The 144,179-nt window shown below is 36.8% G+C and overlaps 4 protein-coding genes across 11 annotated transcripts; 3 read left to right on the top strand and 1 right to left on the bottom strand.

Moving 5' to 3' along the window:
* Nucleotides 1–34,240: 34,240 nt before the first annotated feature.
* Nucleotides 34,241–72,924, top strand: ppp2r2ab (protein phosphatase 2, regulatory subunit B, alpha b). Its single transcript, XM_058789062.1, has 11 exons — nucleotides 34,241–34,482; nucleotides 35,543–35,674; nucleotides 39,943–40,020; nucleotides 56,500–56,597; nucleotides 56,687–56,852; nucleotides 58,266–58,378; nucleotides 59,796–59,973; nucleotides 60,561–60,725; nucleotides 61,941–62,110; nucleotides 69,539–69,630; nucleotides 71,647–72,924. The coding sequence occupies exons 2-11, from the start codon at nucleotides 35,668–35,670 to the stop codon at nucleotides 71,924–71,926; spliced, it is 1,347 nt and encodes a 448-aa protein (XP_058645045.1). The 5' UTR covers nucleotides 34,241–34,482; nucleotides 35,543–35,667; the 3' UTR covers nucleotides 71,927–72,924.
* A 1,652-nt stretch (nucleotides 72,925–74,576) lies between these two features.
* bnip3lb (BCL2 interacting protein 3 like b) lies at nucleotides 74,577–90,712 on the top strand. The gene is made up of 6 exons (XM_058788430.1): nucleotides 74,577–74,761; nucleotides 80,323–80,542; nucleotides 82,740–82,812; nucleotides 82,920–83,017; nucleotides 83,419–83,568; nucleotides 85,829–90,712. Exons 1-6 carry the CDS (start codon nucleotides 74,683–74,685, stop codon nucleotides 85,875–85,877), a joined length of 669 nt encoding a protein of 222 aa, XP_058644413.1. The 5' UTR covers nucleotides 74,577–74,682; the 3' UTR covers nucleotides 85,878–90,712.
* On the top strand, nucleotides 89,540–122,415 carry dpysl2b (dihydropyrimidinase like 2b). Of its 7 annotated transcripts, XM_058788426.1 has the most exons (17): nucleotides 89,928–90,011; nucleotides 90,135–90,183; nucleotides 91,752–91,790; nucleotides 92,282–92,593; nucleotides 103,354–103,442; nucleotides 103,624–103,808; nucleotides 107,451–107,615; nucleotides 107,770–107,831; nucleotides 109,216–109,296; nucleotides 109,663–109,731; nucleotides 109,822–109,942; nucleotides 110,291–110,447; nucleotides 111,689–111,830; nucleotides 112,048–112,218; nucleotides 114,898–115,077; nucleotides 116,030–116,195; nucleotides 117,203–122,415. In XM_058788426.1, exons 4-17 carry the CDS (start codon nucleotides 92,342–92,344, stop codon nucleotides 117,292–117,294), a joined length of 1,932 nt encoding a protein of 643 aa, XP_058644409.1. In that variant the 5' UTR covers nucleotides 89,928–90,011; nucleotides 90,135–90,183; nucleotides 91,752–91,790; nucleotides 92,282–92,341; the 3' UTR covers nucleotides 117,295–122,415. The 7 variants fall into 7 exon arrangements, with proteins under 7 accessions (XP_058644406.1, XP_058644409.1, XP_058644407.1 ...); XM_058788423.1 differs by having other exon boundaries at nucleotides 89,540–90,183; nucleotides 92,257–92,593; XM_058788424.1 differs by lacking the exon at nucleotides 89,928–90,011 and having other exon boundaries at nucleotides 90,016–90,183.
* A 725-nt stretch (nucleotides 122,416–123,140) lies between these two features.
* On the bottom strand, nucleotides 123,141–141,852 carry adra1ab (adrenoceptor alpha 1Ab). 2 transcript variants are annotated; one of them, XM_058789499.1, is made up of 3 exons: nucleotides 141,745–141,852; nucleotides 132,345–133,458; nucleotides 123,141–124,100 (listed from the first exon to the last, which is right to left on the bottom strand). In XM_058789499.1, the coding sequence occupies exons 2-3, from the start codon at nucleotides 133,261–133,263 to the stop codon at nucleotides 123,703–123,705; spliced, it is 1,317 nt and encodes a 438-aa protein (XP_058645482.1). In that variant the 5' UTR covers nucleotides 133,264–133,458; nucleotides 141,745–141,852; the 3' UTR covers nucleotides 123,141–123,702. The 2 variants fall into 2 exon arrangements, with proteins under 2 accessions (XP_058645482.1, XP_058645483.1); XM_058789500.1 differs by lacking the exon at nucleotides 141,745–141,852 and adding an exon at nucleotides 141,435–141,559.
* Between the last annotated feature and the right edge of the window lie 2,327 nt (nucleotides 141,853–144,179).

Raw genomic sequence — 144,179 nt, 5'->3', positions numbered from 1 at the left:
CGTTGTTAGTAACAACATGAAGTGTATTAAACATTATATCACATCAAGGTTTTTTAAACTGGTCTTTGGTGTTTGTGAAGAAACTGCTGGGGGTGAATTTGTGCATTTTAATGTGTTTGAAAGACAAAAGCCTTCCAACGTCATAATAATACATGGTTCAATAACCCACTGACTAAAAATTCAAATAAAACTAAATGTGTTCATCAGTAGTTGATGCAATGTTTGAATGTTGAGAAAACACTTCTTAATACTGAAATGATTTTTGAGAATCCAGCGGTCAGATGTTTGTGTGGCTTTTCAATTTTCTGTGTAATTATGTTCTGCTGACTAGTGACTCATCTTTGTGTGAATGTCCACAAAACTGGGAGACTTTCTGAATGTAGATAAACGGTAGACTATTTTAGAAGGGAAAATGTATAAGATGAAAAAGAAGAATTAAGGAGAATGAATAAATCATGAATAATTTATCGCTATTGTGTGAATAATATGCAATCATGAAATCAATAAAAAAGTAACTGTAGTCTGAGTATAAGAAGTTAATCCGTCCTAATGTTTAAAGTAATAACTATGTCCTGTTTCAGATATGCAAAGCTCTTACTGAGTTTTCTAAGGAACATTTGACTTGCTACAAAAATTCTCACACAACTGGTGAATATCTTTAACGATTCACTCACATTCCTTTATTTTGAACATTTCAGCAAAGTATGCATCTTATCCTTTTGTTTCCTGGAAATGAAGCGGCCTTGGCTTTGTTAGTTCAGCTATAAACCATTCAACAAAATAAACACTTCAAATCTGTTAATGAGCTCTTACTCAAAAGTCTCATTGCGGCTTGGTAACTTGTAACTTTGTTTCCTGAAGAAGTTGCGTGACAGTCAGATTGGAGCTTGCAATGCTGCCATATTTGAGTGCAATATATCAGAAGATTAGTGAACAACTCTCGGGCATTCTGTCTGAAACTCTATTGTTTATATGACCTTGTACATGAAAAGACAAAGCGTAAAAATAAACGACAGTTGTGGCACAATTGAAGAAATGCTGTGATTGTGAGTTCGATTTGAAGTTCTCAAAAGCAAAACATTGATCGTCGTCACTCACAGTAAATCAACAAAAAAGTAACTGTAGTCCGATTCCCCATTAGCTGGTTTATTCTTATTCCAAATAATGTATCCAGTGTAGCTATTACTGGGATGTCACTTGGTCGACTGAAATCACATCACCTCTTAACTGGGAAATTCACAATTTCTCTTGCAGGATTCATAGTACAGTATTTATCTTCATAAATACACAACAGCAACGGCTGGTCACATTCACCATTGAACCTTTCCCTCAGTTTAAAGATTTAATGACAAAAGCATTAGAACAGCCAAAATATCCCCAGCGATTTCCCCAAACTTTTGCAATAACCCTATTCTGCAGGTGCAGAAGGTGCAGCTCGAGCTTGTCTGTCTTCATTGATCTGGCTGTGGACTGCACAATAGATGCTTTGAGAGCGATGCTTGAGTACAACACCCACTAATACTGCATACAAACATCAACACTCCAACCCACTCGGCTCTCCGCACGCCACCTTCATCCTCTCCATCCCTCACGGTAAAATCAATGGCTTTAGCTGGCTGTGCTGAAGGAGGAAAGAGAGATAAACACTGGAGTTAAACTGCTGTTCAACAACAGCACACCAATGGGCTTTTTTCTGTGTGGAGATGTTTATACCTGAGATTATGATAGGAATATAGAGGAGTTTGCTTGTCTGTGGATACAGAAGCAGTGTAAGTGTATGAAATTGTCAATGTGCCAGTAGATGGCGACAAGTGACTGTCTTTGAGAGCGAGTCACTGAGTCGTTCGTTAAAAGGAACAAAACAAAGAAGGTCTGTTGACTGATTCATTCAAAGACACGATTCATTAATAAATGAAACAAAACACTTTTGTCTTTATAAGTGATCACTGAGCCATTAACCAAGGTGCCCTTGAGCAAGGCACCGAACCCCCAACTGCTCCCCGGGCGCCGCAGCCTAAATGGCTGCTCCGGGTGTGTGTTCACGGTGTGTGTGTGTTCACTGCTGTGTGTGTGCACTTTGGATGGGTTAAATGCAGAGCACAAATTCAGAGTATGGGTCACCGTACTTGGCCTCATGTCACTTTCACTTTCAATTTGTTCAAAAACACATTCAAGAATGAAAAAGGAAGGTTTTTTTGAGTGATTCGCTCAAATGATTCATTCAAAAACATGATTCATTCAGAAACTAAACAAAGGACTGGCTTTATAGGTTATCACTGAGTCATTAACTGAAGCGATTCGTTGAAAAAATTTAGAATAAAACATTTTTAAAAACAAGGGACGGTCTTTTGAGTCATTCATTTAATCGATTAATTAAAAATATAATTCATTCAGAAACAAAACAAAGCACTGTTTTAATTGATTATCACTGAAGTATTAATTAAACTGATTTGTTCAAAAATACAGATTCATTGAGGAAAGAAACAAGTGACAAGTCTTTTGAGTGATTCACTTAATTGATTCATTTAAAAACGTGATTCATTCAGAAACGAAAGTAAGGACTTTCTTTATAGATGATTAACTGAATCAGTTTGTTTGAAGACAATAGGTGCATTTCCATTATAGCCATTCAACAAATCTTTTGATAATTTATAAATGTCAATAAAAGCATTTCCATTAACCGATGTTATGCAACTATGCGGAAAGCCCCATATATAAGCATTGTGTAGTCTATGCTTGTGTAAGCGGCCACATATGAGGTATTTTTTAGGTTTTGAGCACATTAAGGAATGATCATGTGACTTTTACGTTGCCAGGTGACCTGTAAATGCAGAAGAAAAAAAAAGGTTTCCATTGCAGTTTTTTGCGAAATACTCATTTTTCGAATTGCCTGGAAAACCGCCTCATGCGAGCACAAAAACTTTTTTTGCAATATATGAGAGTTTTTGTTAAAATCACGTCTTCCCATTGGACGTATTTTCATTTCGCAATTTCAATTTGTGCAATTTGAAGGGTAACGGATACTCAGCTAATGATTAACTATCATGTATTGCTCAGTGATCCAGTTCCTAAATTTAATTAACTTAAATTGATATCACACTCTCCAGTGATTGTGAGATATCGATTAATAATACCTACAGGCATGCACAATACATTGCCACTGTCACGAATCTGGTCTGCACTTCCGTTCATTCACCACCAGAGGTCACTCACTCACCACATTGACTTTCACACCACACATCACAATGGACTACGTTTCCCATCAGCCATCTCACCAATCACACGCTCACCTGATCACATGCACACAGCTGTAAACAATCACACTCTCTACTTAAACCCTGGACTTTCCTTCTGTCACTGCCGAGTATTGTATGCATTATCGCTGCCCTACAGAGCCCCGTTAGTTTTCCTAGTCTTGCCTTGCCTCGCCTTGCCTTGCCTCGCCTTGCCTTGCCTTTGTTCGGATTGTTTCCCCCTGCCTGGACTATCGCTGACGTTTTGGATTACCTCTCCTGTCTCGCCCCTTTGGATACTGTTCGCCGATCGTCGACCCACGCTTGTCTTTGTTTACTCTTTGTCTCGCCCATGTTATACCTGTTTGCCATTGTTTGACCCTGCCTGTTATGACCACATCTCTGCTCAATAAAAGTCTGCAGATGGATCCGCACGTCTCACGTCTCGTCAGCCCCGTGACAGCCACCATATCGGTTATCTGTCATTACTTTTAATATTTCATCTAATAGGGGATTTAATTGTCTCTACCTATTTTACAATTTATTTTAAAGATTACCCCTCATTTTAAATATCATATAAAATCAAAAACAATTCTTCCAAATCAAGGATGAAATAATGTTCTGGCATATATTTTTCACTGTGAAATACATCACATTACAAAATTAAACAGGATTTGCATCTTTAAGCATGTTTTCTTTTTTATTCATGAACATGATTTTAATCTAAAATCTAATCACATTTAGTATGTATATCCACTTGAAAAGTGCTAGCACCATACGCACAAGATTCACTGGTCAATTTCAGTGTCTCTTTTGATCTGTATTTCATTTCTCATACCCAAAGCTTTCATGTAAGTCTCTCATGCCGCTAAAGCAAACATGAAGTGAGCAATTGATGAGTGATGTTTTATTGAGAATGTTTGGCTCTGTGATATCCTGGCCTCTGTTCCATTTCCTGTTGAGTTTCTTTTTGACCTCGTTTTCTCTCCCTCTGATACCTCACATCCATCTGTCTGTTTCTGTCAGAATCTTCTCAACATGAAACAAGTGGAGCTGGCACAAAGACACAGCGCTGTTGAGAATCTCCCTCCATTTCTACATCTCATCCTCCCTCTTTTGCTGGCCTCTCTTTAAAGGAGAATTGTTTTGGCATGCGAGAAAATGAGTTGAAGTGGCATTTTCAGTGTAAACAGCGGTGGTTTAATTTGGTCATTCTTGTGGAAGCACATTGATTGATTAAATTTGTCACTATAATGAAGAAGGAAAAGTGGAAAATGACACCAAAGTGTAGCCTTTTGAAGTAGTTTCCCAAGGTGTCATTTTAAAGAGAGTCAACAGCTCTGTTCCAAAACCGTGTGATCTGCCAGCAGCATTTGAGGCATGTTCCCGGTGCAGAGCCTCTTCAGTCAGGCATGGCACTAGGCAACGACATTATGCTGCCTTTTGTAATACCTTGCTGTGGTTGGACTCTTTTACTCATAGTACTGATGGATGCCCTTATATTATCGGTGGGTTGCATGGCCATACCTTTAGGCAATATGATCACAAGTGAAGATAAAAATCAGATGTTTTTGCAAAATAATAATAACCTGTTTTAGTGTTATTAACATGCTATTACAGTGTATTATATATATATATATATATATATATATATATATATATATATATATATATATATATATATATATACATACATAAGTTTTAAAAGTTGTATTAATTGTGTTGTGCTTTTGTCATATTAGGGTTATTAACATACTATTACAGTTTATTATATATATATATATATATATATATATATATATATATATATGTAGTGTACTCTTTTTTTTTTTTCAGCTTTAGTACAGGTTTTTGTTTGTTTGTTTTGTTTTTTGTTTACATTTTATTTTATTTCAGGTAATGTTTATTTAATTTTACATTTATTATTATTATTTTTATTATTATTAATTAATAATTTTTTTTTTTTTTTTAGGAATAAAAGGAATAAAAGTTGTTGGAGTTTTACTACCTCTAGTGTTCATTTCAACTGGAAACTGCAGCGATCCGTGTGTACACTCTTACAAATAAAGGTGCCTCAAGATGCCATAGAAGAACCTTTTTGTATAAATGGTTCCAAAAAGAACCTTACACATCTGGAGGACCTTTATGTTTCAATTTCACAAAAGGTTCTTTGTGGTAAAAAAAGGTTCTTCAGTTTATAAAAAGGTAAGAAACAGATGGTTCCCTTTCAGTCGGTCACTCTGAGTCACGTTGGGTGACCGACGAATTGGGATCTCGCTTAGAGAGACCAATCCACTTCCAACGCGGTCGTTACCTGGCGCCGGGTGATGGTCACGATCGCTGCCTCACGTGCCTGGGCAGTAAGCACGCTGAGGTGGCGTTTGTGGATGTCTCATCTTCTCATTGGGAAGGTGATCATCTCGAAAGTTGCGGGCCAGGCTCCGTTACCTCGACAAAGGGGCGGAGCCCTGTTGCCTCTGCCTCGATCTACCTCTCGTTCTGGCTGCAGACAGGCGAGGACTACTTCAGGCAGTTGCACGGGTGGTCTGAGGATTACAGTGGTGGCAAACCCTCGGTGGAGCGGTCGGTTGCGATGCAGTTGTGTCCTAATACCGCCTCCACCCAGCAGGGCAAACCGTGCCTCCTCTTCCGGGCCTGTAGGTATTCGTCTGGTCTATCCGGCGATGCTTATGTGGCCTGTGGAGAAGCTGCCTCCACCTTATGCTACGGCGTTACTGCAGGTTCTTCAGGCTAAAAGCACTGGGGGACATGCACGAGGGTGGTCACAATCCGGAATTTCTGAAAGAGTTTTGTACCGCTACTGACCTCGCGCTACGAGCGATGAAGGTCACTGCGCGGTCTCTGGGTCATGCGATGTGGTCCAGGAGCGCCATCTCTGGCTGTGTCTGGTTGACATAGGGACACCGACAAAGTTTGGTTCCTCAAGGTACCTGTGTCCCAGACTGGCCTCTTCGGCAATGCAGTCGAGAACGTGTCCCAGCAATTCTCAGCTGCACAAGAGCAGACTGAGGCGATCCAACATGTCCTGCCCCGGCAGGCAGCTGCTGCCTCACCCGTCCGCCGGCTGCAGCGCCCCAGCCTGCTCGTCGCCGAGGGCAGCCCCTGCGTCAGCCTCTGCTCCCACACCGCATCCGCAGCAGCCTCCAGATGTGGCGCCGTGGAGCTGGGCGTAGGCAGGCCGGCCGCCCTGGACCACGTCAAACCTGGCGATGCTCTGAAGAGCAAAAGGCCCGGGACGGGCGACCCAGAGAGAGAGGGAACTGCTTTGGGAGATGGTGGATGCACGTCTCCCTCCCCCAGAGGAGGGCCGGGTGGAGAAATCTTTTCAAAAAAAAAAAAAATAAGACAAACCTCGACAAGAGGCGGTTGTCTCTGTCTCTGGGTCCCAAAAGGGCATGGAGAGTCATGGACGGACCAACACCGTACCACACTCAGCCCCCTCTCTCGCCAGTGAGCAGCTGTGGGTGGTTCGAGAGTGCGATCAATCGTACTACTCACGCACCCTCTGCCAGAACGCAGGTTGGTGTTACACACAAGCTGACCCCGCCTCGGACCGGCAACGAGATGCCCAAGCCCGGTCCCTGCGTTCCCTTTCGCTGCCCCACCGCGGGTACGACGGTGTTTCCGTTGGTGCCACTTGTGCGATTTCTGGGAGCCTGGCTAGCGCTTCCCAGTCCGTCTCGTTGGCTCCGCCAGACCATCAGTCTCAGCTATGCGATTCAGTTCGCCCGGCGTCCTCCCAAGTTCAGGGGCGTCCACTTCAGTGAAGGCGGCAGATGCTCATGTCTTTCATGCAGAGATCGCAGTCCTACTGGCGAAGGATGCGATAGAGCCGGTCTCTCCAGCCAATATGAGGACGGGGTTTTACAGCCCTTACTTCATTATACCCAAGAAAGGCGGTGGGTTGAGACCAATCTTGGATCTGCGCGTCTTGAACGGGGCCCTTCACAAACTTCCGTTCAAGATGCTCACACAGAAACGCATCTTCGGATGCGTCCGTCCCAGAGATTAGTCTGCAGCGATCAACCTGAAGGACGCGTACTTCCATGTGTCGATCCTTCCACGCCACAGGCCATTCCTGCGGTTTGCGTTCGAGGGACAGGCATATCAGTACAAGGTCCTGCCCTTCGGGCTGTCCCTGTCACCCCGTGTCTTCACGAAAGTTACGGAGGCAGCCCTTGTTCCCCTGAGAGAACAGGGCGTTCGCATTCTCAACTACCTCGACGACTGGCTCATATTGGCTCAGTCTCAGGACCAGTTGTGCGAACACAGGGACTTGGTGCTCTGGCACCTCAGCCAGTTGGGCCTTCGGGTCAACTGGGAAAAGAGCAAACTCTCTCCGACGCAGAGGATCTCTTTTCTCGGTATGGAGTTGGATTCGGTCAACCAGACAGCACGCCTCACACAGGAACGTGCTCAGTCGGTGTTGAACTGCTTGAATACGTTCAAGAGCAGGACGGCGGTCCCACTGAAACAATTTCAGAGGCTCCTGGGGCATATGGCAGCTGCAGCGGCAGTCACACCGCTGGGGCTGCTTCATATGAGACCGCTTCAACACTGGCTCCATGGCCGAGTCACGAGGTGGGCATGGCAACACGGCACTCACCGGGTCCAAGTCACACCGGCCTGCCGCCAAACCTTCACCCCGTGGTCAGACCTCTCGTTTCTCCGGGCAGGAGTGCCCCTGGAACAGGTCTCCAGGCATGTTGTGGTTTACACGGATGCCTCCACCACCAGCTGGGGGGCCACGTTCGACGGGCATGCAGTGTCGGGGGTTTGGACGGGCCCCCAACTGCACTGGCACATCAATTGCCTAAGAGTTGCTGGCAGTACGCCTGGCCTTGAATCGTCTCAAAAGGCGCTTACGAGGCAAGCACGTGCTCGTCCGCACGGACAACACTGCGACCGTTGCGTACATCAACCGACAAGGTTGCGCTCCCGTCGCATGTCGCAACTCGCCCGCCACCTCCTCCTCTGGAGTCAGAAGCATCTGAGGTCGCTTCGGGCCATTCACATTCCGGGCTTGTTCAACCGGGCAGCCGACAAGCTGTCATGAGCTGCACTCCTGGAGAGTGGAGACTCCATCCCCAGACGGTCCAGCTGATTGGAGACGTTTCGGACTCGCTCAGGTAGACCTGTTCGCTTCTCTAGAGACCTCTCATTGCCAGTTGTTTTACTCCCTGACCGAGGGAACACTCGCACGGACGCACTGGCACACAGCTGGTCATGGGGCCTTCGCAAGTATGCGTTTCCCCCAGTGAGCCTTCTCGCACAGACACTGTGCAAGATCAGGGAGGACGAGAAGCAGGTCCTGCTCGTGGCGCCGTACTGGCCCACTCGGACTTGGTTCCCGGAACTGATGCTCCTCGTGACAGCCCCTCCTTGGCAGATTCCTCTGAGGAAGGATCTACTGACTCAGAGACAGGGCACCTTATGGCACCCACGTCCAGACCTCTGGAAACTTCATGTCTGGTCCCTGGACGGGACGCGAAGGTTCTAGGTGACCTACCGCAGAAGGTAGTTGACACCATCACTTCGGCGAGAGCACCGTCTACAAGACATGCTTACGCCTTGAAGTGGAACCTGTTCGTCGAATGGTGTTCTTCTCACCAAGAAGACCCCCGGAAGTGCCCGATCAGAGTCGTGCTGTCCTTCTTGCAGCAAGGGTTGGAGCGAAGGCTGTCTCCCTCCACCCTTAAAGTCTATGTGGCTGCGATTGCTGCCAACCACGACCCCGTGGAAGGGAAGTCGTTGGTGAAGCATGACTTGGTCATCAGGTTCCTTAGGGGGGCCAGAAGGTTAAATCCCCCACGGCCCCCCTCTATACCCTCTCAGAACACTACAGCAGGGCCCATTCGAGCCTTTGCAGACAGTCGAGCTGAAGTTTCTTTCAATGAAGACTCTGCTCCTGCTTGCATTGGCCTCCATCAAGAGGGTAGGGGACCTGCACGCATTTTGGTCGACGATTCGTGCCTAGAGTTTGGGCCAGCGAACGCCCAGGTAACCCTGAGGCCCCGGCCTGGCTATGTGCCCAAGGTTCCCACTACTCCCTTCAGGGACCAGGTGAGCCTGCAAGCGCTGCCCTCAGAGGAGGCAGACCCAGTCCTAGCTTTGCTTTATCCCGTACGGGCATTGAGATGCTACGTTGACAGGACGCAAAGCTTCAAGACCTCAGACCAGCTCTTTGTTTGTCACGGAGGCCGGCAGAAGGGGAATGCCGTCTCTAAGCAGAGGATGGCCCACTGGATAGTGGACGCCATCACCCTGGCTTATCAGGCACAGGGTGTGCCCTGCCCGTTCAGGTTGAGAGCTCACTCTTCTAGAAGTATTGCATCCTCCTGGGCGCTGGCTCGTGGCGCCTCGCTGGCAGACATTTGTAGAGCTGCGGGCTGGGCGACCCCTAACACGTTCGCTAGATTCTATAGCCTCCGTGTGGAACCGGTTTCCTCCTCTGTTCTCATCTCAAACGGGTAGAAGCACTGAGAGACCCCGGTTTCGGGTTGGCTTGCTAAACTGTTCCAGAGAGTCCGTTGGTAGACCCTGTCGAGCTCCTCCGTAACCCTCGGTAGCCAGACGTGGCGGAACGTCTGGTGCCAGGCCCTCACTCGATGAATCCGTGAGAACCGGTAGAGGGCTGGGTTCCATATGTAGAGACCTAATTGGATCCCATATGTGTAAGTCCACGGTATAGCCTCAGAGCCCGTGTTTCCCCGGCAGACTTCCTGCCATTACCCAAGAGGCTACAGTCTACCTCTAATCTTCCATATTCACCTAAACGGTTGTTATATGTGTAAGTGCTTCTGAACCTCCTTCGGGACGGTTGGGCTTCTGCAGCGTTCCTGTTCCAAGTGGAACGGGTACGTTTCCCAGTGTTATCCAGTCTTACTGAGTGGGTAGTGCCATAGCAACAGTAGCTGGTCTTCTTGTGGTGAGCCCTGACCTACGCCAAAAAGTAGGGGCGCAGGAGGCTTCCACAAGACACTGGAAGGGGCAGTATCCGTGGCCCTTTGGTAGGGATCCCAATTCGTCGGTCACCCGACGTGACTCAGAGTGACCGACTGAAAGGGAACGTCTCGGTTACGTATGTAACCCTCGTTCCCTGAAGGAGGGAACGGAGACGTCATGTCCCGTCGCCACGGCTGCTGTACCACCGCTGAGCGGCCGGGTCACCGGCTCGGCTCCTCAGCGAAAACCTGAATATGCACTGCACCTGCTGCCTACTTATACTCACGCTGTGATCAGCGGCAGCTGGATGCAATAATCGCATGCCAATGTGCATTGGCTCGTTTAGTTACACTCGAAGTGAATTGGTCTCTCTAAGCGAGATCCCAATTCGTCGGTCACCCGACGTGACGTCTCCATTCCCTCCTTCAGGGAACGAGGGTTACATACGTAACCGAGACGTTCTTTGTGGAACCAAAAATGGTTCTTCTACGGCATCGCTGTGAAGAACCTTTGAAGCACCTTTATTTTTAAGAGTGTATAGGTACTTTTTTGAGTTTCGCAGAAATGTAGGTAGAGGCACTTATTTCCAACAAGCCTATATTGCCTAGACTAGCTTGTTTGCTAGTTTTAGAGGAGTTTTGAACCCTTGCAGACCTTGCAGACCAGCTAGACCATCCGAAACCAGCTAAGACCAGCTTAGGCTTGCCTGCTTGCTTGCTTAGTTAGTTAGTTAGTTAGTAACACTGTACAATTAGGTCCTTTTAGTTAACATTTTAACTAACATTAACAATGAGTAATACATTTGTTACAGTATTTCTTAATCTTGGTTAACATAAGTTAATAAAAATACAATATTATGTTAGCTTAGATCCTTTAAATAATATTAGTAGATGCCACTTTTGATTTTAATAACGCATTAGTAAATGTTGAATTTAACATATTTATAAGATTAAGAAATACTTTATATTTGATACAATTAAGAAATGCTTTGGAAATATTTTTTAATTAACTAGCATTACCATTTATTTATGTATGTATCATTCTAATTTGACAAGAAGCTGTGCCTCCTAAAATGATGTTTTTTTTGTTTGTTTTTTTTGGGGGGGTTTTTAATGCCTGTTAGAGCATCATGTTGGTTGCTTAGCAACATGCTAACATGAACCTCTATTGGAATGCAAGTCTCCTGTGGGCTCTGCTTGATGAGCGCTATTTGTGTGGCTCACTGACTTGCCGCCTGTGTAGACAGTTCCAAATCAGTCACTTATGAGGTTTCTTGACACATAAAGATCTCTCAGAAGCCGTCTGACAGTAGGAAGTAGACAGCAAGGCATCTCAGAGGCATCTGTCTCTATAACTGTCTGACATAGAACGTGAACAAAAAAAACAAACAAAAGACAACAGGCAACCAAAGGTTCTGACTTTCCTTTCTCAATGTTGATCATATAATAAATATAAAAGTTATATACAGTATGTTTATTAAAATTGACAAGTGATGTCTAGCACACGATACTGTACATGTTTTCAGTTCATTTTGGGAACTAAACTCTTACTACTAACCTGTACTCTGTCGCCCAATGTGTCTGATGTTAAGTGCCCTGTAACATTATTTATTACCTCATGGTGTACACATTAAACAACTACTGGGCAAATCAGTCAGAATGTTTTGAACTTGTGTGAGAGTTTAAATCTGGCAAACAGTGTAAGATTTCAAACAGTAATGCTACAGTTTTTGTCACATGGCCTAGTGACAAAGTTATCAGGTTGTCATCTAGGAAATAAAGTAGTGCTGTCAAACGATTAAACGAGATTAATCACATCAAAAATAAAAGTTTTATGTGTGTGTTGTGTATATTTATTATGGATATAAATAAATACACACACATACAGTATATATTTTGAAAACATTTACATGTATTTAATATATAAACATAGCATTTTTCTGAAATATATACATGCATGTGTGTGTATTATATACAAAAATATACACAGTACACACACATATATTATGTAAACAAAAACCTTTATGTTGGATGCGATTAATTGAGATTTATCGTTTGAGAGCACTAAAATAAAGTCATTTAGCACTGAAGGACCTAATCCTCATAAGCAAACTGTGTGCTTTTTGCTTCAAAAGAGCAGACATACATTTTTGTTATGTTTTACTTTCTTTTGTATTTACTCTTCTTTCATTTATAATCAGACAAAGTCCGAACATTGAAACATATGCAACTAAGACTATTCGATAAACTCTGCTCCTATTTTGTCATCATCACTTCATCTCCTGCTTATGCTCTTCACTGATTTTCCTCAGTCAACGTCATGGCTGGACAGCCTCTGTGGCCTTGGCCTCACCATTTGGCCTAGCCACTACCCTATAGCCCCCCCCAAAATTATTTGGGGGGAATTAAAGGTGTTGAGGCCCTCCGTGGGTGTAGGAGACCCCACTGGGCTAGACGTGCGGGCTAGAGCCCTCTCTGGGCTGGCTCGGGGGACAGGAGCCTTCCCTGGGCTTAACGGGGGATCAGGAGCCCTCCCTGGGCTTATCGCGGGAACAGGATGGCGCTCTAGAGGAGCCAACAATGGAGCGAGCTCCAGGGCTGGAGCCCACAGTCTCTTCCTCCGCCATGTTCTCTTTTGGGCTAAGGAGAGGGAAATGGCTGCCGGGCTTGACTTCGGAGCAGCCGGCGGACTTGTGGGAGCCGCAGTGTACCTGTTACCGGGAGTGGAGTTTGTGCTTTACATCAAGGACCACAATGGAAACAAGTTTTATTTTAAACTTTATTGTGTTATCCTTGACGAATTGAGTGTATTCACTACTTTTTTTGTCAAATAAACAAACAAACAAACAAACAAGCCAGCGGGCTTGACTGGGGAGCGGCTGGCCGGCATTTCTGGGCTGAGGACGAGGGGGGAGCTTTGGAGGCTACGGGGGTATTTGGGGTTGGGCAGGTGGTAGGAGCTGTTGGTGAGGTATGTGGAGGTTCTCGGCATGGGGTGAGCTGGGGAGACGCGGCGCGTTCCAGCGGGGGCTGGACGACGAGACTTGGGAGGTTCCCTTACTTCTTCCACATCAAAGTCAGAACCATTTAGGAAAAGAACGAGATTAATCAGGGGAAACTCACTGACAGGAAGATCGCAGCGGATTGTTTCGTCATCCAACCCCAGCTGGAAGCACGCACCTAGAGCGGCGTAGAGAGTTCTTGGATTCTTAGCTGTGAGGAAGCTGCTTTGACTTTTGCAGGAATCCAGGTGGAGAACAGGAACAAAGGAGATCGGGATAACTGGAACACAGGAGCTTCTAAAGGGGAGTAACAACAGGTAAGCATAAAGGTACGTTTTCTGGAAACAGTTCCTGGAAGTGGACAGTAGACCGGACAATAGGTGCGTTTACATGTACACTTTTTTGTCATTCCGATTAAAATCATTCCGATTGAAAGATTCGATGAACTGTTTACATGAGACGTTATCTAATCAGATATGGTGTTTACATGTGCCTGTGCTTTCGATTTTAGGATATGCTAATAGCCTACAGTGACAACAAAAACAAGTCACCAGAGGAAAAAACGCCCATATTTACGTTAATATTTTTAATATCTGTTTGCACTGGCTTAGAATAAACGGTTAATATTTGAATCCTTGCGTTCATTCGAGTGCTCAGTCATATGGCCAGAACGCGATCATAGAAATCATATGTCCCTCTGTAATGCAGCTGAGATTAATTGTACTCTGATACTACAAAGTTGTACTGTACTTAAATGGAACAAATACACGATTTCACGAAGAGTTGCTGAACAATGAATCAAAGAAGCATTGCTTTATCACAATCGTGTTTCGTACAACATTCATGGCGTGAGCACGTATAAATTCAAGCAGATCGGAAATTATGAATCTGTCATCTATACAAATACAAATGACAAAGGCAACTTTTGGTCAAGTTGTTTATTTTCATTGAGCTACTTTCACTATCATCACTGTGTTGTTTCTAAGCTGAAAAGCAGAAAATTGCGCTTCATTTCAGATCTGTTTTCACTCCGGACATGAGAGCAGATAGTCCGTCACACAGCAAGCGTTCTCCTTTCTAATGTGTTTTAACTGTATAATGGAAATTTTAACTTTATACCTCCACTATTACCCAGTCTCTACTGTTGTGTCGGTGTCCCCAAATCACAGAATGTACCGTTGCCGACATCATCACGTTCACGTTCTGACGACCCGACCTCTGGACGTGATGACATAGACGCAAAGGAATCGGTTTAAAGTGTTTACATGGCAGGATTTTAATTTTATTCGGTTTATAGAAAGGTTTATCCCACCCCTCTCAAACCGATTACAATTTCATTCGGTTTGGGCATTTTTATTCCGATTGAGGTGTTTATATGGAGCATTTTCATTCGGATTGGACTTTTAAACCGATTACAATGCTCCATGTAAACGCACCTAATGATCGACTGTGAGGAGCGTGTACTTGAAGGTGTGCTGATTGCTGGCTGCAGGTGCGGGTGATCAGTAATAAGGTGATTGTGATCAGGTGAGTGTCGTGACTGGTGACTGGTGACAGAGACTCCCTGACAGGTAGCATTTCCCATTTTTATTTAGTTTAACTTGATGTACTAAAATAACTCAAATTAAAACTGAAATAAAAATGACTAAAAACTAATAAAAATGACAAAAACACTATAAATACTATAACTTTAACTAACATTTAAATTAAAATGGAAAATGGAAAAACAAACAATAATTATTCAGTGCATACAGAAAATATGCATCTGTACACTGTACACAGTACATACTACATACTGCAGCAATAGAAAGAGTATGTTCTACTTTGCTTGGGTGTTTTTCTGGCTCATAACAGAGTGAATCATTTACACTGTGCATGTGTTTGGGAGGGTGTATCCTAAATGGAACAGGAACAGATGTGAACTCCTCGCTGTAGGGTTCCAAAAGCATGCAAATAAAAACAACACAAACATGGAAGAAGACGAACCCTTCAGGTCTTGATGACGTAAGCACAAACTAGAGGAGAAAGGGACTCGCTCTCTTTTTCAGAGGGTCTACACTAAGTTAAATAAAATAAAATAATCTATGCAGTTTACATAACCATAATCATAATCATACCTTTTATTTATAAGCAACCTTTCAGGACACAGCATAGGCAGTAAAATCAATAACATACAAAACAATACACAACAAAAACAAATTACAAACAAACAATTATAAAATCATACATATAGTCTTGATGTATATACTGTAAATGTAAAATAATTTAATACATGTAAACAATTGGATAAATAATTAAAATAATAAAAAGCTAGGTTTTTATTTGATATTATAACAATAAAATGTATTAATCAAATATTTATATAATAATATATATTTATGAATATATACCTAAAAACAGTTTTTGTGCAATAGAATGTTTAAAATATATCATTAGAATTTGATAATAATTATTTAATAAAATAATAAAAAGCTAGTATTCTGAAATTAAATTTATTAATCACATTTTTATGATGGTTTAATCATAAATATATTATTAATAAATACACTGTAAAAATAAGTGTAATTTTAACTGTAAAATGTTGTAAAAAATGCTATGGGGAAAAAAAACAAAACTGTTAATAGGTTAACAGTAAGTTCCCATACTATATACAGGGAAAAACTGTAAAAGATATAACTAGACATTTCATGTAATTTTACAGTAAAATGCTGTTAATTGTACAGTTTTTAGAAGTACAAAGAACAAATCAACGTATAATTTACAGTCAAAAACTATAAACTGATATTTCCTGAATTCCCTGCGTGACACTCCACATTTGAAAGTGTTTTGTTTAAATAATCATGTTTTTTAATAGTTTTTGTTATCTGTTATGTACATTTGGGCTTTATGTCACATCTTCTGTTTTTTAATGAAAGTTTATTGCATTATTTAAGTATCATGTGTGTTAACATGATGGTGTTTTGTGTTTGCATGAATGACTCTGTGCATCTTCTATATTTCTATGTATATACTTCTGCTTGTGGCGAAGCTACTTCTTTATGTGGCTTTCTCTTTTACTACCTGCATTATTATGGTGGTTGTCAGTATATGTTAAAGGTACAAAAACAGATTTTAATAGCAGTGTGTGTTGTTAAATTTACTAGTTTACAGTCAAATTTTCTTGTTTGTTAATTTTATAAAATGTTATGCTGTAAAATGTACAGTTTTGGGCCGGAAATGTGTTTACAGTTTTTCTGTATTTTTTACTAAATTATTCTGGCAACCACGGCTGCCAAAATTATTTTGTAAAAACTACATCTTTTTTTTTTTCTTTTTTTTTTTACAGTGTAGATATATTTTATTTATTAATGAAATTAATAATATTATATAGTATTATTATATATTAATAATATTTTAGGTTTATATATTATTTGTCTGACAGAATGTTTTAAATCTTACAGGGGGAAAAAATTAAAAACTTTAAAACACTTCAACAGTCTTGTAGTGAGAAAATGAAAGTCATGCTAATTCCCAGAAAAATAATTAAGCTTAATTAAAAATTCCTCTTACATATGACTGGGGGATATCTAATTAAAGGTGAGGCATTTCACTGTTATCCAGATGTTTGAGTGTGGCGGACGTTTTTCCACTTCTCAGAATCCTTGAACATGGCCCAGAGGGAAGGAAAAAGACATCAAACAGCACATAAATGTTCAGTCTCCGTTCTTCAAATGCAGTGATGTCCTAATACAGCAGCACTACTGCCTCCGTCAGAGTAGACTATGAGCTCACCTGCAGAAAGCAGATAAAGAGAAACAGTTCACTTGTGACATCAGAAAAAAAGTCACACCATTAGCCCTGAAAATCCAAACCAATTTTTCCGGGAACTTTGATCTGGGATTAAACATAGGGAAAAAAAGAAAAAAAAACACTTTTGGAGGAGATGGATGTGGGGCGGATCCATCAAGAGCTCCACAATCAGCCGGAGCAAGAGTTAGAGGGCCTGAAGAGTCCATTAGGTTTGCTTATAAGCGTGCAGCAGGCTGAGATATCGGCTGATTTAAAATCGTAATACATAATGTAATAAGGACATTTCAGTGGTTTGTTATGAGGTGCAGAAATCTTGTGGAGGGAGGATTCCAGCAATATTCCAGCTCTCTGCTTTAACGTCTCTGCATCTCTGGGGTGCCACTTGTAATGTTTGATGAATGGCTCTCTTCACAAGGATAAAATTCCGTTTGCTGCCTCAAATGCTTTTTTCTCCCTTTTTGTCGAAACCCCTGAGTGGAGTTCACATGATGGATGCCTTTGTCTTGTCAATGGTCATTTGCAAAAGCACTGTGTTCAAAGTCTGCACAGTGCCTCACACACTGCATTGTAAAAAGTGAATGTACATGGTTTTTACCTTAAGGGGCTTTTCTATGTGCTCAAAAACGTAAAAATGCTTTCATAAGCTACAATGTAAAAAAATAACTTAAACTTTTACAATTTTAAGGCAACCAGCTTCAGCAGATTCTTGAGTTCTCTCAACTTGTCGTTTTAAGTTTATACAACAAAAATTTGAGAATCTCCCACAAAAATAAGTTGAGCAAACTCAAAAATCTGCTGAAGCTGGTTGCCTTAAAATTTTAAGTTGGTTCAACTTTCTTTTTTTTTTTTCTTTTTTACAGTGTACCAGTCAAAGGTTTGGAATCAATAAGATTTTTTAATGTTGTTTTTTTGTTTTTTTATACTCATCAAGACTGCATTTATTTAATAAAAAAAATAATAAAATACAGCAAAAATTCTAAAATATTATTGCAATTTAAACATATTGTTTTCTATTGTAATATATTCCAAATTGTAATTTATTCCTGTGATAACAATGCTGAATTTTCAGCATCATTACTCTTTAGTGTCTTTAGTGTCACATGATCCTTCAGAAATCATTCTAATATGCTGATTTGCTGCTCAATTTGTATCAATTATTATTGGTGCTCAATTATTAATGGTGGTTCTTATTATTACCAATTCTAAAACATGTTTTTGCTGTTTCATATTTTTGTCGAAACTATGATTTTTTTTTAGGATTCTTTGATGAATAGAAAGCTCAAAAGAACAGCATCAATTTGAAATTTTTGTAACATTATAAATGCCTTCACTGTCAATATAATGCATCCTTGCTGAATAGTTTGTTTGTTTATTTATTTATTTATTCATTCATTCTTAACCCAAAAGTTTGAATGGTGATGTGTATCACAGTTTACACAAAATTATTAAGCAGCAAAAAAAAAAAACATAAATAAATAAATATCAAACAGAAAGAAAGAAGCAGGCCTTGGTGAGCAGAAGAGACTCATTATAAATTATATATTTTTTATGTAACCTGAAGGTTTTGTCTCTAATAAAAGGCAGTGGGTAAAAGTATAAGTAAACAAATACATTTGTATATACTCTTCTTTTTCTTTAATCATAAAAAAATTAAGTAAACATTGTAGGTAATGTTTTTCCCATATGTACTGCGCCAAAGGTAGACCCACACTTTCAGTGGCTACTGTGAGCCATGAATCTGTGACCCCTGACCTCTGATCCAACCCTTTTTATTACATAATGACTTTAAATCATGTACTGCTCAGCACTAGTAGTTCTCAACATGGTTAATCTTGACCAGCATGAGCTGTTTTTCAGTTGCCATCAACAAAATCCCTGTTCAGAGGGGACTAGTGTTCCCTGAGGAGGCTGGGGAAATTTTGTGATCTTAGTCCTATCCCAATGAATCACATCTGTGCTTTTCTCTCAAAACCTCAGTAAAAGTTACAGAGCAAATTACCTATGATTTTTTTTTTTTTTTTTTTTTGGCTAACTCGGGTGTCCTCTGAGAAATTTAATACTGTCCACACGAGAATTTCTGTGATTGCAATACATTAAATTTTTTGTTGTTGTTGTTATGGATTTAGGCCTTTTTTGCCAAATTTCTGGTTAAAATAACAGCTTGGTGGTCTAAAGGCAGGGTAGGTGATTTTGTAGAGGCTAGCAATAGCTCACCAGCTTTGAAAGCATAAGATCCCACCCTCCCTGCAAATCACTCTCCAAAGCCACGCCTCCTCCAAAACACATGACCACGCACAGGCAGAGCAGAGGATAAACAGAACATTACACAAAGCGCATAATATTACAATAATAACGCCTTCCATTCTCACTCGGTCTGCAATAGCCTAATGAACGTGCTGATGACGTGTCATGTCTGGTGCGCGTATGCTAATACATACGTTGACAGGCGGGTAGGACATCCTATCGGAATGTTCGGACCGAATAATCTGATTGGCCAAACATTTTATGGTCCTACGCCTTCCACAGACAATATAAATACATTTAGACCACTTAACTAGTGTTTGCTGTAGGGATGTGACGAGACTTTAACCAGTATAACAAAAACATTTCTGAACCAAATCACCTACCCTGCCTTTAAGTAATGCTAACATCCCCGACATAAAAATAACATGAAATCAATAAGGAGATTCCATTGCTGGAAACTGCACTGAATGTCCATTGTTAATTATATACACAACGCTATAATTATATAAGTAATCCCATTTATGCAGCATGACCTTTCATTAAACCCACATTCAGACAATGACACTCCAACCTTAATAGTTACACAGATTCCAATCCCAACAAGCACATGAAATGTCAGAGGTCTTTATAACTCAAACATTGTCTATAAAATTAATACCTCCCACTAAAGCCTCTTAAAATATCCTGAGCTTCTATTTGCCATATAGGTGGATTCAGCAATGCTGTTTAAAACCTACAGCTCTTTTTATCCTGATGAATCCATTTGAAATTGCTCTGAAAACTGACATAATGGGTTTCTGTCAGCTGAATTCTTCTCCATCTCTCTCTCGCTGTCTTATTACCTTGAGTGAACCCACAGTTCTCCACTGGTTTTATTCAATGTGTTTTCTTCCCTTTTTAACTCGATTAAAAGGCTTGGCATTCATTTCACGCCGTACAAACACTGTTTACCCTCATAGGAGCAGAACATCTGCTCAGGCTCTCCACGTAGCTTGTGGAGAAATCATCAAAATCCTCCTTAGGATAATATAGACTTCCTGAGCTTGCTCTTCACAAATCAATTGAGAGTCTTAAGATGTATGACAGTTGTGTGCTGTTGGGATGGAGAGGACCGAGATTTTAAAGTTCAATCAGAGAGTTTGTGGCATGCAGTCTGTAATCCAACAATGCCTCCCACTTTAAGAAGAAGAATTAATTTTCTTTGAAAGAGACTATTGATTATTGCCGGAAGACCCGTTGAAGCATTTGGTAAGCTGTCATGGAATATTTAAGTCAAAATTAGCCTCGAATCACTGGCTGTGTCCGTCGAGAACTTTAATTTGAGAGTATTTCATGCTCTAAACACAAAAATTGAAAAGATACAACTAGAAATGTATTTAGGTTATTAATGTACATTCAGCAGCAGGGTGCTTTAGTAAAATATGTAATTTTACAGCCTCATTAAGCACGTTACTGCAATACCATACTTCAAGTGAGAAAAGTTTCTGTGCGTTTACTAAATGGCCCTTGGTGACAGGAGGAAATGAGGTCAATGAGGTGTGTGAACAGTGGCGTGGAAAGGTCACTCTATTACGAAGCCCTCTGAGGACGTCTTCAGTTGATACAGATCCCAGGAATCCTGTGCAGGGTACATGCAAACACTGTGCATCAACAAGAGCGTTGTTCAGATGATGTTGTCACAGTTACAGACTGTCACAGAAAACACTTTTCCCCGCCGTTATTTATAATTCACCGCTTTTCAGTTGGGCAAAGGATGTCTTTACACAAGTCAGAATAACAAACAGTCATTTTTACGATTCTGTTTTTATTAGGACAGAAGCTGGTGAATAAAACACTGGAAAAGGATGTATAATACAATAAAACTGTGTTTTGGGGCCCTGCTAAAAAAAACTGCAATAAAGTACATAAAGTAATACATACAAATATTTTTACTTTGAAATATGGAAGTAAACAGGATTTTTGTTTAAAAAAAAAAAAAAGTATGAAAAATATTTAAGAAACTGAAAACTACACAAATAGCAAACAAAAACCAAGACGACATGCATTTAATTAATTTTATGATTTATGAAATTTTATTTTTATTTTATTTCCTTTTTTTTACCTTTTCTTATAATAGCTAAGGTTGAAATAATGAATGAATCAAACATTTATATAGCGCTTTATTGTGTATTACAATACACCCAAAGCGCTTTACAACCTCCTCAACCACCACCAGTGTGCAGCATCCACAGGACAACAGCGCCAGTGCACTCACCACACACCAGCTACAGGTGGAGAGGAGAGAGAGTGATAGAGCCAATCAAGTGGATGGGGATTATTGGGAGGCCATGATTGACAAGGGCCAGTGGAGGGAATTTGGCCAGGACACCGGGGTTACACCCCTACTCTTTACAACGGGTGCCATGGGATTTTTAATGATCACAGAGAGTCAGGACCTCAGTTTAACGTCTCATCTGAAAGATGGTGCTTTTTTACAGTATAGCATCCCTGTCACTATACTGGGGCGTTAGGACCCACACAGACTGCAGGGTGAGCACCCCCTGCTGGCCTCACTAACACCTCTTCCAACAGCAACCTAGTTTTCCCAGGAGGTCTCCCATCCAGGTACTAACCAGGCTCAGCCCTGCTTAGCTTCCATGGGCAACCGGTCTTGGGCTGCAGGGTGATATGGCTGTTCACAAACAAGTTCAATATGAAATGTTGATAAAAAATATTCCTGTTTTCTACAATAGCCATAAGTTTTGCACCATTGAGGTTGTTTTTTACAGTACTTTGTGTAGTAGAGCCAGTGTGATTTTAGTATCATTGAGATACGATCACGTTTTTTTTTTTTGTTTGTTTGTTAATTGTTTGAATTTTATTTTAAATTTTCTGATTTCATTTTAATTTTAGTTAAAGTATTAGTAATTTTATTTTTGTTTTTTCATTTTCATTTGTTTTTGAATATGTCTATATAGTTTTTATTTCAGTTCAGTTTTAGTTTAGTTATTTTATAATAGCAAATTAAACTAATATATGATATATATATATATATATATATATATACATACTTATTTAATAAATTTGTAATTTATTATAAGTAACCATTTATTTTATTTTTTATTTATTTTTGTTATGTTAACTATAATAACCCTGACTACAACAGAGGAAAATCAGGGTAAACAATGTAACTGGCTATTTAATTACATTTTTTTCAATTGTATGTTTTTTTGCATGCATAACATTCTAACTGTGATTCCAAAAATGTATTAAAAAAAATATATATATATTATAATAATAATTTCTACCACAGAATTCTATTCAACATAATACATGCTTTGATGTTGGTAAATTCAATAATGTTTGATTTATTAATAAGTCAGTTCTTTTTACTGTAAACAGGTGAAACTCATGTTTGTGAAATGTTATAAGGCTCCGCTCGTCCCTCATATCTGATATTTGTAAGTCAGCCAGCCCTGTGAAAACATATGCGAGTGTTTCTCTGATAGCCTCTAACTGTGCCTACACGTACTGTTGACAAAAGCTGTTTACGGCAATCTGGATCATAGTGAAAAGATTCCACGTCGCCCTGCCAGAGTTATTTGTGGTCTGGACAGCATGAGCATGTCCCCGATGCTTCTGTTGCTTTTAATGAGATGATGATCCACGGCCTGCCAAAGCACTGCATCTGTGATTCAAACAACACTAAAGTGAGAGTTTCTTATGAAAGCTCATTCCCATTCCCAGATTAATGTGATGTCTTTCCATGTTTTAAAGAGGTTTTAAATCAAGATCCTGAAATATGGTTGTTTTGGCCACAATATGACATACATATCTAATCTGTCTGTCTGCCTGTCTAATTTTTTTTTCAGCTTTGTGAAATAGTGCATGCGTGGGTTCAAAACTTTTTTTTTTCAACCATTTTCAACATTGTTAATAATAATAAATGCTTCTTGAGCAGTAAATCAGCATATAAGTATGATTTCTGAAGGATCATGTGACACTGACTGGAGTAATGATGCTGAAAAAAATCAGCTTTACGTCACTGGAATAAATTACATAATATATTTACTTAAAAAAACAGCTACTTTAAATTACATTGAATTCACAATATTACTGTTTTTACTTATAAACACAAAACATAACACTAATTATATGGACTGCATTTATTATACATTTATGGTGCTTTTTGTATATTTTGGAGCCTATATGGTAAAGAGCAGCGTTAGCATACTTAAAAATATCTCCTTTTATGTTCCACAGGAAAAAAAAAAAAAGATATGAGTTTGTAATGAGGGTGAGTAAATGACAGAATTTTAATTTTTGTTCTGAACTATCCTTTTATATTAACTAAAAACATCCAATATAATGATAATTATAAAAACAGAAACTGTAAGGTTCCATCCACCAGTCCAAAAAGTGGAATCCAGCGGCCTGGTCGAGGGTTTAATGCGCATTCTGTCTTTTACTTGTGTCACGGTGCACACAGCAGGGAGGAACGAGGAACACGGAGATGAGGAGTAACTTCAAAATAATAGACTGGACTGGACTGGACAGGACAGGAGACAACTAAATAAACAGGCAGGAACTAAATACACATGACAATCACTGATAATTAGAATAAACATGGCTGGACAAGACTTAACTAATAATCACACTTAACAAGGACAGGAACAAGACCAAATATGGAAACAAGAGGCAGGAACACATGACACACGACAGAGGACTGACAACAAAATTTAGTTTCAATGTTAGTCTAGCTCCATGTTCAATCTGACTCCAATTTCAAGTGATCATTAAATTTAGGAAATATTCTTAATTAAAAACTGATCACAGATATCGATTGTATATTAATTTAGATATTTGATTATTATACTTTCAAATCTTCATTCATTAGCGACCCAGTGTCAATTTATTATTAGTCAGGTAAAGTTGTAGCATGCCAATTACATAATTAAACATTAAGAAGTCAATTCAAAAATAATAAAATACATAACATCAGTTAGATGCATCTAAGAGTAAAATGTTTACCTGACTTCAGGAAGATACATAGTATGGAGCATATGAGATACACTTCACACCACGGGCTGATCTGGCTACAGAATCACAATGACTGATTTGCAACTTTCCCTTAACTACTACCAGAACAAAAGGGCCATAAACATTTATTAAGCTGTTCTCGTGCCCCAAATGGTCACATCTAGTGTAGAGCAATGTTTATCAGATTTTGAAAGGAGACCGCCCCACAACAGAAGTACAGAATTCACTTAAGTTTCTCATAATGCAAGTGAATAATTTACCCATTGCACAGAGACCTTTAAAATGATATCAAACATGAAGGTGAAAAACAACGGGTTCACAAGATATATGATAGGTATATTCTTAATGAACTTTGAGTGAAGCCTTTTGGGGGAAAAGAGAGAGAGGTGGAGAGGGCAGGGGGGAGAATGTGAGAGGTGTTGTTTGCTCTCTTTGGAGATCCCTTCCCCAGATTAGTTTTATGGTTTTATTGCATGGCATCTGTGAGTTCCTGAGTTTCCATGAGGAGTTAATTTCATAAGGAAATAATTTCACTCCCTACAAACCCCAGTAGCTGCTGCAATAACACCACAGAAACGAGTGGTCCGCGAAAGACAAAGGCGTGTGAACGTCGCCACTCCTCTGATGATATTCATGAATTCCAGAGCCAGTGATCAGGCCTGTGCTACCCATGACCCTCAGAAACAAAGGCCATCCAAGCCCTCACTGTGATAAGTCTGCTATCACTCTCCACACTTCAATGGGCTCTGGAAATACATTCTCTCTGTCTCACAGGACCTGACCTTTTCATATCTGAGCCTTTGAGTTTTTCTATTAGCTCTGAGGAGATTACACAGACTCAGGTCTTTCACTTCTGACTGCCATTCATAACAATTTCTTTGGACTTGACCGGATCTGATCCTCTGGATCTGTATACATATTAAACAGGATCTAATGTTTTCGTATGTATTTGTGAAACCAAATTGTAGCTCGCTGGATGATCTGTACAAGTTGTAAGCCATCTTAAATTGTTCACCAAAACCAGAAAAACTTCTTTTGTTCCTCAGAAAAAAAAAGTCACACAAGTTTTGAAATGACAGAATTTACATTTTGGGTGAACTTTCCCTTCAAATTCAAAATGACATGCAGCTCAAATTCTTCTGGCTGCCTAAAAATAGTGGTCAGATTCTTTGATGTGGTCTTTTACAAAGTCTATGGCTGTCAGAGAGGCAGGTGTGATGTGTGTCAGGTAGTAGGAACATTTTCTGCATGCTGTTCCATAAAAAAAAAAAAAAAACACTTAGAAACCCTTGAAGGCTCTTTGTGCCTCCAAATTCTGTGAAGATACAATGTCGCATAAAAGCTGTACTAAAAAATGCTGACTCCGACCTTCTTTTGCCCCTTACTGGCTTTGGTTGTGTTAAAAAATGCAGCATCAGATGCTAGCGTTCCTGTAGCTCAAACAGCCTGAGGCAAACAGCACCAAAAACACGGGTTTGATGCCTGGGGAATGTTTGAGCGGATTAAATCTATACCTTCAATGCAAGTGGCTTTGGATAAAAACCGTCTGCCAAAGGCATTAAAGTAAATGCATCTCAGTTTCTTTTGTCAGTGAGTGTGTGCAGGGGAATCATCTATCAGTTTTCAAGCATGTGATACACAGTTTCTTGCAGTTTATTCCACCAATACCTTATATTTAATTATATAATTTATTGCATTCATTCATCTGTCTGACTATTTATCCATACGTCTGTCCAACTAACAACTAACTAATTCTCTGCCTGTCTATCCGCATCTCTGTCTATTTATCTGTCCATCTATCGTCTTTCTGTCTATCAATCAATCAATCAATCAATCAATCAATCAATCAATCAATCAATCAATCAATCAATCAATCAATCAATCAATCAATCAATCAATCAATCAATCAATCAGTCTATCAGTCTGATCTACTCTATCTAGACATTTTTTTTTTACTTTTTAAACTTTTAAACAAGTCAAGCCAACATTCAGACTTTGCTTTTCTAGTTTAAAAAAACATGCATTTCACTTCACTTTAATTCTACTTCTTCACATTTGAATTTGAATTTCAGTTTAGCTTTCTGATTGTTACAAATTCAGTTTAAATCCAAGGAACTGAACTGGAATTTAAAAGACATTTCCAATAGAGTTTTGACTGAAGCACAACTGACCTTTTGTAGCAACGTTTGCTTCTTCAGATGGCCTCTGAGAAGTTAAAAAGATTTTAGTGCAACGTATTTTGGACAAAAGGTTTTCCCAGAAATATTCCTCCTAAATAACACTTAATCCAGTTAACAGCTATGCATCATTGTCAGCTGATGCATATTATTATTCAAGTGTCTGTGCGGGCTGATATGAGGGGTTTTGCCTGTGTCAAATTCAAGGTAAACCAAGGTAACTACTGTATGAATACAGAACGTGGTTTTCCAAGATTAGTATCCTGTATGAGACGTACTGTGATAATTTGGCGTCATGCTAGAATATTGAACATCACATTTAAGGAAGACTTTTCCATCAGATTACAGATCTCCAGAGTGCTGCCGTCCCCTAAAAAAAAACACAGCATCGGGATGCGCGACACTCCACAGTGTGGAAGTGAAATGAAGCAGTTCAGCCGAAACACTTGCTCACTAGCGGGTGAAATATAACAGTGAATGAGCTTAAAAAACTGAGGGGGGGAGGCTTGCGCTAATAGGCCTTCTGGAAACTCCACTCAGCCCCTCGAGACGGCAAAGTACAGCCCTTGTAATGAGCTGCGGGAAACTGATGTTAAAGAAGAAAAATCCTGTGAAGGTAAAACGATCAAGGGATGCTCTCCTGCCGAGCCCTGAGGCCAAACCGACACAGAGGAGCCGAAATGAAAAGGGAGGTGAGGAGGTGGAGGCGATGAATCACATCTTAAAATATGAAGTGACGCACGTCGGAGTGGTACATGCCGGCAGCTGCATTATCTGTACCTGACATCTCTTTGTTCAGTGCTCTCTGTTGACATAAATGCTTTGCGTTATTTAGATTGGATACTTCAAAAGGAATGTCTATTTTCCTCAAACGTCCTTATAAATCTACAACGTTAATGTGGAAATGCTTCCATATGTCACGAAATGATATACTAGAATCGTGCTGAATAAAACATGCAGGTGCTCGCTAATTAGAATGTCAAAAAACACATGGCGGCTTGTTACCAATATAGCGCCATTATGATGACTGTATGTTTACATATCGCATAATAGCCATACCAGATGTCAAGTTGTAGCGCTCTAATTAAACACCTGCTGGTAACAAACCATATAACACTTTCAGATTTGTCATATCTGTTTTGATCGTTTAATCGGGAAACTCACCTCCGTGATCCTCATTGTTACATGTAAAAGCCAATTTATCTGTTTTCACACAGGCTGCGAGCTCGGAGGAAGTGCTGGTCTTCTCCTAAACAAAATTAATGATGTGTCAGAGTCCAGACTTACTACTGTGGATGGTTTTTGTGGAAGTGGACCACACTACAATCGAGGTGGCTGTTCTGTTTAACCCTAAACAGAAGCATAAAGAGGTCAGTACTCAAGGGAGGTGATTATCTTTTTGTCTGCTTAATGGTCCTCATAGACAGGCCTTAATGAGAAATAATGAAGGGCCATAAGACCCCACATCTCCATATCCTCAAAGGAACCTCACAAGGATAGCACTTCACTGGATACGCCCGTTTCCACTAGCGGTCGTGTAATTTTTCATTGTTTATTAATCATAATTGTCAAAAATGACTGTTCTTAAATCTTAAATTCTGACATTTAAAGGGAGAGTTCATCCAAAAATGAACATTCTGTCATACTGTCATGGAAATAAAGTCATGAAATGATGACCGAACGCTCATTATTGGATGAGCTGTCCCTTTAAGTGATCTTCACAGTCATGTATCACAATAAGACATCCTGACAGTTGATTCTTACTTGACGCATCTTATGTCATTAGAAGGTCATAATCAGGCTACGTCCACATTAAAGACAGGGTAGGCAATTTCAGAGAGGCTAGCAATAGCATGCTAGCTTTGAAAGCATAAGATCCCACCCTCCCTGAAAATCACTCTCCAAAGATACTCCTTCTCCAAAACACATGAACGCACACAGGCAGACCAGAGGCTAACCAGAACATTATAGTATAAAGCGCATAATTTTACAATACATATATTGACAGGCAATTAGGACAGCTTATCGTAGTCCTCAGACCGATTGGACGAACATTTTATAGTTCTACGCCTTCCACAGATGATACAAATACATATAAATACATTTAAACCAGTGAGAAGTGGGACATTTTACTAATAACAGAATAATAGTGTGATAACTTTATTATATCTGGTCTCTCTGTATCATCTCAGTGAGCTTTTATGACTTTTTATGCATATGCGGCAAGATGATTTAAATGATTTCAGACGTGTTGGTGGAGAAAACTTAAAAAACACCGTTTCTCAAATATATCTAGATTAATGTGGACGCAGCTTCAAACTTTCCTTGAGAGATAAACCAGATAAACCATTACTCAATTATCGTTTGTTTAATTAAAACCAATGTTAATTGTGACTTGAGTTAATTGTGATCTAAATGGCATCTGCCGTGCTAATGATGCTACTGAAAGAAGGACGTTCTTATCACCAAATGAGTTCCATAATCACAGTCAACAGCAACACATTCCGTAGATGAGCATCTTTCTTTGCATGACACTTGTAAATGTGGACAGTGATGAGCATCTCTCATTGGCACCGGGGTTATTATCCAAGTCTAAAATGAAGATTGGTTTTAAAACGTGATCATGAAACCGAAAAACAATAAACAAAGAAAACAAAATGCTGTAATAAAAAAGCATTGCAATTTTCAGTTACAAATTCTATAGTTAAAAAACACTTTGTTTAAGTTTAATATATTTGATTAATGTAATAGTGTTGTATTAAATGTTGTATTAGATAAAGCCAATTTATCATGTGATCTCAACATGTCTGCCCCCAGGAGAGGACCCACTCTATGCAACACAAATCTGCTTTTATGAGTCTTTATAATACAAGTGTATATGATAAGCATGTTTTACAAAAGTAACATGCTGTTGATTTCTGTAGGGGAAAACCTTTTAATGAGGAATTAATTACTGAGTGGACCTTTAAACTGTTTCTTCTTGCATTGTGTATTCCAAAAGACAGACTCTGATGCCTCTTTTGGTTCTTCGTAAATAAAAAGCCATCTCAGTGCTCAGTGCCACTCAATTTCTATAAATTTTTTTGTTAATTAAAATCATTTTCTAGAGAACAGTTAGACATTTTTTTTTAATGTTGTTGTCTCTTACGCTCACCAAGGTTGCATTTATTTGATATTAAATACAGTAAAAACAGAAATATTGTGGAATATTATTACAATATGAAATAACTTATCTATTTTAATACATTTTTAAAATGTAAATTATTCCTGTGATGCAGCATCATTTTACTCCAGTCTTCAGTGTCCCATGATCCTTCAGAAATCATTGTAATATGCTGATTTGCTGCTTAAGAAACATTTATTATTATATGAATAATAATAAAAGAGTTGTGCTGCTTAATATTTTTGTGGAAACTGTGATACACTTTCTTTCAGGATTTTTTGATGAATGAAAAGAAACAGAGAGAACGGAACAAAATAACTAAATGTTTCGCAATAGATCAATAGATCAATTTATCACATCCTTACTAAATAAAACTATTCATTTTTTAAAAAGATCCGACAGACCTTTTGATAGATGGATAGATAGCTAGATAGACATTGATTGATTGATTGATTGATTGATTGATTGGCGCTCCCAAATGTTGTTATCACATGTATCACATGACCAGCTATGTAACTGAGTTATATAGTCAGGAGTTGTGTTGTCATGACAATCATTTCACGTCTTGTTTTCTGTGTTTCTGTTGAAAATCCAAAACGCTGATAACCTCGATTGGCACTGTATCTACTGCAAGTTAAAAGGCTATCAGTAGTGAAAATGCTCATTTAAAAAGCTCACGGGTGCTCATCTCATCTCTCTGAATCCCGCCACATGAAATGTTTCAGGGCTGTTTACAAAAAGCCTGGTTCTGGCACACTGCAGCAAGGGCAATCAGAGCAGATATTCCTCAGTGGAGGGAGCTTCTCTCTGGAATGGATGACTGCAGTGGTCAAGTTCGGAGCCCTGGCAGCCCGAGTGTCCTGGAGGTCTGGCACTCGTGTGTGAGCGTGCCTCTTCACACTGTAATTAAACCGCCGTCCCTCAAAAGTCTGTCAACACCAGAGACCAATCCAAGAGCATCTGAATGCCAAATGCACTGCCTTCTATAGTCTGCTGGTAGCACCCAGGCTGTTTTTCTTCTCATATCTTTAAACTTCAGTGCTAAACCTATTGCAAATATCAGTAGTGAAGTGTATTAGATTTTAGCCGCCATCACATTGAGAAGGCGAAATGATGATGCCCTTCTTCCTGGTTGCATCTAATGCTTTTCTACTCTTATAAGGCCGCTATTGGCAGCGCTTATCCATTTAGACTGATCCAAAATCAGTTTTGAGGAAATAATGCAATAGTTTATGGTCTGCTAGAGAAATCTGCTCACTGTTCAGCAAGGGTGGATCAATACCGTAGTTTTTTGATGGCGCAAGACTGCCACCTGCTGCTAGTTTCTCATTTCATCCGTGCTGTACACATTTGTTAGGAGTTTTTGAGCAGCACTGCCAATGAGTCTGTTGGATGGGCAATGCAACCATCTGTTACCGTATTCCTTGTTATGTTTACCAGAACATCCTTCAGAATGTGCCGTCCCCTAATCGCTGTTTTGGCACGCGGCGAGAATCTGTAATCTTTTATTCTTTGTAATCTCGTGTCCATATGTAAGTTGATATGTGATTTAAAAGATGTTTTGAATGGAAAGAGCTCAATTAGTCATGCCAATATGTGTCATATGCGCCTGCAATCTATTGCTTATGAACTAAGTTTTGTATAAAATATATTATTACTTTGTTTTTCACAACATTTTGTCACTTGTTTTACAGAACCGCAGCACAACCCAATTTAACCTGAGATACAGCTCAAAGGTCAAAAAGTAATTTCACACACAAAGACTGACACTCCTTCACCTTGTTTATAGAAATATTTTTGGTAACGCTTTATTTTAAGGTGTCCTTGTTACACGTTACATGCACTTACTATTATGATAACAATAACTTTTGCATAATTGTATGCAACCCTAAGCCAAACCCAAATCCTAACCTTAACCATGAGTTCATGTAGTTAATTAAAATTACTCAGTATTTAAATGTATAATTACACTGTAACAAGGGCACAAAATAAAGTGTAACCATATTTCCCCCCATTTCCCATTCTCAAACAATTTCATTTAAATAATAAACAAGTCAATTCTACTCATGAACCAAACCAACCAGTACTAATATTATATATGTATTTATTTTATTTTTAATATTGATTTATTCATTTTTATGAATATGAATTCATTTTCTTGTTAATTATATGAGTTCCAGTTTATATATATTGTTGCGAAAAACATTACAATTACAATGTTGTTTTTGGCAGTCTTAGGTCTTATTAATATAAATTTAAAATATTTAAAATATTTGATATTTTAACCAAATATATATTTAAACTATATTTACACAAAAATCAAACATTCAGCCATATACAGTGAGGAAAATAAGTATTTGAACACCCTGCTATTTTGCAAGTTCTCCCACTTAGAAATCATGGAGGGTCTGAAATTGTCATCGTAGGTGCATGTCCACTGTGAGAGACATAATCTAAAAAAAAATCCAGAAATCACAATGTATGATTTTTAACTATTTATTTGTATGATACAGCTGCAAATAAGTATTTGAACACCTGAGAAAATCAATGTTAATATTTGGTACAGTAGCCTTTGTTTGCAATTACAGAGGTCAAACGTTTCCTGTAGTTTTCACCAGGTTTGCACACACTGCAGGAGGATTTTGGCCTCCTCCACACAGATCTTCTCTAGATCAGTCAGGTTTCTGGCCTGTCGCTGAGAAACACGGAGTTTGAGCTCCCTCAAAGATTCTCTATTGGGTTTAGGTCTGGAGACTGGCTCGGCCACGCCAGAACCTTGATATGCTTCTTACAGAGCCACTCCTTGGTTATCCTGGCTGTGTGCTTGGTCATTGTCATGTTGGAAGACCCAGCCTCGACCCATCTTCAATGCTCTAACTGAGGGAAGGAGGTTGTTCCCCAAAATCTCGCAATACATGGCCCCGGTCATCCTCTCCTTAATACAGTGCAGTCGCCCTGTCCCATGTGCAGAAAAACACCCCCAAAGCATGATGCTACCACCCCCATGCTTCACAGTAGGGATGGTGTTCTTGGGATGGTACTCATCATTCTTCTTCCTCCAAACACGTTTAGTGGAATTATGACCAAAAGTTATATTTTGGTCTCATCTGAGCACACGACTTTCTCCCATGACTCCTCTGGATCATCCAAATGGTCATTGGCAAACTTAAGTCGGGCTGGACATGTGCTGGTTTAAGCAGGGGAACCTTCCGTGCCATGCATGATTTCAAACCATGACGTCTTAGTGTATTACCAACAGTAACCTTGGAAGCGGTGGTCCCAGCTCTTTTCAGGTCATTGACCAGCTCCTCCCGTGTAGTTCTGGGCTGATTTCTCACCTTTCTTAGGATCATTGAGACCCCACGGTGAGATCTTGCATGGAGCCCCAGTCCGAGGAGATTGACAGTCATGTTTAGCTTCTTCCATTTTCTAATGATTGCTCAACAGTGGACCTTTTTCACCAAGCTGCTTGGCAATTTCCCGTAGCCCTTTCCAGCCTTGTGGAGGTGTACAATTTTGTCTCTAGTGTCTTTGGACAGCTCTTTGGTCTTAGCCATGTTAGTAGTTGGATTCTTACTGATTGTATGGGGTGGACAGGTGTCTTTATGCAGCTAACGACCTCAAACAGGTGCATCTAATTTAGGATAATAAATGGAGTGGAGGTGGACATTTTAAAGGCAGACTAACAGGTCTTTGAGGGTCAGAATTCTAGCTGATAGACAGGTGTTCAAATACTTATTTGCAGCTGTATCATACAAATAAATAGTTAAAAATCATACATTGTGATTTCTGGATTTTTTTTAGATTATGTCTCTCACAGTGGACATGCACCTACGATGACAATTTCAGACCCCTCCATGATTTCTAAGTGGGAGAACTTTCAAAATAGCAGGGTGTTCAAATACTTATTTTCCTCACTGTACATATAAGCATACATTCAGTTCAGTATTGCTTTATTGGCATGACTGTAAAAAATACAATATTGCCAAAGCTTGAAATATATGTGGAGAAATATAATAGAATAAAAACCTTATAACAATATAAACTTAAATAAACAGTGTAAAAAATAAGAACTTATTATGTGAACATTTCATACCACAGTGTTTAACACATAAACACACAAGGCTGAGGGTCACTCTGGTAGACAGTAGGGAAACACTGAGGTCAGACATAATACACATATTACACACATTATGTACATTCACCTGCTGTCTCTCAGGCTGTGGCATGTCCACACGTATCTCGCAGCCAGTGCTGCTGTCTGTCCCTCTCTTAGTATTATCTTTATTTGTTCTGTTTCACTAATGGCTGTAAAGTTCTTTATTAAGTTGTTGAGTTTGTTGAAGTAGACGTTTCTTATGGATATGTATTTATGAAAGTGAAGGAGGAAGTGCATTATACATTTATATTACATATAGGCTATACATACATACACACACACACACACTATAAAAAAAAATTGTATTTAACTATATTTACACAACCATTCAACCACATTATGATAGTATAAATGCTGAATGCTTGTGTTCGGTTTCTTCCACAGTGGTTTGTAATTTCATAGCCGCCCACACAGCCAGGCAAAATCATTGTAGTAACGTCATCACCCCCCAGCATCCAGTAATGAATGGCCAGTGCCGATGACGTCACTACAGGGCGGGGTTGCGCCATTTTGAATGTTGAGAGAAGTGTAGGAGGATAGAGCTGTGAGGAGGGTGGGTTGCAGGAAGAAAGCCTTAAGATCTTAAGATTTAGACGTAAACGAAAGGACTACCGAAAAGAGCTTCTTTCTGAGGTCCGTCTCCAGACGAACTGCTAGCAATAAAAAAAACCAAAATCCGGCAAAGTTATCTGGACAGTTCTGTTACCAAAAATTAGCAGCAGCAAGCGAAGGTAAGAGCCGGAAGTGACGTAATAGCGGGCCCAAAAGCGTAATTTTCCTTCAAAATACAGCTAGAATAATCGAAGCTTTTAGTAACATTTAATATACACATCGTTATAAGTTTTAATATGCCTACATTTTAATTATTAATACTTCAGAGTATTATCTCACAATCTACTTTAAAAATGTGACAGAATAATGTCAAATAAAGATGAATAACTAAATAATGTTACTTTTTTATGTAATGGAACATAAATATTTTATTTTCAGAATGGTGTAAACACATTTTATATGGTGCATAAGTTATTTATCTAAATAAATTGCACTAAAATATGTTGGTTTACTGTTAGGTTTCAAGATCTCAGTGTCATTTATTAATAATAGATTTGTAAACAACAGATTTAAGGCAGTTTCAAAATGTATAATGACATTTTATACTGTAAATCAAAGTTAAAGTTTTTAAGTATCCTATTAGTTTGGCACATCATGCATCTTTAAGCATCAAGCATCATTAGATATAATAAAATGGGCATTGCTCCACTGCACTGTGGCAATTAAAACTAAACTCTAGAGATGCCTTTCATATGAAGCTCTTTGGCATCATTTACTTTCACCAGTATCAATATTTCAGTATTGTTTAATAAGTTTTATGATAAATAATGTATCAGCCCTGCTGGCTGCAAAAACATTAGCAATATTAAATAAAGTGCATGAATACACATGTACAGTAGACAGTACAGATTTCCAGAAATATTGCATTGTGAAGATATATAGTTTATGAATGCATGTAAACAGACAGGACCCTAGAAGGGCCTCCTGGAAAACTATTATGGAAGAAAAAAAAAAAAAATAGGTGACTTTTGGTGTTCCCAAGATTTGCAGAATAATTAATGGCATCAGTTCCGTGGACAGTAGAAACACAGGAGGACTTTTGTCAGTTAGTTTTCCTGTGTTTACTTGCTTTACTAATTCATAGAATGCAGGATGTCTAGCTATTAATCTTAGAATCACTCACTTTTAATATTAAATCTAGTTTTATGTTATTAATTGCATTTCTGTTCCATTTTTCAGAATATCACGTCCAAGCACTTTTATTTTGAAAAACTGCATTTCCGGCGACACTCTTGGAAATCTTGCTCTGGTCGCTGCCTTCACACTGCTTATCAAGACTAGGGTCCGACATCGCCACTCTCGCCATGGCAGGTAACTTGGCAAGTTTATGAGCTGCTCAAGCAAAGATTGTATGAAATCAGTTATATTATAGCGATAGCTTCTGTTTGTTACAGTGCGCGCAGCGGTTGTACTGAAGCCCTCATCGGCATTACTGATCCACTGACAGTAGCCTAGCCACTTAGCTGCCTCGTTTCCCTCCAGTTAGCCAGCAAATCGGCAAAACTGATTTCTGTCGGGCTTTATTCGTAATGTGACGATCATTTGAGTACTGAGGCTCCTCTGTGATCAAGAGTGGCCCAGAGCGCAGGGTGTTTTAGTGATGAGCTGCATTTACGTGGAAATCTGTCCGGCTAAACCCACTCATCATTTGTTAGCGGGATGCGCGGTGGGGCTACGTGAATTTTAATATGTCGGTTGTAAAAATGAATGGGCATTGGGTAACGTGTCCCGCTTCTCTTTCTCTGTGTATATGTATTACCTGGCCTGGTGTATAAATGTGCTCGACATCTCGGCCTTTTTAAATCATCTCCATTAATGTAGCGAACTTTAACCGGCATCTGCAGAGTCATGTGCAGTCAAACCGCTGCGCGCTTTCCTCCGTGATTTTAAACCGCTAAAACCACCACCATCCGCAGCGATGAAAGCCCCAATATGTTGCTGGTCATGAGATTTCAGTCCATTGGACTTCTTCACAGAACAGAAATCGTATAGATAAGTCGTGACGCTAAGGGGTGGGAGAATGCACTTGGCACTGATTTAAAAAAAAAATTGTATTGTATTATGTATTTGAAAGTGTGTGCATATATATGTTTGTTTGTGTGTGTGTGTGTATGTATGTGTGTGTGTGTGTGTGTGTGTATATATATATATATATATATATATAAGAGCTACTGAAAGTATGTAGATAAAAAAAAAAAAAATCTCCCAAGAAATTGTTCAGATACTGTCTCTATATATAGTCAAGTGAATGAGTTGTTAGCATATTAATGTTTTTCTAACCGACTTCTGACAAGAGACATGATTGATTTTCTCAGTATTTTTTTTATTTTATTATTTTTTTCTTATTGAGAGTGGGAATTATTATTTTTTTTTTTGGTGAACTATTCTTCTAAAAATGCTGCCTTTATTGTATTTACTGTAAAATAATGATTGACTGGCTTGTTAGTTATAACATTTAACCATTTAAAACCAAGTCATGTCACTCGGCGGCCATATTTGGGATGCCTCTCGGGCATGCAAGTGCAGTTCCTATCTCTTTGAATGGGGAAACATCAAATTTTCCAAAACTGTTCGCCAAGCTTACGATTAAATTTCATATTTGAAATCACCAATGAAATCTGACAACAACTGTATCATAAATAGAGTTGGGCGATGGACAATGACATCGGGGGGTGGAGTTAGGGGGTGTGCCCGAAGCGTAAATCTGTATTCAGAACGGCAAGGAAAACAAATAACGATTGCCAACGGTTGGCTGTTACATTACAGTACATAAAATTTCACTTACCACATAAACAGAGTAAGGAGAGAGCCATCGGCGATGGATGATGGCATCGTCTATCGGCCCAACCTTAATCATAAATAGGGCTGAACGATTAATTGCATTTGCGATATGAAAAAAACTCATGATTTTTCAACCGCAGAGGCTGCGATTACACTGTCACGTGACATGCGAGAGTAAAAAGGTGTGTTTGACTTGAAGACCGATCGGTTTATGGCATCAAAGTACGTCGAGAGAAAGCATAAGGAGACGTCCGCTCTCTTAATAGCTCTCGCGGTACTTTGATGACATGCACCGATCTGTCTAGCAGTGCTGCTTCAAGTAGAACACATCTAAGCAGTCTTCAGAAGAAGCATCAAGTTGGCACGCTACAGTGTTGCCAAGTCTGCGGTTTGCCTCCAAAAACGTGATATTTAGCCCCTGGTTTGCAAATCTTACCAGGGGAACCCCTCCAAAAAATGTGTATTTTACCCCCCGGAATGTGATTTTTTTTTACCAGTGGACCCCCCCCTCGAAATGTGTTTGGGCTAGTTTTGAGTAGCAATTGGGCGCGTTTTGTTGTGAAAACCTGGCAACTCTGGCACGCTACACACGGAGTAACAGCAGTGTTTCCCCTACCATTATTTTAGGGGGACGGCCCGCCCCGCCCCCCTTGAAGGTCAAGTTAATTTTATTTAATTTTATTTTCTCTATAGCGCCAGACCACAAAAGAAGTCATTTAATGTTACCCTATAGAACAGGTCAATTCCTTGTTCTTTTATTAAACAAACTAAATAGCCCTATGTTATTTATCTTATTTACACAACGGCATGACATTTCTGTCTCTACTTTACATGGTCGCGCTCTCTGTATCCCGCACAGCGGAGTTCTGCCCCGGTTCACACACACACACACACAAGTGAGCACACTCCCACTCCTATTTGTAAATATTAAGCCACAAAACGACTATTTAAATATGACTTCTGCCTGTCTCTGTGTTAATGTATGGCGCAGACGCGCGGGTTTGTTTACAACTCATACAGAAGCCTGCGTGACGCTTGCGGTGATATTAACGTCTGCCGCTTCACTAAATGAGGACATAAATACATGAACACATGAATACAACATCTCCAGAACTGCTCTGAGAGTCACTGCGTGAGCATTTGACCATTTCATTTGAGAAAAACTATCTTCATATCATATACACTCAGAAATGTAAAGATATTCACGGCAACCCGTCAAAATAAAAGTTCGGTTTCACTTGAAGACATTGGGCAGAAATATTGTTCAGTAGAACGTACGTAATAGGCTACTACTACTAAAACTATTAAAACCTTATCTTTAAGGAATAATCATACAATGTCTTCAATTTTATTATCAATATTAAATCCCCTTTGTTTAAAAAAAATAAGATTTAATTTTTATTCATTAAAATATAAATATTTATATTATATTATAAATAGTTTTTATGCCGGAACCCCCCACAGAACATTTGTTTACTCTATCTAATATTGTGCTGGTCATACTATACAATGACTTATTGTTTGTCTTTGTTGAATAATACAGAACATAAAGAGTTTTCAAAATTAATTGCATATTAAATTGCAATATTGGTAAAAAAAAAAATCGCAATTAGATTATTTTCCAAAATCGTTCAGCCCTAATCATAAATGTTGTTTATTTTGCTCAAATAGAATTTAAAAAAAGCTTATCTCTCAGGCTAGACGAGCTGGTGCGCATGCACAGTCCTAGGCGCACGTGTCAGAGCGCTGACTGTTCCTATAGCAACCGGGACTTCTAACGGCAGCTGCAGTGACGCACTGACTTTACCGATAAGGGATTGGCTCTTTTGCTCAGAAGGTGGGGCTTTGTTCGATAGAGCGGCCATATTGAGTGTTGCATTTATTTTATATATAAATATTGTTTATATAAATCTAACAATTTTCCTTAATATACGTGTGTGTGTGTGTATTTATACATAATAAATATACACAGTACACACACACACGCATAGTATGTGAACATAAACTTTTATTTTGAATGCAATTAATCGCGAGTAATCGTTTTGCAGCCCTACACGAAACTGTGGTGGAGTAAAAAAAAGTTATTTTTTCCTTGTAAATGTAATTGAGAAAAAGATAATCTATTCCGTCCCTCATTTTTAATAAATTGTGCGCTCGATGTAATCATTTGTTCCCTCGTATTGGTTATAGAAACTCTAGTAAAGTACACATTTCTTAAATTGATACTCGAGTATAGTAGTGAAGTACTGTTACTCAAATACTTTTCACCTCTGCTAGCCTTTAAGATCATACTAGGGCGGTTGTTGTTCCTCTTATTGGGTCTCCTGTAGCCACTTGTCTCGTGAACAAACCCAACCAGTTTGGCGCTGCCTCAAACGGCCACTCGGGAGTTGCCTCAGCCCATTTCTCCTCTCATTAAAAAATGATGCAAGAGCTGTCGTTTAAATTTGATATGGATTATTGCAGTTGTAGACGGTATTTTCGTTGTTTTCTTTTTTTGTGTGATGAAAGGATAACTTTTAGTCAGATAAGAATGTGCTGTCTTATTTCCTACTGTGAATTCCTACTGTGCGTCTTTCTTGTAGTACTACTCTTGTGTTTTTGTTTGTTTGTTGTCATACGGAATTATGATTTTTAAATCAAATCCAATACTAGAGAATGTCTATAGATTTATTGAGGAGAGTTCCTAATAGATTTGAGATTTCTAAAAGCATCAAAAATGTCATTCCTAACCTTGTCCAAGATTAATTTAAATATGTGGGCTGCAACAAACTTTAAGTGGCGTTTTGTGGTTTCAGGAGCCGGAGGCGGGGGAAACGATGTGCAGTGGTGCTTTTCACAAGTGAAAGGTGCGATCGATGATGACGTAGCCGAAGGTGAGTACCTTTCCAAATAGTTTCTTCCAGTTTATTCAGGCAATTTATGGACCAGACTTTATGTGGAGAGTCAAAAGTGTGCAAAAAGATGATAGTGTGTCCCCGGTGACATGATAGACACCACAGAGTGCAACAGTTGGGACCCAGAAGTAAAAACCATCCATTATCTCCCATAGGCAAATTGATTTTTAATGATAGCTTATAAACCTTTAAAGATAGACCTGTTGTGAGCTCCAATGTTTTTAATGAATGGTGCTTTTGTTAAAGCCGTCCGTGCACAATATTTCAAATTTTTTCATTTTTTTTTTAAGCTGAATTCATGGTGGAAAACTACATTACCCATGATAGTGTGCAGAATTACACCAATCAGTGAGTTGCAGTGAGCAAAGCATGCCAAATGAGCTCTGCAGGGCATGAGCACAGCAAATTACGTAATCGAGTGGCTCTCAATAAATTTAAAATATATTATTCTATAGAAATAATTAAAAACTATAAATTATTATTTTTATAATTCACCATTGTTTTTAATATGATTTGCATTTTGCAATGCTTCATGAGATTGTAGTTCTTTCCATTATTAGTGCCGTTTTTTGCTTCAAATCAAAGGTTTGTAATGTTATGATTCATCTTGTAGCTGGTTTGTTTGATTCATTGTTTATAACTGTTTAATGAACACTTTATTAAAAAAAAAAAATCCCTATGGAAAAAAATTAATGGTAAAAATACTTCTAGATCCAACAAGTGAAAAGGTTGTAGGCACTTCTGCACTCTATACCATCTTTTTGATTATTGTTTTGTCATCCAGCATCCAGTCTGATTTTCCCTTTCCTTCTTTTTCTGCTACGTAAGGAAAACCGTGACTTTTAAATGCATGAAGAGTCCAATATTGCAGACTTTGTGTTTTCTGTTAGTGTACCATCCAGACACTTGAAGTGCATTACTACTTGTGGGGGATTTTTTAGTGTGAGCACTACAAAATGCCATAGATGAGTGCATACGTACGTGTATTAGGACACATCTATTGTCATGCTTATTAATAGTGCTAGTCAGTGGTGAAGACAACAGCTTGACGTATCGGTCTAGTGCCCTGTCAACAGCAGGATGTCAAGTGAGACTATGGGCCAGTTTTACTAAACAGGGAAAATTAGCGCGAGAGTGCAATTCCAAAACAGCGCAGATGGGCGTGGAAATTTCTGTGGGTGATTTACTAACAACGCACAAATTAAAGAACTCAGATGCAACATCTCATTTACATATCGACATATAATGTAGGGTGAACGGTTTTGATAGAGCTGGTATTGCATGACTCCTAGATGAGTCCAAGTCTTTTATTTCCTGAAGCAAATTAAAAATAACATGGCTTGGCAAACAATATGTTCGGATAATGTGTTCTTTCCAAATAAATTAATACGTGTGGAAAAATCCTCTCCCTTCTACCACATGCTCTCTGTTCTCTGCGGCGCCTCCTCCTAGCAACAAATTGCATCCATTTCAAGCACAAAATAGTTTGACATGCTTTTTTGGGGGTTAAATAATAGCACAAATGCAAGTAATTTGATGAACGCAAACTTTAGTAAATCTCGTTGCGTGATTCATTTGAATACTCCTCCCATAAATTTTGCATCTGAAAAGGAAACTCCTAAAAATTCATATTCAGGTCAGGCACATAAATGACTGTCCAAGCCTTTTCAGCGCTAATTCGTCACTGCACTTCTTTAGTAAAACCTGAGAGTACTATTTTAACGCCAAAACACGAAAGGGTGTTTACTACTCAGTCATCCACGATTTGTTATCAAATAGTTAAACACATTTTTAAAATAAATATATTGTACAACATTGGTTATAGGCCAGTATTATAGTGTTGTTGTTTTTTTAATCTTTGTCAGTTGATATTGTATATTTAATTGTGCATATGCATTTATCTGTTATCAGCCGTAACATGAGAAAAATGATTGGCTAATTGGAATTTATTCTTGCTTTGTGCTGCCAGTAATGTAATGCTTCCAGCTGTGCTTAACACGTCTTTCCATATTTAAATCCATTTTTCCATGTTTGAACAATTTCCTTCAAAATCATTGTGAAACTGCAGAAAAATGGTCTAGATGAGAAACTAGTCTTCTGACACCAGTCTATTTTCAGTAAACTTCATGACCCAGAAATGTCATACTATTCATGATGTTGGTTAATTATATTACAGACAAAATATAGAATATAGGAGTGTAACAATATTGGTTCAAATCGTGATGATTTCACAATACAATAAAATACTCTCACAATACTTCAACAAAGCCAAAATAGTTTAAATGTTACTTTTTTATTATTACTTCTAAGACATATAGCTAATAAACAGTTAAGAGTACTGTTCATTAACCAGAATAGAAATATTCATGGTTCTGCTTAAAAATACAGAATTATGTTAGACACACATGCTTGTACTCTCTATCTGACAACATGCATTTAAAAACTTCAAGTTATTAATAACAGTAAATAAACATGCAAGCTCAATGGGTTTAACATTTGGTGCATTCTTTATGTGTGTCTATCCGAGTTTTGGTTTAAATAAAATCCTAAATGAAATGTCTAAAATTTCATTTTGGGTGAACTATCCACAATACATATTGTCGCTCTTTTGCATTTTTGTGTTGTGACATATTGTAACAATATATTATTACACCCAGTTATATTATATATTATTACACAGAATTTATCATAAATGTTTAATATATCACCCAGCTCTACTCTCTGTCATTTATAGCTGTAGATCTAGATATATAGCCACATGGATAATGAGAAGTTTCTTGTGCAAACCTAAAGTCCAAGCAGATCTTCACCTTAAGTCTCCAGTTTGTATTTTACAGGCCTCTTATCAAAGTCTTCTGGCCTGATTCAGTGACTTTGAGTTTTGGCCCTCAGGGAGGTCAGACTTATACAAAGGGCCTTTGCATTCTTTTATCCTGCTTTCTTCTGCTCTACTGGTTTATAAAGGGTTAAATTGCTGCGAGTCAGTCTACAGCCCATCAATGACTGAGGCATCTGTCTCAGGAGCATATATTGTGGCAGGAATCTGGGTTACAGATCTGCGTGTCACAGTGCCTTTTTATTTAAATTTATCTCGTTGAGTCAGTCAGTGACTCTGACTTTAATTCCAAGTTTTTTTTTTTTTTTAATTTAATTTTTACAGACATATAAAATGTATTACCTCAGTTACAAAATGAGACAGGGTGTCTGATAAGAGGAAAAGCAAGAAACAAAAAATTACACAATAACAAAACCCCCAGCCCACACCCCTCCCCAAAGAATAAATAAATAAAAAATATAATAAAAAATTTAAATAAAAAATTTAAGAAATTTGATCTACTCAAATGGTCACTTAAGATTCTAATGAGAAGGTCCAGATGTAACAGTTACATTCTCAATAGTACCCAGTACAGGGCTCCATATTTTAGCCTAGCTAACAAAGTGGTAAAGGCAATGGCACATTGTGCTGTAGATGGTACAACTGATGCTGGGGGAAGGCCAAACAGGACAGTCAGTGCGTTATAGGGCAGTGGTGGTGTTAAGGGCCTGCGAGAGTGTTCTAAAAATGTCCGAGCAGTAGTTCATTGGCCTCTGGCAAGACCAGAACATATGAAGATGATCAGCTGGAGATTGTTTATATCTGTTGCATGCATGCCGATTGGGAAAATGGGGAAATAACTTTTGAATAAAGTGCCTCACTTGAAAAAAATGAAAAAGATGGCTATTAGGAAGATTGCATTTAGCTGATAACGAAGAGAAAGAGGAGAATATTTATTTTTCATACAAGTCGTTCAAAGTAGAAAGACCCTTACTTGCCCAAATATTGAAGACACTGTCTGAAAGGGATGGAGGAAATGAGTGATTATTTGAAATTGGCATGTACAGTAGTGGTCAGAATTATTGGCACCCTTGGTAAATATGGTCAAAGGAGGCTGTGAAAATAAAGCTCTTTTCTTAAAGCCACTTCACTAATTTGTGAAGCTCAATTATCTTTTGCTGCACATTAGAAATATATTCTTTGGTTTTTCTGATTGTGATGGATAATTAAGGGAATTTGGGCTTTGTTTTCCCTCCTATTTATATTTCTGTGAAACAGGAAGCCATGGCTGGATAATTTCATGTTCATAATCACCCTGGAGTGCTCAAAATTGTGAATATGAATGGGAATATACTAAAGGTTGACTGATAGTGGATTTTACCGATACCGATAGCTAGGGTTGGGTACCGTTCACATTTGATCCGGTACGGTACCGGTATCAGTACCTGAAATTCCTTTTTTCAGTACTTTACTCTCTGTGTAATAACAAAAACATTTATTTCAGTGAAAAAATAAGTCCAAAACTCTCAATGTCAACATTTTGAACAATAGGGCCCTACAATTTTTTTTTTCTTTTTTTTTTAGGGATGCACCGATACCACTTTTTCCAGTACTCACCCGATACCGATACTTTTATTTTTGGTACTTGTCGATACCGAGTACCGATACCGATATTTTCATTGCATTTGTAAATTTTTTAAATATTGAGTACAGAAACCAAAAGAATATGTATAATGTTAGTTGGTTAACTTAATTTATCAAATAGATACAGTTAAACCAAAATTTATTCAGACACCTTCAACATTTCTCACAGTTTATTCGCTATAGTTTATGGTAGTAAAATATGACAAGAACTCAGAGTTAAACTTTGTCAGAACAAATTCAGCTCGATAATATCAGATAACTTTGATAGAAAGGTATGTGATGGATTACAATCAACCAAAATTATTCAGACAGCTGTTAGTATGACAATATTTACACAACTATCAATACTTTGTCAGGCAACCCTTAGCCTTAATGACAGCCTGGAGTCTCCTGGGCATGCTGTCAACCAGGAGCATGCAAACCTGAACTTGTTTTTTCCCCAGACTATAATTATTTAATTATTTAATTATCATAATAAATAATTTTTGGTTCCAAATTTGTATCAATTTTATTGGTAGTCCACTGTATGAAAATTTTTTGGATATAATATGGTCACAATTTACTTTATTTTGCTATCCTCACTTACATAAATTAACTATAGTGTCCTGCACCCACTAGTAAAAAATATAAAAAATTATATTTGGTCTCTGAATAATTTTTGGTTTGACTGTATATCCTTCGATTATTTTCACACTTAATTATGCACATTAAAATGTGTTTTACAAGTTTTGTTACTTTCACTGTTCTTTTTTTTTTTTTTTTGCTCTATGGTACATCATCTTTAATTCAATTGCATTAGAGCTGCTAAAATCACGCGTTTTGCTGTAATAATGCAGGGAACCACTCGTTATAAATCTCCTAACTGTGATATTTTCAGAAATAGAAGTCACGTTTTTCTTTGCTTTTCTTTCTAATGCAGAAACACTCATGAAGCAAGCAAAACATGCACAACGCCGCGTATTTGTACTGGTGCAGAATGAGATGGACAGTACAGCCTAGCGCATTTCACACAGGCTGCTAGTTTCACTTTCGCCAGAAAGTCGTATGCTTAAGGTTGAAAATAAATTATTTATTTTATAGTGAATGCCCCTATAAATTGTCTTATATTTACGATTCAGTTTTAATCCCAAGTGATGCATGCTATGTGAGCGAACATCAATAAAGATCACAAAAGTGCACGCACTCTCTATCTCTCTCTCCCTCCCGCCCTCCCTACCGTTAAGTAACTTGTGCATTGTTTTGCTTACTTGTTTTTGACATATCCGACCGAACTACAAACGTTCCAGTGATGTCTGTGAGAAAAGTATATTCACTCGACAAGCTTGCGCATCTGCGCCGGCGCCCGTTCAATCCACTCAGCGCTTTGCTTTTCAGTTCGCGTACATCAGCTATAAAGGCATTAATACTGAATGTTTAACATTATTCATTGCATACATCTGCTTCGTAGACATCCTTAATCTCTAATAACTGCATTCTGCTGCATGTTGTCCTGTTTCTTTGTCTGAATATGGCACTTATCACATGCTGTGAGGAATCGGTGCTTGGTATCGGGGCATTTTAACGAGTACGAGTACGAGTACAGGAGCTCGGTATCGGGCCAATACCAGTATCGGTATTGGTGCATCCCTACTGTTTTATTTTTTCTGATAAATTATTTTTAATCAAATGAAAATGAAACCCTTTTATTTTTTGGCAAACAAACAGAGGTTTACTGTTAATATTAGGGCTGCAACTAACGATTATTTTAATAATCGATTAATCTGTCGATTATTTTTTCGATTAATCGATGAATCGGATTTTTTTTTTTTAAAAAGCATTCATTTCCAACCCTTTATTCAAAAACAGAACTAAAATCTTTAGAAAGTGCACAAACATGTTGCTCCTTGAACATCCCTGAGCTGTTATAATAATAATAAAATAAAATAAAATGGACTAACACAAAAACATACACATGTATGCTTTACATCTGGGAGTGCAAAAATTAAATAATTTAACAACACTGTGTCGTTAGCGTTGGTATTGTATCAGACACCTGCACTTAACATTATATGAAAATCAAGCTCAAATGGAGTTAATAATGTTTTTGACCAGAGAATGACGGAGATGGAGTGTTTTGTCTGTCGTTAGAACGGCTGTAACTGTTATGCAGTGCATAAGTGCATTAAGTGCATTATGCTTTCATCAACTTTACAGGTTATATAACTTTGATTGTAGCTATATGGGCGCTTAGTTTTTCTTGTTGTTTAATACACTTGGCCAAAATCTCAAATTAAGCGCTTATGCACATAATGCACAGGATATTTAAAACGATATAGACAGCAAATAACTAATTCTTCTCCACTCTTCAAACACACAAAAACATTATCCTTTACTGACATAGTGTTTGAGTAAAGAAAACGCTGTACTATTCAAACACCAATTATTTATTCACCCTTGCATTGCGAAAAAGCAGAGATCTCATCTTCTCCAGGCTGTGCGCGGCGTCAATCTGAACGGAGGCGGGTGAAGTTACGAGGTCTCGCTGAGAGCTCGATGATCCGATGGCGTTCTGAAGTTTTACTGACAAGTTATTTTAATGCTTATAATTGGTTTACTATTTTTAAAACTCTCTGATTTAAAATAATAAAAACGAATTATAAGCGACTCAAGTTTGGATAATTTTTCACAGCACCTGACTGGGCTAGGGTATGGCAACTGCCATACTCTGCCATACGCAAACGCCGCCCCTGCTCCCACACCTTGATGACTTGGGTCGCACGGATTTCTCTGCCTCCGCCATGTATCTTTCCTCTACCTCCGCTCGTTTTTTTTTTTTTGTTTGTTTTTTTTTACTTTTTGTTTTTTATTTATGAGGCGCCAAACTCTGCTAGCATCCGTGCGCGAGAGAGACCGAGTGTGTTCACTCCGCTCCGCGCTCAACTAAAGTTTTTTTTTTTTTTTTAAATAATCAAACGTCTCCGCGTCGCGCGACACAACGAATCGATTATGAAATTCGTTGCCAACGCTTTTAGTAATCGATTTTTATCGATTTAATCGATTCGTTGTTGCAGCCCTAGTTAATATTAATACATGATAGAAATATTGTGTGAATATTCCTTTAAACAAGTTTTAATAATAATTGTATTTTTTTCTACAATTAAGTGGTTAATGTGGTTGTAGTAATTATTTGGTAACACTTTATTTTAGGGTATCTTAACTAGTTGCTTATTACTACAATATTAGCCATTTATTAGTACTAATTAAGCACATATTAATGTCTTATTCTACATGACCTTATTCTACATCCCTAATCCTAACCAATAACTAAACTTAACAACTACCTTACTAACTATTAATAAGCAGCCAATTAGGAATTTATTGAGGGAAAAGTCATAGTTAATAGTAAATAAGTGTTCCCTATTCTAAAGTGTTACCAATTATTTTTTATCATTTAATTGTTTTATTTAAATTTGTCAGTAAATGGAATATATAAAGACGTACATTATACTGTACAAAAGTAATATATTTCTGTTACATGTTAAACAGCACTTTTATTTTGACAGGTTGCCGTGAAGTTTCTGTGTGTATACAGTATATGATATGATGCTGGTTTTCTTAAATGAAACGGTAAAATTCTCATGAAGTGACTCTCACAGCCTGTAAGTTCATGTAGTGCAGAGTCTGAAAATCACAGCGAGTTCACGTGTGCTTCAGTATTTGTGTAGTAAACAAAACCACGTCTCCGCCATTCATACATACCAAAGCTAACGTAACATGCAGGATTCATATTTAAATCGTCTTTTTGCGTTTTAATATTAACATACACTAGTTCATATCGCGATTCGAAATAAGTGACAGAACTTCTTTTATTCATCCAAAAATTATGAATTCCGCGGCATTCCGCGCTATAGAGTAAATTCCGTTTTTATGAATGAACTCCGCCATCCTGTCCACATTTTCGCGGAAACCATATGACCCTAGAAATGTAAGCACACTTCAGAACATTTCAGTTTGCCCTGTGTGTTGTGTTTTCCAGGGGTGACAAGTCACAGGGTCTCTCTCTCTCTCTCTCTCTCTCGTATGCACCCAAATGCGTTATCAGGTACCGAAATTTGGTACCAAATGATTTAATGTGAATCGATACTCTGTAGTAACGACGCAATTCGGTCCGTACCCTTAAAAGTACAGAGTTCGGTACCCAACCCTACCAATAGCTAGGTTGGACCACACTGGCCCGATACCGATTAATCAACCGATAGTTTTCAAATGGATACTGAAAGAAAGCTACTGCTTTACTATTTAAAAAAAAAAGCAGTAACCGTACTGAACCATACTTTGTAAATTAATAAAAATATTAATATTATTTACTATGTTGATCATTAAAGTTATTTCATAGTTTGCTAATGTTAAAAGAAGAAACTTTAAAATTTTAAAATGTAACCTATTAGTAGCTAATAGTGAATGTTGAAATGAACACTCTAACAAGGAACAATACTTCTACAGTTTTCATTAATGCTACCAATGGACTCTTATTGTTAAGTGTTACCATTTAATTTCAACAGTCATGCTTAAAGATGGCCATCTTTAAATATCTACACAAGGCCATAGCATTAAAATTACATACATATGGATATTTTATGTGTACTCACACATTTTATTTGCTTCTATTTTTAACACTTGATAATTATTTATTCACCCTTGCATTGCGAAAAAGCAGAGATCTCATCTTCTCCAGGCTGTGCGCGGCGTCAATCTGAACGGAGGCGGGTGAAGTTACGAGGTCTCGCTGAGAGCTCGATGATCCGATGGCGTTCGAAGTTTTACTGACAAGTTATTTTAATGCTTATAATTGGTTTACTATTTTTAAAACTCTCTGATTTAAAATAATAAAAACGAATTATAAGCGACTCAAGTTTGGATAATTTTTCACAGCACCTGACTGGGCTAGGGTATGGCAACTGCCATACTCTGCCATACGCAAACGCCGCCCCTGCTCCCACACCTTGATGACTTGGGTCGCACGGATTTCTCTGCCTCCGCCATGTATCTTTCCTCTACCTCCGCTCGTTTTTTTTTTTTTGTTTGTTTTTTTTTACTTTTTGTTTTTTATTTATGAGGCGCCAAACTCTGCTAGCATCCGTGCGCGAGAGAGACCGAGTGTGTTCACTCGCTCCGCTCAACTAAAGTTTTTTTTTTTTTTTTTAAATAATCAAACGTCTCGCGTCGCGCGACACAACGAATCGATTATGAAATTCGTTGCCAACGCTTTTAGTAATCGATTTTTATCGATTTAATCGATTCGTTGTTGCAGCCCTAGTTAATATTAATACATGATAGAAATATTGTGTGAATATTCCTTTAAACAAGTTTTAATAATAATTGTATTTTTTCTACAATTAAGTGGTTAATGTGGTTGTAGTAATTATTTGGTAACACTTTATTTTAGGGTATCTTAACTAGTTGCTTATTACTACAATATTAGCCATTTATTAGTACTAATTAAGCACATATTAATGTCTTATTCTACATGACCTTATTCTACATCCCTAATCCTAACCAATAACTAAACTTAACAACTACCTTACTAACTATTAATAAGCAGCCAATTAGGAATTTATTGAGGGAAAAGTCATAGTTAATAGTAAATAAGTGTTCCCTATTCTAAAGTGTTACCAATTATTTTTTATCATTTAATTGTTTTATTTAAATTTGTCAGTAAATGGAATATATAAAGACGTACATTATACTGTACAAAAGTAATATATTTCTGTTACATGTTAAACAGCACTTTTATTTTGACAGGTTGCCGTGAAGTTTCTGTGTGTATACAGTATATGATATGATGCTGGTTTTCTTAAATGAAACGGTAAAATTCTCATGAAGTGACTCTCACAGCCTGTAAGTTCATGTAGTGCAGAGTCTGAAAATCACAGCGAGTTCACGTGTGCTTCAGTATTTGTGTAGTAAACAAAACCACGCCTCCGCCATTCATACATACCAAAGCTAACGTAACATGCAGGATTCATATTTAAATCGTCTTTTGCGTTTTAATATTAACATACACTAGTTCATATCGCGATTCGAAATAAGTGACAGAACTTCTTTTATTCATCCAAAAATTATGAATTCCGCGGCATTCCGCGCTATAGAGTAAATTCCGTTTTTATGAATGAACTCCGCCATCCTGTCCACATTTTCGCGGAAACCATATGACCCTAGAAATGTAAGCACACTTCAGAACATTTCAGTTTGCCCTGTGTGTTGTGTTTTCCAGGGGTGACAAGTCACAGGGTCTCTCTCTCTCTCTCTCTCTCGTATGCACCCAAATGCGTTATCAGGTACCGAAATTTGGTACCAAATGATTTAATGTGAATCGATACTCTGTAGTCCGTACCCTTAAAAGTACAGAGTTCGGTACCCAACCCTACCAATAGCTAGGTTGGACCACACTGGCCCGATACCGATTAATCAACCGATAGTTTTCGAAATGGATACTGAAAGAAAGCTACTGCTTTACTATTTAAAAAAAAAAAAAAGCAGTAACCGTACTGAACCATACTTTGTAAATTAATAAAAATATTAATATTATTTACTATGTTGATCATTAAAGTTATTTCATAGTTTGCTAATGTTAAAAGAAGAAACTTTAAAATTTTAAAATGTAACCTATTAGTAGCTAATAGTGAATGTTGAAATGAACACTCTAACAAGGAACAATACTTCTACAGTTTTCATTAATGCTACCAATGGACTCTTATTGTTAAGTGTTACCATTTAATTTCAACAGTCATGCTTAAAGATGGCCATCTTTAAATATCTACACAAGGCCATAGCATTAAAATTACATACATATGGATATTTTATGTGTACTCACACATTTTATTTGCTTCTATTTTTTAACACTTGATAATTATTTAACACTTGATAATTATCTAATTAAAAAAAAAAAGTCACACACCGGGCAAAAGCGCAGCTCTGCGTCTAGGAGAACTCAGAGGTATCACACACACACACCAGCCGCTTTGCGTTCAAATCAAGTGGTGGTTTAAAACAACTTATTTAATCACCAAACGGACATAAGTTTGTTTCAAGAATGAACAATGTGGCTTAAATGAATTTGAAGTTCGTTGTTTAAAAAAACAGAGCAAACGGAAAGAGAAAGCACGATCTATTACAGCTCTCTATATGAAGCATACAGACTTTATTAGAGCCACAGAAAGAAGAACGTTTTGCTGAAAAATGCACAATACATAATTTATAGCCTAGGGTGAAGTCATTATGTACATTCACAACGATTTGGGACAAATATAATGTAATTTAATAGAAAACTGTGAATGGCGCTCTGTTCCGCAGCAGGCCTTTCTGTCGGCTGGATTTAAATGCGCGTCTGGAGTTTCCCGCTCTGTGCAGAGCGCAGTGTCACGTGTCAAAATAAACACGTGCTGTCAGTGATTTCCGTCTCTAGAGGCTGCTCTCGTACTGTATAATGCCAGCGGACCCTTCTCAGCCACTCCAGCAACGGTTGCAAACCGGAAAACTATCGGCATGAATTTTTGCCGATAACCGATAGTTGCGGCAATCAACTATCGGTGCCGATTAATCTGCAAAACCGATGAATCGGTCGATCTCTAGAATATACTTCAGAGATATTTTACTCATAAGAATTTCTAGGGGTGCCAATAATTGTGTCCAACGTGTATTTGAGAAAAACATGTATTTCATAATATTTCCCCCCGTTTTAAATTCTTATTATCCAATGAAAGGTTTTTTAAAAATAAAAGCTCAAAAGGATTAACAATGCAGATTAATTTTCACAGCCGCCTTTGATCATATTTACCAAGGGTGCCAATAATTCTGACCACTACTGTAAATCGAGGCTTTGTGCAAACCGAATTGTTTCCTGAATCAAAGCCAAATCTTAATAGTGTTAATAACTTCTGGATTGCTCAATTTTGTGGACCTCAAGAGGAAGCTGAGAACAGATATTAGAAAGTAAGGAAAGAGAAGAAGCTATTTCTGTGTGTAACCAGGGCGGGCTAGAGGCACAACAAGGCCAACCCAGTAAAATCATTTATGTAATATTTCAAGCCCAGAAGTAACATCGAAAGTTTGGAAGTGCTAAACCCCCTTCAGATTTGGGAAGCTGGAGAACTGATTTTCTTATACAAGCTGGCTTGTTACTCCAAAGGAACCCATTCAATTGCTGGTCTTAATTAGTAAAAAAGGATTTATTAATACAGACTGGGACATGCTGAAAAAGATACAAGAATTTCAACAGGATAATCATTTTAATAAGATTCGTGCAGCCTATTAAAGATAGGGAGAGGGATCTCCATCTGGCAAAATCTAGTTTACATTTGTCCAAAAGTGGGATACAATTATTTAAAAAAACACGTCTTTAAACAAATTGGTTATAAATATGCCCAGATATTTAAACCTTTATTTAGATATTTAAATGGTGAATCGGATTTTTTGTGAAAAAGCCACATCACCCAGCCCTATTTAAACCCATCCAAGGCTAATTTAAAGGGGAATGAAGAGAGGGCAAGAGATTTAGCCATTTGATTTATGAAAAATTACTCACTTTTTTTGAAAATTTAACTTAAACCCTGATAGGCAGCCAAACTGGTCCAGAATGCATAGTATGGGGGGAGAGAAACTAAAGGGTCAGAGATGTACAGTAACAAATCATCCGTAAAAAGGGAAAGTTTATGGACCTGGCCATGGCGGACAATGCCTTTTAAATGCATCATGACTTCGAAGCCAGATAGCCAAAGGTCAATAGCTATATTAAATAACAAGGGTGAGAGTGGACACCCTTGGTGTGTCCCCTGTTGGAGCAAAAAAGATGGCGAACAAACACCATTGGTGTACACCGAGGCAGACGGGCAAGCATAGAGAAGTCGAATCCAAGAAATGAATTTGGGGTCAAACACAAATTTACCTAAAGCAAAGAACAAGTATTCCCACTCCACCCTGTCGAACGCCGCCTTTGCATTTAATGAAACTAAAACTTCAGGGGTATTGGATGAAGGAGAGAAAATAATGTTAAATAACCTTGTAGTATTAAAGAAAGAGTGCCTCCCCGATGTAAAGCCTGTTTGATCTAAAGAAATTATGGATGGCATGACATCTTGGAGGCGAAGAGAGAGAACTTTGGCTAGAATCTTAAAATCTATATTTAGCAGAGAAATCTGTCGATAGTTACCACAGGATGTGGGGTCCCTGTCCTTCTTCAAAAGCAAGGATATGGATGCCAAGTACAGAGTCGCCGGCAGTTGACCTTTTTGAAAAGAAACATTATACATCCTCACCAAGATTGGGACTAGTAAATTAGAATATGCCTTATAAAATTCAACTGTAAACCCATCAGGGCCTAGGGATTTCCCGTTCTGCATTGATCTAATAACTTCTTGGACCTCCTTAGGAGAAATGGGACTGCCTAATTCCTTAGCTATGTCTTCTTCAATTCTAGGGCAATTTAATGAGTCTAAGGGGTTGGGGATATTTGCTGAACCTGGAGGGTGCTCAGATGTATAAAAGCTAATGTAGACATCTAAGAAAACTTTGTTGATTTCAGCTGGATCTGCAGTAAGATTACCTCTAGGGGAAATAATTATTGGAATTAGCCTAGAGACACTGGCTGTTGGGCTAAGAGTGTACCTGCCTTAGGTAGTACTAAATGGGAGATTAATATCAAGTGATGTGGGAGCATGATCTGAAATAACTATTGGATGATAAATACTAGCAGTAACCAGATGCAGCAATTTATTATCAATCAAAAAAAAAGTAAATCCAAGAAAAACTTTGATGTGGGGGAGAAAAAAAGGAAAAGACTTTACTGTGGGGGTTATTAAACCTCCAGGGGTCTGAAATTCCTAAATGAGATGAGCAATTTAGTACTACTTTAGCAGAGTTCGGTAGACTGATTTGCTGAGATGATGACCTATCAAGACTTGTCTTGCACCAGATTAAAATCGCCCCCTATCAGTATGTGATGAGTGTCACTGTTTGGAATTTTAGCAAAGAGGTTAATGAAGAATTGCTCATCATCCCAATTGGGAGTGTAGATGGAGACTAGGACTACTGGAAGGTTCTGTAACAGGCCCGATACCATGACATAACGGCCATTAACATCTTCAATAACTTGTATTGGCTCAAACTGTATATTTTTACTAATAATAATAGCAGCCACTCTAGCCTTAGCAGAGAATTTTGAATGAAAGGCCATGCCCTTTTGATTCGTTGGACATCTGATGTTTTAAGATGTTTCCTGTAAAAATACAATATCCCCTTTCAAATGTTGCAGCTGCGTCATTACCTTACCAATCTTAACGGCCTTATTCATTCTTTTAGTATTCTATGAAATCAGGCACACACCTTTACCCATCTTTGAAGTATTAGCAGCCATCTAGAACGATGTATAGGGTTGAGGTGATTTGAAACCGTATGACCTTCTGCGATGGAAAAAGAGAAGAAAGGAGAACGAGAGAAGAAGAAAAAAAAAGACACAGACAAACCCTAATTGTGGCCTCGAAGATATCCCCCAAAGTGCTAACATTATCCTAGCAAAACAGCTCAAAACTTTCAAGACTTACGACGTCTCATTCCCACCACTTACATAACGGTCCACACCCTTCTTGTAACGCAAAAAATAATTGGACAGAAAATAACTAAACACACACAAAAATAAATAAATACAATATACAAGGGTAGATGAATAAGCACAAATTACATGCTTGCATATGTACATTTACCAGGAAAAAGAGTGATGTGTACAAGAATAAAAAATACAAAACATACTCCAGCATAACATCTTGCTGAGTGTTCCAGCTCCAAAGTCTTACAGTCAACAAGTGCATGTAGCGGCAGAAAAAGAAGCCCAGCCTCTGACTCATATATTAAACAAAATAAATGGGAACAGAATATGAGAAAAAAATAATGATAATAATAATAATTAATAAGAGAACATTTAAACATAACTCAATAAACAGTCAAAATTAAAATGTGCACATTCCCATTTTTAATGTGCATTCACTGGATATACCAATAAACCTAAAGGGTACAGAACGAATCTAAAATATTGTGACAGCACATACTGTAGGCGCCACAGGAAAGCCTAAAGGCGGGTGTGTATAGTGACCGAGAAATCGCAAAAACTAATAAATAAAGTGAACACGACGGTGCACACAGCCCATCCATAATGCCTAATGAAAGGTATCTATAAATCTAGAACTGACAGAACATAGGCATTTTCAGATGTACCAACCAAGCGATAACGAGTCAGCCACTTAAGTCTGTATAGGAATCGATACATTTTACAAACGCTGCATAATTCTTATGTTGTTACACCGGCTACGTGACTCGAGATCCAAGACTTTGAGATCCAAGACTCAGTTTAGCGTTGCTCTCTGTTAACATGGCACATGTAGTTTCTAAGGCATGTGTGTGCTCATCCTGTGAATTTGCGTGGGTCTCAAGTGAAGTAATTTTCGAGGCGTGTTCCGTCATGGTAGCTTGAATTTGGTCCAGCTTTACCTCGAGTGTCGAAACAGTGGTTTTAAAGTCTGCAGAGAGAGCAGCCACCGGGTGGTTCCAGGAGGTTAGCGATCGCTGCCATGCTAACATCTTTACTGTCATCTCCACACGGCCTCAACTTTCTGATCCTTTTTGCCTTGTTTTGCTGATTTAGCTGCCATAATTCGATTCAGATTTGTGTACAACAACAATATTGTCCAATTAATAGTAAAACAGAAATATGTTGCGGGGTTTTTAGACGGTTATAGAATAAAAAGATGCGGGAGCAAGACTCAACGACTCATCACCCCAAACCGGAAGTCCAACTCTCTGACTTTTGAGGCTAAATGTGTTTGAAGCAAATCGCACATTAAATTATGATGGCAGAGGGTGTTTTTGGCAAGATCACAGTGGCTGTTGAGATGGATCAGTTGTATGTATCTTTTGGGGGGACGAGGGTGGAGGAAATCTGACAGATGTTTCTGTTTCTGCCCGTCCTACAGCCGACATCATCTCTACTGTGGAGTTCAACCACTCAGGGGAGCTGCTAGCCACAGGGGATAAAGGCGGTCGAGTTGTCATCTTTCAGCAAGAGACTGAGGTGAAGGATCAGGCCATTTCATTGTAACAGTATATCCGCTTTCATTCCCGCTTACGTCTTTCTCACAAAAATGTGTGTTTTTTTTCCAGAACAAGAGTCAGCCACAGTGCCGTAGTGAATACAATGTTTACAGCACATTTCAGAGCCACGAGCCTGAGTTCGACTACCTGAAGAGCTTGGAAATCGAGGAAAAGATTAACAAGATCCGCTGGCTACCACAAAAGAACGCTGCACAATTTTTGTTGTCTACAAATGGTTAGTAGAGCAGTGGGGCTCTGTGGAGTCTTACTGTTAGCACAGTAATATGAACCTTGAACCCTAGGAGTTCATAATAGAAATGCTGGGGGTTTATTAGATATAAAATGCCAGATTTTGTCATTTATAATTCAAAACAAAATAAAAACTTGTAATTCTAAAACTCTCCCCAAAAAAGCTATTTATAATCAAAAAAAAAAAAAAATCTAATTCTAAAATCTCCCAAAAACGTTGTAATTTATAATTTTAAAAAGCCAAATGAAAAAAATCTCATTCTAAAATCCTCCAAAAAACATGCATCTAATTAATAATTTAAACAAATTTTAAAATCTAGTTCTAAAGTTCTCTCTAAAAAAGTAATATGTAACTTAAAAAGTAAGTACAAATCTAAGTACAAAAATTAATATTATGTTTTACTTTGTCATATAAAAATATGTATTACATTTATTATTCATTATTAGGGAAATGTTTTTATTTATTTATTTATTTTTTTATGCATGTTAAATCATTTAAAAAATAATTGTGTATGAGTATTTGCTGAATAGCTACCAGATGCAGATAATTCCAGTTTTACATTACTGTGGTTCACTAAAACATACAGTAGATTAGGTGTTATTATTAATTTCGTTCATTTAAAATATAAAATATGTCTGTCTTGGTTCTTTCATTTAATTAATTGTCAATATTATATTTTTTAATATACAAGACTTAATACTTTTATATGCTTTTATTTGACCCTTAAAATTAAGTACATTTTTAAGTCTCTGCAAACTGCAAAATTGCTGTCCTGTAACACAAACTAATGTATCATTAATTTAAATGGAAATGCATGCTGGGATTTATTGTTATTCTTATTATTTTAATCATTTTTGAATTGAAATGTTAGAAATGATTGCTTAATCTTTGGGGTTACTTCTTTTGATCCTGTGGCTTTAAAAGTGCAGCACTATAAAGACTGATTTATACTTAAAATACAGTCAATACCAAATCCATATTTTCAACTGGAGATGCATTTAATAACTTCTGTGAGTTGATGTGAGCGCTGCAAATTCTCCAGATTTTTCCCTGACTCACTGATGCGTCTCCATGCTGTCTAAAAATATGAACTCTCCGACGTGTTATGCAACCGGTGTGTATTTAAGACTTGAATAGACTGAGTGCCGATCTTCTGCTCACCCACACACTGGAGGAAGATATTTGTGGGACAGAGTTCAGAATAGATGTGGGAAAAATGTCCAGATGTTTTTAAAATTTGGTGAACTGTCAACTTGATTCGTTATGCCACTCAAACTACCTCTTATTACTCATGGAAACAGGCTTGGGGATTTTTTGTGGCTCACAATTATTTTTAGCATGAGTCAGAGGGCAGATCCCACATTAGAAGGTGATGTTATTCTGTACCTTCGATTGCAGATAAAACTATAAAGTTGTGGAAGATCAGTGAACGTGACAAGAGACCAGAGGGATACAATCTTAAAGAGGAGGATGGGCGCTACAGAGATGCTGCTACCATCACAACTCTACGGGTGAGTCACGCACGCTTGTCCACACTATACACTCAAGAACACGAAACCAAATATAACTATAGAGTTTTTCGCAAAAATGAATAAAAATCTGGTATAATTTACAACAACAAAAAAGTCAGCGCGATTCTTTCTCGAGTTGATTCTGAGCTTAGTTTTGAACAGCAGATGGCACTGCATGCTTTAGAAACAGATGTACTCTGCTTGTTTCCAAATCCTTACACACAATCATTCATAAAATGCGAAATCGTTGATGCGAATTACAAGGGTGTTCACAGTGGGCTGTTTACATTAATCTTGTCATAAAAACATTCTGAGCCGAGATGAAATTACATGACTCCGCTGAACACACAAGCACTCTTTAGCACTCTTCATGAGCATTTGAGTGTGCAGATAAAAACTAGATTAGAGCGCCATCTGCTGTTCAAATCTAAGCTCAGAATCAGTTCCACAGAGAATCACGATGCATTCGGAAGATCTCCGAATCGATTCTGCATTGATTTATCGTCGCAGCCCTACTCAAGAACATGGTTTTGATGTAAAATCTACCTATGTGTAATCATGTTATATTAATCGAAGATTAGTGAATATTATAACCGTTTTTATGCATTTACATTACCAATCGAGCATTTGGGGTTAGTAAAATATATATATGTTGCTTAATATATTTTTAGAAACTGTGATACATTTAGTTAATTAGAAGATTCAAAAGAGCAGCATTTATTTGATATAGAAATATTTTGTGACATGAATTTCAAATAAATCAGTCGTTTTTAAATACATAAATACAAAAAAACACACATTAAGATATTTTTGATGAAATCTGAGAGCTTTCTGACAGCAACACAACTGAAATGTTCCCAGACCCAGAAATGCAGCAAGGACATCGGTGATTCAACCGTAATTTTACAAAGCTACGAGAATACATTTTGTGCACAAAGAAAACGGAAAAATAAACTTTATTCATCCTCCTCATCCCGTCTGCTTGCTCTATTTCTGTTTTCTTTGCGCACAAAAAGTATTCTCCTAGCTTCGTAAAATGTACAGTTAAACTACTGATGTCTCATGGACTATTTAACCGATGTCCTTGCTACGTTTCTGGACCTGGGAACATCTCAGTTGTGTTGCTGTCTATGGAGGGTCAGAGAGCTCTCAGATTTAAAAAATATCTTAATTTGTGTTCAGAAGTTGAACGAAGGTCTTAAGGGTTTGGAACGACACGAGGGTGAGTAATTAATGACAGAATTTTCATTTTTGGGTGAACCTATCCTTCAATGCATTCTTGCTGGGAAAAAAAATACTTATAGATAGTGTATATTTGCTCTCCATTTGTGTTTTTGCTCTCAATGATTGTTATATATTCATAAAAGCAATAATGTTTAGCTGAAATGGCAAATGAGCATGTGACCTGTTTGTGCAGGTGCCAGTATTCAGGCCTATGGATCTCATGGTGGAGGCCAGTCCACGGCGAGTCTTTGCCAACGCCCACACCTACCACATCAACTCCATCTCTGTCAACAGCGACAACGAGACCTATCTGTCTGCAGACGACCTTCGCGTCAACCTGTGGCACTTAGAGATCACAGACCGCAGCTTCAGTATCCTATAAAGTGAAATAGGAATTATTTTGGAGGATATGAAGGAGCATTGTTGTTGGGTGTTTGTTGATTTGGGTTGTGAATGTCATGTTGAAATGTCTCCTGACACCTCTCAGTGTGCCAGTTCAGCGACGTTATGTGGCTTTAAAGGTACTGTATGTAGGATTTTGACTCTACTAAAGCATAAAAATACCATATGTTTGCAGATATTTAAGAAACATGCTAAGTTAACATACTTGTTTATCTGAAAAACAATGCTACAGTCAGTTATTCTCCTTTGAAAATGTGCATTCCGGCCCGGAATGTCTGTTTGTTTTGGTTTGTGAAACCCGCCCACTGCCAGTTTACCCAATTGTATTTCGGCACCCCGGGTTGCCAGTTGGCGGAAAACACAGCGTATTTAATTTCATTCATCGGTCATGTGCGCTCGTTTCTGTTGGTGTCGTTAATCTGGCAACCTGCATGTGCGTCAAGTCTGAGGAGGAGGGGCCAGGTGAAAAAAACTGTCTCCAATATTTTGAATTTGGACTGCAATACCTAGTTCAACCACTACAATCCTACATACAGCACCTTTAACTCTGCATCAGACATTGTGGACATAAAACCAGCCAACATGGAGGAGCTGACGGAGGTGATCACAGCTGCAGAGTTCCACCCTCACCAGTGTAACACGTTTGTCTACAGCAGCAGCAAAGGCACCATCCGACTGTGTGACATGCGTGCGTCAGCACTTTGTGACAAGCACTCTAAATGTGAGTTATATGAGCTGGCTGCATCATATATCAGGGTTTCCGCGGGGTCTTAAATAGTCTTAAATTTAGTTGTATCAAATTTAAGGCCTTAAGTCTTAAATTGTACAAGAAAGTCTTAATTATGATTTCAAGAGGTCTTAAATTTGGGGACGGAAAGACCAGAATTGCGATATGGCTGAATGTGACAATTAAACTTCAAAAGGCTATGATTTCATTTAATAAACATGAGCGCTGCAAGTTCAAAGTCCGTGTCAAAGCTGTGCTGCTTTGTGTTCTGCCTTTACCGGGAAAACCAACATATTTCTGGCAAATGCGACACCTGCTGGCAGAGAATGAATGATTAAGTTAAACTAGTGTGTGTAGGCCTTTAGAGTGCCTTCTTTCACTGCCTGATTCAGTGTATTAAATGCATTTAGAATTATCACATAATTTAAGATATGGGGGTATAAAATGTATAGCCTATGTTTATATCACTTCATATTAATATCATACAGAGTGCCGTTTTTTCTGCAAAAGTCAGCATGATTACAAATGATAATTGATTTTTTTAAATTTTCTTACGAAGTTAATATTAAGAGACTTGCGTTTTAGACACCACATTTCCTGCTTTTGCTCTCTTTTGCCAACAAAAATCATTCCAAACACAGCCACTGCACTTTTTCACTGAGCTACATGACAGTGTTTAGTTCCTGAATGAATCAACCGTTTAAATGATTTGGTTCAATCTCAATGACTCACTTATTAACAATTTTTAATTTTTAAATAATTTCAAACATCTGTTTTCAACGTTTTATGTTTCAAATATCAAAACATTATGTATGCATTTGTAACTGCAGGTTAAAGTGTTCTATGTCCCTCTGAGATACATTAAACAGTGTGTAAATGCATCTAAATGCCACTTCAGATGCATCTTCTGTTTCCTCTGTATTGCAAAGATCAATTTTGTTGATACTGATTTCATTTGCTTGGTAACAGCCCAAATGCAAGAATTTGACTCAAAAGATGATGCGCACTTGTAGAAAAAGAAAAAAACCCGCTCATATGGTATTCATTTTATTTGTGCAGGTCTTAAAAAGTCTTAAATTTCAGCTTTAAAATCCTGCAGAAACCCTGTATATAACCCTGTATCCAATTTGATTGTTTTCCAAACAGTATATACTGTGGTGTCATGTGTTAGTCGTATAAAGGTGTTAATTTCTCCTTTGCCTTTTCTAGTGTTTGAAGAACCTGAGGACCCCAGCAACCGCTCTTTCTTCTCTGAAATCATCTCCTCTATCTCAGACGTGAAGTTCAGTCACAACGGCCGCTACATGATGACCCGAGATTACCTGTCTGTCAAAATCTGGGACCTCAACATGGAGAATCGACCCGTTGAGACATACCAGGTGAGTTCATAAATGGACAGAGTAGCTAGCTATAGCAGTCTTCATTTCAATTTTTCCAATGAAAATATTACCTATAAAGCCACAGCCGAGCTGTTGTGTGTTTCCAGGCAATGCACAATTTCTGAATGAATCCGCATTTTGAATGAATGGGTGAACCAATGATTTAATGGCCCATCCATAAACATTTACTTAATTCCTGAATGAATCGCCCATTTAAACCAGTCGAATGAATAATTGACTGAATCATGAAATGAATGACTTCATTGAATGACATTTATCGCCGTCCACTGGCAGTTTTTTTTTTTTTTTTAGTTATTATTATAGTACTTTATTTCATTTAAAAAATAATTTCATATTTCCATAATAATAAAAGAAAAGCAATAAAGGGTTAAGTCACCTAAAAATTAAACCACTTTTATTTAATTTATAATTTTGGAACTGTTTACTGTCTTGTCCAAAGAGGTGGACTTGGTGGGGGGGTTTTTTGCTGCAAAAGATAATTATATTTGTTAAAAACCAATGAATTGACTAAAGCGACATATTTGAAAATAAGGCATTTCAATAACTGATTAATAAAATTGCCATTGCCGTTAAAATTACTGAACCTAAACAGAAGTCTGATTTAAAAAAGAAAAATGGTAAGATGGATATCATTCAGATATGTGACCCTGGACCACAAAACCAGTCTTAAGTCGCTCGGGTATATTTGTAGCAGTAGCCAAAAATACACTGTATGGGTCAAAATTATAGATTTTTAATATTGAATATTAGTATATTCAGTAAAGATCATATTCCATGAAGATATTTTGTAAATTTATTATTGTAAATATATCAAAACGTCGTTTTTGATTAGTAATATGCATTGCTAAAAATTCATTTGGACAACTTTAAAGGCGATTTTCTCAAATTTTTAGATTTTTTTTGCACCCTCGGATTACAGATTTTCAAATAGTTGTACCAAATATTGTCCTATCATAACAAACCATACATCAATGGAATGCTTATTTATTCAGCTTTCAGATGATGTATAAATCTCAATTTTGAGATGGATGGATGGATGGATGGATGGACAGACACACACACATACATACACATGCATGCACTAGGCATGGGACGATAACCGGTTTCAAGGTATACCGCGGTTTGGAAAATTCACGGTTTCAAAACCACTAAAATTTTCTGTTATACCGTTCCTGCGGTATGCACAGTTTTTTTACGTGTCGTCAAAGACAGAAAGCTCCCTCAGTTGTGAGCAGTGAAGAGCGTAACGAGTCACACGACCCCTCCCCCTCCGGACAGCGGTCAGTGAGAGTCACCTGTGTGTAGGATGATGGCCGCATGAGGTGAATCCCTGGAACTTTTTCCCCCGTCGAAAAAGGCGAAGTCTGCCATATGGGAATTTCTCGGGTAACGTAGACCAATCATGTTCCGTACACGATGATGTTCCGTACAGATGCCGTTTTGGCGCAGATCGCTAAATAAATACTTCCAGGTCGTACACAAACGATATATCTGTGTCGTCTTCATTTCTCCCTCTTTCACCCTCAATCAAGACAGAGACCCATTCGCCGGTTGTTTCAGTGTTGAAATAAATACTATTTTGCTTGCTACCGAGGCAGATAACATGCCTAATTAACTAGCTAACGTCAACTAGTTTCCTCCCTCACATTACTTCACAGAGCAGGGAATAGCAGACTAAAGTACTACGTTTCTGCGATTTGGTACAATAAATTTAGCTGGTATCACGTCTATAATTTTAAGCCTCCTGCCATTGTTTACATCAGTTCAAAATCACGTCATTTAAAAAAGAAACAAACTGCTGGCTCAGGTGTCTTTGCCACTGTTTGAGTGTTATACGGAGAGAGACCGTGTGTGTATGTGTGTGTATGTGTGTGTGTGTGTGTGTGTGTGTATGTGTGTGTGTGTGTGTGTGTGTGTGTGTGAGACACAATCGCGCACTCTCCTTATGTGTATGTGCACACATCTTTGTACCTCACCGCTCATAACTTGGACTGAAAGATGAATGTGTAGAAAGTGAGCATATCTCCAAAAACCTTGTTGAGCTGCAGGTTTAATGACTGCATTTTTAATTTTTTACAGAAATTGTTTTGATTTGTTTTTGATTATTTAAGCGATTGATTAGTTAAGTGACTGCATTTTCAATTTTATTTCATTTAGAAGGATTTTTATTTATTTTTATTTTTTTTGCAGAAAATCATTTATTTATGTTCTGATTATTGTTGAGCTGCAGGTTTAGGCTCACTTAAGTGACTGCACGTAATTTAATTAACAAGAATTCAATTATTTATATTAATTATTTAGCCTGACATGTTTACCATTCCAAAATGTTCTATATGTTTCTTAAAAATAAAATGTATTGTGTTCAGTGGAAAAAACGTTGTTGTTTTTTACCCAGACATTTAAAAATAACATATTTTAGAGCTATAATTGCAATACCGTGAAACCGTGATATTTTTATCTAAGGTTATCATACCGTCAGAATCTCATACCGGCCCATGCCTAGCATGCACACTTTCTAGTCATCAAAGAATCATGGAAAACATGATATTGGTTTAAAAAAAAAAAAAAGATCCCTTTCAACCAAAAGACTAAGCAGCCAACTCTTTTCCCCATCAAAATTCATAAATGATTCTTGAGTAGAAAATCAGCATTTTAGAATGTAAAGTAATTTAACCTTTTGAGCGGTACGGTCCCACATATGGGATTTTCATTTCCGTGCCGCTGGGAGTACGGTCCCACATATGGGATTTAGAACGTTCGGTGACGTCGCATAACTGCCAAATTCAAACTGCGTTTTCGCGCTTTGTCTGACGCTGAGATGCAGCTGCAGTTGTCATATAATCGCATCTATGCAGTGTTTTTAACCACATAATGTTTATTTTATGCTTTAGACATTTAAATACACATAAGTACTAGTAAAACAATACATTTAGAGTTCGTAAAATACACTCAGATGTTTATGGAAGCAGCAATAACAATCCATTCAAATATAATTTTCAGGCGTGTTTTATTAAGATCAAATACACATAGTGTAAGTAACTATAAAGTTATCTCTATTCTTCTCCCATCTCACCCGCCACTTACTTGCATGTATTTTATGAGAAATTGATGAATTTACGTGATGTAAATCCGACTGATAGGACTCTCTGAACTGCAGCGAACAAACATGGCGGCGCCCATATCACATTACAGATCACGATCAAGATCATTTAGAACTGTTTTTAAACGATAAAACACTCATTTGCACATATTTGTGAATCGGAATATCAGATAGTTGATTATATGGTAAGCAAGTTTATGAATATTTTGAATAAAAAGGAAAACGAAATAAAAGCGATACATCTGTCATACAGTGTTATTGTGGGCGCGGTGTGTCACGTGACAATCATGACGCGTCGCCATGGAAACATTAAGGGGAAACGTTCTAAAATAACGGTCGCCTAAAAAAAACTCACTCTGGGGGGACTGCTGGAATATTTTAAACTCACCACTGAAAAGGTTAATGTGGTAAATATAAATTGACAATACATGGGTATTTTGCTCTAATGGTGCTTTTCCACTGCATGGTACGGTACGGTTCAGTATGGCTCACTTTTGGGTTTTTTTTTACTGGGTACAGTACCTGGTGCCTGGTACTTTTTTTAGTACCACCTCGGCCTAGGTTCCAAGAGATCCGTACCGTTACCAAAACGTGCCGTGTAAACTCTGCTGATCACTGATTGGCCAGAGAAAATCGTCACTGCCTGCGTCATTGAACTTGTGGCACGAGACACAACAGACCCACTAGATTTAAATCAGCACAGCCAGCGACGGATCGAACGCAACTGTTTTGAATGAGCGTACCTTTCTTTTAACAACCAAAAAATGGCTGTTTCGTTGTCTGTTGAGGAAGTACAGACTGTCCTCTCATTGATAGGCGAGGAACGGATCCAGCGAGAGCGTGATGGAGCGACGTGGAATGAAAAAGTTTTTCAGGAGTCACAGCAGGCGCGACTATAAGGACATGTGAATAATCCTGCCCACTCTAAAGCGGTACTAAACTGCAGTGGAAACGCAAACCAAGCCGTGCCGTTCTGAACCGTGCAGAGTCATACCACGCAGTCGAAAAGCACCATAAGACACACACCAATACCCAAATTGTGAATTTCGAAGCAGTTATGTGCATTTTCTTAGAGTCCCCCTGTAGTCAAATATTTTATCCCTTAAAACTCATTTTTGATAATCAAAATTTAAATAATTTACTCATGCCTTAAAATAGCTTGAATGTAACTCTACACCAGGGTTCCTCAATAGGCGGGCCGCGAGAGAAAAATGGTTGGCGATGTGAGATTATCACTGTCATATTTTGTATGTTGTTCCTGCCGCGAGGTCGCAGAAAATAAAAAAAAACGTTTCTAAAATAGAGATCCGTGTCACGTGTTGCTGTCGCGGGTGGTTAGGACAAAAATTACATTGAAAAGATACTTTTTATCGCGTCACATCTGGTTGGGACACACACGGTGTTACGGTTTGATCAGCCCCCTAAAAAATCTAAGTGTAAAAATATTAATGCTGACAGATCTAATAATTGAATCTGCAATTAGGGAAAGTGGAGAGAAGAGATTCAGTCTGGAGATGAGCAGGAACAGTTGATTTGAATGGCAGACATGGAGATCCAGATTTTTTTGTTTGTTCATTTATTTATTTATTTTTGGCTTTGTGCTGGTATTGGTATATGTTGCATGCTAGTGATGGGAATCTATCCCTTGATGTGATTGGTTGTTGAATTTTGTGACGTAGCGTGACGTCAAACGGAGTTTCTGGGTCAGCCTTTGGGAAACTACAGTTTTAAGGAGAAAGTACTCAGCAATGGTGTTGATTAATGGATTGGTGCATGGTTTGTCTAAAAGCATATTAAAAACACCACATAGACAAATAAACAACATAAAAAACTAGATTTTTTCACTACAGAGGGACTTTAAAATGTATGTTTGTAAAAAGTTTATATGTTTAGTTTACGTTTTACAACAAAACATCCAAGTATCAAATTACGTTTCCCACAAACCTTATTTTACCTATGAATTGAAAAACCCTTTTATAAAAACCCATAGGAAAATCAAGAAAATCCATGGAAAATTACATTTACGCAGTGTTGGGCAAGCTACTTGGAAAATGTAGTGAGCTAAGCTAACAGTTACTCCTCATTAAAAGCTTCACTACACTAAAGCTACAACCCTGGGAAATGTAGCAAGCTAAGCTACAGCAACATGGCAAAAGTAGTTTACTACATCTAAGCTATTTAAAAAAAAAAAAAAATGTATGTTGAACCAAAATCATACCAAGTCAATGCTCTCTCAGTGATCAATAAAACTGTCAGTCAAGCAGATAGACAGGCATAATAGTTCAGTTTAATTGTTTATTCAACAACTGTTCCAAACCAGTTTTTTTTTGGCAACAAAAATCACTATCATGTACAGGGCCGGATTTACTGTACCTCATATTGTGACAGAGGCAAAATAAATTTTTGCTGTCGGCCAGAAACCTCCTATTGGTAGTTGGTATTGTGGCTTTATTTTATACAGATACATTTATATAAATGGTAACACTTCACAATAAGGTTCATTAGTTAACATTAGCTAACTAGTGTAGTTAACGTACTAAGAATGAATAATACTTTTGCAGCATTTATTCATGTTAATTTCAACATTTACTAATGCATTAGTTTTTCTCAGTCGCTTTGGTGCATTTCTTAGATCAGAAATGAATTTCTCAAAACTGCTTGTTCAACCTCCACATCATCCAGTCACTTGTGCACATCATAAAAGCAGATTATCATTCTTTTGAACAAGTTGCAGTTGCTCCGTTCATGCAATCGATTATGTACATTTGTCTGCGTTTTCCTACATTATCAGTTACTAATGTCATGTTGCTCAAAATGTATTATATAGGCACTCTTCTCCGCTCCTCAAATACAAAAAAATATATATATATATATTAGCCTTTATAAATAGTGTTTTTTGAGTATAGTAAACGCTGTTCTTATTCAATCAACATTTCTTTATTTACCTTCAGACAGCAAACAAGCTGAGATGCTCTAAACTGCGCGCCGCTCTTCATTGACGAGAGAGGTGGGAGGAATGAGGTTTGACTGACAGTTTGAGGAGCCAATGGCATTACGAGCTTCAGTGGCGGTGGTGTCACTTTTACTGATCCATGCTCAGTGATCCGTAGCATTTATATTTTCGATTTGAGCTTGAGCTTCAGAATGCTTTGGATAATGTAACGTTAGCTTTTGTTGATGCTACCGCGCTACTCGATCAAAAAAATAGTTTTGCTACTGAAAAGCTATTTGATTCAGAAAGCAGCAACGCTACTGAGAAATGTAGTTAGACTAGTAGCGTCACTACATTCACGTTTATATTTAGTCATTTAGCAGATGCTTTTATCCAAAGCAACTTACAAATGAGGACAATGGAAGCAATCAAAATAAACCAAAGAAAAGAGCATTGATATGCAAGTGCTATGACAAGTCTCAGGTAGCCTAACGCGGTAAATCACTAAATTTGTCTTCTGGGTTTTGCTGTCACTCATTCAGCACTCCAAACTGAAATTTAAAGTGCTCCTATTATGGGTTATGAAAGGTTAATGTTTTGGGAGTCCCAAACAACAAGTTGACATGCATGCAAGGTCAAAAAACACTTTCATTTTCCTATAATATGCATTTATTTTTACCTTATTTGCTCAACGACTCCCAAGCGATTCGCTCAACGATTCATTTTTCCAAACCCCTCCTTTGCGTGACGCTAATCTGCGGTGATTGGTCGATTTCATTTAAAGCAGTGTGCAGTGCTGCTTTGTGTACAGCCGTTACCGGGGAAACAGCTAGCACCTTGTGGCAACAAGTGGACGGGCAATATGCTAATGTTTCATGTTGAAGTCAACATGAAACGCCTTAAGATTTGTTTAAAAAACGTGATTCAGAGTCGACTCTTTCTTTTGAGAGACAATAACTCTATACACGGTGCACTTTCAGATTTAAAACTTTGCAGGATGTTTTCATTCACTTAGAGCTGTGTTACACACTGCATGAAAGGTAATTTTCAAAAATCCATAATAGGGGCACTTTAAAACCGAAAATTCCAGTAGATGTATGAAAATACTACTTTAGTCAACATTAGGGGGCGCTACCTGCACTATTTAAAAGTGTAGGATTAAGGTTGAACCTACAAGTCTGCAGTTTTGCCTCAACCGATTGGGAGTATCTTGACACACCCAGATATTTCTGATTAACGTTCATGGCTTAGATGAGGTCAGCATGGATTACGGAGTCATTTTTCTGTACATGAGCATCAGGTTGATTCATTTCCTCTGACACAGCAGTGAATGTTATTACTGGAGATCATAGTGTTGTGTGTTTGTCTTCCGCAGGTTCACGAGTACCTCAGGAGTAAGTTGTGCTCTCTCTATGAGAACGACTGCATCTTTGATAAGTTCGAATGCTGCTGGAACGGAAATGACAGGTTAGACTTTTCACAAGCATGTAATATATCATTTACATAATAGAAGAGTGTCCTAAATTTTAACACTTAAAAACACCACTAGCTTACACACTCAGACTCATATAAAAGTGTCAGTCAAACAAGAGTTTCTGGAATCAGCGACGTTGCATTTATCAGCAGAGTGAAAATGGTGCTCTGTTGTTATTCCAGTTCTAAACTACTAGTTTCCCACAAAATGCAATCTTTTTTTCCCCCAAAATCAGGAGTCAAGATTCACATACAGGTATTGTTCTGTAGTACTCTTAAAAAATTTAGGGATCCATAATGATTTTCATATTTTTTTTAAGAATCTGAATAATATGTATTGCAGTTCAACAAAAATATGAAGCAGCACAGCTGTTTTCAACATTGATGATAGTAAGAAATGCTTCTTAAGCAGCAAATCGGGATATTAGAATGATTTCTGAAGGATCACTGAAGACTGGAGTAATGATGCTGAAAATTCAGATTTGCATCACAGGAATAATTTACTTTTTGAAAATATATTAAGTAGAAAACTGCTATTTTAAACCAATGATATTTTACAATACTATTGTTTCTTTGTGAGCATGAAACACTTCAAAAAAGTCTTTAAAAAAATGTAACCAACCCCAAACATTTAAAAATGTAGTTTGTAATTGCTATTTTTAGATGCATTATACTATAGCTACATTGAAATATAGGAAGTCATCATTTTAGCTTGTAAATAAATTATGAATAACGAGTTTAGGAGAGTACGGAAATATTTCCGGTTCTATCAAGTTAGCTTTATTGTTTTGTTTGCATGTTTTGAGAAAATACAGCAGGGTAAAATGTAGAAGCAAGCATTAAACTGCAGTATAGAGTTACGATTTAAAAGCTGACCGTCAGTCAGTGAGGTGGGAGTCAACATTTAGGCCATCCACTTGGATGGAGCCTGCGTGACTCCATTGGGGCCCAGACTGGCTCTTATCTGAAGGGAACCTCTAATCACTCTCAGACAGACTGAATGCTGGTCAAGGGCAGTGGAAGATTGGGTTAGCATGTCATGAAGACACGTTAGTGCTATCGAACATGCTCTTTCTCAATAATAGGACCACTAGCCAACCATCCTGTCCCATTCCTAGAAATCTGCAGTTTTCCCATTAGTAGCCTAGAAGTAGCTGAGGCAGCACTATATGTGAATTTTACTTTAAAAAATAAAAAAAACTAGGAATGCAACGATGCATTTTTATTTTATTTTTTTCAAAACCGATCCGATCTGAACCTGATCGTCACAGAACAGTATATGCACAATATCAGATTTGGATCGGTCTTGTCTGACCAATACCCGATCCGGCAGAAAATGCCAGCAATGCATCCCTAAAAAAACAGCGGCTGTGGATGCCAGAACTTAAGATAAAAATTCTGTTTTTAACTTGGTGATTTTAAAGTATTTCATAAACTGAAATGTTAATTAAAAAAAAAAAAAAAATTATCGAGAAATCAAAGTTTATCAGTACCTTTTCCACAAGCTGAGGTAAATGCTAATATATAGAAGGTGCGCTCAGTGTCAAATAAACAAACACAAAACACCACCATGGTGACAAACATGTCACTAAAATAATGCAATAAACATTAATTTAATGCAAGGTGTATCAAAACATTAATGTACATAATTGAAAAAAAGGGAACAAATGAAAGATGAAACTTATTTCAATGTAAAAGCATCAAATGTTAGCTGGGATTTAGGTAATGTCAATTTACATTTTGTCGCTGTAAGTTATAAGGTAATTTGTACTTTTTCACTTCTAAAAACTGTACATTTAACAGTATTTTACTGTGAAATTACCTAAAATGTCTCATCATAGATGGGGATATATATTATTATTTTATTACTAAGTACGCATTAAATTGAATAATGTTCTTTTGAACATTTTAACATAGCGTTTTATAGTCTTTTACCGTTAAAATTCCAATCATGTTTACAGTGAGATTTATTAAAAGGATTGATTTTCCGGTTCTTTTTTTTTTTTCCAGCGTGGTGATGACTGGATCCTACAACAACTTCTTCCGAATGTTGGACCGCAGCCAGCGGCGGGACGTCACCCTGGAGGCTTCGCGCGAGAGCTGCAAGCCTCGGCAGGTCCTGAAGCCACGCAGGGTTTGTGCGGGCGGCAAGCGAAAGAAGGATGAGATCAGCGTGGACAGCCTGGACTTCAACAAGAAGATCCTACACACCGCCTGGCACCCGCAGGAAAATATCATCGCCGTGGCAACCACCAACAACCTCTACATCTTCCAGGAAAAAGTGAACTAATACTGTCGTCATGGGGAAAGAAAACCTCCGAACCTCTCTCTCTCTATGTGAAAATGAAAAAAAGAACTAGCAAAAATCATTTCTGTGACAGCCACCATCATCACATAACCAACCTTGGCCTACTCCAGGACAGAATGAACTAGTCGAGCCAGCTAGCGGCTGCCAATACTGAGTAAACTGGTTCAAACTGGTCTGGAGAAGAGCGCAACCTGGCCTCGGCCTCTGTGGCACCATGACACGCGCCTTGCTCTGGTGATGTTGTGCCAACCTGTGTCTGTACCCTCCATCCCTTTCCCTTTACCCACAAGTCCGAGCCCAGGGATGAAATGGGCAGCAATCTGACAGATTTCAACCATGCGTATTTTTTCCTTTTTTTTTTCTTTTGTTTTTTGGCTTTGGTTTTTTCAAGTTGTCTGTATAAAAACTAATTTGAACTCATGTGGATGTGTCCCTGTGTCCTTTAATCCTCCATATGTTTTTCGTGCCATTGTAACCGTTTTTAATCTTCTCAGAGAAACTGCCAAGTTGTTTAGTTTGTTTTAATTCTGTTTCAAGAATAAGTGTTTATTTTTTTTGGTTTTAGATTTATTTTTTTAGTTTACTACTTTTTACATTTCATACTGTCCCGTTACACTCCATTACAGCTACAAAAGGTTTCGGTTGTTTCTTTTCAGATATCCACACCGTCACCATCACATTGGCCCAAAGAGCTTTTCCTGTTCTTTTATTTGTGGCGCAGACGGCATTGCCGTGTTTGCTGTAGTAGTTTAACATCTACACTTGTTTAAGCACATACACTCCAGTTGGACTGCTCGCTCATGTTCGAGTCATTCAGCCTTACAGGGTTTATTTTCCTTTGTGATTCATGCCCAATTTCTGTCTTCACTCTCTCTATCTCAAGAGTTACAAGTTGAGAAAGATTATAGAGATTATGATATCAAAATGGTATTTATAAACGGAACAAACAATTAAACAAGAGTTGTGTCCTCTTCTTTGAAGCATGCCTGGTGCAAAAGTGAAAAGCTTTTTGAGTGTGACATTAAACTAATATAGGAGATTTAAGGCTTTTGAGAAGCATTTCTGCAGTTGACCATTTGCATGGTGATTTCAAATGTTGCTTCAAGGATTTTGGAGCTAAATATCCCCTCTTAGATTTGGAAGATCATAATAGATTAACAACATTGATCGGATCTTTTTAATACCGGATTAAACGTACAAAAAAAAAAAAAAAAGCAGCATGGTGAGGGCAGCAATAAGCCCACAAAATGAGACCCCAACATGCTAGGGATGTATTATGTGTTTTATCATTTCCATTAGTCACTGGTACCAGTTGCAGCTTTACTAAAAATTACTTTTATTTTAAATTTATTCACTTTTTTCGACTAAAAACTGAAAACTTTATGGGTTTTCTGTTCATTTATGCAAAGTTTTCAGGGCCTGAAAATGCAAACTTCTAAAAATGGGTTTCAAAGTGCAAGTTTTTGAAAACGGCGCTGTTATCGTCTCTGTGTAAACTATAAAGAAAACAAATTTGTGAAAAAGGTTATGTCATGCATGTTACGTATAACTAGGTATATGTGCAGGCATGTATAGTTTCTTTAAAAAGTGACATATTTGCCTGGAATGGATAATACAGTGTTTTTTTCATGGATCCGTATGAATGGGGATTGTTTCATCTGTCAAACTTTTTCATTTTTATTATATTAGACATTTCTTTATATATATATATATATATATATAATACTATCTTACAATGAATGGTCAGAATGACAACTTTACTGTTCAAATGAAAATCATAATAACAGTAACCTTATCTATTTTGTAAATGCATATTATTGATCTAATTGTGAACAAATCATCCATGCCTAGCTTTCTACCTTCATCCAATCAGCAACCAATTTAGTGCTAGAACCAAGTATATGTTACATTTTTCAATAAGCCATTTCATTCGAATATACGTCAAAATATGGGAGAACTTTACAAGTTATTAGTTTGTAGTACTAGTAGTAACTACTGAATATAACCAGCGTCTATGGGTTGGAAAACTGGAAATAGCGAGATGGCTATTTAAATAGTTAGTAACTAGGATAGGTACTAGACTAGTAGCACATGAATAGTTATTAGCAACAATTGCAGTACATACTACATAAAAGTGAACAGTTGTTATCTGAACCATAGATGCACATAAAAATCAATGGCTAAAGTTTGCAATTTGTCACATTGAGGGGGAATTGGCATAGTTGAATGATGGAAATAGTTTGGTATAGTGAATAATGGAAAAGTACTAGTGACCAAAGGAAAACCTACTTCAAGTGAAAATTTACTAATGAAATTGAAAAAGATTGTGGTCATTATTGGATGACTTGCAAGTAATTAAAAAGTATCAGCAACAACAGAGTTTGTTTAAAAAAACAACAAAAAACATTTAAATGGGCTTGCCATACGGCGTTTTAGTTTATTGATAAAGAGACTGCGTTCATAATTCACGTGCATTTTTTATAAATAAGCAGTCCATTACGTAATGTTAGTGTCTTTGTTATCAGATATGAACCCATTTGCGTCATTTTAGCGCTGCAGGAAATCTGCATAACAGTTCTGAGGTCAGCCACTGAAATCAGTTATTAACGAACTTAAAAGCACCCCTCCACAAAAAGTCCGATCCGTGATCAGGCTCCGTTACGCGTGAGCGCGCAGGTCCAAATGTGCGTGCGTGCGTGCGTGAGCGCAGAGTGTGTTCTTTCAGTGCTAACAGTCTTATGCAAGCCGCCCTACACAGAGCCACGATGTCCGACGCTGCTGCTCCAGCAGACAACAACGGGGAGCCTGGGTTAAACGGTATGTACAGCCGGAGCACCTCGCTATATTGCACTGACATCTATAAAATCTGTTAGATAAGTCTTTGACTTGTCTGTATTGGTGTTTTTTGATACTTTTAATTATTTTGCTTCATGTAAAATGCTCTTTTCTTAGTTCCAGTCAATATTTCTGTGCCATAAGGAGGGCGGGGTTTGTTGTAATACTTACTGCGTCATGTTTATTGACAAGCGTTCTGTCCAATGGCCGTTGAGGTTGTGTGTTGAGGCGGGCCTTAAAAAGTGATTGCCCCGAACCTAAACCAATAGTGTGACTAAACGTTTTCAGTAGGCTGGCCTAAGCCGATGTCAACAAGGCGAGAACTAGAGCAACTCGATAATGGAGATTGTGGATGCTTGAACCCCCATTTTTATTCTTGTAATAAATATGTAACACATACCCGTGTTTCCCGGGTGTGTTTATAAGAGGCTCAGAAAAAAAAAAATGTTTTGTTCATATTTAACATGTAACGTATGGCATGTGGCAGCGAATGAGGTCTTTGTGTGATCTGCGAGGTTGCAAACAAACTGATCTAGAAAGTGGCCTCTGACACTTAGATTTAACGTGTTAACTAATATTTAATTAGCGTAGTAGACGAAAACCGTATGAAATGCATTTAAAAATAACTATAATGCGGAAAAAAGTACCCATTAACATCTAGAGCCAGACCATAAACAAATAGATGATTATCATACAGTGTGGATTTGCTAAAAACATTATTTTTCGGCCTACTATTTATAATCCATGAGTTAATTCGTCATTATATATACATTTTTTGGTTACAAATAGTGGGAATTCCTAAAGATACACTGAAGTTACAGGAGACTAATAAATCTTGTTGAAATTCCTGATATGCTTTCTGAATTGCGAAGAGCAGACAGCGAAATCTCGCTGTCTAAATATTAAGAGCACTGATTTTGGGCAGTATACTTAAACTGCCATTCACTGTAAACAGCCAATATTAATGTAATGCCGATGAGCTACGTGCGCGCTGTGACCAAAGCTAACGTTAGTCCTCACAGCTGTGACCCTAGTTCAGGACGCCAGTTAATACATTCTACTATGGGAAAGGCTCGAGTCATGAATATTAATTAGCAGTGAGCTAGTAAGCCTTACTGATTGGCTGAAAGGCAGACACTGGGCGGTGAACGTTCGTAAACTGGCCAATCACCTAATGGCAAAGACTCGCGTAATGAATTTAAATTAGGCTACGTGACCAAACTGTGCAGGGAAGTTCAAGCAGTGTCAGTAGAACATAACTTAGTTAATATTCATGAGCTGCGCTTTCACCATAGTAGTATTCGTAATTCTATTTGTAGCAGCAGCAGCGAATGTGGTCCGGACTGTGTCTACGTGTGGAAAGTGTCAGAGAGAAAGCCAGGATATAGAATTGGGAGTGTGAGTTTAGGGCGGTGAGTCATGATATTTTGAGACCGTGAAGTAGCAGCAGTAAAGTGTAAAGTAGGTAACTGTGTCACGAGGAAGGGTGATGTAAAATGCATGGAGATCTGTTGGCTCATGCAGACAATTTGGTTTGCTTTTCCGATGTTCCTATCTTTCATTTCATATATGAAGAGGGTGCTTGCACTGACGTCCTAAAGGCTTAACAGCAAAATAAATCAAATGAATTATCATTTCGCCTTCACATTTAATTCTAAAAGGAAAAGGGCATGGAAAATGGTAATGAAAGGCAAAATTATGCTTTTTAATGCTCAAGAACATTAGAAAGGAATAAAATTATGTATATAAAATTATATAAGCCTGTACATATTATTTACAAAATCCATATATATTGTTATTACATTTTTACAAGAGTCTGCAAAATATTATTTTTTTTAGGGTTATCAACTAAAGAAATAAAACATTTTCTTTACTTGAAATAAACATTAACTAAAATGAAATTTCAGTTATTTCTCATTTTCATTTAGATGAAATACTAAAATACACTAAACCTAACAACCAAAACTTAGTAATATGTATTTATATATAAGATATATTTTTAAAATTGACAAAAAATAAAACTAAAAAAAAATTAAAACACAAAATATAAACATATAATGTATTTAAAATGTTGGCAAAACTGTTATAGTATATTATTATGTATACTATAGTAGTGTAGTAGTATCAATGATACTAAAATAACACTTGATTCCTTGCCACACAAAGGCTTTTCACACTGCACATAACCCTGGTTTAAGGCAATTTTATTTCCTCAATGAATTCTGTGGCCGTTGTGTTTTTCTCATTCACTAGATTTTGAAACTGTATCATCAGCACCACAGCTCCATTATCTCATAAAGCTTTTGGTTTCTCACTTCCTTGGCCAGATCTCAATGCAGTGATTTGATGACCACAGCTTTCTCATGCACTAGTGCTAACTTGTGAATTTGAGAGATTGTCTCAGGAAAGTGAAATGACATCTTAATGTTGGCCAGGTTCTTTTAGTGTAACAGATGGGCAAATGTGGGCTCAGCTTACAGTGTTTGTTTGACAATTTGGATGCGTCTGGCTGTGTACTAGACATGATGAGTGCTAGCTGGAGGACGTGTGAAGAGAATTTTCCCACAGCCAAAGATCTAGCATAAATCTCTCAAAACCTGTCAAGAACATGTCCGGTCTGTCCGGGTCATATTTCTTCCATAAAATCAAAAGAAGCAACGAACAGAATGAACATGTAAACTTTTAGTGCCGAACTTGTTTTAATTAAAAGTTGATAATGTTCTGTATTTGCTCTGAATAAACAAATGTAGTTTGGTAATTAGAAGTTTAAGCATAAATTATGGCTTTTAAATATAATGTCAGTTGGCTACAATTACTTGTCTTATATAATGTGTGTGTGTGTGTGTGTGTGTGTGCGTGCGCGCATGCGTAGGTTTACATTTTTAAAATTATTTATTCACTTTTTCAGAAGTGACAGTAAATTTATGATGTTACCAAAGATTTATCAAATAAACGCTATTCTTTTGGACTTTCTATCCATCAAAGAACTTGAAGGGGGAAAAAAATACAAAAATATTTCAACAAAGTTATTAAGTAGAACACCCATTTACAACATTTATAATATTTAATTCCATAAAAAAGGCTTCTTTAAAAACAACAAAAAATCGTACCGATCCCAAACTTGATTTTTTCTGTATTAATACAATATTATAGTGAATATGTAATAAGAATGAATAAAAGTAAAATATAAGAAAATAAAAATTAAATATAATAAATACTAAAAAATAGCAACATGCCAGACTTAATTTTTGTCCTTTTTTAAACATTTATCTTATCTTATTAGTTTAAAATTAAATATAACCTGTTTTTGTAAGATTCACCCAATAGATTATTTGTCTACCAGAGCCACACATTGATCACTTTGCAGCCGTGATGCTTTAACGTTTCATAAATGAGCCTCTGTAATACTATCATCTGATCTTTTGATCTCTATATATTCCCTGATGACAGCCAAAGTAATGTTCCACCGTTGGCCAGAATGTTCAGCTTGCCCGCTGCCACAGCAACACTGTTTGTGTCAGTGGATCGAGACAAAGGTCAGTCGTCTCTAGCACAGCCGAATTCACACGTTTCTCCCTCAGGATGGGACAGAGACGTGCATGCTCATCCATACTTATCAGAAGATTTATCTGAGTAGAGTCCAAGCAGGCCCTTGTCACATGATCCATGTTTGCTCAACCCAAGGAAGTCATGTGGACCTTCTTTGTCTTCCTCTTTTTGTTTTCCTGGAAGTGGCCCACGAGGCATTCGGTTTATACTTAGCTCATCCTGGTTGGTCAGCAGCGTGCGCTGGGGAACCAGAGCGGTGTGTTGAACCTGTGGTAAACAGAGGATTGACTGTGCGATAACACAGACGTTTCTGATGAGACAGCACGACAGATGTGGGTGAAAAGGGAACACGGGAAGCTTAGTGCTCATCCCTGACTCACGGATGAAAGGAGGCTGTGTGTTTGTGTTGATCAGGCCATGTGTTCAGGAGTGCGTCCCTGCTCAGACGCACGTAGAGCATGCAGCAGTCGGGTCAGGTGTGACTCATATATCAGTGAGCTTGTAATGAGTCTGAGAGGGAGGCATTTACTGCCCTTTCACCACACAGTAAATAGTAGTTAAGCCAGACCACCAACGATTTACAGGGAAATCCCACTGTCTGCCTTGGTTTGTCTCAGAGGCTTACTGAATGGTGGATACACTGGATGCCATATCGTTTTTCCAGGTCACATTTCACCTCAAAATCAGATATTTTTGTAAAGAAAATTAAGTTTACTTTTATGACTGTTTAGATTTTTTGCACTGCAGTATTTTATTTTATTCAGTTTTTATATGGAAGTCCAAGCTTTGACCGATGTTACATTTATTGGTTCACAAATACAGTAATAAACAGTAATAGCGTGAAATTTTATTACTATTTAAAATAATGCATTTCTATTTGAATATATTTTAAAATGTAATTTATTCCTGTCATGCAAAGCTGAATTTTCAGCATCATTACTCCAGTATCACATGATCCTTCAGAAATCATTCTAATATGCTGATTTGATGCTCAAGAAACATTTCTTATCATTATCAGTGTGGAAAACAGTTGTGCTGCTTAATATATTTGTGGAAACCATGATATGCTTTTTTCAGGATGCTTAGAGATATGTGACCCTGGACCACAAAACCAGTCTTAAGTGTCAATTTTCTGAAATTGAGATGTATAAATCATCTGAAAGCTGAATAAATAAGCTTTCCATTGATGTATGGTTTGTTAGGATCGGACAATATTTGGCCGAGATACAACTATTTGAAAATCTGGAATCTGAAAATAGTTGTAAAATCAAAATATTCAGAAAATCGTCTTTAAATTTGTCCAAATTAAGTTCTTAGCAATGTACATTACTAATCAAAAATGAAGTTTTTATACATTTACGGTAAGAAATTTACAAAATATCTTCATGGAACATGATCTTTACTTAATATCTTAATGATTTTTGGCATAAAAGAAAAATTTATAATTTTGACCCATACAATGTATTTTTGGCTATTGCTACAAATATACCCCAGCGACTTAAGACTGGTTTTGTGGTCCAGGGTCACATATAAAGTTTAAAAGAAAAGCATTTATATGAAATAAAAGTCTTTTGTCACCTACATGATTTTGCACAGTTTGATTATAACTTTAGTAGCAAATATTCAAATGATCTGCACTATAGTTAAACACTGCACCCTCTTTCTAAGCTGATAAAAAAGAACTTTGATTTAAAATAGGACATGTTCTTGCTTTTCTTGCGTCACATGGGCATCTTTGGTCATTATGTCAAGACTTCGTTTTGTTTATCCATTGTCTTTTGCAATGAGCGCCGTACAATAAATACTATACACTTTAAATAATATATGTAATGTTTTTTTTCCACAACATCACAGTAAAACACACAGTGGTTCTGTGTGATTTAGTCCATACATGTTTTGCATAGCTAAAAACATTTTATTCGAAATATTTAGTTTTTAAATGTTATTTTATAAGCTTTATTATTGTTGTGATTGTTATTTGATATCTTTTTTAGGGTCATGGGTAGAGCTTGAGATGAACAGAAACGCCGCATCTCTCTCTTCCTCCGTTGCCTCAGTGCCGCCCCCTTTAGCCCAGGTAGTAGAGGAGGATGATGGGATGGTGGGGGGCCTGGAACACGTTCCCTCATCATCTTCCATCCACAATGGAGACATGGAAAAAATCCTGCTAGATGCCCAGCACGAATCCAGTCGCAGTAACTCCTCATGTGACAGGTAGACACCATATTTATGTCTCATTTATGGCACAAAATGAAAATTCTGTCATTATTTAGGCCTACTCACCCTAATAATCAAACCTAACACAAGCCAACCATGAATGAGAACTGAGTGGAATTGAAAAAACACACAACATGGAACGATGCAAGACACAATTTTCATCTTTGGGTGAACTATCCCTTTAAGATGTTGTTTATATACAGGTGCTGGTCATATAATTAGAATATCATCAAAAAGTTGATTTATTTCACTAATTCCATTCAAAAAGTGAAACTTGTATATTATATTCATTCATTACACACAGACTGATATATTTCAAATGTTTATTTCTTTTAATTTTGATGATTATAATTGACAACTAAGGAAAATCCCAAATTCAGTATCTCCGAAAATTAGAATATTGTGAAAAGTTTCAATATTGAAGACACCTGGTGCCACACTCTAATCAGCTAATTAACTCAAAACACCTGCAAAGGCCTTTAAATGGTCTTTCAGTCTAGTTCTGTAGGCTACACAATCATGTGGAAGACTGCTGACTTGACAGTTGTCCAAAAGACGACCATTGACACGTTGCACAAGGAGGGCAAGACACAAAAGGTCATTGCAAAAGAGGCTGGCTGTTCACAGAGCTCTGTGTCCAAGCACATTAATAGAGAGGCGAAGGGAAGGAAAAGATGTGGTAGAAAAAAGTGTACAAGCAATAGGCATAACCGCACCCTGGAGAGGATTGTGAAACAAAACCCATTCAAAAATGTGGGGGAGATTCACAAAGAGTGGACTGCAGCTGGAGTTAGTGCTTCAAGAACCACTACGCACAGACGTATGCAAGACATGGGTTTCAGCTTTCGCATTCCTTGTGTCAAGCCACTCTTGAACACCAGACAGCGTCAGAAGCGTCTCGCATGGGCTAAAGACAAAAAGGACTGGACTGCTGCTGAGTGGTCCAAAGTTATGTTCTCTGATGAAAGTAAATTTTGGGTCCCAGAGTCTGGAGGAAGAGAAGAGAGGCACACAATCCATGTTGCTTGAGGTCCAGTGTAAAGTTTCCACAGTCAGTGATGGTTTGGGGTGCCATGTCATCTGCTGGTGTTGGTCCACTGTGTTTTCTGAGTTCCAAGGTCAACGCAGACATATACCAGGAAGTTTTAGAGCACTTCATGCTTCCTGCTGCTGACCAACTTTATGGAGATGCAGATTTCATTTTCCAACAGGACTTGGCACCTGCACACAGTGCCAAAGCAACCAGTATCTGGTTTAAGGACCATGGTATCCCTGTTCTTAATTGGCCAGCAAACTCGCCTGACCTTAACCACATAGAAAATCTATGGGGTATTGTGAAGAGGAATATGCGATATGCCAGACCCAACAGTGCAGAAGAGCTGAAGGCCACTATCAGAGCAACCTGGGCTCTCATAACACCTGAGCAGTGCCACAGACTGATCGACTCCATGCCACGCCGCATTGCTGCAGTAATTCAGGCAAAAGGAGCCCCAACTAAGTATTGAGTGCTGTACATGCTCATACTTTGTTCATACTTTTCAGTTGGCCAAGATTTCTAAAAATCCTTTCTTTGTATTGGTCTTAAGTAATATTCTAATTTTCTGAGATACTGAATTTGGGATTTTCCTTAGTTGTCAGTTATAATCATAAAAATTAAAAGAAATAAACATTTGAAATATATCAGTCTGTGTGTAATAAATGAATATTAATATACAAGTTTCACTTTTTGAATGGAATTAGTGAATTATATGACCAGCACCTGTTTATATATATATATCATCTGCAAATGTCACCTGAGTTCACAGCTTGAGTTTAACAGCCTCATAGATAGAGAGCTGTGCTGTAAACATCCATACCAAATTACACGTGGTCACACTGACCTTATGCTGATAGGATACGACCATAATAACCCTTATCTCCCTCAAACTCAGTGAGTCATATGATTCTGGATGTTTACTGTAGGAATACAGTGTTCCTCTCTCATGTGTACACAGACTAATGTTCTCTCAAACACTGTTCACACAAAAATGAAAACTGTCATTCCAAACCGGTGTGACTTTATTTGTGCTGTGAAACACAAAAGGTGATATTTTGAAGAATGTCCAAACTGCTTTTTTCCATACATGCAACAAAGGATCATAAAATTCATTTTAATCACCATTCATAGCTTATTTCAAACTGCTGTCTCCCACAGCCCTCCTCGACCTCACAGTCCTCAGGATGAAGGCCAGATCATTTTCGACGTGGACATGAGGAGGGACAGTCAGGTACTTCCTCTTGAGAACATTGTGGATCATCTAATTTATGGAAGGTACTCTGGCTTATCTTCATTACCTGTCTGTGCTTGTGTTTGGGTGTGTCTGTGTCCACTCAGGAGGAAATCATGGAGAAGATCAGAGATGACGACATCTTAATGAAGGATTCAGACCGGGTCGCAGACTGGTCAAGTAGACCAGAGAATATTCCGCCTAAGTAAGCACGTACTGTTAACTACTATTATAGTTTGTATTAATATTCAATCTTTTATGTCTATTGTCATTTTAATGTTTTTGTATTTTTGATAAGTATATAGTTTTTATTTCACTTTAAGATTTAGTACATCCAATTAAACTAAATGAAAATGAGAAATTTTTATTTTGTTCTAACAGATTTTTTTTTATGCTTTTAGTTTTAGTTAACTATAATACATTTTAGAATTTAAAACTATACTTATGCCAGAATTATGCATTTGATGCCTTAAGTGATCTAGATTGGGAGCTCACTTGGTTTTGTGGCACACCTATAGTGTTTTGATTTTTTTTTTCTGGCTCAAAACAAAGTTTGCAGGCGGTATGAAGCTGTTGTGATGACGGGTAGATTTATCTTTTTGACAGGGAGTTTCATTTCCGGCACCCGCGGCGTTCAGTGACTCTCAGCATGAGGAAGACAGGAGCCATGAAAAAAGGAGGCATCTTCTCTGCTGAGTTCCTCAAAGTGTTTATACCCTCGCTGCTTCTGTCCCACATCCTGGTCCTGGGTCTCGGGTAGATACTCCTTAAAACACATCCACACTTCACACATATGTAGTTTACGCTGCCTTCAAGTGCTACATTTTGGGAGTACATAAAGCAAACTGTGACAGTTATCATGCCTTTAAAATGATTGAAATACAGCATGTCAAATTAAAATAACTTGTAAAATTATTAATTATAATTCATTATAGACTTCATTTCTGCTCACTGATCTTTTTATGTAGATTATACATTTATTATAAAATATGGTCCCACTTTATATTAGGCGGCCTTAACTACTGTGTACTTACATTTAAATTAATCTGGGAAAGAGAGTAGTATTCTGAGAAAACTAGCTGTGAGATTTGAGAAAATTGCATGGTATGCCGTCCACACGGAAACGTTCTAAGTATAACTAAATATAAAAATGTACACAATGTAAAGCATCTTTCCGCTATGAGGTGGACGAGACTTCTGCGTTCAGGAAAAAGGTGGATATGGACGGCATACCATGCAATTTTGTCAGATTTCACAGCTAGTTTTCTCAGAATACTACTCTCTTTCCCAGCGAAACAATAAATAACCTAAGCACCCTGACTTCTGGAAGTTGCACAGAACTAGATTTGAAGCTTTCAGATTTTGGAAAGTTTTACGTGTTTTTTTGTTTTTGTTTGGGATAATCATCAAACAGTGGCCACCTGTTTGCACACTAAAGGTATGGTCACATTTGTGTAATTTTGCAGGTAAAATGGGTCTATTAGTTTATTGTCAGTAGTTTAGTGATGTATGAAGCACTGCTCAAACAGAAATCACTTTCAAACCAAGAATCTTTCTTTTGGTTTAATGCAGTGATTTTTGCATAACTCAAAACTGTTGTAACCCTCCCTAACCCTAATTGTGATTTGCAAAATCTTTGATGAACAATAGTAAATTGGTGACTGCACCTTAAGTGTTCATACTACACCACCAAGACAATTCACACACCACTGATTAGTACGTATCTTAAAGGGACAGTTCACAGTTCAAATTTAGTCATCATTTACTCACCCTCATGTTGTTTTAGTCGAGTTGAGTTTTTGTCTTATGTTCAACACAAAAGAAGATATTTTGAAGAAACAAAACAGTTGTTGACTTCCACAGTAGGGTAGGAATTAGTATAGCCGCTTTTCCACCAAAATGACCTGAAACAATTTGTCCCAGGAACTTTTTTTCCTCGCAGACCTGTTGCTGCCTGCGTTTCCATCGCAGTCTAAAGTACCGTGAAGATTAGGCTAATAGTCTGGTGGCGTAGGTCTGCGCGTGTTTCTCAATACCAAGTACAATTTCCAATTCTGTAATTGGAACAACAACGTACTTTATAACATCAGTCAGCTCACCTTGGCTGCTACAATTTTTCTCACTGTATTTACAATAAGACACCACTGCCTCTTTTCATTTTCATTTAAACATTAATAGCCACAGAAATGTAGTTCAGGGAATATTGCAGTTAAACAAAATATTATATCAAACAGCATTGCCTCCTTGTTTATTTTCATTTGAACATATTAATAGATGTATAATAAAGACCAAAGATTACATGTTAGATTTACCCAAAACAAATTATATCTCATGTTTAATAACTACAGAGACATCAGAGCCAGCGGCAAATGTCAGAAGGACTAGCCGAGGTTAAGCTCCTCTCGTCGGGAAACATGAGCACTGAGCGCCCGGTGATCACGTGGAGCTCACGTCTCCGAAATCAGCAAAGTACATTTTCAAATAGGCACTGTCTTTATAAATAAACTGCAGATTTGAGTTTTAAACAACTACATTTTCACCTGAAATACTTTTAAAACTACATTTCATTTTTTTATCAAAGTAATTTTATTTATTTTTTTAAATATGCGAATAAATGGTGGTTGAAATACAATCCTGCGTGAACTCAACCAATTACCTTTGTAATTGTACTACCTCGCGAGCAGGGACTTTCTGAGGGGCAAATTTTTACCCAGAACTTTATTTAGATCATGGTTCCTACTGTGGAAACACACCGAGTACCGGCCCAAAGTTCCTAGTTCCTGGGGAAGTTCCTGCGGTGGAAACAGGCTTTATGGAAGTCTATGGTTTCTTCAAAATTCTTCAAAGTATCTTCTTTCATGCTCAACATAAGAAAGAAACATATACAGTTTTAAAATGACATGAAGGTGAGTAAATGATGACTAAATTTGTATTTTTGGGTGAACTATTCCTTTAACAACAGTGAAGTGTCCGACTCTTTAATTTCTCTTTCTTTTATCTTGTATCTCTAAAACAGGGTCTATATTGGGAAAAGACTGACAACTCCCACTGCAAGCTCCATTTGAACACAGATCTGATCAAGTGCCTCAGGCATGGCCCAGGAGGATTAGGGAGAAGGTTGCAGTTTGTACGAAGAAGCCCCCTGCTGCCCCTTTCTACCCCTTTTAGTCTTTTCAGTAACATTTCTTCCTTTTATAGTAATTCCTTCAATTAGCCTTTCCATTTTGAGAAGCAGAAGTGATAAACTTTTCATTTCAGGCCTTTTTCTTTCTCGTTTACCATTTTCTGTAGCCCTTTTCCAGTTGTGAATGTTCTAACACACCCTTAGTAGTACTATTTCATTTTGTAAGTATTTGGAGCATTGTATGAAACCAAATGCGCACATGCTTGCTCCACACTTGCTCAATTCAACTAGGAGGCAAAAAACATCCCGTTTTGGTCCAAGCACAAAGTTTTCACCCTCAAAATGGAATCAACCAAAATATATGACTTATTGAAGTTATACGAACATGCTAGCTAAGATTTTATTTATTATTATAAATGCTACCAATTTAGTTATTTTATTGACTTCAAGGGCGGAACGCCGGGATGATGAATTGGAAGTGTTTTGGGAAGGATAGGGCTCTCCGTAGACCCCAAACTCATTTGGTGAGGATGGAAAATTTAATAACTCAGACATTATATACGTTTATGACTGTATCACATGCAATTTTATACCAAGTTTTACATAGTCTTTTACACAACCCTGACAGACACACCTGTTACATTTTGATTTTTTTTATATATTTCATCTCATGAATACAGATAAAAACCAGTCTGATGGGGCTGACGGATCCCTGTATGAGAAAAAAAAGCTTTTATTTTATCTGTGTTTGTTGTGTCGTTTTGTTAGTTTCCTTCACATACATATCAGGACCTAGTGATTTCTTACTAGGCTTCTACAACATAGCCTACTTTGCAATACCGCACAATTTACCATTAGCATTCAAAGCTGAGAGGATCTTGCTAACAAGGACAACGGCTTCAGTGTTTTGCCATGCTATCATAGCTGTATCAGACTTTCTGGAATTTTCTTGTACACTCTCATACTTCTCAGTCTCGTTCTGATTTCTAGCATTTCCATGCTGTTTGCTTGAGGACAAACAAAGTTTTCTTCAATTTATAGTAATCGCTCATTCTGTCATTATTTACTCAACTTCATGTTTTTTCAAACTTATATGATTTTCTTTTATCTGTGGGACTCAAAAGAAGAAGCTTTGAACAATGTCCATGCTGCTCTTTTCCATACAATGGAAGCTAATAGAGATAAACTGGAAAAGAGCTGCTTGGGTTTCTTTAAAATATCTCCAAAAGGTTGAATAATGATGGCAGAATTTGAATTATTGTGTGAGCTACTATTCAAGCACACTTACACAGTCACAGTCACACACATTTAGTGAACACTAACACTCCAGCACCACAGGTGACTGTGTTATCCTGGTCATGAACATCCATCTTTGGGAACAGGGTTTAATTTAGGGTGAACTATCTCCAAGTCTAGCTGTGTTTTTGTCTCTTTTTAAGTGTTTTTTGGATGTGTGAACACGTCTCCTTTAGTCTATCTGAGGATCTACTTCTCCTCGAACACAGCTGCCAAAACCAACCGAGAGCTCGCCTCTCATGAACTTTGTGCCTCGTGTCCATCATCATGTTTGATACGGCGTCCTGTCATCGTTTGTTGTTGTTGTTGTTGTTGTTGTTGTTGTTTTGCACCTTTTTCTTGGTGTACATAAGTTTTGGATGGTTTCTCATATGCTTTGTTTGGATTTTTTTAAGTCTTGAACAATCAAGGCAAACTAGAAGAGAAGGTACATGATAGGCAAAGGTTTTAGTTCTTTTATTTGTATTGGAGATACTTTCTTCAGACTGCAATGCAATGATAAAATGAATTGTAAGTTTATTGATTTGATTTTTTTTTTCCCTCCCTTGTTGGACAATGACAAAGTTTTCAAATTAAAAATTTAAAGAACAATCTGCATTTTTTGTTTGTGTCCCTTTGCCGGCAGACACTCTTTTCTCTGTTTGTGGACATTTCCCATCTCCTCAATATTTATCAAATATATCTGCTCAAAATATATTCAAGAACCATGAATTTTAATCCTGTTTATTAATGGAATTTTGTTAATTTTACCTAAAAAAAAATAATAATAAAAAGAAACACTTCTGTAGTGCAGCATTAGCAGTTTCATGCGTTTTTTTTTTGTTTTTGTTTTTTTTTGTCAATTTTATTTATTATTTTAATAAAAATACACTTTTATTGTCCTAAGTCAAGCATCACTATGACTGTTGCTCAGTGTCTAATTGTTTTTTTTAACTTAAAGCTTTTACTTATAATGCATTATAAAAGTAGTTTTAATGCATTAATTATGCCTTGTAATACACCTTATAATGCATTATAATAATTGTAACCACGTTACACTTTTTTATCAATTCATTGTTCCACTAAGCATTTTAAATTTGGTTATAATTACTTACAACAAGATATAATGTATTACAAAGCACATTACGAATAATTCTAATGCATTTAATAACCCTTTATAATGCATTATACATGAAGGCTTTAAGTAAAGTGTTACCTTTTTTTTTTAGCCAGTGTAACCATCCAGCAATACTAGCAACCACTCAGAACACAGAATTAGCTTATATTAGATCTCCAGAGCTGGGAACGCCTAGGAATTCGACCTGGGGTCAGATCTTCTCTGGCTGTATACAGTTCACACACCGAGCCTGTTGTTGAAACTTCTGTGAGATGATTACTTTGGATCCAGACTGCACCAGAGACAGATAGAGTGACATCAACCATTTGTCATAATACACACAGCTCCCAGTTATTATGATCTCACTACATTCCTCCCATTAGTGTGCCTTAATTTCTCATTGACATGTGAGGGTTAACCATCCCAGGCTCCTCCTAAACATGAATTCGGACCATTCTGGCAACTCTCCGGCCCACTTTACATCTGACTCATGTTTCTTGTACAAATTCATGCCTTCATCCTAACTGAGAATATGAAATGCCTGTCATATTTGTGCTCTGTCATTGTTTCTATCTGAGATCCTTTCAATTTTTCAGTCTCTTGCTTAAACTCCTTATGGTAAATCACTGAGAGTTGAATGAGCACCACAGTGCCATTTATGAAGGCCAATTATATGATATCTGTGGCTGAAATGCTTCATCTGTCCTTTGATTGGTTTTACAGCAACGTGCAGAAAAGCTATTACTATTGAATCCATTTCATCCATTGATTTTGCTGCACAAATTCATTTGCGCTATATCCTCGAGGGGCGCTCCGCGAATTTACCCAGAGCTAAGAGGCTAAAACCAATTTTACCGACACTAAAACGCCTAAATTGCCTTTGTGAGTTCACCTGGTTTTAATTAAATTAAAAATAAACCAGTTTGCATGGCGTTAGCAGTCTAAAGCGATACTCGACTGCCCTCTAGTAGCGCAGATGGGAAATTTAGGGTGTGCTTCATTCTGATTGGACACGATTGGGTGAGAAACGACATCATCTGTTCTCCAAAACGTTGTGGTGTCTGTTTATGGATACAGTTGCCTACAACTACACATCCTTTTTTTTTTTTTTTTTTTCCCACAGTTTGGTCTCTCAACAGTCTTAAATAGCATTGCAGAAGCCAAATGGTTGATGAGTCAGCAGTTGCTGCAACCTGCAGGGCGTTTTCATATTGAGTACAGATGCAAATCAGATCAGAATACAGTGGATCGGTATGAATCTTAACGTTGTTTTGACATGATTAATTGCATCTTATTTTATCTAGCCTAAGTGTGCCATATTCACACAGCTATACACCAATCAAAAGTATTCGTGAATCGTCACATGTAGCGACTTTGTATGTAAATGTAAGCTTTTATTTATTTATTTATTTTAGATTTTTTTAAAATAATTATGCCCTTCAAATTATAGGTAATAAAACTGGAGTTCCTGTGAGTTCTATATTCTACCGCATAGGCTGTAGTGGGAGGAGCTGTGATTGAATTCCCTGTCTTGTGATTGGCTGAAACAGGTGTTCTGAGGTTCCGTAGTCAATGATGACTGAAGTATGCATGCTTGTGTGTGCATGTGTGTTGTGCTCCAAAACAAGACCAGTATCTAAGCCACATAATGACTTCGGTTAACCAGAGAAGTGGTTTGGAAATGTCTGTTAAGTTCTCTCTTTGCAGCATCAGTTTTATGTATGCAAGTCTGAGAAATTAATGAAACGGGCTTATCTTTTGTTCCTTTTGTGGCACAAACTGTCTTTCTCACTTTCTCCCCCTCAGTCCAACAGCCTGCAGCGACAGTAGCTAAAGAAGGAACTCTTTTGAGCGGGTAAGGGCGCATGTTGTTGTTATGGAAACTGGGCTTTTGGTGCTATTATTGTGAGGCTGCTTTTTGGAGACGCAAACAGAATGGCGAGTCTCTAGTGAGTGACTCTCCATCGAAATGTTCCACCGCCCAATATTTGTTTATAAGCATACGTAGCAAACAATGCCAAATGAAAAAAATAAAAATAAAAACCGAATTCCATACTCATTTTCAGAATAGATCAATTAGGCTACTCAGCGAATGACTCATGTGTTTTGGTTCTTTTTAATTTAATCTCTTTAATGGTTCTTCTTTTTAATGTATCGTCCAGATCGAATGACTTATGTGATTTGGTTCTTTTTAATGACTCTTTTAAATGTCTCGTTCTGAAAACGAATGATGTCAGGCAGACTCCCGAGCTAATGAATCTTATGATTAAGATATTTCCAGTAATTCAAAACATATAGCTACAACGTGACCAGTATTCCGATTTCTGTACGATTGACTACGAGACGGTTCTTTTTACCAACGCAAAAAAAAAAAAAAAACATAACTCATGATTCAGTTAGAGCAGTTACTCACTTAGACTCACTGAACCACATATTATTATTATTGATCATTTCGTTCGAATCGAATTGAAGAACTGTTACTGTATTATGGCCGTGACTTAAATGACTGAAATTAGGATATTGGCTCATTTTTCATAAATGTCAACATGTATACATGTATAGATTGATTAGACAGAGTTTATAGTAGCTATTTCATGCATTTTTATTTTTTTTAAATTAAAATAAAAATGTCACCACATTTTGTTAATTTAGTGTTATAGCCTATATATGTGTGTATATATATATATATATATATATATATATATATATATATATATATATATATATATAGTGAGGATCAATATGTATTTAGCCAATCGCAATATATATCATTTTATTTATTTTTTTTTTTTGTATTCTTGTTTTGTATGTATATTTATTTTGTTTAAATCTGAAATTGTCTCATAAATTGGCTACAATAAGAATTACATTTCCCCCCCAAATATTTTCCCCTCATAATTACTAAAATAATCCAGAAAAAAAAATCGTTATATCGTTAAATTCCCTTCTTTAAACGAGACACTGTACTGTACATATAGACTGCTGTACGCCCGTCTGACACATGTTTGCATAAAAATAGCTCAGACGGAGCATAAGAACGCGTCCTGTGTGAACTTCCACTCATAAGCCAGATCATAAACCATCCAGCGCGTGGTGCTGAACGGACAGCGCCCTTAACTTTAACCTGCATGGGCGTGGCGCTTCAACTATCAACGGAGCAACCACAGATAAAATAATAATAATAATAAAAAATAAAAAATATCCATTATCCATTCTACAACTAAACCTACCATACATTTCTCTTTGTTTACCACATCCACCGCGTGAGCACCAAACATACAGAGCGAACGCTAGCAAAGGTATCTCACAATAGGCATTAAGTGACAAGTCATCCGGGGAAAAAGCCCTCAGATATGGACACATTACATCTTTAACCCTCAAATTCCCGCATCACTTCCGCTGTTTCTCCTCTCATCTCTCCAGCAGAGCGTCACCTCATCCTCCGTCGGTCTCACGTCTTATGTACGGTAACATCTCTGGATTTTCTCTGAATGTTTGTCATGGCTTCAGTAGATATAATACTATCAAATCCTGATGTGTTTCGTTTACTAACAACATAATTTGCACGGTCCTCATTTATTTGCATTCATTCTTCGTGTTTTTGTATTGTTCAACAGATTGTTCAACATGAGTAGGCATCTTTTCTAATGGGTTTTGCGATCAATTGCATATTAATATGCAGGGCTGAATGGTGTGGATGATAAAATGTATTGTTTTGGCGACTCATGGAGTCAAAAATCCTGAAGTAATGCTGATGGATTGTTTTTATTATTTCACTTCATTTAAATAAAGAGAAATCCCTTCTTTGGGGATTCTTATGTATGCTGTTAATTATGTTTACATTTCATTAGTATTCCTTTAAGATTTCTCTGACAAGTATAGGAACCTCCTCGCCTCACATGTAATGTTGTTTCTCACCTCCCAATAGGAAAACTAACATTTAGTGTCCACAGAGCTTTCTAGCCGGAGGTTTGCGTGCCTTTGCATCCATCTGACAGTATTCACTGAGAGAAATGTCTGCTGCCGGAGATGTGCCTGCGTTCTTCCAGAACATGGGAAGCTCCAGCCCCAACCAGCCACGCCAGAAATTCTGTGGCATGTTCTGCCCAGTGGAGGGTTCGGCGGAGAACAAGACACTGGACTTTGACTCGCTGTCCTCAGGGAAAGGTCGAGTGATCGAGAGGCAGAAGGATATCTCCAAACCACGAAAGGTGGAGATCAGGAGAAGTACCGGAAAAGAGATTCTGCAGAACCTAAACGACGAGGTAAGAGCTGCAGGGATTGTGCATTGTCATGTGGGTGGAAACATTAACACTATTGCATAAATCCATCTTCATTCAGATGCAGCCTCCCTTGCTTATGATAACAATCAACCAGACAAAAAACCTTTATTGTTGTGTTTAAATGCTTTGATTTTCCAAAAAAAATAAAAATAATAATACTAATATTTCCATATTGTAGCATATTGTAAAAAAAAAATGTTTGTTTATTTTTTTGTTGTACTAATTTGCAGTCCATATTATACAGCTAATAATTTGCAGAATGCTTGATTCTGATTGGTCAGTCGCAATGTTGTTGTCAAACATGTATGTATAATAACCTCTAAACTTTATATTTGACTTTTTACCCAGCAATCAATCTAAACTGCTAGTTTCATAGTCGTATCACTCTGCACTCTCTTTATTCTCATATGACAGAATAATTTCGACTCACTGTCTATTTATTGAGTACTGTATGTAGAAATATGTGAGATAATGTACAGTGAGGTGATCATTGTCATAAAATATGTCCCTTCAGGATGATACAAAATCTGATCACCCTGTCTGGGTTTATTTTGTAATAATAACCAGCTGACTGTGCAATATTTGTTGTTGCAGTTGAATAAAATCATGAATTATTTTAAGGCTTGAATATTTGCTGTTCTCACAGAAAAAAAGGGTAAATGATACATAAAACTTCTTTATATGTGAAAGTTTAGAACTAATTTATTTAGAAATAAAATAAGCCCTTCTAGCAACAGATCATTTTTTCAAAAGAAAGTGTACAAACCAAAATAATGATGATTAAAACATGCAATAAGATTTTTTATTTTTATTTTTACAGTCCAGTTGTTCCTAAGAGCCCAATAATTCCAGCGGCTGTATGTGTGGGCCTTGGTATCTGGATGCGGTAACCATAGCTACAGTGACAGTGATGCTGAGCTGTGATTGAAGTACGCCCCAATAGGGCTTTAAGAGCAATAACTCGGGACCTGTTAAAAAGCTCATAAGACTCAGAATCACCTCCACTCAGAATTATATACAGAAAATTAACCTCCTTTTTCATGCAAGAAGAGAAAATGATATAGCCTTTTCACTGAATGTCGTCAGTCAGTTGATATGACAATGCTTTTACACATGGTAACATGATACTACAGTCAAGAAAACGCTCTGTCAACCATACCAAACAGGCAATTGCTCTATGTTTGACAAGTGTGATTTAAAGCCACTCTTATGCTTTTTTTCTTCACTGATAGGCCTTAATGACTGCAGAGATCAATAGCATGTTTAGATCTACTGCACTGAGCCCAAAGCAGCCAGAGGGACCCGGATATTGAGCTATAGTGTTTGCATATTATATAAACTAAGATTTGGGGCAAAAGATTAACTTTAAGAAGGCATTATTTGTGGTATTACATACTGTTCTGAATTGCTAGAACTAAAACTTGCAAACATAAATTGTTTTGTTAATCAATATGAAAATCTAAGTATGATGTTTATAAGATGTTTATAGTTATATATGAAGATTTAAATTCACATTTAAGTCATATTTATTTGATTACTGTGCACACAAAGTATCGAACCATTTATTTTCAAATATAATATTCAAAGTAAAAATGATTTGACAAAAATGCTTGCATCATGAATATCAAGAGGGTTTCTTAGGGTTTATTTGAATAAAACAAGCCTTTGCATAAAATTTGAGATTTTATTTTATCCATCTTATTAATTTATTTTATTATTATTTTCTTCTTGACTGTGTGCCACGATTATTTAGTTTGTTTTAAACCTAATTTATACATATATTATGCACAATGAATAATATAACGAATATACATAAGAATATATCACAAATAATACATGCTTTACAACTACATTTCCTAAGATATATCTGCCTTTTAATTTTTCATATATATATATATATATATATATATATATATATGTATATATATATATTTAATCTCTGTGAATCACATTTTATGTTTTTTTTTTTAATTAATTAGTCCAGAAAAAAAAGTGCCATGTCATTGACACTTTTATTAATCTCCATAATCGTTTGCATACAAATTACGTTTATTGTTCATTGCACACTTTTTGTTTGCCGTCATTTCGATCAGATCATGCAAACACTGATCCTTGTGCCATTAAACCCATTGTCTGAAACATTGGTCACCCTCTGTGGACTCAGAGGAGGAGCTGCTGGATATCCAGGGCGGGGTTGTGCGCATGCGCGCTGCTTTCCGCTATGAAAATCTCTCGTTTTGTCTCAGACAGTCTGGGTGGACTTGGTGCATCAGTGGAGAGGAGATATTGGGCACAGGTCCTTTGTCCTTTACATTTCTTGCGCTTTAGCTCTTCCGTTCGCCTCTTAATTCCTAAAGGACTACAAAAACTGTCCTAAACCAAGCCATTTCCCCTCCCAAACAGATCGTTGCATCCATTATCACAGTGATAACGGTTCATCAAAGGGAATAGAGCATAAAGAAGATGTCTGGCTATCAGGGCAAGAAGAATATTCCCCGCATAACCGTGAGTTATGGAATATCTTCTTTAAATATTTACTAAGCCTAAAGCATGTTTAGAAATCATGAAAATCTTGTGAGAATAAATGTGTTTGATTTGCACGAACGCTCGCTGATCCCCTGCTACGCCTAGCTACATTACATTACGTTGCTCAGGTGCTTGGAGCCGGTAAACTTGTGATGTTTTAGCGAAATTAAGCTGTCAATGTGTTGAATTTATGTCTTGAGGCAATACTGCAGCACGGCATTGCGTTCTAGGACTCTTGTGAGATTCACACCCCATCTACAACCGCGACGCTACAAAACCGGAACGCTCCCTATATAATTAATGAAGCTGTTTTTGCCGCGTTCTGCTCGAGACGCGTTGCTCGCGTTAAGCGTGACAATGTGTAGCGAGTAAACCATAACATTCCAAAGTGTATTTGATAATTGCATTAAAACAAGCAGTTATGAGAGACCAACTGTCTGACCAATTGTGACTGAGGCGAACACAACGTGTTTGAGGGAGCGGTACAGGATAATGGAAAAACGCATGGCAAACCAGGGGGAAAATGAGCAAATTTCCTTCCTCAAGGCAGTGGGTTTGATTTATAATCGCTGCATGGCCCACAATTCTATATATTTTTGCATTTGCTCAAGCCTTGTATTGAAATAGTTGTTACAATAGAATAGACGTTATCATGCTTCCCCACCCAACTGATTATAACATGTCCACATGACATCACAATGCACCTAATTTGATCTGTTTTAGAGTATAACATGCTGGAAATAGCTGTTCGGGAGACAGTCGAATGGAGCTCCCACTCGGCTCGGCTGGTGGCGGGTGTGCCTTTGTTTCTTTTCAAAGGAAGCTCTTTGGGCTGAGGTTTGGGGGAGAGCTTTAGGACACCCTTTTAGATTCCCTAAGCTATGTTGAATGAGAAGTAGGTGGGTTGTGGTTTCCATCCAGCATGTTAAGGAAACCGCATCCAGCTCTTAGTAAGATCTAAGAGGTTGGAGATAAGCCAGTCGGAGAGTAGCACGTGCAGGATCGCATGCAGAAAAAGACCGAAATGTGCAGCTAAGAATACATTCAAATGGAAACATGGAAAAATAAGCAAGAAGAACGAGCAGTCTGAGAGAAATGCTTGCAGAGTTGCCTAAAGCTGTGTGTGCCACACCCCTGTTACAGTGACTATCTTTTAGTGTTGCGTCTATGGCACATCAACATTTGGGAAAGTAATGGGAATGGAATTTGACACACTTCCAAACGGATCTGTCGATTGACATCAAATAATGCAGAGGTCGCTCGGTCGATTTTAACTTGTTGCGTCTGTTCTAACTGTAGTCACAGCTTGGCCCCGTCAGTCATCACCCCTTGTACTGTAGTGGAATTCATGCGGACCTCCCAAGCGCACTGTGACCCAAAGACCTCATGCATAAATATTGTCCTCCTGAAAGCTTCAGCACAATTGGGTGAATTGTTCGTAGAGCGGATATTTAAGAGCAATTGGCTGTGCAAACGATGGACTGTCCATCTTAGATCTGTATTTCCTGTGACTTTTTCTCCTGCATAAATAGACCCAGGCGTGGTTTGGATGCACACATAGTTGACACACAAGCATATGGCAGCATGGCTGGTCGGCTGGAGGGTGGCTGGGATGGTTAATGGGTGGGTCGGGGTGGACCAGCTGCATTGGTCAGCTGCGCAGACAGGCGGAGGAGGGTGACACCTTCTTGAGCCTCGTTAAAGATGAATGTTAGCTTTAATTCTCCACCTGCCTGGTAACTTTCAGCTGTAGTTATGAGGTCAGATATCAGAGAAGAATTTTTATGTTCATACATTCTTTGACTGTATAGTCAAATTCACTTGTTTTCATGTTAATCACTGACTGGCATTGGTATGTCATCACTTATTAGTTCTGCTTTCTGTATCAGACCTACTGTAAAAGATCAAAATAAATATATTCATGAGTAAATAAATAAATAAATTGAAAATGAGTAAACAAATGATATTTTGGTATTTATTTATTTAATATTTATATTCAACGTTTGTTTTGATATTTATTTATTTACTAAACAAAGATGATAGTTTTAATATTTATGTATCTTATAATATTTATTTTAATATTTGTTTATTCATTTCCCTTTACTCAATTATTTAATTACTACAGAACTTACAATTTTATTTTTAAACATTTATAATTTTCTATAGTAACTAAATAATCACTTACATAGAGCAAATGTTTACATAAATATTTATAAAATGGGAATTTGATTTATTTATTTATGTTCAGTTTACTAAATTTTTTATTACTACAGAAATATTCAAATTTATTTTAAATATTAATATTTTTTCTGTAGTAATTTAATAAATAATTATGTAAGCCAAGCAAATGTTTACATAAACATTTATTGCAATTATCATTTTAGTAATTCATATTTATTCATTAAAATAAAACAATTAGTTTTATTTTGTGAACATATTTGTGAATAATATGTAAGTATGTGTATATAATATGTATGTATTTACAATATTTATTAATTTATTATTTATTATATATTAATTTAGTACTCATTTATTAATTACTCAAGTAATTGATAATTTATTTACTATAGGAAGGAGAAACGTTTATTTTAAATATTTACCATCTTTCTGTGGTACTTAAATTGCTTTAGTAAAGGACATATTTATTAAAATAAAATATCCTTTTTATTAAATGAATGAATACATATTTAAGATAAACTATTATTTGTGTTAAGTAAATAAATTAATATTTAAGTAATTATTTACAGTATTTATTAATTTATTTGCTTAAAAGATGATAGTTATATTTATTATATATTTATGTCTTACTCAATTAATTATTTACTTATATTTATTATATAATTATAATTATTTAATTATATCACTATAGAAAGATCAAAGTTTTATTTTAAACATTTGTATTTGTTTGTGGTAAATTACATTAGTAAATTAAATAAGTAAATACAATTAAAATAAAATATTATCTTTATTTAATAAATAATTTAAAGTAAAAAGTAATGTATAGATAAGCATGTATAAGAAATGTATATAAAAAAAGCAAACACGTAAATTCTTAAACAAAAATGTTTAAGGAATTAAATATTTATTAAAAATAAAACGACATAATCTTACTTTTGCATGTTTTTGTAGTTTTCGAATGTAATTAAAACTGTGATTAAAAAAAAAACCCTCCTTAGCCCAGTTGACTGGTTTCCATGGCAACCGCAGCAGCTCCAGTGCAACCCAGTGATCTGTCCCAGAATGCACAGCTGACCTGCTGTTGTGCCTCACGTTCACCCCCACCGCAAAGCCCAATCTCTTCTCTGACTTGTATCAAGCAGTCTGCCAGGAGCGTGTTTTCTTGCAACATACAGGATTTCCATTCATAACGGCTACGTTTGCGCCTGAGAGGGGAAAAAGGCACCAAGCATGCAAACAGTCAAGCCACACTTTCAGTTTTCCTTTAAGAGGATCATAAACGGATCGACCTGGCAGCTAGAATCCGGCTCAACTAAATCCGTTTCTAAACGACCGAGGGATGGAATTGCGAGCGGTTAAACCCAAAGACTGGAAGTCAGTCAACATGGATTATTATTAAGCGCAAATTTGCTTCAGATCACAAATGTGACATCCTTTATGGTTTGATGTTCATGGACACTGAACTGTCTGTTTAAACTTCCATTATCATTTACAGCATGCAGTAAAATAAACATGCTGACCTGAAGACTTCCTGTCAGTGTTCTCATGCACTAAGTATCCAGCACTTTGTCTCTGGAAAAGGTCCAAAACAAGCACCAGTTCAGTTCATTGAGTCCACATTTCCTCTAATTAACATTGCAACCTTTCTGATGATGTCATAATGCCTTAACATCGATGGCTCTGATTGGTCGGTTTGTGCAGGGAGACGGAGGAAATGGATGGCAGTGATTGTCTGGGTTATGTAATGCATGTTATGAAGCAGCTGTTGAGTGTGGCTGATCGCCAAAGCCATTCGCACGGTCCCAGAAGCCGCTCGGCAAAGATCTGGATGTGAAAAAAGTAAAAGGCATTCATCTTCTGTGGAAGATGGTGTTGGTTTTTTCTATAAATTAAATTGAGTAAAGGTATATGAGAGCAAATGAAGTATTTGGGACCAGTAGTGTTGTTTTTCTTGTTGTGGGATGTGTAGTAGGAGATGTCAGGTCACTGGAGTATTTGCTTTCATCGCTAAGTGAATCAGGGCAGGGCTTGGGAAGCCACCCAGGGCCTCATGTTGCTGGGTTGCCAACAAGCACGCAAAGAGGCAGAAACGCAGACAGAGCCGCCTTTGTCCCCGTGCGGTGCAAAGGGGCCTTGTGACAGGAATTGTTCCACCGCTCCCCTTTCAGAAAAATGGCCGTTCTTCTGGGGCCCTGAATGTAAAGAGATTCCTGGGTGGCGGCAGGGTCTGTACCGGCATGTCTAGCCAACTTTACCCTTCATACTGCATGATGCTGTAGGGAAAGATAAAAAGATACTATTTTCATCTAATTCACTTATTGCTTGGAAAATGTATAAAGCACACAGCTAATTCAGGAAACATTTAGGACATGTTTTGACATTAAGATAACCCAATGAGTGTTTTTGATTTAAAATAACAATTCTTTCTATTTTTCATTCGTTGAAGCATGAGACTGATTTCCTGCCTCCAAAGCCTGAATATAGCACAAATCAATAGCATTTGGGCCCATGTTGTGAAGAAGCATTTTATTGGTTGAACCTATTAAACTGGTTGAATCTTCACTGAATGAGCCAGTTTATTTATTCTATATAAAGATGATAGATTGTTTGCCAATTATTTATTTAATTACTACAGAAAGGTGAAAGTTTTATAAATAGTGATAATTTTTCTGTAGCAATAAAGCAAATAAAGGAAAATATCAGTTAAATTCACTTATTTTCATATTAATCACTTACTGGCATTGTTACATAATTGCTTATTAATAACTTAAGTATAATAGTCTGTTACATTCTTGTTTGCAGTTTCTAGGTTTTTCAGCACCAAACCTACTGTAAAAAAATAAGTAGATTAGTGTAAAAAATTGTTTATTTGCTTCAATATATATATATTCAATATATATTCAATATTAATGGAAATATTTATTTATTTACATTTAGCTATTTAGCAGACGTTTATCGAAAGCGATTTACACATGAGGACAATAGAAGCAAGCAATCAAAACCAACAAAACAGCAATGACTAATGCAGTAGGCCTACATGTAGCAAGTATTTGTGTCTGTGTGTCTGTGTGTGTGTGTGTATATATATATATATATATATATATATATATATATATACAGTCATGGCCAAAAATATCGGCCCTTGGTAAATATGATCAAAGAAGGCTGTGAAAATGAATCTTCATTGTTAATCCTTTTGATCTCTTATTTAAAAAATCTAACCTTTCATTTGATAATAAGAATTTAAAATGGGGGGAAATATCATTATGAAATAAATGTTTTTCTCAAATACACGTTGGACACAATTATTGGCACCCCTAGAAATTCTTATGAGTAAAATATCTCTGAAGTATAGTCCCATTCATATTCACAATTTTGAGCACTCCAGGGTGATTATGAACATGAAATTATCCAGCCATGGCTTCCTGTTTCACAGAAATATAAATAGGAGGGAAAACAAAGCCCAGATTCCCTTAATTATCCATCACAATGACAAAAACCAAAGAATATATTTCTGATAAAAGATAATTGAGCTTCACAAATTAGTGAAGTGGCTTTAAGAAAAGAGCTAGAGCAGTGAAAATTCCCATTTCCACCATCAGGGCAATAATTAAGAATTTCCAATCAACATAAAATGTTATGAAACTGCCTGGAAGAGGACGTGTGTCTATATCATCCTAATGCACGGTGAGAAGGAGAGTCTCCAAGGACCACAGCTGAAGAATTGCAGAAAATAGTTGAGTCTCAGGGTCAGAAAACCTTAAAAAAAATTGTCAAACAGCACCTACATCATCACATGTTGTTTGGGAGGGTTTCAAGAAAAATTATCCTAGCTCATCCAAAAAAAAAACTCCAGCATATGCAGTTATCAAACACGACTGGAACTTCAAATGGGACTGGTTTCTATGGTCAGATGAAACTAAAAAATGAGCTTTTTAGCAGCAAACACTCAAGATGGGTTTGGTGAACACAGGGATAAAAAGTACCCCATGTGTACAATGAAATATACTGCTGTATTTTTGATATTGTGGGCCTATATTTCTGCTGGAGGTCCTGGACATCTTGTTTAGACGCATGGCATCATGGATTCTATCAAATACCAACAGATAAAAAATCAATAAGTGACTGACTCTGTTAGAAATCTTATAATGGGACATGTTTGGATCTTCCAACCGTACAATAATCCAAACACAAACCTCAAAAACAGCACAAAAATGGGTCACTGAGCACAAAACCAAGCTTCTGCTATGGCCATGAGTGGGGTGAACTGAAGAGAAGAAGCACCCACATGGAGCTGGAAATCTAAAGGGTCTGGAGTGATTCTGGATGAAGGAATGGTCTCTGATCTCTTGTCAGGCATTATAGGAGAAAATTTAGAGCTGTTAAACTGGCAAATGGAGGTTTCAAAAAGTATTGAATAAAAGGGTGCTGTTAATTGTGGCCAATGTGTATTAGAGAAAAACATTTATTTCATAGTGATATTTCCCTCCATTTTAAATTCTTATCATCCAATGAAAGGTTAGATTTTTGTGAATTTTTAAATAAAAGATCAAAAGGATTAACAATGCAGATTAATTTTCACAGCCTTCTTTGATCATATTTACCAAGGGTGTCGATACTTTTGGCCATGACTGTATATATATATATATATATATATATATATATATATATATGTGTGTGTGTGTGTGTGTGTGTGTGTGTATATATTACTTTTTGTAGTAATAATAAATAAATACGTAAAGCAAATATATAAAAAAATAATAGAATAAAATATATTTTATTTTGTAAAGAAATCAATAAACATTTATTTACAATAAAACTATTACATATATTTAGTAAATAAGTACACAAGTAAATAAGTAACAATTAATTCTTGTTCACTTCTTTGTACTGTCTCATATTTTTCATTCACTGAAATGTGATTGCTTTCCTGCCTTCAATGACTTACTGTAGTGCAAACCAGTACAATTGGGGTAGGGGTTGTAAAGGAGCATTTCATTGGTAGGACCTATTGAACAAGTACATCCCCTTCACAGAATGAGTCAGTGTTTTTAATCAGAACAAGACTTGAGAATGAACTGGGATGTCTTGTTTTTGAATGAATTAAACAATTAATACATTGAAAATGAGTATACACATGTAGTTTGTTCAGTTCAGCATGCGAGTCAGTCTTGTTCACAACAAGGATATAATTATTACACAATTATTTAATAAACCTTAGTATATTTGTTAAAGGTGACGTCATGAAAATCTGACTTTTTCCGTGTTTAAGTGCTATAATTGGGTCCCTGGTGCATCTACCAACCTATAAAATGTGAAAAAAAACAGAATTTATTATAATATTTTTTTGGTAATCATTTCTCTGCACACTTGTGAAAAAAATTAGCTGCTCCGATTTCGCTCCTCCTGTGACATAGAAAGGGGATCTTATTATAATATTACCGTTTCTTAATCTGCACGTTTCCACCCACAGCGCCACCATTGTGTTTTCGTAAGCGACAATGCTGTAACAGTTCTAACGCCATGGCGAAAGTTTGAGCAAAGCATGAGAGACAAGAGAGATGTGGATTTATTGATTTATTTACAGTATATTACTCAGAATGAATCAGTGAATGAATCAGTATGAATAACTTTGATGAACAGCTTTGAAAGATTTGAGTAACTGAGATGTAACAAAATCCCCTTCACTAATAAAGTGCACATTATACTAGAAATAGCAATCAGATCAAATTGTAAGGGTGAATCATTGTCTTCCAGGTTCAGCTGAGCACATTGTAGTGCAGTGACAGATAAATGTTCCATGGTGAACATGTGTTTATAATTGTAAAGACCACAGAATTCACTTATGCCGTTTATAAAGAATGTGGGTGACGCTATACTGCTGCTTTATATGCTCTGATTTAGTGGCTCCTGGATAAATTTGTATTTCAATTGAGTCTATATTTACGTTTAGTCTATATTTAATGTCCCAAGGTGAACAGACAATTTGCACTTGTACTGCAATAGGATACTAAAGTGACTTTTATCTGTTGTTGCAGAGTGACCGTCTCTTGATTAAAGGGGCGAAGATTGTGAACGATGATCAGTCATTCTGTGCCGACATCTATATCGAAGATGGCCTGATCAAGTGAGTGTAAAATATATTAGATGAACTGTTCCTTTAGTAGTCTGAGGTTATAAGGTTAATGTGTGCATAATATGCCCTTATATCATATAACACATGAAGAAATAATGAAATAGCCCTTGAAATTAAATTAAGATTGCTCAGATTGTATGACTCATATTGCTTTTTCATATCTCACTCACAGGCAGATTGGGGAGAATCTGATAGTGCCCGGCGGGGTGAAAACCATCGATGCTCATGGCCGTATGGTGATGCCGGGTGGCATTGATGTGCACACGCGCTTCCAGATGCCTGACAGGGGCATGACTGCTGCCGATGACTTCTATCAAGGCACCCGAGCTGCGCTAGCTGGAGGAACCACCATGATCAGTATGTGTCCAACTGTGCTTAATTGGATAAGTTTACAGAAGAAACTGAGCCAGGACTAGTTTGTGTCCTGTACAATACCATAGCAACACCCTAGCAACCACCAACAATGCCCTAGCAACACTCCAGTGATGCTCTAGCAACCAGCCACAACACCATAGCAACCACTTAGTAAAGCCCTGGCAACCACCCACAACACCATAGCAACCACTAGCAATACCCTGGCAACTGAGCATAACACCTGGGCAAACACATAGTATTTTGTTAAAGCTGCAGTCCGTAACTTTTTTAATTTACAAAATTATTATAATAAGCGAGTACATCATGAATCCATTTTCCAAACTGTGTTTTTGGCTTATCCTGAATCACTATGTTACACCTATAATAAGTTTTATATTTGGACTATTTCAGACTGTGGTTTTATATTTGGACTATTTACTGTGCTGATTCGTCATAGACATAAACAGAGAGAAGTAGCTCCGGCTACAATGTTCATCGCAAGACGCGCACAGTTCTGTTTATTAACCGCTAGAGCATCAAAAGTTACGGACTGCAGCTTTAAACCATACTCAGAACAGCTTAGAAACTGCTAATATCTGTGGACCAGAAATTCATAGACTTCAAAGAATCATATGCCAGTAAACAATGCCCTAGAAACCACCCACAATGCCATATCAACCCCAAAAATTCCATAGAAACCACCTACCAAATGCTATTGCAGTGACCTACAACATATAGCAACCATCTAATGATCTCCTAGTAACACCCTTAGTACACAGCAATGCCTGATCAACCACCCACAACACCATATCAACAATCTAGTAATGCCCTGGAAGTCACTAATAGTGCTATAGCAACCACCAAGCAATGTTCTAGCAACCACCCTCAATACGATAGTGACACCCTAGCAACCACCCACCCACATGCCATAGCAACACCCCAGCAATGCTCTAGCTACCTCCCACGGATACCTAGTCTCCAACTACAACAACCAGCAATACCCTGGCAACCACCTTCAATTCTATAGCAACACTCTTGAAACCAATCATAATAGCAACCACTTAGCAATGCCCTGGCAACCACCCACAATGCCACATAGCAGCAACACCACGGCAACCACCTAGCAACTGCCAGCTATGCCATAGAAACCACCTAACATCACCCTGGCAACTACCCACAACCAATGTTCCCTCTAATCTGCGTGCGCACAGACATGCACTTCTTCCACCACGGCCGCGCAGAAGAAATAATGTGCCGCGCACACGCAAAAATTAGTTGGGAAAGCCATTTGATTGAATTCTAGTAAAAGTGAAAAAATTACAATGCTCAGGCAAACCATTATAGAGCTAATGTCGCTATAGAGTTAGAACTGTTTACAGGAAACAATTGTTTACAACTGTTTACAACACTGATTATAAATCAGCATATTAGAATGGTTTCTAAAGGATCATGTGACACTGAAGACAGGAGTAATGCTGCTGAAAATTCAGCTTTGCTTCACAGGAATACATTTATATTTTAAATATATTAAATTAGAAAACTTTTATTTTAAATTGCAATAATATTTCACAATATTATTTTGTGAAATAATATTCAGTATTTTTTATCAAATAGATACAGCCTTGATAAGCATATAAACTTCTTTTAAAAAACTTTTGAACGGCAGTGTATTATACTGTACAAAAAGTTTTCTCAGGTAACCTAAAATGTACATCATTTAGTTATATCAAGGGTCAAATCAAATGTAAATAGCAGATTAAAGTTAAAAGTTACACACTTTTTTGTGTGTGCGCTGTACAGGGTATAAATAATGTTTTTGCTCAGGTGGCCGAAATGTCCACCCAATAGAGAAAAGTTTTGCTCAGCAAGAAATAAAATTAGAGGGAACATTGCCCACAACACCCGACAAAGTGCATAGTAATGCTTAAATGATATTAAAAACACTTAGCAACCACTAATATAGAGGAACCAAAAAACCATGCCCTAGAAACCACTCACAGTGCCATAGTAGCCACCTAACGAATGCCATTGCATCTACCTACAACACAACAAATGTCTAATGACCAGCCACCAACAATAACATAGCAACCACCTACACCACCATAGTAACCACCTATCAGTAATCTTGCAACCACCCACAACACTGTAGCAACTACTTAGCAACACCCTGGCAACCACCCACAATGTCACATAGCAGCTACACCAAGGCAACTTCCCACAATACCATAGCAACCACCTGGAAACAACCAACAATGCCCTAGTAACACCCTGGCAACTACCCACAACACCTGAACAAATGCATAGTAATGCTTAAACTACTCAAAACACTCAGCAACCGCTCGTATTTAGGAACCAGAATATTATAGAGATTTGGGCCAGTAAGCAATGCCCTAGCAACCACCCAAAATGCCATATCAACCACCTAGCAACACTCCAGTGACAATGGCAATTCCATAGCAACCATTTAGCAATACCATATCAAGCACCACTCACAATTTCTCCTATTTGCTTGTGGTCTTAACACAGTTAAAGGGATAGTTCATCCAAAAATTTAAATTCTGTCATCATTTACTCACCCTCATTTTGTTCCAAACTTATATGAGTTTCTTTCTGAACACACAAAAAAATATATTTTGAAGAATGCTGGTAACCAAACAGTTTGCTAGTAGCCATTGATTTCGATGGTATTTTATTCCATAATTAGGGCCCTATGATTTCATAATGTAATGTTTGGATAAAAGCGTCTGCTAAATGACATATCATTTACCTCGTAAATGTAATGTACCACTACTACTAATAAAACTATTATTAAAACATTATTTTTAAAGGAATATTTACCAGAATTTATTTAGTAGAAAAATCTAAGTACACAACACAGTATTTCTGGGAAAAATAATTATTATTTAAAAAATAAATAAACAAAATCAGTTGATTAGAGATGCTTTCAATTAATATTTAATGAAGCCATTAAAATGGAATCCAGAAAATTAATAGAAAGCAGAATTTGGTATAAAATAAACTGAATTTGAGAAGAAGAAAAAAATTATATATATATTTCATAGGGCCTTAAAAATATTTTTTTCTTAAACTTTTAATAAATTGCTGTTTAATATTGTAAGTTTTATGATTTCCATTAATTAGACATGCTTTTTGATAAATAAAATTGAATTTAACCATTAAAATGGAGTCTAAAAAATAAAAAATGAAAAAAAATAAAAAATTTGGGAGAAAAAAAAACGGAATTTGGGAAAGAAAAAAAAAAACAGATTTCTAGGGCCCTGCATAATATGGATGTCAATGGCTACCAGCAACTGATTGGTTACCAATTTTCATTTTTAGGTGAACTATTCCTTTAAGCTATGATTAGAGCAGCTTTTCACGAACTATGCTACCTTACCTAGTGTTATGAAAGCAGTATTGTTTTGTTTATGATGCAGCCGTCATCAACAGTGTCTGACAGCAGTGCAGACAGGATGGAGACAGTGTGCTTAAAATAACACAAGACTTTTAACATCTCCATTGTCCTCATTTCAGAGCAGCATTATTAACTGATTTGATGTACTTATTAATCCGTAGGAGCTCTTTAAAATCTGTCTAACCACTGTGTGTGTGTGTGTGTGTGTGTGTGTGTGCGTGTGAAAACAGTTGATCATGTGGTTCCTGAACCCGGGACGAGTCTGATGTCGGCCTTCAATCAGTGGCGGGAATGGGCGGACGGCAAAGCGTGCTGTGACTATTCTCTTCACGTGGACATCACCGAATGGCACAAGGGTGTTCAAGAGGAGATGGAGGCGCTCGTCAAAGATCACGGTAAACCACTGTCAACATCTGTATCTGCTGTACAAGCCCAGCAGAGCTGGTGAATACTGCATCGCTCAGGAATTCTGCTGCTGCGCTGTTTCACTAATGTCTCACGGACTCCTTCATTGCCCTCTGTAATTTCATCCCCCGGCTTTGTGTGCAGGCGTTAACTCTTTCCTCGTCTACCTGGCTTACAAAGATGTTTTCCAGCTCACTGATTCCCAGGTATGTCTTCCTCCATGCATTCTACCTACTTACATGTATCTTACGATTAGTCTCATGAAACCTGTCAAAACCTGTCACCCAGGTCATATTTAACCACAAAATCAAAAGAGAAAAATAAAAATGATGAAAATTAAGCCTGTTCTTTGGAACAATAATGCAAAATATTTGAATGGTCCTAAAATATATTTGATATCTTTATATATTATTCTATATATTTAAATACAAATAAATATATTTTATAAATATTTACATTTTATATATTTATTTTATATATTTTTTGGTTACACTTTATTTTAAGGTGTCCTTGTTACAGTGTAATTATACATTTAAACACTGAGTAATATTAATTAACTACATGTACTGGTTAGGGTTAGAATTAGGGTTTGGCTTAGGGTTACTTGCATTGTGCATAATTAATTGTTATTATAATAGTAAGTCCATGTAACATGTTACAAGGACACCATAAAATAAAGTGTTACCTATGTATTTTTTATTTTATTTTGCAGTTTAATGCGACTTTGCCTGCCTATGCATATCATGGTATTACCATGGTTTTAGACATGCACCATGGTATTTTTAAGTACATTCATTCATCAACTCATTAATTCTTTCTTTCTTTTATTTATTTATTCATTTTATAAATTTTTATTTTATTTATGAGTTTGCAATTTAATGTGGAATTTATTTTCTGAAAAGGAATCCTGGCTTTGCATTTACAAAAAAAAAAAAAAAACATGTATGTATGTATTTATTCATTTATTTATTTTTAAACTGACACAAATACTTTGGTCTTTCAATGGTTTTGAGTTACAGTGGATTCATTCATTCATTCATTCATTTAGCCATTCATTTGGCCATTCATTTAGACATTTAATTTGGATTTTTTGGAAAACCTGACAACAAAAACTACCATAGTAGTACCATGGTTTTATATTTACCATATTGAAAGAGCTGTATTTTTGGAAGTATATTCCAGTATTGTACTCCAGTGTACCTAAAAAAAAATACCATGATTTTCCCCAGATAATAACTTAATTCATATCGGTCAAACATGGAACATTTGGCAGTCAAAATGTTTTTTAAAATGACAAAAAATTCTGCCATCTGTTACCATCACATTACCGTGGTACCACTTTAGGTGGCACGGTACCAGGTTTTTTGGGGGTTGGGTGTTTATGTAGTTATTGCTAATGACAATTGTGCCAAAAAACAAGAACAAGAAAAGTTAAGAGATCTAAACAGAGTGCCTTGGTAATTTATAAACATATGATGACTTGAATAGTGTGCCGGTGACTGTCACATCTGTTTTAAGCATGGTTTGTCATATTTGCCATTCCTTTCTGAGTGTCAGCGTTTGAGTGACTGCAGTTGTGTTTATGTGCAGATCTACGAAGTGTTCAGTGTCATCCGGGACCTCGGGGCCATCGCTCAGGTCCATGCTGAGAACGGAGACATCATAGCCGAGGTGAGATCTTCAGACAGGCTTCACCGTCCAGCACTGAGCTCCATTACTCAGAGTTACTATCAACAATAAACTGTTTGGAGATGTTAAATCAAAACATATGCTCCGCAACGAACGCTCAGACTTTATACTGGCAAGCAAAACCATAGCACATATTCCTACGTGAGGCTGATATAATTAATTGCAGATGACTTTTGGCTCACGGTTTTGTGTATTTATCATGATCAAGATAAGCAAACTCTTTGTGATGAAGACATTTTTAATATGTACAGTATATATTGAGACTATGACATCATTACTGAAAGATTCAGCGATCTCATGCTACTCTTATCATCCCATCCCACTCATTTTCTGTCTTTCTTTCAACAGGAGCAGCACAGGATTTTGGAGTTGGGTATCACTGGACCAGAGGGACATGTCCTCAGTCGTCCAGAGGAGGTGAATGGCAGGGAATTCTGGCAAAAGTTATCCATTTTCCCACATTTTCCCAAGAAAACGTGTGCTGACTTGGCTTTATTGATCATTTAGGTGGAGGCAGAGGCAGTGAACCGCTCTGTAACGGTGGCCAATCAGACCAACTGCCCTCTTTACATCACCAAAGTGATGAGTAAGAGTGCCGCTGATGTCATCGCCCAGGCCAGGAAGAAAGGTGAGCCCCAACTCTACTTTCAATATGGAGAGTCTTCAATGGATCCAAACCTAGTGGAAACATTTAAGGTTGAATTACTACCATGGAAGAACATTCTGAGGTGGTTTGATCTAATTCCATTAAAATGAGGTATTATTATTAAGCCTGGACGAGCAAGTCAGGTTTTATGAACTGGGATGCACTGCAGTCCTGCACAAAAATAAAAATAATACAGCATCTATGACTCAGCTGTTCTTGGCTAGACAGCAAAAAATGACATCATGGTGGTCGGGCTCCAGAATCAGGGCAAGGGAATTACAGTGAAATTATATATGCCTATTCCTAATTCGGTATCTTTGAACCATTTAGGCACCGTTGTGTACGGTGAGCCAATCACAGCGAGTCTTGGAACGGACGGCTCGCACTATTGGAGCAAGAACTGGGCCAAGGCCGCCGCCTACATCACGTCCCCACCCTTGAGTCCGGATCCCACCACACCGGACTATCTCAACTCACTGCTGTCATGGTAGTATGCTGTTTATTTGTAGTATGCATTACTGATTTGATTCGTTTCAGTGGTGGAGCCCTGTAATAAGTGTACCATAAGAAATTAAATTGGTTCATTTGTGGGGTATGAGAGTGGTTCAAAAAATTCCATATTACCTCAGACGACTTTAACGTTAGCTGAAGGGTTGACTTTAAGTTTAGGAGTTGACTTCAAGTCTGCAGTATGGTTTACTTTTACAGATGTGTTAAGTAAAGAGATAATAAAAATATTATTATTATTATATTCAGTTTATTATATTAATAAGTCTTATAGTATTTTATTACTAAATTAATTAATTACAAAATAATATTCCACATGAAGCAATAATTATAAAATTATTGTATTTTAGTATGTATATTTATTAGCAATATTAATTATAAAAATTCTTCTTATTATTAATTATAAAATTGAATACACAATATATATATTACAAAATAATATTCTTAGTGAAGAATTAATGATTAAATTATTAAATTATTGTTTTGTTTTTGTTTTTATTAGCAATATTACTATCATCATCATCACTTTATTATTGTTATTATTATTACATATGATATCTCTTATATACCTTGCATTTATTATATATAATATATAATATTTATATTATTAATTTTATAATATTAATAATTATCATAGTGTTTTATTACTAAATAAATTAACTACTAAATAATATTCAAAGTGAAGCAATAATGATAAAATTATTGTATTTTGTATGGATTTTATTAGCAATATTAATTATAACAATTATCAGTATTAATTGGCAATAATAATAATAATGATTTTATGTATAATTATTATATTATCATAATATTTTAGTATTTATTGTTATAAATTTAATGGTGCAAATAATTATGATACTAATAATAACAATATCCAGATATCCAATGAGATATCCAAAATATAATATTGAATCATTTTAATAAATACAAATAATAATAATAATTATTATTATTATTATTATTATGTATTATCATTGTTATCATTGTTTACAGCAACAATATAACAACAATAATAATATCTGTGGCACTTTTTGGGCCAACAACAGTGTGAATTTAAAAAATGGGATTTTAGAACATTAGTTTGCTCTGAGATCATTTCATTTAAAGAGGACACAATTGTGAAAAGTGTTTGCTGAGTGGATCAATATAAATGTTTGTAGAATAGACTCAATTGTTTGGTCCTAACTTGAAATTTGTCTCCTCACCCACTTCCTGCTCCAGTGGGGATCTGCAGGTAACAGGAAGCGCTCACTGCACCTTTAACACCGCCCAGAGAGCTGTGGGTAAAGACGACTTCACCCTCATCCCTGAAGGAACCAACGGCACTGAAGAAAGGATGTCCATCATCTGGGACAAATGTGTGGTGAGGCAGAAATACTAGTCTGCAAAAAATGAGGGGAGACATTTAATCATAAGCTGCCACAGCGCAGCATCTACACTTCCTTCAGTCATATAAACAAAATCAGTCAGTGATCATGTGAGTCTAAATAGTCCCAGCCGAACAGACAAGCACACTCAAGTGAACACAAACACAACCGAGACAAGCTGTCATCTCTCCCTGTGGTCCCACTCATTCGTAGGTAACTGGAAAAATGGACGAAAATCAGTTTGTGGCCGTCACCAGCACCAATGCCGCTAAGATCTTCAACTTGTACCCGCGCAAGGGCCGCATCGCCGTGGGCTCAGACGCCGATCTGGTTCTGTGGGACCCTGATGTCACGAAGATCATCTCAGCGAAGAGCCACAATCTGGTGAGTTAGATTGCAGGATTCATTGGTGTTTATGTGATTTACGTCCCTCAGTGTAGTTTACCATTGAGGAAAGCTGTGTTCTCGTGAAGGTGGTTTGCAGTCCTGACCAGAGAACTCTGGTTGTTCTGACCGAATGTTGGGTGTGGGTTATCTTACTCATGCGAGTGATGTCATTCTCAGCACTTCTGGGTAATTGATGTCTCCCGCCTGCTTCGGAGGCGTAACAGTGCACACAACACACAACCATGAGGATCTTTTTTTTAATGTCTTCTATTTGTGCTTGTGAGATTACAACACACTGGCTTTTGAGAGTTGTGTTCTTTTGTTCTTTGTTAATCTAAAGATTAGTTTAGAAGCAAAAGTGTGTTAGATAAATATTAGGTAACACTTTATAATAACTGCACACTATTAATCATTAGTTAAGCATTAGTAAATAGTCAATTCATCCTTTATAAAGCACTGTTCCAACATTAATAGGCTATTAGTAAGCAGTTTATAAATACAGCTAAAAATGTTTTGTTCTTGAGCATATCTATAATGTTTAATAATTGTATTTTCATACTTTATTAATGATCAATTTATCCTTTCTAAATGATTACGTTATTTAAAACCAGTTATTTAGGAGTTGTCAGTGGTTCATAAGATCATTTAGAAAGTGTTAGGAAATGATTAATAAACTATTTATATGCACATTTAGGTAACACTTTACAATAAGGTTCATTAGTTAACATTAGTTAACAACATTAGTAAATATGAACTAAGAATGAACAATACTTCTACAACATTTATTAATCTTAGTTAATGTTAATTTCAGCATTTACTAATGCATTATTAAAATCACAAGTTGTGTTTGTTAACATTAGTTAATGCACTGTGAACTAACATGAACTAACAATGAACAACTATATTTTCATTAACTAACATTAACAAAGAATAATAAATAGTGTAATAAATGCATTGTTCATTGTTGGTTCATGTTAGTTAATACATTAACTAATGTTAATAAATGACACCTTATTGTAAAGTGTTACCCACATTTATAATTCTTATTATTTAGACACGTGATAATAGTTGCTCAGTGTGTTAATAATTGCTTTATTAACACACATTCCTGCTGTAATTCATGATTAAGTCAGGTAGTTATAAAACATTTAGTAGTTGCCAGCCATCTATTTTTGTGAGCTCATCTAAAGTCAGGACTATTATACCTTATAAAGCATTTACAAAGGAGAGTTAAAGGCTCATTTATCTTCCAAACAGAAAAGTTAAACAAACACAACACAGAGGGTTACAGAACACAGAAATATTTTTTCAAGATGCATAAAAATGAAACTGTATAACTGTACACTTGATAAAAAATGAAAAATAAACCTCTGCAATTTCAGAGAAAAATGAAATCAAATAAAAATTCAAGTGTACAGTTGTGTTTGTTTATTTTTTTCTGTTAGGAAGATAACTGAGTCTTTAAATCTCCTTTGTAATAGATATGCTTATAAATCAAGAACAAGGCATTTATAGCTGTATTTATAAACTGCTTGCTAATGACTATTAATGTTGGGACAATGCTTTATAAAGGATGAACTAACTATTTACTAATGCTTACGTAATGATTCATAGCGTGCAGTTATTATAAAGTGTTACCACATATTGGATGCATTAAATGGATCAAAAGTGGAATGCAGTAAATATTTTTACATTGTTACAAAAGAATGTATCACAGTGTCCATTAAAATATTCAACAACAACAGCAACAAAAAACAATTCTTTCAACACTGATAATAATAAATGTTTCTTGAGCAGAAAATCAGCATATTAGAATGATTTCTGAAGGATCATGTGACACTGAAGACTGGAGTAATGATGCTGAAAATTTAGCTTTGCATCACAGGAATAAGTTACATTTTAAAATATTTTGAATTTGAAAATAGTTATTTTAAATTGCAATAATATTTCACAATATACTTTTTTACTGTATTTTTTATCAAATCAATGCAGCCTTGGTGAGCGTAAGAAACATCTCCGTCTTAATATTTACACAATTCTGCTTCTCAAGTAAATTTATATTGTTTATTTTGTTTTTAAAATAGTTTTAAAAATGTCTAGAACATTTTCCTGGGAAACAAAACAAAAGTCCTGATTAAGGAAACAGTTTTCTTTTTTTTCTTTTTTTATTCAGAACTGTGGTGTAGGTGTGTTAGCATGTGTGTGTTGATTATCAGACTCGCTGAATAAGCTCATGCTGTTTTTAGGTCTTGTGGGATGAACTGTATTGCTTTTAGCCAAGCGCCAGTAGCATTTAGAAGGGTGGTCACACTTTTGCCAGCACACACACACCCTGTAAACTTCAATATACTTCCTCCCTCATTCACTCCCTCTCATTTCCAACATTCCTTGTTTTCTTTGCACTGTATTTCTAAACTGGTCTGGGTTCTGACAACTTGTCTTTGACAGATTGTTTAAATAGCTGTCTGAAAGGATCAATAATGATTTCCGACATAGAACATCACTTCCATTTCCACTGGAACATCATGCTTCAGTATGTGGAAGGGATTTGGATTGTTTATGCAATGATTTCTTGCTTCATAAGCTTCGGAAGCTTCTAAAATGGTAGATGTTGGAAATGTTTGTAAATCAGCAGAAGGTTCTTGTTCTGTGATGTTGTTGCTTCTTGTTTTCCAGGCAGTGGAGTATAACATCTTCGAGGGCACTGAGGTGCGTGGGGCGCCTCTGGTGGTCATCAGCCAGGGAAAGATCGTGCTGGAGGATGGGAATCTCCACACCACTGAGGGATCCGGCCGCTACGTGACCCGCAAACCTTTCCCTGACTATGTCTACAAGAGGATAAAGGCTCGCAGCAGGGTGAGTTATGCATTCAACTTCCTTTATTTTATCAGCTTTTCTAATTTGAAATTTATGGATAAACAATTGATTAGTGACCATATTGTGTTATTGATTATTATTACTAGTATTATTATCAGATGTTTTGGAATATTACAATATAATTTTTATAGAATGCTAGTATTATTATTTTTTTTATATATATACACACACACACGCACACATTACATTTTCTGCTTCTATTAGTTTATTGTTGTCTTTTAGATTTTTAAATATATTTTCTATTTTATAGATTTTTTGTTGCTGTCGAATATTACTTTTATTTTTGTTTATTATTAATACTCATATATATATATATATATATATACACACACACACACATTACTTTTATTTTTGTTTATTATTATTATTATGAGTATTGCTGTATATTTTTGTTTTCCTGTATTTAAATGTTATATGCATGCATTTCATATTACATTTTTGTTTTCGTTAATATAAATATCAATTAATGCCTATCATGTTTTTCATTATTTTGTTGTTGTTGTTGTTGTTATTATTATTATTATTATTGTTAATGTTATTATTATTTTCTGATTTTTGAATATTATAATTTGTTTTAAAATAGAATGTTATTATTTTATTATATATTATTTTCATATTTTTGTTTTATAGCGTGCTGACAATAAAATTTTATATATATATATATATATATATATATATATATATATCATTGTTTTTATTGTTGGTTTTATAGGAGACTGATTTTAAAATGAATAAATAAATAGATTACCCATTTATTCTGTAAATATACTTATTCATAAATTAAAATGTCATGCCTATTAATATAAATGTAAATTCATTTCTATTAAATATTTTTCTTCATTAATGTTTAACTGTTTGTAGTTTTCTAAATGTTTGAGGTTATCAGATTAGCTGTGTTTTATTAACATTATCATGCACTGTTGTTTTGTAGCTTGCTGAACTGAGGGGCGTCCCACGGGGTCTCTACGACGGGCCGGTCTGTGAAGTTTCAGTGACGCCCAAAGCTGTGACCCCTGCTTCCTCTGCCAAAACCTCTCCTGCCAAGCAGCCCTCTCAACCGGTCCGCAACCTGCACCAGTCCGGCTTCAGCCTCTCCGGTGAGTACTTTACAGAAATCTAAACCTAAAAATCAACAGAGATGCATGATACGTCATTACCATATAGGCTAATATTATTTTATTTTTTTAAACGCAACATTAAATATAAATTAAATAGTAGGGATGCATGATATGAAAAATTTGAACCGATACCGATAACCGATAATTAAGTCCTTCTCATGGCCGATACCGATACGGAAAACCGATAAGTTCACATTTTTATATTATAATTTTCATATAATATGCAGTTTGTGCACCCAGGAGAATACAAAATCTAAGATGCACTGATGAAACTGATATTTTAGTAACTCTGGCCTAACTATAATAGCAAACATCAGTCCTGATCAGTTTTTATTTTTTGTGTAAGGCACCACAATACTTAAAGCAAATATATTTGGTGAATAAGGTTTAGATGACAAAAAGTTTTGGAATGCCTGCATTACATGTAACGAAGAATTAACGTGAATATAGTTATAATTAATAATACATGGTTTAAAAAACCTACAGAGTAATAATTCAAATAAAAATGAATGTGTTCATCAGTAGTTGATGCAATGTTGAAACCCTTCTTAAACCTGAAATTATTTTTGTAAATCCAGTGTTCAAATGCTTTTGCCACCTGACTAATGACTGATCTTTGTGTGAATGTCCACAAAACTGGACTATATATACACATATATAATATGTATATAATCGGTAGGCTATTTTAGAAAGGAAAATTTAAAAGATGAAAAAGAGAAATTAGGGAGAATCAATGAATTATGAATAATGTATTGCTATTGTGTGAAATATATGTAATCATGTAATCCATAAAAAAGTAACTGCAGTCTGATTACGTGTATTTTAAAATGTAACTTACTCTAATTAAGAGTACTTAATTTTTGGAATCTGATTACGTAATCCAGATTACATGTAATCAGTTACTACCCAGCTCTGCACAGTAAGCCATCATGTTTAAATATTTATACACAATAAGGTTGATTTCCTTTTGATCTGTCTTATTTCAGGCGCTCAGGTTGATGACAACATCCCCCGCCGTAACACCCAGCGCATTGTTGCGCCCCCTGGTGGCAGGGCCAACATCACCAGCCTGGGCTAGACGCCGTCCTCCAGCCGACAGGAGAATACGGGGTTGGGGGGGAGGGATGTCTACTACGGAGGCGTTTGCGGAGATCACCGTGTCACATCAAGAACCCTCCACAGGGCCTATGATTATCCGCTCCCTAGTCTCCCAACCCCTGAGCTCTCACCCGATTCCCTTGTTTTTCTTTTCCCAACCTTGCACCACTTCCTAAAGGAGACATCTAGAGAAAAAAAAAACACAACAACAAAGTATTTGCCTCATGTGAAGAGAGAAGGAAAAAATGTAACATCCACATTTGAGCACTTCTGATTGTATGATTTTTATACTGTACTTTCTACCCACCACGAGTCATGTTATTATTTTTGTATTTAACTTTATTTGCTTTTTGAAATCAGAGGGATCAAGTGCGTGTATTAGAAAAGCTGTGTATCATTGTTACTTATTAACAAGGCAAGGGTTAGAGTGCTGGCTTTCTTGTGTCTATGTTTGTGGCTAAAAGTCTGTGAAGACTTTTAGATCTACTACATTAGGAATGTTGTTATTTTTGGGAATCTTTTATTACGTTTTTTACTCAAACAATCAGTTTACATCAGTATGAACACCTGACCGTATTCCGCCCGTGCCCTTTCCGTGGCATTCAATGCGATACTTTCTGTACCAGTCAATAAAAGAAAGCTTTTCCAGTGGTCGCTGATTAAAAACCATGTGTTGTTTCACAACCAGAGATATTTAATTAACACTGTTAATGTTACTGAAGAAGAAACCGCATGTAAAAACAAGCAGCTTAGCAATGTTGGAGAAAATAAGAGAGGACCGCAAATGGTTATAGCTGGAAGCCTTCCCTGTTTTGGCCTCAAACCCTTTTTTTTTGCGCAAGCTGCTTTAATAAGTAAAGGTTAAGAAGACGATAAAGTCAAGTTTGTATTTGGTTGTGTGAAAAAAAAAAAAAAGTGAGTTGTTTAGCCACTGTGAGGACTATTATTGACAACTTAGCAGGTGTTATTTATGGAAGCTTGTTTCCGTCACGGGATAACAAAATAAAAAGGTAACTGCGACTTTTTTCGTAATTTTTCTCGCAATTCAGAGTTTGTATCTTACAATTCTGTCTTTTTTCTCGCCATTCTGAGAATAAGAATAAAGTTTCAATTACTTTTTTTATTCCATTCAGGGAAAAAAATGTAAGATGTAAACTCAGAATTTTTGGGGGAAAATGTCAGAAATGCGATATATAAACTTGGAATCGCAAGAATTTTGAATTTGTGTCAGAACTGGTGAATAAAGTCTGAATTGTGAGATAAAAAGTCGCAATTTCTTTTTAGCTTCCATAGTTAGCTAAAGGAAATGCGGTTACGTCACTTTTAAAGAACAACGTGAATGTAACTCCATGAAATTAGCAGCAATTTCCTACTGCACTAAAGCCCAAAGTATACTTAAGTGTTAACGCAAACACTTGCTGAATGTTTACAGCCGAACATGTTGCCTTTCAAATTATTATTTCATTTCATAGCGTGTGCAAACATAGGCGCTCGACACATGCGGAGTAGAATTGAACTAAAAACTTGACATGTTGCCACCTTGTGGACAAAGCAATTAGTGCAAAAAAATGTGTGCATGTGTGAGCTGAGCTTAAAGAGTTACATGTGATTACAAAAATCAGGCTCCATGCATACTAAGTAAACTTTGGGCTGAGAGTCAAACCCCCAGATGGATGTTTCTGTAAGTTTGGTTGCAGCGCAAAACAAATGTGCCATGCGAGTTGTGAGATTTGATGGTATTGAGTGACTATGCCGCTACTTTCTATGTCAACAAATGTGATATCGCAGACCTTAACGCTAACGTGTCTTCTTTGTATCTTTAACTCCAAGCTGTGCCTGAGATGTACTGATCACGTTGAGTACTTCTACAAGAGCTTGTTAATGTTTTTTGTTTGAAACAACTCAAAGGCTGTTGAAAGTAAAATAGCCGGTTAACCGATACAAAGGTGCCAGATTTTTCTCTTTAACTCGTCATAGTGCTTTTGAAAGGCTTTTTAAAGTATGAGTTATCACAGCATCCATTTTAGTGCCGTAGTTAAATGCTACGTACTGTAATAATATCATAAAAATAAAAGTTAAAAGTTAAAGGTGATTTTCAACAACTGCACCTGTGGCAGCTCCATCTTTTCATGGTGTTATTTTATTTGATCAAAGAATGAATGAGCGTTTTGTTGTTGTTTTGTTTGGTTTTCTTCCAAGTTGGTCTGGAAACCTAAAAAACATGTCCTAAAAAAACAAAGGGCAGTGAATTGAGCAGCTAGTACTAACAATAGGTTAGCTAAGACAGCTAGCACAGTATCAGTTTTCTTCTGTGTTTGACGCATTTCCTTTTGAAACAAGACGTTTGGACAGGATACACTGAAGGGATCATCTTTTTTGAAAGAACCAGGCTTTAGGTATGTCAGTCATTTATTGTGATTTGGTATAATAGCTACTAGTTGGTTGCTTGTGGTATTGAGGGAGGGACACTGTCATTCTAGAGAACATTTGATTGGACAAAAATCAGCATAGTCATCAGTATTTTTAATTATTTTGCTGTTAGGAGAAAGACATTTGAAATGTTTTATCTGCTTATGAGTACATTATAGTTAGTAGATATTGCCACAGAACTCTTAAAGTAAGGATAATCCACATTTTGTGGATGGTGCTAAAGCTTATGTTCAGCTCAGACAAAGAAGGCATAGTTGAAAGTAAAAATTGTTATAAAAAGGCATTAACTGGTTTTAACGTGCCTTGCTTAAATCTCACTATGGATTAGCAATGTGGGACTTTTTTTGTATAGGCTAGTATGTTTTTCATTTAGTAAACCCGTCCTCCAGCTGTTTTCTTTTCCCTCTTGCACATCGGCAAAATCTTGGCCGGTATCATTATTCTCCATTGCTTGCCTTTTCCTCTGTGACTCAACAGAGAAACACACACACACAAGCTCTGATTCATTCCAGCGCTGACAGAGTTTAAACTTAAATGTTTAGTGCTGCTTGGTTGTTGTATACTTATTGTGTACTGGAACACTGTTGACTGTTCCAAACTGAGGATATGGTGCTCCTAAATGGACTTGGTGTTGGGGGAAAAAACTGAGGTGGGGATGTCAATGCTTTAGAATTTTTGCGTTCCCCAGAGAAACTTTGCATTTGCTTGTAAAACGTTAGTAATAGTAAAGTTTAGTCAAATGTGGTTGGAGGAGAAACTATATTTCAACGCTTTCAAGTTCTCTCACAATTTTCTTTTTTATTATTTAATTTAATTTTTTAATTTTTTGCCTTCCCCAGAGAAACTAAAACAGGCATTCTTCGGAGAAACTTTGCGTTCACTTTGTGTGTGTGTGTTCCCCAGAGAAACTTTGCGTTCACTCTTTTGCGTCATTCTGAAAACATCTGAGTTTACTTGCAAAACTTTAGTAATGTTAATGTCAAGTAAAATGAGGTGGGAGGACAATTATATAGGCCTATTTTAATACTTTTGGGTTCTCTTGCAAAATTTTTGCGTTCCTCAGAGAAACTTCGCAAAACATTGTTAATAACTTGCGGTGGGAGGACAAACTATATTTCAATGCTTCCGCAAACTAAAGTTCTAAAGTGAACGCAAACTTTTGCATTCATAAAAGCAGACTTCCTTTGTCACAGAATATGCTATACGCTTGTGTAAGTCTGTATGAATGGGGTAAGAAAAATCATTTAAATCAAAATACAAGTTATCATATCCTACATACTTGTGCATTTCTCTTGTTTTAAGAATGTTTAGCCTACATCTTTACATCACTGATTAAGAAAATGACCATTCTCCAAATAAAGGTTAACAGGACACCACCCTGTACTCACTGAAATGTCCCATTTTAAATTATTTTTAAAACTTTAGGGTCGTTAAAAAATCATGAGTTAAGCGAAACTACAGCAACAGAAAAGTGAGTCTTTGTGCGTTGTCGGAATGTGTATCTCTCAAATGTAGGAGGGTGATGTGAGGTTATAATGATTTATTTGTCTGTTCGCAAGGACTGATGTGTTAATAATGGCCGTTGCAGGCCCTGTAGAGTCTATCACCTCATGACTGTTATGATTGTTTTCTTTCTTCCTGTTTCTTGTTCACTTCTTGCTGACCTCATTGCTTTTCCACTGTTACTATGACGACTGTCCCTGCTAGACAACAGGATCTGACTCTTTTATTTGTCATGGCAACACATTACATCGGAAGCATGCCCTTAGCAACCCTTCTGGGTCTGGTGCTATTAAAACAACATTGAATGGCTGGATCATTTCAACTTACAGTGTAACACAAACCATATACAGAACCCACCGTTAAAAAAAGACAGCCGCCATCGTCCTTTCCCGCCTTTCTTGCATGGTGGCATATTCTGAATTGTAGGTTGATGGTTTGAGAGATAATTTTCTTCTTTATTGGTATTTTTGTCTTTAAAAAAAAAAAAAATTACTGAAATGGAAAACAATAAAAAAAAGTTAAGGTAATACATTTAATTCAAGATAAATTCAGAGAAAACCAATCTTACTCGTTTTTTTTTTTTTTTTTAACATTTAAATATTGTTTAATTTGTATTTGTATCCACAATGTTGCTTCTCGTATTTTAAATTTAATGATTAGTTTATTTTTCATTGTAAAAAGCAAGTCAAAAATATGAAGTTATTTTATTTCATTGAAGTTGGTGTGAAAATATGGCATGAATTGAGAACAGAATTGTCCTATGTGAGATTTCCATGTCTTTTCCTTTTCGATCATATGAGCATATGCAACAGTTCAAATGAAACATGCCTTAAGCATTTCCTCTGATCCCAGAGCAGCTGTTGGCACTAACACTACACTACACACACACACACACACACTTTGCTATGTACGCTTGAATGTTCTTCTATGCGTGGTATGTAATCTATGTAAAATGCAGATGGGAACTGAAAGATTGATCAGTCTGAGACTGCCATAATTTATAATCCCAAACCCTCTCTTTCCCCACTCCAGAAGTGAACGTGTTGTGTGCTGGTGTTTATTCTGTTGGCTGTGCTGTTTGAGGATGTTTGCTTGCTCTTGAAAATGTGTCAAATCCCTTGGATGGTGATGTTACAAAAAAGGAAAATTAATAAAAGGAAGAAAATATTTTTTTTCTCTCTCTCTTTTCTTAAATTTCAGCCATATATACAATTGACATAATAAATAATAATGCATCAAGAATTAGAATGCACCAGAGTTAAGTAGACTAATGCATCGTACATACACTGAATCCTTTAAATTGAAGTTATCATTATATCATCAAATTCATCATATCGTATAATAAGATTTGTGAAATTTGCATCATATATATATATTTAGTCAACATTTGAAGTGGATTAAAACCTTTCATCAAAGTTGTCCTAAAACCAAAATGTGTTCTTATCTTAGGACAACTTTGATTAACTTTTTTGATCCACTTCAAATGTTGACTATATATATATATATATATATACATATATGTGACCCTGGACGACAAAACCAGTCATAAGTGTCAATTTTCGAAATTGAGATTTATACATCATCTGAAAACTGAATAAATTTCCATTGATGTATGGTTTTGTTAGGATCGGACAATATTTGGCCTAGGTACAACTATTCGAAAATCTGGAATCTGAGGGTGCAAAAAAAAAAAAAATCACCTTTGAAGTTTTTATACATTTACGATAAGAAATGTACAAAATATCTTCATGGAACATGATCTTTACTTAATATCTTAATGATTTTTGGCATTAAAGAAGAATTTATAATTTTGACCCATACAATGTATTTTTGGCTATTGCAACAAATATACCCCAGCGACTTAAGACTGGTTTTGTGGTCCAGGGTCACACACACACACACACACACACACACACACATATATATATATATATATATATTCAATAGTGAACATCTATTTTTATATTTAATTTTACTTTTCCACAGATTTGGACCCTATTGAACACTCTAAGAAAAAAAAAAAATCTGCAAAAAAATTAATACTTTCCCGGCAGAAAATTACAAGTACATTTTCTGTAATTTTACAGACAATTCCTTCAACTCTAAAACACAATACAATGTAGTGCGTAATTCAAAATATGCAAAACTCAGTACGGAAAATTCCTTCATATTAACACAGTACATTGGACTTTTCTTAGAGTGTATTTGTATTTGCACAAGTCAAATAACTCTGTCCACAATCATTTCATTACCAAGCTGAATTTTTAAAAGCCAAATTGTGAATCTTCACAGTTGAGTTAAACTTCACAAAAGTGCAGATGCATATTATAGATGTTGCCACAAGGTGGTGCTCCTGTATACGAGAATTAACCAGATCCCTGGTCATTTTTGTTCTATTCCACAGTGGCTTTGTAAACTCCTTTGAAAAGCTGTCTTTTATTCTTTCAAAAGCATTTCATACAGCCTCACCGTCCATCTTGCATATGAAAACCTGATGAACTTTCATTGTCAGAGATGTTTCAGGTGCATTCAGAGCACTGTTGCTATGTGCAGTATGTAAGTTCTTATTAGTGACAAGTGATGCATTAGTAGGCTCCTGGGAGTCAGTAGATGTAGATGGGAAACACAGAGCAGATTTGGGGCCATGCATAGGGTCTTGAGCAGAGGCCGGAGGGCTCCAGATCCTGTGCGTTCTGCTGAGGCAGTGGCCACGGAGAACGTTCTGGAAGGCCTTCTTGAACTCCTGACTGAAGCAAGGGTAGATGATGGGGTTAAGGCAGCTGTTGAAGTAGCCCAGCCAGAAAGTAATTTTGAAGACAGTGTCCGGGGGTCTGTGAGATGGGAAAATGGAGCCTACAGAGACACAGAAAGAATGAAAAGACAAAATTATTACATGCAGCAAGAGATCTCCATCATTCATAAGGGCCACCTCAAGACGGAGGGTCAAATGGTTTTGGATGTTTCATATTTTCAAAGGCTTTGCTTTGATATGTGCATTTCCTTCATGTATTTTCGAAAGGCTTTCAATCTGATGCACAAATGACTGACTCATAGCATCTTAGAAGTCCAATTACTAAACACACAGGCTGATAAATAAGCTGTATCTCCATCAAACATTTAATGAAAGCTCAAATGATTCGCCTGCAAACATGTGGAATCCATACAAAAGATGGTTTTCTGAACTAGGGCTGCGTTTTAGCATATAAAAGCCTCTATTCTAGGTTGAAACAGACTGCAATACTTTCTCTTTCTTTCATAATTCATTCTTTTGTTGTAAACAAGCTCATTTAAATGCAATCTAAAAAGCCCAGCAAGGATTATGTCAATGCTGTTTACGCACATAGGCATATTGTGGGAGAACATTGGGTCGTTTGGAAACATGGGGGGAATAAACAACACAAAATGAATATGTTTTGCTGGAAAACAGTGTGTGTCTATCATACGCTCACATACCTAATTTAAAACAACAAAATATTCAGAGCAGTATGTTCTTTGAGTTATTGCAGTTAAATGTTCAACAAAATCCGGTCATTGTTTACTCACCCGCATGTCGTTACAATTCTGATCTTATTTTTTTGTTTATTTATTTTTATTTTCTTCTGGCTGTTTTCTGAGCAATGCTATGCAAATGAATGAGGAGGAAACAGCCAAAATGACATTTACGCACTATAGCTATCTGCTGAAGCTGTCCAATAGATTTGTATGAGGAACAGATCCAATCTATTCATTTGTGGCTGTTTATATTTATGCCTTTGATAATCTCCCCTGTGCTGGGTCCGTGTACGTTCCGTTCATTCGTTTTTTGATTTAATATTGAAAACAGAAACATGAGAAAACGGCACCATTTTCATTTTTCGTTTAATCAAAAACTTGAAAAGACATGCGCCTTAATTTTTCCTTTTTACATTCAGGGTTACAAAATCTTGAATGTTCAATTTCCATGTGTGGCCGGGAATTAAATGCCCCATTTCACTGATTGGTCAAGCAAAACTGAGACGGTGCCATCATCATGTCGTCTTCAGTTCTGTACAAAAGAATAAGAGTCCTCCGCTGTTAAAGCATTTATTGCAACTCCTGCATTTCATCTCTCTCTCATCAAACAACCAAACTAACAAATGGACAGGGTTTACTTCTGTGTAGGCATAGATTCTATATGGCAAGTATTAGGCACTTATTGCAGAAATGTATGAACCTCGGATCTGCAGCCATCACATTACCCTTTTAGTTTATTTCTTTGGCGCACCGTACATTTTATTTAGCTGTCCAGTTATCAAAATCTGTGTGGCAAAGCGTGATGCACTGGACAACACGGGGCGAATGCATTTACATTATATTGAAGCGCAGGCCAGTATTGATTTTAGTGTGAATACACAGCAGTCCTAACTTTTATTTTAGACAGTACGGTTTCATTAATAATGAGTATAAATTGATTTAATTTTAGACACAACACAGTGTGTTTTATTTCACTTAAAACACAGGCGTTTCATTCTTGAATGAATCTTTGAATGAATCGTTTGAGTGAGTTAATTTATAAAGTTTTATTTTGAAATGTAAGTCCATAACATTTGGCTAAAGCCAGAGCCAATGGTGAAAGTCTTTGCGCGAATAGACCCCGCCCTATTTTGGAGGTTCTGCCCACTTTTGGAGTTCACGCCCCATTTTGGAGATCTCCGGTCTGCAGTTATACCTGTCGTAATTCAAGTATCCAGTTGTTTCATTTTGTCACTCATTTCATATTTCTGTAGGCTATTCAAAATGTTTTTATTTAAAACATTAATCTCATTCCATAATGCAATTGCTGTGTTAATGCATTTACTGCCGTCTGAGCAGCATTAATTGTGTAAATACATCTAAATTCAACTTAAGATGCAGCTTCTGTGCCACAGTGCAAAGATGGCTTTGGTTGGTACTGATTTAATTGGTAACACCTGTAGGTCCGGCTTCACAAACGGGGCTTAGCTTAAGCCAGGACTAGGCCTTAGTTAAATTAAGATATTTAAGAAACTTTTACAAAAATGCCTTAGAAGAAAACATTACAGGTGTGCATCTTGACACAGAACAGTGACACTGACATATTTTAAGATATTTCAGAGCAAGATATTTTCAGTTGAGACAGCTCAAACATGCATTTTAGTCTGGGACTAGATTAAGCCTTGTCTGTAAAACCGGGTAATAATGTCATATTTTTCAAATATTGACTAAATTCAGGAATTTAATATTAAAGGTGACAGACATATCTTATAAAGTTAGAAAAATGCCCTTTTCTGTAAAAATAGCATGTATTATATACATGTGTAACATGCCGGCAGATAATGACATATCATATAAACTAATACTGGTCTGTGCTTCACTATAAAGTAAATGTCACGCAGCTTTGCCACACAGATTCTGATAACTGGACAGCTAAATAAAATGTGTGGTGCGCCAAAGAAATAGACTAAAAGGGTAATGTGGCTGCAGATCCGAGGTACAGACATATTTCTGCAATAAACACCTAATATTTTCCATATAAAATCTATGCCTACACAGAAGTAAGACCTGTCTAGGTGCTGCCCCAGTATGGTTTGTGTCAAACCATTTGTTAGTCTGGTTGTTTGATTAGAGGGAGATGAATGCAGGAGTTGCAATAAACGCAGCGGAGGACTCTTATTCTGTTGCACAAAACTGAAGACGACATGATGACAGCACCATTTGATCGTTGCTTGACCAATCAGTGAAAAGGGGCATTTAATTTCCGCCCACACGTGGAAATCGAACATTCAAGCTGTTTATCCATTTTCTACCCCCGAGTGTAAAAACTGAAAATCAAGGCGATTTCTTGTTTTTTAGTTTTTTTGGAAAAATTGAAAAACGAAAATGGTGCTGTTTTCTCATGTTTCTGTAAATCAAAAAAAACGAATGAACACGGATCCTGGGTCCGTGTACGTTGCGTTCATTCGTTTTTTGATTAAATATTGAAAATAGAAACATGAGAACACGGCACCATTTTCATTTTTCGTTTTGTCAAAAATGAAAAACAAGAAATCGCCTGATTTGCCGTTTTACATTCAGGGGTTGAAAATGGATAAACAGCTCGAATGTTCGTTTTTCACGTGTGGGAGGGAATGAAACGCCCCATTTCACTGATTGGTCAAGCAAAAATGAAGCGGTGCAGTCATCATGTCGTCTTCAGTACTGTGTAACAGAAGACGAGTCCTCCGCTGTTAAAGTGTTTATTGCAACTCCTGCATGTCATCTCTCTCATCAAACAACCAGACTAAGAAATGAACGGGGTTTACTTCTGTGTAGGCATAAACTCTATATGGCAATTATTAGGTGCTTATTGCAGAAATATGTATGTAGCTCGGATCTGCAGCTACATTACCCTTTAGTCTATTTCTTTGGCGCACCGCACATTTTATTTAGCTGTCCAGTTATCAAAATCTGTGTGGCAAGGCTGCGTGACGCACTGGACAACACTGGACGAATGCATTTACTTTATAGTGAAGCGCAGAGCAGTATTGATTTTAGTATATCCAGCAGTCATAACTTTTATTTTAGACAGTACAGTTTCATTAATAATGAGTATAAATTGATTTAATTTTAGACACAAAACAGTCTGTTTTATTTGACTTAAAACACAGGCGTTTCGTTCTTGAATGAATCCGAGTCTTTGAATGAATCGTTTGAGTGAGTGGTTCAATGATCCATTTGCTTTGCTCCTGAATCGGTTGAATTAATGACTCTATGACTCATTCATCAACACAATGACTTGCCGCCACCTACTGGCGATCTAACCTTCATAATTCAAGTAGCCTATCCAGTTGTTTCATTTTGTCACTCATTTCATATTTCTGTAGGCTACTCAAAATGTTTTTGTTTAAAACAATCTCATTCCATAATGAAATTGTTGTGTTAATGCATTTACTACTGTCTGAGCAGCACTAATTCTGTAAATACATTAACTTAAGATGCAGCTTCTGTGCCACAGTGCAAAGATGGCTTTGCCTGGTACTGATTTAATTGGTAACACCTATAATGTCATATTTTTCAAATATTGACTAAATTCAGGAATTTAATATTAAAGGTGACAGACATATTTTATAAAGTTAGAAAAATGCCCTTTTCTATAAAAATAGCATGCATTATATACATGTGTAACATGCCATTAGATAATGACAGTATCATATAAACTTCTCAATGAAAACAAAACTCACGCTAAAATCAATACTGGTCTGCACTTCACTATAATGTAAATGTTCACTATAATGTAAATGTCACGCAGCTTTGCCACACAGATTTTGATAACTGGACAGCTAAATAAAATGGGCTGTGAGCCAAAGAAATAGACTAATAGGGTAACGTGGCGGCAGATCTGAGATACATACATATTTCTGCAATAAGCACCTAATATTTGCCATAGAGAATCTATGCCTACACAGGAGTAAAGCCCTTGTCTAGGCGCTGCCCCAGTATGGTTTGTGTCAAGCCACTTGTTAGTCTGGTTGTTTGATGAGAGGGAGATGAACGCAGGAGTTGCAATAAATGCTTTTATTCTGTTGCACAAAACTGAAGACAACATGATGACGGCACCGCTTCATTTTTGCTTGACCAATCAGTGAAATGGGGCGTTTCATTCCCTCCCACACGTGGAAATCGAACATTCGAGCTGTTTATCCATTTTCAACCCCTGAATGTAAAAACGGCAAATCAAGGCGATTTCTTGTTTTTTCATTTTTTTTGAAAAAACGAAAAACGAAAATGGTGCCGTTTTCTCATGTTTCTATTTTCAATTTTAAATCAAAAAACGAATGAACGCAACGTACACGGACCATCCTGCAGCAACTCTTAAATCTCATCTCATATTTGGCATAATAATTTATCTTTATTTCGAAGAAAAACAAAACTAATATAAAAAACAAAACAAACCAAAAAACAATTAAATAAAAACTGTGGTGTGACCAAAATGTAGAAAAAAACAAACAAACAAACAAAACAAGCTTTTTTTTTTTTGTAGCTTTCAAACTAGTAGCTCTAAAATTTGTACTTTCACATTCAAACTGGCACATTCAAACCTTAAATAATTTGCCATTATATACTATCATTATTTACTAAAAACAAAAGTAATATTTTAACAAAACAACTCAATATTTGGGAAAAAAGCAAAGTTGTGTAGTGTGACCAAATACGGTCCGTGTATCATCTGATCATTCGTTTTTTGATTTAATATTGATAGTAGAAAAATGAGAAAACGGCGCCTATTTTCGTTTTTTCGTTTGTTCAGAGAAGCGCAAAAACAAGATTTTGGCTCGATTCTCATTTTTTGGTTCACGGGGTAGAAAACGGATAAACGACTTCAAAATTCGTTTTCCCCTTGTGGGCGGTCATGAGACGCCCCTTTCTGTCGATTGGCCAACCAAATCTGAACCCGTGACTTCATCAGTCTTTCCTCTGTTCCGTTCAAGAAAATAATAGTCCTCTGCTGCTGTATCAGTATACCGATTCTTAAACTGTATGGGGCAGGTCCTGTGCAAACTAACTTTCTTCTGTGCAAACTAAGCGTATTACAGAAATATTTATTTCAGAAATTTGAATCAGCACCAAGCCTGTTTTATTTAGCTGTGCAGAGTTAAATCAGTGTGAAGCTGCACTGTGCAGAGTGGATGAGAAGCACAGATAAGAAAAGATAGAAAAAAACAAAGAAAAAAAAACAAAGACACCAACAGGTTTTGCTGTATTGGAAAAGATTATATAAATCACACCTTCATTCCACACAGAACCCCAATATACACTGAAAAAAAAGATTTGTTGGATTTACTCAATTGAATTATGGACATTGGTTCCACACATTTAGTTTGAGTTCACAGTGTCCTACACATTATGTGGTTTCATTATAATACTTTGTGTTAATCAGATGTATTTTCAAAAAGTAATGTGTACATAGTCTTTTTAAGTTATCCTAACATAATTCAGTTATGTTAGCTTAACATTATTATTTTATTTTAGATGCTTCGATTATGCTAATTCGGTGCAATTAAATTAAGTTAGCTTAACATAATTTTGATAACTTGTACAAATTTTAATGGTTTGTTGTTTCATTTCATTTTCAATAACACAAAAACCTTTTGTAAAGCCTTTATTTAATCATTTTAACAATGCGTCATTTAAAGGACATGTCTAAACAACATTTTGCTTTCAAAAACGTAGCATGAATAATTTCTCTGATGATTAAATGCACTGTAAAACCCGATAAGTTAGGGTAACTCAAACTGTTTTTAAGAAAAGTTTTTCAGCGTAGAACAGCAGGCTATTTAGGCAATTTAGGCTGTATCTTGGTTGGCTTGAAAGGGGTGTTTGGTTAGGCTAGTTCTTCATTTATTGAATGAGGAGTTTGTTATCCTTCAGTGACTTGTGTTCTAAATAGCTACTGAACTTAAACAATTTAAGCACGTTATAAATGCCATTCAAAAAAGTTTTCTAAATCTATTTATAAATCTATACAAAACTTTTGTTTACATGCCAGATGGATCATGTGAACTCTCATCACTTCTCTTTAATGGTAACGACCTCAAAGCTTTCTATTCTTTGCATCAGCTGGGCATGGCTAGGTATTATATGACAGCTGTTATATTCTACCCTGCTTAATTGTTTGTTTAATTAAGTAATTACTTAATTCATTTCAAAATAAATATTTTAAACACTAATACGAAAAGGAAAGAATACAATTGGTTATAATAGGCCTATAACGTTCACGCAAGAAACTGTCATTATGACTGACAACCGGAGAACAGAGATATTAAAATACATACTCTCCTGAGTTTTATAATGTAGTCTTGTATTTTATTAAAATTGATTAGAATTTGTATCTCAAAATATGCGCTCGTGCGCGGCGCGAGCTGCTGCCCACTCGATTTTAAGAAAAGTAAAAACTTGCCATTTTGGTTGTTTCTCACCAAACCCATATGATATACCCTCAGAACGCTTGGAATATACACCACAAGTTATTTTACGACAGATTTGCATCCGCTTCAAAAAGAAAAAAAAGAGAGCATTCTCTGCCATTAAATGGGCAAGTGCGAGCAGGATATCCTCAACAGGGGAAATAACTAAATACTCTATTTTTTTTTTTTTTTTTTGTGTACATTCAAAATAACTATAAAATGTCATGCCTTTGAAAAATAAAGAAAACAACAGCATGCAACACTTTTGGCGTGTCTTGGTCTCCCTGAACATCTTTCTGTCATACACCACCACAGGAACCAAACCACAGTGATACTTGACGCGCCTACTTTTAAAAGTCTACATTTAGATTATTTGGCCTTAAATGCATCACATAAGTCACTTTGGAAAAAAACATATAAGTCTACACAGAAAAAAGCCTTGTCTAGAGACTGCCTCTGCACGAGTTGTGTCGAGCTATTCATTATGCTTGTTTGATGAGAAAAAGAGGAAATGTAGTTGCAATAAAATGGTTATAAATCCGTACACCTGCAGCAGCGGAGGACTACTATTCTGCAGCGCGGAACTGCAGAAGTACTGATGACGGCACGGTTGATCTTTGGCTGACCAATCAGCAGAAAGGGGCGTTTAATTCCCTCCCACGTGTAGACATCGAGTATTTAAGCTGTTTATTCATTTTTTTATGCCTGAACGAAAAACGAAAAATTAAGCTGAATTCTTGTTTTCTCCTTTTTTTGAACAAATGAAAAAACGAAAATAGGCGCCGTTTTCTCGTTTTTCTACTATCAATATTAAATCAAAAAACGAATGATCAGATGATACACGGACTAAATACAAAGAAAAACAAACAAAAGTAAAATAAATATATAAATAAATAAATAAAACAAAAAGCAAAGCAAAACAAAACGTCACTGAAAATATTACATAGTTTTTGTCATAAAAGAATCAATTATGTTAGCTCAGGTTGGAAAATGTCATGTGGTGCGACTCCATAAAAATCTAACCATATTTAGAAATGAATATTGCACATTTATAAATTAATAAGTAAGTAAATTTATAATATAATATTTAAAACTATTATCTGAATTTAATTTAATTTATTTTAATTTAATTTTCGGCTTTGCTATGTGTTCACAAAAACATTAAGTTTATACTCACTTATGGGCAGCACTAGGAAAAAAGGCAGCCAGCAGAGCACGAAACATCCCACCACAATCCCCAGAGTCTTGGCCGCCTTCTTCTCCTGTGAGAACTTAAGCAGACGGATGAAGGCGAAGCGCGAGTTCTTTGCACGCACTGCTTCCTCCTTCCTGGTGGCCTGCTGGGCGTTGCGGCAGTGGATCCGCAGGGTCACTGCATGCTCATTTAACCCATTCGTCTGCCTGCCCTTTCTCATACAACGAGTCTTTTGGCGGGCCACCACATAAACCCTGCAGTACATTGCCAAAATCACCGCCAACGGCACGTAGAATGAACATGCGGCTGAGAAGATGGCATATCCTGGATCTTCATTCACTCTACACACCGACTCATCCTCCGGCATGGGCTCCCTCCATCCGAACAGTGGACCGACGGAGATGGCTGCTGAAAAAGCCCATAGAGCCACCACTGCAGCCAGTGCCCTTCGACCTGTAGCCAAGGAAGGGTACCGCAGCGGGTAACTGACAGCCATGCAGCGATCCACAGAGATCACACAGAGGCTGAGGATGGACGCCGTGCAGCACAGCACGTCAAGAGCGGTCCAGGCATTACATAAAGGACGGCCGAACACCCAGCGGTCCAAGGCTTCAGATGCAGCGGAGAACGGGAGAACCATAGAGCTCAGAAGCAGGTCTGCAATGGCCAGATTGGCGATAAAATAATGTGTCACGGAACGGAGGTGGCGATGGCACACCACAGAGAGGATGACCAGGATGTTGCCCATCACACCGAATATTATAAAGAGCACTAGCACCAGACCTAGAGCCAGTGTCTTTGTAATGTCTATGTCAAACGCAGGTATCGCAGTGCAGTTGGGACAGTTCTCGGGGAAAAAGATTAAACTTATGTTATCTTCTGCTGGAAGCACGTTGGTCATGATGTGAGAATCTCTATATGCAAGTTATGGGGTTAAGATCTAGTAATCACCATCCATGATTTTTAATATGTTTGTGGTTTTAACACAAACATGCTAGCAGTGTCACATTTGAAGACATTTGACTCACATTTAATCTTCTCAGGTATCTCTTTTGATATCAGCCATTAGCCATCATAGTTTTTATGATCTTGCAACCTTAAAAAGAAAAGAAAAAAAAGTAAGCACTGTTTCTGGCAGGATCAAAGGCCACCGAGGAAATTGGTGTATGCTAACATGCTAAAATAACTATGTTAGCTATTTTCCCCATATTTTTTATGTTTCCAACATTTTTTTACTGAGTGAGCATTCTTGTGGATATGTATCTTTAATTACAAGTTAACATATAAACAACCAATGGGTAGCCTATCTAAAGTGATTTAATTAAGTTTCACTAACCTTAATGAATTAGCATTTTAACATTGCTTTCCAGAAGTACAAATAAAACAGTAACAGTTCTTGGCTTGTGTCAAGCAAAATAACCTGTGGTTCAGTGAGAGAGCAAATTGTCTGAATTCATTTAATAACTATGTTGTATAAATTTGAATGAATCAGTCCACGATTCTATTCAGATTGGTTCACCGGTCTGAATGAAAAGACAGATTATCAGCAATGTTTCTGACAGGATTTTGTTTTTGCACCAACCCTCACAATGGAATTTGGTTTATGCTAACATGCTAAACTAAAAAACAATGCTATTTTCCCCATGTTTTTTTATGTTTTTAACAAACTGGATGCTAACCAGTCAGGTTTCAGGAGTGGCCATTGGTCACTGAAGCCTTGCGGATTGCAAAAGCTGATTCAAAATCATCAGTTCTCATTCTGCTGGATCTGTCTGCTGCTTTTGACACTGTCAATCACCAGATCCTGCTGTCTACCCTCTCATCACTGGGATGAATCCTATCTCATTGGTAGGTCTTTCAGGGTGGCCTGGGGAGGGGAGGTATCCACAGCACATCAACTGGCCACTGGGGTTCCTCAGGGATCAGTTCGTGGACCCCTCCTCTTCTCCACATACACTACATAACTGGGTCCCATCATACAGGCACATGGCTTCTCCTACCATTGCTACGCTGATGACACACAGCTCTATCTCTCTTTTCAACCAGATGATCCAACGGTAGCTACACGGATCTCAGGCTGCCTGGCGGACATCTTGGCATGGATGAAAGAACATCACCTACAGCTCAACCTGGAAAAGACTGAGCTTCTTGTCTTCCCTGCCACTCCATCTCTACAGCATGATTTCACCATCCAGCTAAGTTCTTCTACAATTACCCCATCAACTTCAGTCAGAAATCTTCGTGTAATCTTTGATGACCAGCTGACCTTCAAAGACCACATTGCAAAGACTGCTCGATCTTGCAGGTTTGCATTACACAACATCAGAAAGATCAGGCCTTTTCTAACAGAGTATGCTGCTCAACTTCTTGTCCAGGCCCTTGTCATTTCTAGGCTAGACTACTGCAGTGCTTTTCTGGCTGGACTTCCATCAAGCACAATCAAACCTCTACAAATGATTCAGAATGCAGCGGCACGACTGGTCTTCAATGAGCCCAAAAGAGCCCATGTTACACCTCTCGTTATCTCCTTGCACTGGCTACCGGTTGCAGCTCGCGTCAAGTTCAAGACATTGATGCTTGCATATAGAACAGCCACAGGCTCAGCACCCGCCTACTTCCACTCACTGTTACGAATCTACATCCCCTCCAGAAGTCTGAGATCCGCTAGTGAGCGACGCCTCGTGGTACCATCACAGAGAGGCTCAAAATCACTCTCCAGAACATTCTCGTTTATCGTTCCTGGCTGGTGGAATGATCGTCACACCCCTATCCGGAATGCTGAATCCCTGACAATTTTCAAGCGACAGCTGAAAACCCATCTCTTTCTACGCTGCTTGACTTCATCCTAAATTTAAAAAAAATAAATAAATAAAACTTTGTCTTTCTCTTTATTTATTCCTTCCCTTTCTAGCTTGTACTTATTTGAACAATGCCTGAGACATGGTATTACGAGCACTTCCTCTGTCTGTTTGCCTCTTGAAGATGAATCGCTTTATGTATTCCCCAACTGTAAGTCGCTTTGGATAAAAGCGTCTGCAAAATGACTAAATGTAAATGTAAACGTAGCCTTATGAATTAGCATTTTAGTATTGCTTTCCAAACAGTAACAGTTATTTACTTGAGTCTTCTTCAATCGCAGTACCTACAGTATGTGATTTTTCGGATGCAGCTTATGTGTTCTTTTCAAACAGAGTCATCGGTTTCATTCCATATCTTTATATGGCAGAAATAGTACGAGCAGTGTGCTTGTATGCAATTCTGGATTCAGGCATTGTGTTCTGCTCAGACTGATTCAAGCAAAGCTTGGGGAATTTTATAGAAAGAATTATACACAGCAACACTGACATCTATAATGTCTGGGCAAGAGCAATATTTCAACAAACCATGGCAACATGGAAATTAACATGCCTTGTGCTTACAAATAAAACCTAGATGAATACATTCAAACCATAAAATGTATGATTAAACAAAAGTCATGTTTTGTTTTAATCAGGTGTGTGTTGACTCTGAGTCTGTCTATCATCCATCTGGTGAGCCACTGGCTATGGGCCAAAATATACAGTGCCCAAAATGAGAGGGGATCTTAAAGATAATGATTTTATTATATTATTACAGTGTAATGTTTGACAAATTCTGTAACTGGACTGACCAAAAGGCTTCCTGTATTATTTTTGTTAGAATCAAAGGCATTTAAATGGGAAGTTGTCACAATGGAATTTGTTATTTGAAAAAAAACAAAACAAAAAAAACAACATGAAACATATTATGATATTATATGATATGATATGATATTGTAATTATATATATGTATATATGTGACCCTGGACCACAAAACCAGTCATAAGTAGCACAGGTATATTTGTAGCAATAACCAACAACACACTGTATGGGTCAAAATTATCCATATTTCTTTTATGCCAAAAATCATCAGGATATTAATTAAAGATCATGTTCCATGAAAATATCTGTAAATTTCCTATAGGAAAATTTATATTTACGGTATATCATAAATATGTCAAAACTTAATTTTTGATTAGAAACATGTATTGCTAAGAACTTAATTTTGACAACTTTAAAGGCGATTTTCTCAATACGATTTTATATATATATATATATATATAAAATTCTGTCAGAAAATGCAAGCCTTCTCTCAGAAAATTGTTGCACTTGCAAATGTTTTGGTACTCACATGTTTATTTTTTTTTGTTTGCATTGAAGAGACTTTACAGAGAAGTAAAGTCAAATCTGATACAATTCCACACAGAACCCAAAAAATGCACTGGACAAAATTATTGGCACCCTTAACTTAATATTTGGTAGCACCCCCTTTGGAAAAAATAACTGAAATCAATTGCTTCCTGTAACCATGAATGAGTTTCTTACACCTCTTCAGAGGTGTAAAAAGTACTCCAAAATTTTACTCAAGTGAAAGTATAGATACTCAGTGAAATTTTTACTCATTTAAAAGTACAAGTATCTGGCCAAAAACATACTTGAGTACAATTTAAAGTTGTACTTTTTTACTTTTACTCAAGTATTAAAAAAGTACTTCTTTTCTGACAGACATTCAAAAGTTTGGTTAAAGGGAGAAAATGAGACAAAACACAATGGCACAGGGCAAACATTTATATATAGTGCAACAACAATTAAAATGCAGCACAGCAGAACACAGGGGGGGAAATACAGGGAAAGGGATTAAAAGGAAACTCCATCCTTTCCACCCTCATGCCATCCTATATGACTTTTATTTATCAAATGAACACAAACTAAGAGTTTTAGGGAAAAAATAAGTGTATGGGACATCCAAAAATGACACTTCAAAAACTACACAAAGTGAATATGACAGTAACTCATGCAACTCCTGTTAATGACTCAGTCTCTTCTTAAGTGAAATGATAGGCATATGTAAGAAGGATACAAATACTAATATTTTAAACTTGACTGTCGTGTTCACTTTGTGTGGTTTCTGAAGTGGTTCCGTCCCCTTGCATTATCTGGACTAAAAATATTTGCTTGTGTTCATCTTAAGAAAGAAAGTCATAAACATCTGGGATGACATGAGGGTCAGTAAATGATGAGAGAATTTTCATTTTTGGATGAAATTTTCTATCCCTTTGAAGAGCAAGATGTGATGCAGAGGCTAGAAACATTCCAGACAGAATATAAGAATGTGTTGAATTAATGAGGAGAGTCATAGAATTAGAATTACAACATTAACGTTTTGAAAGACCACTTTTTTGGGTTGTCTATTCAACATCACTGTCTAAAAGGATAATTGATCTTTTAATTGTATATTTGGGGCATTTAGAGTTTTTTCTCAGCAAATATTAATAATTATTTGCGACTAATTAGATTAATCAAATCATTAAGCAATATTAAGCAAATCATGTAATTATTAAGATTTTTTTTTTTTAAATTGACAGTCCTAATTCCTAGCCTACTCAATTTTTCATATAATGACATATTATAAATAAAACTATAAACCACTAAACACTTTTGGGGATTTTTATTTAATTAAAAAATATTCCCACAAAAATATTAATTGTATTTAAATGCTCATCACTGATTTTATTTGCACTCAATCTTTTGCATTCAGCTAATATATTACAGCTAATGGCTCTATCAAAACAGATCAAAAAATGAATAAACTTTTTTTGGGGGGGGGGAATGCGACTTTGCTACCTCAATATGCTTCCTCAGATTTGATGGTGAACTTTTGAAGCCAGACATTTACCTGATGAAATTCATAACTGAAGTAGAAATGTGTGTGCTTGATGCATGAAAACAATGATCATTGGTTTTCACATCAAGCACGCACGTTTGAGCTTGTGCATAAGATAAAATAAGAATGTAATGTACTTTTCAAGATGAAATAAAATTGTAAGGAGTAAAAACTACTGTTTTTTTCTTCAGAAATGTAATCAAGTAAAAGTAGTCAGTTTAAATTGTACTTGAATAAAGTACAAATCCCCCAAAATAATACTTAAGTACAGTAATCAAGTAAAATTACTCAAGTATTTTACACCTCTGCACCCCTCTACTGGAATTTTGGACCACTCTTCTTTTGCAAACTGCTCCAGGTCATTCAGATTTGAAGGATGCCTTCTCCCTACTGCTGTTTTGAGATCTCTTCACAGGTGTTCTATGGGATTTAGTTCTGGACTCATTGCTGGCCATTTCAGATCTCTCCAGCGCTTTGTTTGTAACCATTTCTGAGTACTTTTTGATGTGTGTTTCGGGTCATTGTCATAAAATTGTATTTTATTATAATAAATCAACTTTTTGATGATATTCTAATTATATGACCAGCACCTGTATACACTGTCGCTCAAAAGTTTTGGATCAGTAAGATTTGTAATGTTTTTTAAGGGAGTCTCTTCTGCTTATCAAGGCTGTATTTATTTGATCAAAAATACAGAAAAAAACAGTAATATTGTGAAATCTTATTGCAATTTCTAATATTTGTCTCCTATTTTAATATACTTTGAAATAGAATTTATTTCTGTGACGCAGCGCTGAATTTTCAGCATCATTACTCCAGTCTTCAGTGTCACGACCTTCAGAAATCATTCTAATCATTCTTTTGAAACCGTTGTGCTGCTTCATATTTTTTTTGGGGGGGGGACCTGTGATATATATATATATATATTTTTTAGGATTCTCTGATTAATAAAAAGTTATAAAGAACAGCATTTATTTAAAAAAAGAAATTTTGTCTTACAATATACAATGCTGTTCAAAAGTTTGGGGTCAGTACATTTTTTCTTTCTTTCTTTCTTTTTTTATTTAAGAAATTAATACTTTTATTCAGGAGGGATGTGTTAAATTAATAAAAAGTCATAGTAAAGACTTATATTGTCAGAAAAGATTTCTATTTTGAACAAATGCTGCTCTTTTTAACTTTGTATTCATCAAAGAAAAAAGTAAAAGCACATGTTCCAAAAAACAATATGAAGCAGCACATCAGTTTCAACACTCATAATAAATCAGTATATATGATTTCTGAAGGATCATGTGACACTGACGACTGGAGTAATGATGCTGGAAAGTATATTAAAATAGGAGACCAATTTTACAAATTGCAATAAGATTTCACAATATTACTGTTTTTTTTTCTGTATTTTTGATCAAATAAATACAGCCTTGATGAGCAGAAGAGACTCCCTTAAAAAAAAAAAAAAAAAAAAATTACTGATCCAAAACTTTTGAGCGGCAGTGTGTGTGTGTGTGTGTATGTGTGTGTGTATGCAAATTCTGACCACATGCACAGCTGTTTAATTCCAGTTGGCACCTCCAAAAGATGATGTCTGTTGTAGCACCATAAAACACTTGTCGTCATACACACAGACTAATATAGGCTAGGGTGAATTCGGGTAATCTGGGACACCTAAACTCCAGTGTGTTTATTTCCTGTTATAATAAAATTTAGTCAACAGGACGTTTACTATAATTTTAGCATGGATGTCATGTGATGGAAATCACATGACTTCATGGGGGTGATTCCACAGAAAGGGGCGGGGCACTTGTCAATCAAGAAGCTCCCCTGGGAATTGCATGACAAGGTCCATGACATAGGATTCTGACTAGATTAATGTTAAGGACATAAATCTGTCATAAATAAGACAATGTTCCTAACTGTTGTCAAATTATGTTTGTGATCTATTCAAGCAACAAAATATGTATTAAAGTGTTGAAAATGTGCTTTAGTTTTTTTTCTTTCATACATTTTTTTGTTGTCCTACATTATCAAATATGATTGAGAATGTGGGACAGCATGTTTTGGGTGATCTGGGACAGTCTTAAAATGGGGGAAATATGCATTTAGGGACTTTATAAATCTAATGACAATGGCTAATATATGCCATAATGAGAAATGGGTGTTAATGCTGGAGGTTATAACATTAGCACAAGTTCACAGTAGCTAGCAGCAAGCTAGAGAGATGCTACACAGATGGAATCTGGGAAACGTATTCCAATAGCATGCAAAGGTATCAGAATGAAGTAAACTGTTAATTTAATTTCCCAAATTCCCAGTTAGTTTAGTATATACAATGGTTAAAATCACTGAGCAGGAGGGGGATCTGCGTCCAGGCCAGTTCACAATGTTCTGTTCACTAACGCACACGCACACACACACACACACACACACACAGTCATTAGTCAGCTAAAATATGAAAATATCCATGGCCTTTAATTAACTCAATGAAATGTATTACAAAATACAATGGCACCACAGCGTCAGGAAAAGAGATGGCAACAGAAAGAGCGAGGAAGAGAGAGAGAGGGAAATAAGAGAAATACGAAGAAGCTAAACCAATGGAATGAGAGTAGAATGAAGGGAGCTATTGGTGATATTGTGTTTGACATGCATAAAGTATGGTGAATATAGGCTTTTTTAAGCCTAATACATATGTCACAGATTACCAAATTCAGGCAGAAGTTTTATTTTTTTTTTGGCACAAAAACACTTAATAGGTGTGGCATGTCTCCATGGGCATTATATCTACATTATTTCTTCTGGTGTGGTTAGAAAACATCTTAGGGATTTCAGAAAAGTCTAATGTGTTGATCTAATGTGTTAGATAGATAACGAAATACATCGCAGAAGTCAAAATTGCAAAAAATGTCCCACATTACCCGAATTCACCCTATATGCTGTATTATTAATGTAGTAGTAAAATAAAATCACATTTGTGAGCCCAACTTTAAATAAGCAAATTCATTCACATTACGAAAATCATAATCAAGGTAGTTTACATTAAATGCAACACAGTGAAAGTAAAAATAAATAGCCTATGCATATTGGTTTATCTTCTGATTTTTATTTTTTTTCCCTCATCATATTGAGCTACCTTGGAATTTTTCACCATCTTTCGGTATGTGACCATGAATAACTTTTAAAATGTTTCAGATGCATTTGCAGGCGCAGATTTTTTTTCAGATAGCCTAAAAAAAAAATGTCGACTATCCACGGAGTGAAATGCTCTCACTCAGCTGGAATAATGAATAATATGGGGATTAAAAGAATTAAGAAAACGTTTCGACTGAGACATGGCAGTTGAGATAACTTACCCCGTCAACACCAGTTGCCTGCTAGTTCTACGAACTGTCCACAAATTAGACTTTTACACTAAACAGTAGCCTAATAGCCTACAGTTTGAGCTAAACAAATTGATAGCCTACAAATTCAAATCAAAATTTTAAACGAACTCGAAATCATGCAGCTCTTGAGAGGCAATCACCGGTTCTTATACCCTACCATCATAATCTCATGCCTCGTTCGCAATTATACTCATTCAGTCAATCAAACAAACAAACAATTTGCGGATGATTTCTTCATTCCGACTAAATAGGTATCCTTCTCAAAATAAATTGCTCTTACCGTCATTCGGAGCAACATCTGTAAAAGCGAATGAGTTTTATTTTCACTCGCTCGTGACCTTTGAAAAAACCAATAACACGAGTCTATGAGGAATCTGATGGGATGCAACAGTGTTTGTGCAAACATCTAGGCTACACATTTCCACCCTCCCTCTCTCTCTCTCTCTCTCTCTCACACATATTCACTTATAGATGATAAAAAGATGAATCATATAAAAAAATTAAAAAAATGAAGCAGGTTCTCAGAAATGTACTCATATCATGACGTTTTTCAGAGTCAAACGATATTTTATTTAACAAAAACAAACAAATATAAATGCCTCTTTCATTCATTCAAACTAACAAAAAAAATAAAATATATATATATACTAATTTCCACAAAATAGTAATGAAGCTAAAACTTTAAGTGCCATAATACTTCAAGTTCACTTTTAAAAGATAAATATACATTATTAGCCTACTTAAACAAAAATCTTTTCAAAGATAGTATAATAGACATATTAAAATTGTATATTTTAATGTGACACATTAAATATAGACATATTAAAGAGACATATTAAGCATATATTTTAAGGAAATTTGCCTTATATTTTTAAGAAATAATAATGAATTATTTTCAAACTAGTTTTGACATTCTTTTTTTTCAAGAATTTGAGACTTCAACTTAAACATTTCTTTTCTTGCAATTACACAACTTAGTTTGACTGACAAAGATGATCAAAGTGAATTTGAATTCAGAATGTTTTCAAGTTTTATTTTCAAGTTTTTATTTTAGTCATTGTCAGTATTACTTGCATTTGAATAACAATGTATCTGAACCAAAACAAAGAGAGAGAGAGAGAGAGAGAGAGAAAAGTCATGCCATTGATCCATGTGCATTTTAAAACTTAAGTGCTTTTTTTGGGCCTCTTAGGATTTAGGTCTTCGTTGTGTTGGTTTGATATGAAACCTTCTGAGCATAATTTGTTTTTGCATGAACAGTCAGTGCAGAACGGTGTAATTCATCAACACTGATCATTGACGTCCCTGAAGGTCAGCTTTGGTAATGAAAGTGAATGTCACGGCCAAAGAAAATAAATGATTTATATGTGACTTTATGAAATGGCATGTCCACCTTTGGCTGTGAATGTCGCTTTGTATTTCTCTAACTGTCCATTGCTTTCTCTCGAAGATCCATCATCATGATTTGTTTCATAATTCTTTCCACAATAATCCATGCCCTCAATCTATGACCAGAATAAGAAAGGTTATGTGCCTCACTGCATGGGAACATAAATTAGGTGTCATGTCATTTCTGTAAGACTTTCTTTATAGGATGCATTGACGGTGGAGTTTTAAGGAGTTGGCAGCAATAACATTCTTCAAAACATCTACTTTTGTATTTAACAGAAGACTTTTTGAATCACAAATAATTCATTATTCTCTCCAAAAACAAAGAAATGAAGAACATATGCACCCTCTTTCTTCTTTTTCTTTGTTTTTGGCTACGTGCACCATGTCCATCATAGAACACTTATTCATGCAAGATCATGTGTCCGTGAGCTTTTGTGTCCTTAAATCAATACGATGAACACTGTCTATCTTCTTTGTTTTCTTTCTTGTGTTCTTCATATTCCTCCTTGCCGTGCTTGAGGCAGAACTTTATGCAGAAGTTTAATGCAAGCATGACCGATTGCTTGCACTGACTTTGAATGCCTTGGCATCCATCTCCTCCCTTGTTGTCACTTTAAATATTTAAGCTATTGAAGCACTTGCCTCAAAGCTGCAGTCTCAAGACGTGCCGCGAATGTTAAGGGTCCTTCATTGTTTAGTTGTAGGGTTACTCTGGAAGCCAGCCAACGTCAGCAGTTTCACAAACCATAAAGAATATAGAGGAAGGAAGGAATCCTTCGCTTAGATGCTAACAAACAACAGATCAGGCGAATGATGCTTAGTACCTGAAAAGTGTCTTGGCCTGTAGAAAACACATCCGGTCCAATGGATCCATTACAGAATAAGCAAAAATAAGTACATTGTCATAGTGTTTATATTATTAATGTAATAAAATATGAGTTTATGCCAATACATCATCAATAACACCCTCAGCCAGTTTATGTGTGTATAATGAAATTATTTAGTGATTTTACTTGGGGAAAATATATGTCACAAGCAATTTCTGATTAATGTTTTTTCCATAATTCTTCCAGGCTTCTTACACAAACCCACATTTTAAAAAAGCAAATTCCACCCCTGTGAAGATGAATTAGTTACAAAACCACTGTCCAAAGCATTTCAGAAGCTGTTTATTACATTTAAAAATAATCAAAAGTTACTAAACACCATAGTTTATCAGAATATTATTGGAAGAGTTTAAAGTGCTTTAATACAGAAAAAATGGTAGGCTACTGTCCCTCAGAGCACAGAGAGTCTTGCTGAACTCGCTAAACGCATTCTCTG

The sequence above is a fragment of the Onychostoma macrolepis genome, chromosome 10 (genome assembly GCF_012432095.1).
Source record: "Onychostoma macrolepis isolate SWU-2019 chromosome 10, ASM1243209v1, whole genome shotgun sequence".
NCBI lineage: Eukaryota > Metazoa > Chordata > Actinopteri > Cypriniformes > Cyprinidae > Onychostoma > Onychostoma macrolepis.
The sequence above is the reverse complement of the archived record's forward strand: the minus strand, read 5'-3'. Positions and strand labels throughout refer to the sequence as shown.

Coding starts and splice junctions, on each gene's coding strand:
- ppp2r2ab (XM_058789062.1), top strand. Junction 56,598..56,686: donor TCTTTCAGCAAGAGACTGAG/GTGAAGGATCAG, acceptor TTTTTTTTCCAG/AACAAGAGTCAGCCACAGTG. Junction 62,111..69,538: donor GACCCGTTGAGACATACCAG/GTGAGTTCATAA, acceptor TGTCTTCCGCAG/GTTCACGAGTACCTCAGGAG.
- bnip3lb (XM_058788430.1), top strand. CDS start 74,683: ATGCAAGCCGCCCTACACAGAGCCACGATGTCCGACGCTGCTGCTCCA. Junction 80,543..82,739: donor AGTAACTCCTCATGTGACAG/GTAGACACCATA, acceptor TGTCTCCCACAG/CCCTCCTCGACCTCACAGTC. Junction 83,569..85,828: donor ATCCTGGTCCTGGGTCTCGG/GTAGATACTCCT, acceptor TCTCTAAAACAG/GGTCTATATTGGGAAAAGAC.
- adra1ab (XM_058789499.1), bottom strand. CDS start 133,263: ATGACCAACGTGCTTCCAGCAGAAGATAACATAAGTTTAATCTTTTTC. Junction 124,101..132,344: donor TTTCCTAGTGCTGCCCATAA/GTGAGTATAAAC, acceptor GTGTCTCTGTAG/GCTCCATTTTCCCATCTCAC.
- dpysl2b (XM_058788423.1), top strand. CDS start 92,342: ATGTCTGCTGCCGGAGATGTGCCTGCGTTCTTCCAGAACATGGGAAGC. Junction 107,832..109,215: donor TCCAGCTCACTGATTCCCAG/GTATGTCTTCCT, acceptor GTTTATGTGCAG/ATCTACGAAGTGTTCAGTGT. Junction 112,219..114,897: donor CAGCGAAGAGCCACAATCTG/GTGAGTTAGATT, acceptor CTTGTTTTCCAG/GCAGTGGAGTATAACATCTT.